General features: G+C 38.8%; 1 protein-coding gene and 1 pseudogene across 1 annotated transcript; both read right to left on the bottom strand.

Annotated features, from left to right (window-relative positions):
- Positions 1 to 14929: 14929 nt before the first annotated feature.
- Positions 14930 to 51029, bottom strand: LOC149230156 (elongation factor 2 pseudogene; annotated as a pseudogene).
- Positions 51030 to 54886: 3857 nt separating this feature from the next.
- LOC149230155 (Mal d 1-associated protein) lies at positions 54887 to 111218 on the bottom strand. Its single transcript, XM_089378869.1, has 2 exons — positions 110762 to 111218; positions 54887 to 55504 (listed from the first exon to the last, which is right to left on the bottom strand). Exons 1-2 carry the CDS (start codon positions 111001 to 111003, stop codon positions 55132 to 55134), a joined length of 615 nt encoding a protein of 204 aa, XP_089234995.1. The 5' UTR covers positions 111004 to 111218; the 3' UTR covers positions 54887 to 55131.
- Between the last annotated feature and the right edge of the window lie 24893 nt (positions 111219 to 136111).

The raw sequence follows: 136111 nt of genomic DNA, 5'->3' as shown, positions 1-136111 counted from the left end.
ATTCTCCTTATCGCTTCTCTTGTATAGCCTTCTTCCACGCTCGGTTGAGAGGCCTTGTACGCCTAGTTTCAACCCTAAACAATGAAATATGGTTGACTGTAGGTCACTGTTGTCATAATCGTAGAGACAACTCTCCTTTCCTTGCATGTGTGCCTGTAACTAGCCCTTTAACACTTTGGTTTGCTTCCTCCTTTCTTCGCTTCCTTAGAGACCCTCTTGTCATCTTATTACCCTTTACTCAGCTTCCTTCGCTGATTTCAGAGGAGATGGCTTGACGTTATATTGGAGTGGACAACCTCTATATATAGAGGATTGTCCCTCCTTTTAGGCCAATTAGAAGGCCGACTTGACATATATATCTCAGAGTGCTTCTTTGGAGATGTCTTTGATTTGGAGGAGGCTTGACTTTTCTTGGATGGATATTATTTGACTCTTATACAAACATATACATGGAGTAACATGCCCCTAAGGTCTTCAAACATTTTCTTTTTACTCCTTGACTCACCTATAGCACTTAGCATGTGCTAGACCTATTTCAATGAGCAAGAAAATCATTAACATATATTATGAAAATAATATTTATTTTTCTTGAATAAGTACAAATATCAAAAGTACATTTATGAAGAATGAATCTAGTTACATTTCCTTCAACACTCCCTCTCAGCTAGGGAGGTATTCATACAACATTACAAGGTGTTTGGCTATTATCAATCTTGAAGAATTCACATAAGAGAAACCATATTTGCAATCCATCTGTTATAGCATCATAATAACCAACATTGTTTCCACAACAAGGCCTTGACTGACAGCTCTATCTCTGAATATACCAAAGCACAATGTTGGTGAGACTAATGACTTATAGACACCTTAGTCATTGTATCTCAAGGACATACCCACCCGAGTGTTCACTGAGTATGAACTTCTAGGACTATTCTTATCTTGGGTTCTCAGCCCTCAAATAATATCGGTCCTCTTGCCTACTCTTGTCTTGGATGCCCTACACATCCTCAAAGAGTATCGTATGTCAGATGATTACGCAATCCTCCCATTCTTTCTTCCCAAGTGAAGACAAGAATGTTGTGTCTATCACTTCCTCTCAATTGAGGAAGACATGCCCAAGTATCCTCTAACACAGTACTTGTCCAAGTTCCTTTGCAATTTGGAACTTGTTATAACTCCCTCTTAGCTAGGGACTTTTCCATTCATCAGCAAATTCTTCTTCGTGGGTCCTTCAACTGCTTGATCTTTTTGTTTCCTTCGATGTCATGAAGTCTTTGTTCAAACTTCTTCTTGGTAGGACACCATCCATCGATCACTTTCCTTCCTGGCCTGACATGTCATTGCTTCCTTTGTGGAAAGTGGTCTTCTTGTCATATATCATGTTCTCTTGTCATCTGGCTACTCTTGTTTCATCTTGTCCATGCTTCGGAATATTGTTCCCATGGATGCTTCGTTGAGCTTGCTTGTTCCGATGCTTTGATATAGTAGCCCTTCATGACTTCATATTGATATTGCCTCAACATTTATTTGCTTTCGCTGGATGGGTTCTTCATCACGACATCTTTGTAAAGTAGAATCAATTATCTGCACCTTTCATATCTCCAAGGCCTTCATAGGTGTCAAGGGTCCTTCCTTCCTTTGTCATAGTTGTCCTACCTTCTATCGAGAGATATCTTCAATGGTTCTTTGTCAGATAGTGATTCTTTGTGATCATGGTGTTCTTCACATGCTTGATCTCTTTCTCCATTTTCTTTTTCTTGGATAGATTGATCAACCACTTTATGCTCCTTGTGAGAGCACTTTTTCATTGCTTGCTTCTTGGACTAGTCAACATTTCTTCTTGCTTCTTAGTTAGAAATCTTATACTCCTTATGTGATAATATCCTTTTGTTGACCTTCATTGCACTGCAGTACATGCCTTCAAGCATGTCCTTGGTGAAAGAGGTTCTTTCATACTTGATCATGTTATAGAACTATTCCCATGACTCAATAGTATATATATGATAACATGAATAACTTTGATGCATAAATACCTCATCTTGATTACCCTTTGATCATCTTAGCTTCATTTGGTTGTCCTTGGTGTGGCCCTTCTTTCTTAATCTTAGCTTGCCTGCATATCATCCTTTTCTTGAATCCCATGAATGGGACTCCCAATGAGACATTTGCTTTTGTTTATGAATCTTCTTTTGAAGATTCCTTCATAGGATCTTGAAGACCCATACCCTGCAAATGTTTCTTTCTTTTGATGATGGAGGTCTTCTAAGATTCTTAATCGTGATAAATTTCTTTCATTGCGGATGAGGTTCTATTCTAGGTATGCTTCTTCTACATGAATATCTTGAGTTATATTTACCATGCTCCTATATTCTTAAAAGATATTTCTAACCATGCATTTTTGTTCTCATTTATAAATGCTCTTTCTACATGAGTGTCTAGAACTCTATGTACTTCATGCTTCTAGATTCTATAAGATATTTCTATCCATGAAATTTTATTCTATTCCTACATGCTTCTATCCTACACAAAACCTTGAAAGAAGACCTTAAGTAAAGAAGTAGACTTAGTCATAGTAGAGATCTGGAGGATCTTCCATTTTTGCTTCTTGTCTCCTTCTTTCATTTCTTGAGTCATGTGAGCTTCCTCCTTTTTTCTTTTGGTGTTGTTGTCCTTCTTTAGTTTAGGACAATTCCTCTTGTAGTGTCCATATTCTTGGCATCCATAGCATTGGATTTTGGAAATATATTTGTTATTTGTTCTTCATGGACCAAATTTGTTAAATTTTCCCTTTCTCTTAGCCATGGAAGCAAATGCTTGCTCCTTTGATCCCACATCTTCCTTTTCTTTAAGTCTTGTTACCTATATCTTGCATAGGGACCACATTTCACTTAGTGTGGTATCTTCCTTCTTGGAATATATGCTTGATGTGAAGTTACCCCAGTCCTCAGGGAGAGCATTGAGTACTACAGTTTCCATTTCTTTGTCAGACATGACTTCCCCAAGCTCTTGAATTTGATCCCTCATCGTAGAGATCTTCATGAAGTAGGGACCTATTCCTTCCTTTGATATCTTAATTTTGTACAATTAATTTCTTAGAGATATCACTTCTCCAGTTGTGGTTACCGAGAATAGATCTACTAGCTTATCATAAATTTCTTTTTGATGTTCCAATTTTGGAGACATAAGGAATGAGATATTCCTCGATAGATTCCATTGGAATCCTTTGAGCTCTTGTCTCATCCTTATTGTACTTGGCTAAGGCTTGAGATTTTTTCCTTAGCAGGGATAGTAATATTCCCTTTGATATGTTCTAGAAATTCATTCTCCTTGAGAAGTAGACCAATCATGTTCTTCCATGCAAGAAATATATTGGCACCTACCAGTTTGTTGCTTTCCTTGCAAAAATACATTGATGTATATTCAGAAGGGGACATATACTTACTTGATAAATTTTGAGATGTAGTTGACTTCTTTTCTCCTTGAAGTCTTGATGGCTTGCCTTCCTTGGACATTGATGTTTTTCAAGTTGCTTTCTCCAAGTGGGCTTGCTTGATGATGAGACTTTCTTGATGATTTGTAGCTTGATGCATGTCCCCCTTTGATCTTCTCTTCTTGTAGGTGCGTTTATGTAAGGTTCTTCTTCTAGCTTTGTAGACTTCCTTGATGAATGATGGATTGTAGACCTTCTTGTCCTTGAAGTGATTGAGACTTCTTGGCTTGATGCTTCAACCTTGTAGATGTCCTTCCTTGATGAGTGTTCTTGAGATGCCCTTTCCTTGATGTGTCACCTTACCTCTAATACCATGTTGAAGAATCTAAGGCAATTACGTGTAGAATGATTCTTCGGCACTGGATAACAATTTGTGAAGTATTTTTACAATTTGTATTTGTTAGCTTAATCTTATTCTTCTATATATTAATGCATGTGTGTGTGCTTCATCAAACTGTTATCAAAACATAAAACAAGAACACAATATGTTGGCTCTCTGTCAAGTCCAAAGCCTCTCTTCTCTTGAGAGGAAAACCCTTCAGTAAGTTTTCTCTTATTGAAGTTTCTTTTTTGATCAATGCAAAACCCTAGACCCTTGACAAGAATATCCTCCAAGCACAATTCAAGCCCTTTCAAGATTACTTCTTCTTGCAGCACTTCATCCTCCTCCTTCCAACACATTGTCTTTCTTCCTTTGGCACTTCTTCCGAAAATAGTTGTAGAGACCTTCTATTGTACACTCTAGAATGTTCCTTGACCTTTTCTTCCTTTGCTTGTGATGGAGCCTTTCTAACTTAAGGAGATGACCTTGTTGCCTCCCAACCGAACCTTCTTCTCTTTCACAAATATTGCAGACTTAGAGCAGTAGTATTGCAGCCCTAGTTCTCCACACATGTGAGAGAATCTCCTCAAAAGAATTATGTTAAACTTCTCCTTCTCCCTTTGCTTGTATATCATTCTTCCACACTTGGTTGAGAGGTCTTGTAGGCCTAGTTTCAACCCTAAACAATGAGATATGGTTGACTTTAGGTTACTTTTTTCATAACTGCAGAGACAACTCTCCTTTCCTCGCACATGTGGTTGTAACTAGCCCTTTAACACTTCAGTTTGCTTCCTCCTTTCTTCGCTGCCTTGGGGACCTTTTTCTTGTCTTCTTATTACCCTTTACTCGGCTTCCTACCTTCACTGATTTCAGAGGAGATGGCTTGATGTTATAATGGAGTGGACAACCTCTATATATAGAGGATTTTCCCTCCTTTTAGGCCAACTAGAACACTGATGGTGGACTTCACATATATAGCTCAGATTGCTTCTTTGGAGGTGTCTTTGCTTTGGAGGAGGCTTGACTTTTCTTGGAGGGTTATTCTTTGACTCTTATACAAACATATACATGGAGTAACATGCCCTTAAGGTCTTCAATCATTTTATTTTGACTCCTTGACTCACCTATAGCACTTAACATGTGTTAGACCTATTTCAATGAGCAAGAAACTCATTGACATATATTATAAAAATAGTATTTCTTTTTCTTTAATAAGTACACATTAAAAGTACATTTATGAAGACCAAACCTAGTTACATTTCCTTCAACAGACGTGGCATGTTTTGTGATCATGGGGCTTTTCATAGGCCTGATTTTATTTTTTGGATATTGTTAGACAGAGATACATAATGCGTGATGATGCATTAGCAGCATATAATTTTTCATAAGTTAATGAGAATTATTATTTTTGTTTTTTTCAATCGCCAAGGCAAGTAATTAAAGTTCCAATTTGTTTTTTTGCCAATAACCTATTTACCATTCAAACCCATATACATTTGTAGGGCATATCAAGTGAAAAAAGAAACTTATGAAAATATATTTTTCCATCAGCGATAATCCCCCAACCCAACTCAAATGTCGATAATAAGAGTTCTAGAGTCCTAGAACATAAGGGGTCCCCATGTTAAAATGGGTAAATTCATAGCTCTCCACAAAAATAGAAATGGAAAAATCCTTTATGCTTTAATAGAAACCCATGAATTAACTATATTTAGTCTCTTTTCTCCTTTAAATTATAATTATGTACTTTTTCATATTTAGAATATTTTTGTGAAAAGTTTATTGCGATTACTCTGGTTATTATTCTCCTATATATATTTTTTTATTATTTGACCTAATAAATTAATTTACTGCAAATACTAAATAAAACAAAACAACAATTTTCACCAATTAAATAAATCACAGGAACAGAGAAAATCACACACATAAAATCGAAAACCATTATTTTTGGACAAAATTTCCCTGGAAATACCTTAATGTGGGGAAAAGAGTTTGACATATGAGGGTTTATATTATTCTTCAGCAAATCCATAATTGAAATTTCACATAAAGTGCTTGTCGTAAATTAGTAAAGCACTAGCAAATTATTCCTTCACTTATGCAAGCTAATTTGACCTCTTGGAAGTTATTCGGCCTCTTAAAATCAATTCGACCCTCCTATGTGACCCATAATCGATCCACACGTGCAGGCCTAGAAAATAAATCAGCCTCCTCTAGCAACTCGCACTCCATGGCAGAATAACACGACCTCCACCAGAAAATCGATCTATATTTGCAAACTCGATTTCTCTCCTGCAAATCGACTTTTTCTAGGAATTTGTTCTTCCTTCAGCAACTCGGCCTCCTCAATCAATTCGCACCACCTGAAGAAACTCGGCTTCTGCAGAATAATTCGATCTCCCTCTGTCATTAAGAAACTAGAAATCATTGTAAATCCTCTAACAAATCGATTTCAGTCACTGTTGAACCCTGTTGATAGTGTCTTCCATGCTATCATTTCACCCTTGCCCGCTAAATTGTATGTTCAAGAGCCCCGTCAATTTCCTCTTATAATCTCTTGTTGAATAATCAATGGTCACAATCTAATCACAATCGATGGCAAAGATCATCTTGACCCCATCAGGTCACTTTTATAGTAGTCACTAGAGAGAAATCGATTTGTCTCAATTAATACTGATAAATTAACCCATTTCCCTAAGTTAGGAAAATAACTAAAAGTTAGTTAATAATCTAATTAAGATATTTTCTCTTTATAAAAAAAAAATGGGCTTGGAGATAATTAATCCTCTTGTGTTCCTAGCTTCATAAACACCATTTGAGACTAGAACACTTGTTCGAGCTACATAAACTAACACTCCCTCTTAACGAGGAAGGTGTTCTACATAACACCCATCATGTCTCTAAAGAACATGAATTTCGTCTTCCCCAAAGCCTTTGTCAAAATGTTTGCTACATGTTGATTTGTAGGTATATATTGTAGTTGAACAATATTGTGTTGTACATAATCCTTGATGAAACAATACTTTATGTCTATATGCTTAGACCTATCATGAAACAATGGATTCTTAGATAACTTGATACAACTCTAATTGTCACAGTGTATCACTATCGTCTCAAATATTTGACCCAACAAGGCTACTAACAGATTCTGAAGCCAAATGGCCTCGCATGTCACCATGTTAGTCGTTATGTACTCTACTTCTGCAAAACTTAGTGCCACAGACTTTTATTTCCTATTGTACCAAGAGACAACTCCCAATCCCATGCTGAAGCGACACCCTGAAGTGTTTTTCATGTCTATTGCACTGCCTACCTAGTATGCATCAGTATATCCCATCAACTTGATACTATCACCTCAAGTATGTCTAATCCCATACTCGATTGTACCTCACAAATATCACAACACATGCTTTGTTGTTATCTATTGCACCCTCTTCAGTTCATGGTTGAACTGACTAAGAGAGTTAAATACGAAAGATATTTCTAGCCTAGTGTTGACCAAATACATAAGAGATCCAATTAACGACTTGTAGAGCGTGGGGTCCACATCCTTCTCCCTAGATGTATCTACCTTCCTCCAATTGGTTATTATGGGTGTAGACATGGCTCTGCAATCTTCCATCCTGAAGCTCCTCGATATCTTGATGCAGTGTTTCCCTTGCCTAAGAAAAATCTCCCCATCTATCTGCCACACCTCCATGCCTAGAGAGTAGTGTATAAGCCCTAAGTCTTTCACCTCGAACTATCTTGCTAGGTCCCTATTGATTCCTCTATGAACCCCAATGAACTTATTAATAATAATTCATCCACATATAGGACAAGAATGAGTACCTCACCTCCAACCATAAAATAATATAGGTTTTCATTCGCCTCACTCTTCATGAAACCCATCCCTTGCAAGTATTTGTCTATTTGCTCATATCATGCCCTGGGATTCTACTTGAGCCCGTAAAACGCTCTCTTCAATTTGTACACGTGGGTCTCACTATTGTGTGCTACAAAACCTTCTAACTGTTCGATATGCACTTCCTCCAACTCGCCATTGATAAATGTCATCTTGAGATCCATTTAATGGATTTGTCATCCAATTTGTCCTACAAGTGAGATCACGGCCCTAATAGAAATATACCTTACCACTAGAGAAAATTTATCATCGTAGTCTATTCCCTCCTTCTGAGAGAACCCCTTGGCCACAAACATTGCCTTGTATTTCTCGATGTTGTCATCTGCACCATGCTTGATCTTGTAAATCGAACATGATCTAACCATCGCCGCGTTTGTTGGCCTAGGCACCACCTCCCAAACATTGTTTTGCCTAATTGAGGTGTACTCCTCAACCATCACATCTCACCATACCTATTGTTGTGTTTCATACTGATAGTTGGAAATGTCATTATCCACTATTTGACTCACGAATTCCATGTAACCAGTGTACCTTCTAGTTGTTTTCGCTCTCTCCTACTCATCTTAGGAGTCCCCACAAACTCCTGAGCATCCCTAAGTGTCTATTGAACCTCTCGGTTCCTCCTGCCAACTATAGAGTGTGGAAATTGAACGTCCACATCCTCCTTATGCATCTATCATATCTTCTACATCTACTGCTCCATACTTTGCGAACTCTCAGGAACACATGTACCTGAGTTAATGCTCATACTAGTAATTGTACTTGTATTTTCTTAACCCTTAACCTATTATTATACTCTTAGAGCTTCTTCTGGTTGCTCACTCTAATCAACTATTGTTGGAAAATCTCTAGACCTCATATATGCCTTGTCCTCCATGAATCAGACATATCTCTTGACAATAATCCTCCTAGCCCCTAGAAGAAATAGCATATATGCCTTAAAGGTCTCGTTGTACACAACAAAATTCTCATTCTCTACAGTCAGATCTAGCTTCGAACGTGTATCCCCTAGGATGTGATAATATGTTAAGTTTCTAAATATCCTAGAGTGGTTGACATCTGGCTTCTTCCCAGTAAATTCTTCCTCCAGCGTCATACTTGCACTCCTTGGCAGAATAACACAACCTCCACCAGAAAATTGATCTCTGTTGGAAAACTCGATTTCTCTCCTACAAATTGACCTTTTCTAGGAAGTTTGTTCTTCCTTCGGCAACTTAGCCTTAATAAATTCGTACCACCTAGAGAAACTCAGCCTCTACAAAATAATTTGATCTCCCTCTATCACTGAGAAACTAGAAATCGTTGTGAAAAAATCCTATCCGGAAAATCAATCTCAATCATTGTTGAACCTTGTTGCTGGTGTATTCCATGTTATCGTTGTGTCCTTTCTCATTGAACTGTATCTCTAAGAGACTCATCCATTTCCTCTTATAATCTCTTGTTGAAGAATCAACGGCCACGATCTAATCACAATCGATGCCTAAGATCATCTTGATCCGAGCAAGTCACTTTTCTAGAAGTCACCAGAAGAAAAAAAAAATCGACTTGTCTCAAGTATTCATTAATTAACCCATTTCACTAAGTTAGACTCGAGAAAGCAATTAAAAATTGGTTAATAACCTATTTAATACATACTCCCTTTATAGAATAAACTGGGCTTAGAGATAATTAATCATATTGTGTTCCTAACCTCATAAACACCATTTGAGACTAGAACACGTGTCTGAGCTACATAAACTAACAATTTGTATTTAAGATATACTTGTATAAAAACTAAAAAGTTTGTTAATAGATATTAAAACTTTGTCGTTGAATTCATATTCCTATCACTAGTTGGCCATGCAAACACAGAAAAAGTAATTTCTATTTGTTTTTCTTAATCACCTTCTAATTGAAGCCCAAACCATTCACAAATAATATATAAATAATGGGAGTAAGGGAACATGCGTATGGTTGTCAATTGGGTCTAACTCAAATGGTTAAGAGAAGAACTTGTTATCCCCTTGACTAGGTTCAAATCCTACTTGTGACATGTTTGCTCTTCATGAGTCAATTTTTTATTGGGGTTGGTTTATTCTCGTTCAACATGTTAAGAAGGCTTGTGCATAAATCTCTCGGTAACATAAGAGAAGCTTGTAACAGTTACTTTATTATGAACTATCACTCAGCTACAAATTGTCAAATAAAAAGCACAAAAATTGGCCTCATTTGGACATAAATTCCAAATGCAGAAAATTAAAAAAAAAAAAAAAGGTTTTGCCACTAGGTTAGTGGCCAAATAGAACACACTTCTTATCCTATGAACAACCATGAGATCATTGTTTACATATCTATTATAATTAAGCCTATGAATGAATCTACGATAAGGGATAAGCATTTGTCCCTTTCTATACCAACATAACATACAAGGAAAAACAACAACTAGAAAACCAATCAAGTTCACAATGATTCAAAAAATCTCTCAAAACAACATCATAGCAAGGAAACATGTTAACAACTTTTCTCTAGTTACTTTTCAATACACACATTATCAAAAGTCACTTTTAATTCAACTTCGAAGTATGTAGTTTTCCTTACATCAATGGTCATGATTAATGCACGAATTCATGACAATGAAAGCACTTTATTCTGGACAAGTCTTTCTTCTTTCCCCCTTGACTAGATTCTTCTTTGGATTGGGATATCTTCCCTTTCCCTTTATTTTCCTTTCCAGCCAAGGCACAGTTCTCTTCATCCTCACCCTTGGATGAAGTCCTATCTCTGGTATTTCGCCTTATTTCCTCTGCACCAGGTCGGACCATAAACGCTCCCAACTTGATAGTTTCTCCCTACCATTTACCCAATCTTGATAGCTATGCCAACTCTTGGGAAGGCCCAAAAGGGATAGAGATACCAAGTATTCTTCAGGGACTTTAACACGGACCTCGCCAAGTTCATCACGAAATTTTGTAAACCTGCTCAGATACTACATAATTGTTTCATTCCTCTGCATCTTGATACTTCAAAGCTTGTCCTTGAGTTTCATCTTGTTGTGGTCATTATTTTTCTCGAACAATTATGTCTTTGTTTTCCACAGCACAAACGAAGTCTCTTTTCCATGGAGATTCGAGACAATATGATCCCATACTCCCTCCAATATGATTCTCCTCACTTTGGCCACATTTTTTTCCATTGACTATGATTTTGGGAATCAGATCCTTGGGGTGTTGCTACATCTATCTTGATGTATTATAGCATCCCATTGTCATCCAATACTGCCTCCATGTGGTACTTCCATGCAAAAAAGTTTGAGGTGCCTTCCAAGACATACTTGACCCTGAGTCCATTGAAAGCCATCTTCTCAGTCCTGAAGAAAACCTGCAACATTGATCTCTAAATTCGAACCTCTTACAATGAAAACTTCAAAATATATGTTCTACAGTGATTCCAACTCTGATACCATGTAGAAATTAATGTGTAGATTCAATACTGCTCATGAAATTTACTAAATCACAAGGCTTGAAGTTAGTGACTAATCTGCGGAAGTTAATTCACCATCTAAAACACAAATCATAGACATGAAAAAGGAAACATCACACATGCACAAAGATTAATCTAAGGGAAAGCAATTGCTCAAAACCTCTTACTATCTGTATTGCATTAGTCATAGAATAGAGATGAAATACATATGCTTGCTCAAGCCTTAGCACACCCTGCAAGTGTATAATCTATCCCTTTTCCCGACTGACTGACTGTGGCCAACACTTAGCCAATTTTCAAGCCCTCTAAGCTCTTATTTCCTTGTGTTGTTCCCTTGACAAATTTGCCCCTATTTTTATGAATTTTCCACCATGGAATTGCTCAATTTCCTTAGGTCCTTCCTCTATCTGCATGCACCACTTGTACACATTGGAATATGTAACAACTGATAGTACACTGCCTTGGAATGTCCATCTCAACTGGGTAACTCGAATTCTCTGCATGCAACAATTATTTTGGGTTGATTGATCAGTTAACTTGTTGATCACTAAGTGTGGTTGAAGTTCCACTTCCACAACTTGATCTCCACTAGTTCTTCTCATAATTAGAACTAGTTAAATTGACAATAACTCAAATTAACTGAAATAGATTGCTACAAATTAGAAATCAAACATATTGAACTGAACTCAATCTTCCCCAACAAGAATTAACTAAGTTAACTGAATGACAAGCTCCATGTCACCTCAGTTAACTACCTCCAAGATTTATGCTGAAATAGAAATAGAAATTTTCTCTAGTTTGACCAAAGAAAAGTCAAACTAAGTTTTTCTTGCTGCATCTTCAACAAATACCTCAAAATGAATATATTGGCATAACCTTCGTTTGTTTACCAAACAAGGATAATGCTTTGATGATATGCATATTTTCTCTAGTTTATAAATGACTTTCATGATGACAACACAATTGATTCACTAAAATAGAACACATACTTTTGTATTTTATCCATTTAATACACACATACATGCATCACAAAAAGGAGGCAAACTTGAGGTGCATGCATTCCTCACCACAACTATCGTTGTACTCATTACTTCCTGTCCCAACTTATTAGTATGATTTTCTTGACTTTATTGTCCCACAAGCATCTACAAACCTTTTACGCCATGGAAAAGCCCAAAGATAGATCATTTGATCCAAACTCACCTTTGATCATTCATCACAACTGTCACTAGAGATTAAATGAAAGATATTTCCTTAGAATAGACCCTGGGGATTCATCTCAAACATATTCAGCGAGCTAATGACAATATCCAGAACAAAGACCTTGTTGACATTTTGATTTTTTTAAATATGGCATTATCTATGATAAGTATACACGACACAAACTACTAGAGTATTTTGTCAGCGGCATACCTCCAAGGACAATGATTTCGACTTGAATGGAGGGGTAGGAGCGACACGTCTAGCACTACTAAAGCACCCACAACTTGATCGAAGACGATACCTACAATGTGACCAAAGGCATTTATTTTATTTCATGTCTTTAAGATGATGAAAACTTGACTAAACTAAGAGGGGGGGTGAATCAGTTTAGTATATTCATGGACACTAAAATTCTTTTCCTTAATTTCTTTAACTGAAACATCGCATGAGCAGCTTAACAAATAATGACCAGCATATTGAATATGTGAACAACAAGTAATAATCTAATCAAAACATCATGTCACCATGTAATAACAACACATGTTGACACCAGATATATGTGGAAACCCATAAAGGGATAAAACCACGATTTTATTATTGTTGTGATGCAAAGGCAAGATCTTACTCCTTATTACATCTGATTTTATGTAGGCTCCAACCTACAGGAGGTTGCTACCTCAAATTTATGCAAGCTACAACATGCAAGGAAGCTCCAACTCCCATATGTTTTCTATAGGCTAACCCACAAGAGGCTCCTACCTCAATAGGCTCCAACCTGATATTTATCAAGCCACAGCTTGAAAGGAGACTGCAATCTCCTTATGCAAACTCTCACTCATTCTCCAACTCTCTAAACTCCTAATGCCTTCCAAAATCACATATTTTATAAAGATAGTCTTTTGGATGTTTGTATCCCACATAGGAATATGAAGTGAATAGGCTTGACTCTTTTCCTCCCACTCATTTGTTTCCAGATTATTCATATCTTGAATATTAGAGCACAAAAATAAATAATCCATCCAATATTAATTTTAGCCACATGTAATGATTAAATGCATCAACCTAATGCCAACATCAAATAACAATATTTATCATTAATGCATCACAACAATCTTTGCAACATATTTTCCTTTGCCTTGGAGTCTTGCCTTTGCATCACAACAATTCAGCTTAATCAACAATTTCACATCACAACAAATTCTTCAATATATCAGTCTCTGCAACATTATCAAAACATTTCAATGTATCACAACTCCTCCTCCTTCTTCTGCTCCTTTGCATTGTTGATCTTGTTCATTAGTGTATACATTGCCTTGTTGTTTCTCCTTTACCTGTTGTTTCTCCTTCATTGTTCCTTGATGTTGCTCCTACATACCTTGTTGTTCCTTTGCTTGCTATTCCTTGTGTTGCTCCTTTGCTTGCTGCTCATTTTCCATCAATGAAAATATTGCCAACAATCTCCCCCTTTGGCATTGATGGCAACACATTTGTCCTCCCCCTTTCATTCTAAGAAGTGTCTTCCTTCCTCTGATTACCTCCCCCTTTGACATCAATGGCAAGGGGGTTACAAATGTCTTGTAGCCTGTAAAAGAGTCCTCAGTGTAGCTATCATCATTGCATTAATTCTTTATAACCTGCAATGTATTGTTCTGCATGATTGAATAAATGCTACTCCAGATGTCTTATTAGGGCTCCTTCATATTGAATGAATGTTGCTCCAAAGTGAATGTTTCTCTATATGACATATAAACATTGTAAGAGCGGTGCAAAATATTGTTGTGAGAACACTCTAGAAGCAAGAATATTGTTGAGAGAACACTTTGTAAGGAAAACATGGTATGAACAAGAAATGCATTATATTGAGCATTGCCCGATATTAAAAAAAAATGCACCATAATTAATACCAAATGAAAGTATTAAAGCCATTTTGAATAAACATGGCTCCTGTATGATGATTTAAACCAATAATTCATATTTTCTTCCAAAGTCTTGAGTACCAACAATAGGGCATCAACAAAGGCTTCAACACCCCTGAACAGTCTTCTTGAATGTGTGTTTGAGATGTTAGCTTGTAGCAACTTCAAAATCTCAAGTCCCCAAGACAATAGATCTATCTTCAAGAGAGTTTTAACAACATCCTTAATTTGAGAAATTAGAATTGTACATGGGTGAGGATTCCTAAGATTTTCCACAAAAATGTACTTTACTTCCCCTAGGACATGTTTATATACAATCCCAACCCATTCAAGATCATTAGGAGTTGGATCATCAACAAAATTGACAACCTTCCTACCATGTTAAAGCCAAATAACTATTGTTGGTCCAACAGGCAGTCTGGTCGGACCCATTACTTCCCCTTGATATACCATAGGGTAATGGACACCAGATACAGTAGGGTATAATGAGTTCATAGATCATGTTGCTACCATTGCATAATGCATACGCTTTGGATACCAATACAAATTGTTGAATAACATAAATTTAACTAGTCCTAGCACACAAAACTGTGTTTTAATCTTAACAACATCCGACATGCAAACATAGCAAATATCTACAACTTGTATTTGTACTCTGACAAGGCAGTCATACTCTCCTTAAGACCCTTCCTCTTATGGATATCAATCACAAGTTGCCCAGCTTGGGAACCAGATTCCAATGGATTTGATCCATCATATCTCATTGGTCAAACACACATTAAGGGAAAGCCTAGTCGGAAGTTGCATCACGAAGAGTAATTGAGAATCCAAATGATTCAACAACAGGTAGATCTCTCTTGATGTTGTATAGTGGAGTTCCTAGCCTCTGCACTTCTTCAAAAACATGACCTCTCTTATGGTTCAACACACCATAAATACCACCAAGGGCATTCTCGGGAGCCTGAATCTCAACAAGATATATTGGCTCAAGAAGTTGTGGTTTGGCAGTAAGTTGAGATGTATACTTAACCCTTTTAGCCCTTGGGATAATTTGTCCACCTCCTCTATGGAATGCATCAGTGTTCAAAACCACATCACAAACCTCAAAGCAAATACCACACATGTTTTCTTCTACAAGAGCACCTTCCTTATAATTGTAATGCAACAACCACGAAATATTTAATTTCATTCAAGTATTGAACTCCCTTACACATATCCACCACCACTATTAGGATCGAGCAGACACATTGAAGTAATCAAGAAGGCAACGTTGTTGAGGATTCTCCTTCTAAGGATTTCGTCAGATTTGAACAATAATTGATTATGCTTGTAATAGTCAATCCGCAACACAGATTTACATCGAAGAAAAATTGTTGGATGAAACTCACAAAATGGCTTAGACAGACTTCGAGAGCTCTTGGTCCAAAAATGCTTTCATCAAAATTAAAAAATATATCTTTAAAGGTTGATACACTTTGACATTTCTTTATTGAAGGCGTTGTAATTTATCAATGTGCAATTTGAATACTAACGCAGGCTTTGAATATTTGTCCCAATTAGGACACAAAACCCTAATTGTCATTGAATCCTTTTTCTCGATGCTCTATAATAAATATATAATGCTTTCCACACATTTGAGCGCTCTCCAGTGTATGAATCATTGTAACGCACCACATACTTTCCCTGACAGTTTCTTTTGTTTGTCATGATTGTGTGTGTTTCCAGTATTTCCCAGTGAATTATCATTTGTAGTTTGAAGGCTCTTCTACTCTTCCTCAGTAATAGAAACAACCACAAATAAAATGCATAACCGTGAGTCGAGGTGGGGAATAGAGCCCTCAACAATATCTCTTTCACTTTGTACAAGTCGAAGAGATGCGGTCTAGAGACCTAAAAATGTCTCTTGCCAACTGATACCATACGCTAGTCCATAATTGTGCCCAAATGATGATGTCTGAGATCCTGCATCAATCAGTGTTCTAATTTCGTGGTGTTGGCGAGGTTGATATTCTAAACTCCTTTGAATATAGCCAGTCAATTGAGTAAGTAATTCACTAACTATATTTAAATTTGATGATGAGGAATGAGCTTGTAGCATTTGTGAGCGTTGATATAGTGAACTCCATTGTTCAAGGATATTCTCATATACAAGATGGAGAAAGATTGACATTCTTTTGTGTTGTGTATGTTTTCTAACCATATCAACGACCACCACAATATTTGTACTCGTAATTTTTCATGATGTTCGTGCCTTTTTCTATTACTGCCATCTTCTACTTCTATTGTCATGTCATGCTACCCCATATAATAGTTCATCAAGCACCAAAATACGCCAAGTATTAACCTAGAACCATAATACGCCAATGAACTCCATGTTCCTTGGGTGATGGAGACGTCAGAGAGTTCATATTAGGTGCCCAAACGATGTTGATTATTTGATTATTTTATCAGATGCTAATAATTTAAATCAGTCTCCTCCAAAGGCTGTATTCACATCCGTAGGAAGCAGCATCCATATCCAAGCAATTCAAATTCAAAGTTCAAAGATATTGCCATATTTTGTAAACACATTATTCAAAGTTGTTCCAACACTCTGCATATTGAATGTGCCAAATAATGTGCCAACTCTGCACGATGTATAAATGGTTGTATAACCTCTCCTTCAACGCAATTATAAACCCGACTCTATGTCTTATAATGACTAATCAGTAGTAGTAGTTGTAGAGTAGTACCCCTCTCTCTATTGAGTAGAAGAAGTTGTAGTTTTTCTCTTTTTAGATGTGCTATAATGCCTGCTTATGATTCAATTAACCTCAGAGAACACGCAAAAGGATTTTGATAACGTTTTTTCAAGATAACTCATTGAACAGCTTAAAGATGGGGGAGGATATGTGCATGGTTCACAAAGAAGTTCCTTGTTTCGTACGCATTCAGTGAGGAGTGAGGTTCACAAGAAGCATTCAGTGAAGAGATGTGGGTGGACCATTCAAAGACGAGCCTTGGCTCGATGGGTAATTCACAGGTGAGTTTACTTTTATTAAAAAATTCATTTTCCTTTCTGGGAAACCTCCCTCTAATTCCCCCCGTCAAATTGCCTTTTTTTTAGCTCCTGGCTACCTCCCTTTTTTTCTGTTAAATCGTATTTTATTTATTTCTTTCATTGAGAACTAGAAACCTACCGAGAGATCAGACTATCCATCATACCACATAGAGACACGCTTTGTAAGCGAAAAGACACACTTTGAATTCAATTGATCAACCAGCAAAAAAAATAGAGGTGTAATAGGCAGAATTTCATAGAGCAATAGTAAGCCGCTGAGAGACCGAGACATTGCAGGCAGCTTCGAGGAGGTCAGTTCGCCAGTCTATATTTCGAGGAAAATGGCCTAAAAGTATTGTGTCAATAGCCATAACACAATTACCAATCCCCGATGCATATAAGTGTCGACAATGCTCTCCAATAGTGATACCACTATCGTCTAAAATATGAATATCTAACGAATTAGGATTTTGAAAGACAAATTCTAACATGCCTTCAAGTTTCGATCAAATAATGTGAGAGAAAGGTTTGGAGCATGGGAATAGAAATCACTGCCCCTCATTTAGGTTCATGCATGGATTGACGTAGCGCGAATAGGAAAAATGCTAAAGAGTGTTAGCTCCCGGGAGGGATTCACCTCAACTTATTTCTAACTGCCCTGCCTTCGAACTTATCTCTCTTTATTTTCGTTGGCATTCGGAATTGAAAGGAGGCCAATCCCACCACCTATAAGATTTAAGGATTAATAGTTCACCTATTTTCCAACGAGTATGGGTTTCAATGGGATAACTTAAAAAAATATTAATGTTTCTCGAATACCATTTTACCATAAGTCAGCCAACGCCAACATCGAGATGATGAAGCCTAGGCTAGACCAATGAATAAACACGCCTTCCTAGCCGAGAGAGAAGCTCGATAATGGCTTCCCTCTCCACCTAGGGTGATTTGTAGGTTGCAATTGGCAACTGTCAATATAATAAAGAACACAACATAATATAATGCCAAAGCCATAGGTCTGTGTAGTAATGATGTTGTTGTCATGTTCTATCAAAGCTTGTCATATGCATATACCACAATATATGTATAACGCTCTATATGATATATCCCATAATTAAAACAGTTGTAACGCTCATATATAATCTTGATAATGAATATATATAACCTAAGGAAAATCATGCATCATGTATGCCAACCAAAATAACACACTGTCGAGCCATACTACATCAAGACAACATTGCACCATATATTAATTAATGCTCACTGCAAATAACGTCTCTGTCATCTCTCTGAGGTCTCTGTTTCCATTTGATAGGTGTATTGTGTAATGTCTCAGTGTAACGTTTCTACTAATGTATAGTTGCACTGCTCATAGCCGTCCAATGAGATGGAGCATTCATCTAAACTCGATCATTTAATCCAACTACTATCGATAGACTTTGAAATTTTCATCAATACTTCATAAACACTGTGTAGATAACTGTAGCTAGGTGACCTTGCCCTCTTAGTTCTTCACTTGAATCTCGTCCAAACCTGTCATGTCCATGCCATTTTGTTAGTTTCTTTACTCATACTGAGCACTCTTCTTCTGGTCGAATATTTTTTTTCTTTTTATATGTAGAGGAAACCCTATATTATGCTCACAATGATTTCATAAACAACCCAAAGGTTTGTAATCCATTCTTCAGATTGAAAAATCATATATATTCACTTGTCTATCCTTCCCACCAGTACTTAAATGTCACCCATGAGGATTGATATCAAAGGTTATTTGCTGATTAGAATTCTCTACAGAGCTGTGACAAAACAATAGTTGTATTTTGCACGTCCCATCTCAAAATATAAAGATTCTTACGTTCTTGAGTGTAGAGATAGTTTCCACCCCTGCTTTCCTATCTTTTGTACTAGGAAGAGTTAAGTGATGTTCAAAATCATGACTGGGCGATATATGTTAAACTTTGAGAGCGTATCCACGAAATAATTTTGTTCCCAAAGGATTAAATGCAACAGAAGAGGTTGTCGTTATTTTATCCATAAATTCATATGCCAGAAATGTATCATGATGTTCACCAGAAGTAGAATTCCAAATATGAATTGGATGGTTACGAGTTGTAGCTGTCAAAACATAAGTAGATAGATCTGAAGCAAGCATATGAGAGTTCCAACAGTGGTCATAAACATAATCTCTCTCATGGATCATCAACCTTCAAGAAATTGTTGTTGGGGTTGCAAAAAGATGATGTATTAGAAGAGATAGTGACATTTCTTCCATGAACTTTTGTCTCAATAAATTATTTTGTACATATCATGGTTTTCTTTTTCATTGAAGTTTTATTGTAGAGATTCCAATATATGTATTATATTCTCAAGATATTAATGGGGTTGCTCTCCCCCTAGGACGTTGCTTCTCTAATACTAATATATTCTTCTTTATTTCCTTGAGCAGCTCCCCTGATATTAGTCTGACTTCACTTTATCATTGAAGTGACATACTGCTCCTTTTTCTTCCTCTTCCATATTTGAGTGGTTTTCCTTCTTTTGTCTTCATTTCTCTTTGACTCATTGTTTGATTTGCTTGGAGTGGCTTCCTCCTTTTGTCTAGAGATCTTTGATGTATATGGCATCTTGCAGTCTTTGGCCTTGTGGCCAAAGTTATCACACTCATAACATATTGCGTGGAAAATAAATGGAGAAAATGGTGTGTATTTTCTTGTGCCCATCTTTGCATACAGTTTGCATTCAATAGCTTTGTGTCCAAATCCATTGCACAAATAACAATAACCATAAAAATGAATTGTGTACCTAGTGAATGAATGTCTTTTATGTTTGATTGCCTGAGGGAGCCTTCACATTTGTTGCATCTTCGGTTGATTGTTCTTGGTTTGTTTTTTCTTACATTCTGTTGCAATATGTCCTGGTTCATGACGATGGAAGCATGAGATATATTTCCTCCTTTGAGATATTGAAGACTTTCTAACTTCATCTCTATGAGAAGATTGCATCCTTGCAAAGTAGACTTTCTTTGTTTCATTCTTCTCCTTCAAGTTCTGCTGCTATTTTTTATTTGTTTCTTTTTTTGTAGGTCCTTTCGATGTTGCTTTGTCCGAGTTCTTCATGGAGGAAACCTCCTCTTCTAGATGCTTACACAAACTAATCTTTTCTTCTAACTTAATTCTAGTTGTACTAGTCTCGGTCTCTAACTTTTCACAATGTTCTTCTTTCTACTTGAATTTATTGTTCATCACCTCCTCCAGTCTCCTTGCTTCTTCAAGTTGTGTCTTCAAGCTGACAATTTCCTTTGCCTCCTTGTACTCATGCTCTTTCTCATCACATATCTGCACCAGTTTCTTCAAATATTTGTTTTCATTCTTCAATCTTTCTATACTAGCCAATCATAAGTCAAGCCTAGCTTGATTTTCATCTGATTTTTCTTCATGAGAGTCAGGCACATTCACACAGGTAGAGGTTTCATTTAACTGAACACTTTCCTTTTGATGGGGTTTTTTCTCCTTCCTCTTTCTCTTTCTGTTCTCTACATTGTTTCTCCTAGCCCCTTCATGCATGCGCTGTAATTTATCCCATATTTCTTTTGGAGCAGTGAAATTTATTATTGTATCAAGATCCTTATTATGAAGATTATTGTCCATGACACATTTTTCTTTAGCATTCCACTGTTGTTCTTGCAAAGAGGGAGGATCTTTGCAGTAACAATCACATACAAGATTACATACACCATACACATAAGCTATTAGTTCAGGTTTTACCTTATCTCTCCATTCATGAAAGTTTGATGTACTAAGCACAGGTACAATTTGGCAGTCCATGACTCAACCAGAACTACTTTCAAGTTGTTATGCCTACACCGAAGGAACCAACTCTGATGCCAATTGATGAAAATTTGACTAGACTAAGAGGGGGGGTGAATCAGTGTAGTATATTCATGGACATTAAAATTATTTTCCTTAATTTCTTTAACTGAAACATTGCATGAGTAGCTTAACAAATAATTACCAGCATATTGAACATGTGAACAACAAGTAATAAGTTAATCAAAACATCATGTCACTACATAATAACAACACATATTGACACCAGATATATGTGGAAACCCATAAAAGGATAAACCCACGATTTTATTATTGTTGTGATGCAAAGGCAAGCTCCTACTCCTTATTACATTTGATTTTATTTAGGCTCCAACCTACAAAAGGTTGCTACCTCAAATTTATGCAAGCTACAACATGCAAGGAAGCTCCAACTCCCATATGTTTTATGTAGGCTACAACCCATAGGAGGCTCCTACCTCAACGGGCTACAACACATAGGATGCTCCTACCTCAACGGGCTCCAACCTGATATTTATCAAGACACTACTTGAAAGGAGACTGCAATCCCCTTATGCAAACTAGAAACAACAATGTGTTGGTTTACCTAGTCATAAATTCTACATATCTCCATCTTCATTTCTACCTGTTCTTCCCTTCAAATTTGCTTCACATAAACTTCATATGTGCCAGGTAACTAATGCATAACCCCTCAATTTGCTCTCACTCATTCTCCGACTCTCTAACCTCCCAATGCCTTCCAAAATCACATATTTTATAAAGATAGTTTGTTGGTTGTTTGTATCCCACATAGGAATATGAATTGAATAGGCTTGACTCTTTGCCTTCCACTCATTCGTTTCCAAATTCTTCATATCTTGAATATTAGAGCACAAAAATAAATAATCCATCCAATATTAATTTCATCCACATGTAATGATTAAATGCATCAACCTAATGCCAACATCAAATAACAATATGTATCATTAATGTATCACAACAATCTTTGCAACATTTATTCCTTTGCCTTGGAGTCTTGCCTTTGCATCACAACAATTCAGCTCAATCAACAATTTCACATCACAACAAATTCTTCAATATAGCACTCTATGCAAAATTATCAAATCATTTCAATGTATCACAACTCCTCCTCCTTCTTCTACTCCTTTCATTGTTGATCTTGTTTATTAGTGTATACATTGCCTTGTTGTTTCTCCTTTACCTATTGTTTCTCCTTCATTGTTCCTTGTTTTGCGGCTTTGCTTGCTACTCATTTTCCATCAATGATAATATTGCCAACAAAATATTATTCATATGATTTCATTACTTCTCATGGTCCATGGGATTGTATAAGAATCCTTATTTCTTCCCATTGGTTCAAATACTTTTCAATTAAGAAAAGTGCATAGGTGGGCTGCCCTATGTCAGTGGAATTCTATGGCTTTCCCATGCAATTCTAATTGTTCCTCAAGCATATATCTAAGTTGGTATGCAAATTTATTTGTCATGAGTTTAAAGGTCTTTAAACCATTGGTCCCATAAAACAAACTACCACAAAGTTGATCTAGCCAATGACTTGAAAAGACTTTTATCTAATCAGGATTGGGGATAGGATGTTCAAACAACTAGCCTACTGCACTAACGTACCTAATCTTGTTTCAAATGTCGAAGCATGTCCCATAATATTTGTGATTTTATGTTAATGGCTAACTCTAACACATCCTAGAGTCTAGTGAACCAGGGAAATTGGCCACCTCAAGCTCAATTGGCTACCTCCATCCAACAAAGACTCAAATGAAACATCGGCCCAACTGGCACAACAACTCTTCGACCAATAACACCACTACAGCCCAATAAGGTCAATTCTAACAAGTTGGTAATTTATGCTACCTTAGCTCCCAAATTTTTATTTTTGTGTAGCATCGGGAGGTATTCCTGCGTGCTAAGAGGCTTGAAGTCAGCCAAGGAAAATTATAAAATTATAAAATTAAAAGTTTAATTTTTGGGGTTCATGTAGACTCCAAACTATCAAGTCGGCCCCACCATAAAAGGGTGTGACCCTTGGTCAAGACCCACCCATTTGACAAGTATAAATACACAAGATACATCCCCATTTCGATCACTCATCATCACACTAGATATCTTATAACGCAGTTACAGAAAGGAGTGGAAAGGAGGGCGAATTGGCCAAGTTTGGTCAAATTTGATTTGACCAAGTTTGATTGTTGACTACAGTACGAATCTAACCACAGGACAAGTTGACCGCAGGTTCAAGCTGACTGCGGGCCAAAATTTTGACTATCAACCAAAGTTGATTTTAGTATTTTTTGTGGTTTGACCATCATTAACTAGCTAGTATTTGACCAAGTTTGACTAGTATCTTGGACTTGGTTTTTAGCACATATTTCTAGACAGTTTATGTAATTTTGAACCTTGTTGAAGAACAATTTCTCCTAGAAGAAAAGTTGCTTGATTTTCTCCCAAGTTTGGGTTTCCCATGAAAAATTTGTTGTTTCTTTATGATCTTATTGTTTCATTAATGTCTTATGGTTCATGACTGGTGCTATGAGTAAAGATTGCAAGGAGAAAATAAGCCTAGCACTGAGATTTCATTCTTCTTTTTATCTTCGTTTTGTGCTTGATAATTGCCTGGATCATTATTCTAAACTTGCATCGTATACAACTCACTATCAGAATCATAGGTACAACTTCGAAAAGCTTTGCAAGAAACATGAAATTGATGTTGATTTTGCCTGGCTTAATAGTTGGTCTCTTTGTCTACTATATACCCATTATAGTCTATTTTGTGTTTGCACGCCTAAATGGTAGGATCATACCAAATCCAAAAGATTAAGAATATGGTTATGCGTGTGGAGGAATCACTGGTGTGGAGTGTTGCTTATGGAAAGAGAACGGATGGTTTTCAGCTTACTATGTATCAGCTATCATCACAATGTTATGGTCTATGACAACAATGATAGAAGCTCATGTGTACATTACTATATTTCACAGTGGTACTTACGCAAGGCTAACTCACCTCCACTTCTAAGTATCAAGAAATCTATCATAATGAAGAAACTAAGGAATCTAAGCTTAATGAGATCGCATATGGACTTCATTAAGGAAGAAAGGATCAAGAGAGAGTTGACTTTCTTCCTTAATCAAGAGATAATTACTTAATATATTTCTCCTTTGATTATTGTTATTTTTCCTTGGCGAGCCTCTTGTCTTTGTATTTTTTGCTTGGTTATAATTGTTTCTTCCATGGCCCCCTAAATGATGTTTCTAGGGATATCGTGAAGGCTTCCAAGGCAATGATTCTGGCAGCGGACGGCAGCATCAGGAAGAGTAAATCAATCCTTGTGACAAGAGGGTTCTACTAGCAAGAGGAAGTAGAAATAGCAAAAGGACTTGCTTATATGACAGAGGAAACAACGGTAGCAGGACTCGCTCACATGACAGAGGAAACAATAGTGGCAGACATAATTGTGTTGGAATTTCTAACTGTTAGAAACCCTCATGTACTTTTCTGATTTATTTCTGCGTACTTGTTCTGATTAATTAACAATTTATTTACCATTTAAATACTAAAAATAAATACAAGTACATGCTCAACACATTACCGATCATCAACTGAAGGAAACAAACCAAGCACACAAGTGACACCGTTGTCTTTGGACCAATGTCCCTGGAAAAACCCAATGCAGGAAAACCGGTGCAGTTATCTAAGAGTTTTAATTATTAAGCAGTTTTAGAATACAATATGGGTGCCAAACCTGGCTCACACAATAGAGAATAATCTCGGCACTAGTACCTCTCAATCGAAGATAGATGTTCTGGCTAAAACCCCATATAAACACTCTGACATCTCCCAGCTCCAATATGCCCCACGAAAACCCCAGTCAACCTCTAGGGACTGCGTCAGCCCTTTCTGGCCCAACATCTGCCCAACGTCACCCTAGCTCGCCCTGCATCAGCCTCTGGAGGCACTGCGTCAGCCCTTAGAGCCTCTGTGTCACCCACGTTGGCTCTCTGAGGCACTACATGAGCCCTCGCTGGCTCTGCGTGAACCTCTAGCTAGCTCTGCATCCTTCTCTCTCAGCTTTTGCGCTGATCCTCCTAGTACTATCTCTGCTTCTGTATTCACTGCCCCTCAACTACAACTCTGATCACTCTTTCGACTTCCTCAGCAAACCCTGCCCTAGAAAATCGAAATCTTGATCAACTCGGTGTGTTCTCCAAGTGACCCTCAATCCTCCTCTTATACTTTTCTCGTTGACAATTCAACGGCCGAGATTAAGTCCCTAATCAACGGCTAAGATTAACTCTGGCTTGATCCATGACTTTTGGACCCTTCTAACATAGTTTTATATTAATTCACATTAATATTTTATTTTCCCTAAGTTTAGACTTACGTACTCCATTAAAAATATTAATTATTTTAATATATCCCAAACTGTTTAGAATCTTCCCAAACCATTTCTGGGTATTGGAGATCTCATGTGCTTTAGCCTCTCCACCAATTTTCGTGGCTAGAGCACATCCGATGCTACCCCAAATCAACACTCCCTCTTAGCAAGGACTGTGCTCTAGTAATACTCCTCACTGAGCATCACCCTGATCATCCAGCATCGGTCCCTGTGTTGATGCTAGGCCTGCTGCCCAACATCCTCTGCATTGCTGCATCATGTATTGCTACCCATGGCCTTGCAACTGCCACTGCTGCATCTATACGGCAGCCTCTCTCATCATGTTGCATCGTGTTTCCCATAGTACTGCCATTGCTAACTGCAACCCAGTTACTGAGAAGTAAATAATTGATCTCCCAACTCTGACATCTCTATCAAGATAGAGACACCCTCGATGTTGAAACTACCTCTATCACTGACAAGTGCCCCTTCTCTGGCCTCTGCACTGCGGCAACAACTCCATGCATCTTGCACTGTTGCCTCACGTTGTCCTAGGAATCCTGCACTGTAGCTCCCTCTGTCACTCCATCCGCATCCATCTCTACTAACATCCACTAGTACTGCTACTCCTCTTCGGGGCTCCCGTAGCAAGGTATAATCCAAGAGGATGGGTACCTCAACGATCCTGCCCCTCATCGCCTGTAGTCCGTCTAACTACAGCTCGATGTCTCCCCACTTTCGCTCAAGTGGCGTGTGAGCACTCATGGCACAGTCATCATCTGTCTCCACTTCCTTCTCTGCCCTTGCTGGCGCATCCCTGGTCTCAAAAGCCTCTCCCTTACTCTTCTTCCTTGGACACTGGGTCGCATAATGACCCAGTTCGCCATAGTGGAAGCATTTGACCTTGGATAGGTCCTTCTTCTTTCGTTTCTCCTGCTTTCTCTCAAATGCTAGGGCAAAATCCACCTCCTCCTCCTTCTTGATTCTAACCCCCTTATTGTTGCTTCCTGCCTTGGTCATCCTTATGATCTCTTCTTGGCGAAGAGCCGCCCACAGTTCCTCCCAATCTGGAAGGATCACCCTGCCCAATATGCTTTGTACAAACACCTCCCAGTCTTTTGAGACTATGTTTAGGGCTGTTCTCACCATCAATTCTTGATTCAGCATGGCCGCTATGGAAGTCAGCTGATCATGGATCTCCTTCAATCGACCAATGAAGGTGTCAATCTGTTCTCCCTTTTGCATCTGGTATGACCACAGCTGGTTTTCTAGTAGCATCTTCCTATGTACGGAAGTATGCTAATACAACTTTGTTAGGGCCTCCCACATCTCATTTGTTGTATTCTTTTCGGCAATATGTGGTACTACATGGTCCTTGACCCCGTCAAGGATGATGCTCTTGGCCCTCGCCATTGCATCCTCGTACCTATCGTTATCAGCTGGGTCAACTGGGACCGCTATTGTCCTCAAGGCGAATTGCTTGACACGGTTCTTGTCTAGAACGAATAAGATTTTGGCCTTCTAGACTACGAAGTTTGAGTCTCCGTCTAGTCTGTCTTGGTCTCTTACCTCGTTCACTGCCATCTCGCTGCTCCTATACTTCCCTCCTGGAAGTTCTTGGTGTGACTCCCTCTGAGCCTCGATTTCCCTCCTGGAAACCCTTTTGCCAATGTCGAGATGCCCCCACTCTGAATGTTAGTGCAGCTATACCACTGATGCGGATTTCTTGGCTAGAAATCCTTGGTAGAAATTCCCTCCTCCTTGGTATTTCCCTCTTAGGTATTGTTCTGACTACAGTACCCTACCAGCTTCACTTTGCAACTTACCCACAACCTCCTAAGCTCCAACAAACTGAAGGCTAAAGCTTCTAGGCTCTGCGCAATCCCGGCACCAACAAAATCTACACCTCCTAGCCACGGGCGTCAATCTTTCCTGACTGAGAAAGATGACCGAGCACTGCGTAGGTCAAGTCTACTCCCCTCTGCCACTGGGTTGATCCTCTTCCCGGCTCAAACTTGATGATGCAGGTACTGCGTCACCCCTTCCTTGCTGCTCTTTGCTAGGAACAGCTTCAGTCACTCGGGACAACTATTTTCTGCTGCTATTGCTCTGCTCGGCTAATGTCCTCAGTTCTCTTGTGATCTGCAACCACGCTCTGATACCATGTTGGAATTTCTAAGTCTAACTGTTAGAAACCCTTCATGTACTTTTCTGATTTATTTATACCTACTTGTTCTAATTAATTAACAAGTTATTTACCATGTAAATACTGAAAATAAATACAAGTACATGCTCAACACATTACAGATCATCAACTGAAGGAAACAAACCAAGCACACAAGTGACACCATTATTTTTGGACCAATGTCTCCGGAAAAACCCAATGCGGGAAAACCGGTGCAGCTATTTGAGGGTTTTAAATATTAAGCAGTTTCAGAATACAATCTGGGTGCCAAAACCTGCTCACCCAATAGAGAATAATCTCGGCAGTAGTACCTCTTAGTGGGAGACAGATGTTTTGGTTGAAACCTCAGATAAACACTCCGGCAACTTCCAGCTCCAATTTTCCCCACAAAAACCCTAGCGTCAGCCTCTAGGGACTACGTCAGCCCTTTCTAGCATAGTGTCTGCCCAACGTCACCCTAGCTCGCCCTGCATCAGCCCTTAGAGCCTCTGTGTCACCCACATTGGCTCTCTAAGGCACTACGCAGCTCTTGGCTGCCTCTGCGTGAGCCCTCGCTGGCTCTGCGTGAACCTCTGGCTAGCTCTGCGTCCTTCTCTCTTGACTTCTGCATTGATTCTCCTGGTACTATCTCTGCCTCTCTGCTTCTGTATTCACTACCCTTAGCTGCAACTCTGATCACTCTTTCAACTTCCTCAGCAAACCTTGCCCCAAAAAATTGAAATCTTGATCAACTTGGTGTGTTCTCCAAGTGATCCTCAAGCCTCCTCTCATACTTTTCTCATTGACAATTCAACGGTTGAGATTAAGTCCTTAATCAACGACTAAGATTAACTCTGGCTTGATCCATGACTTTTGGACTCGTCTAACACATTTTTATATTAATTCACATTAATATTTTATTTTCCTAGGGACTCCATTAAAAATATTAATTATTTTAATATCTCTCAAACTGTTTAGAATCTGCCCAAACCATTTCTAGGTATTGGAGATCTCATGTGCTTTAGCCTCTCCACCAATTTTCATGGCTAGAGCACATCCGATGCTATACCCCAAATCAACAAATTTCTCACATGAGAGAGGGAGCAGCAATGGCTGGAAGATTTTCTTCCGTGACAGAGGGAGCAGCTAGGACTACCACATCAAGACTTGTTGCAATGTCAAAGGGAGTTGGCCACAGAGAATGAAAAGAAGGATTCTGGCATATACACTATTTCTTGGGATTGGAGATTCATATTTGGTGGATCCCACAATGTACAAGTAGTTGATTGTTTCCTTCATGTACTTGGTTAACACTATACCAGATATTTGCTTTGCAATGAGCACCCTAAACCAATGTATGGTTGAGATGAGGCATGTATAGTGGATGGAGGCAAAGCATATGGTACCTATGTTACACAGTTGCATGTGGTTTGAGATATGTCTCAAGAGATGAATTGAGGTTGCAGGAATATACAGATTCAGACAGAGGAAGAGTACATAGCATCCAGTGTTGCAATTCATGAAGCAGTGTGGCTTTAGATGCCAAAAGTACATAGTTGGGTCACTTCATCTAAGACATGATGCAAAGAGGAGGAATAGAGGTCCAATACATATCCATAGATAAGCAGAATGTGGACATACTTCAAAGACGAGCTTAGTATGATGTTGAATCTCTCCATCATTGGAAGGGAATGATGAGATCTTTGCAGGATTTGGCAGACCATCTCCTGAAGCCATAAAGAAATTTGGTTGGGTCGTAAAGGACTTTGAGCAGGGGAGATGTATACATTCACCTTTGAAGCCAAAAGGACTTAGCTAGGTCATAAAGGACTTTATTGACCAAAATGGTGAATGGACCAAGGCAATTATAGGAGTCATTATAGAATACACTCACCTAAGAAGCCAGAAGGACTTTGTTGAGTCATAAAGGACTTTGACTAGAGGTTAATGACCAAGGTAAATTATAGGATTGGGCATATCTTCTCCTAAGAATCCAAAAGGACTTGGATGCCAAAAGGACTTGGATAAGTCATAAAGGACTTTGACCAGAGGAGATAGATGTAATTCACCTTTGAAGCTAGAAGAATTTCACAGCCAAAAGGACATAGCTAGGTCATAAAGGACTTTGACTAGAAAGGTGAATGGTCCAAAGGCAAATTCTCTCAAGAGAAAACAGAAGGACTTGGCTTCCAGGACTTGTCTAGGTCATCAAGGACTTTTACCATAGGAGATTGATTCATTTGCCTAAGAAGACACAAAGTAATTTGGCCAAAAATCCTTGGATATTTACACTTCCCACTCCAGGATGGAGTTATCTTATAGACATGCACCAACATGGAAATCTCATGAACTTTTCTTATATAGGATAAATTTCAGCTAAGGGGAAATATGTTGCAAAGAATACCTCCCTCGCTACGAGGGGGTGTTGATTTTATAGTAGCATCAAGAGGTATTCCCACCTAAGTAACCAGATTCATTATATAGGGTTCACAAATCCGAATACAGCGTGTCGGACACGATTCGCCCAAAAATCGTGTCCAAAAAACATGACACGTCGAATCCTATTATGACACGTCGAATCCCAAGCGTGTCACGAAATTCACCAGCGTGTCACGATTTTTGACATCGTGTCAGGCAGAATTGGGCGGCGGCTGTGTCACCGAACCTACCGTCATTGCAACGATGAAGGAAAGTCGTGCAAATTAGAAATCAAGTTTTGCGCAGACCGAAGCCGGTTGTGGAAAAAGCGGTTGCGAGAGGCCACAGGGCCGAATTTGTTGACGGCGAGTATATCGTTGAGTTTCATTTTGGTCAGCGCACATTGTCATGAGACAAAATTTACACCAATCGACTTAACCACAAAGGGATTCGATTGGAAATGCATGTGGGGAAAGGCACAGGCCAATTTGAGCTTCTGTCAAAAGAAAAAATAAAAAAATAAACCCAAAATTTGTCTACAGCAACACTGAATTCATTGTTCAAAAGCATTGATATGTGCGTTGGTGTGAGCAATAAGGTTAGCCGGGGCATTTACCGAGTCCGGGGGAACAAAGTGCGTTGAAGCGGGTCGATCCTTGCCACCTTTTGCTGAGTTTAGAATGCTGAAGAAGAATGGGTTTTCATATCATCAATGATAGAAACTAATATGTGTTTCATGCGATAAATCAAGTTCCACTGTTCCTTCATTTATAAACCCAACTGAAATGTAATTCTCACAATTGTGAAAGTTCCAAAATTCTAGTTATTACTGTTCTTGCTTAATCGTGCTTATATCATTCTACAAACTTTAACACAAACCCAGAAATTGTTGAAATTTATGAAAACTGAAGGAAAGGGAATTTTACAGTCAGCAATATATATATAATTTTTAATTTTTAATATATATATATATATATACTTATATATATTTATATTTATATTTAATAAAATAATATATAACGAATCCTACATGTCCTGTTCCGGGGGGTCAACGTGTCTGAATCCGACACCACGAATCTCAAATCCTACGAATCCTGAATCCCCATGTCAAGTGACTTAGATTCCCACATGTTAAGAGGCCTCCCATGTCATCCAAGGAAAATTATAAAAATTAAGAATTTTAATTTTAATTTTTGGGGTTCATGTAGACTCCAAACTATCAAGTCAACCCTACCATGGAAGGGTGTGACCCTGTTGGAAAATCAGAAAGGCAGAAAATATTTTCTTGATCTTGATAATTACTTGTGATGTTTCTTATTATTAAGATTCTTTATATCTCCTTTCTTTAGTTCATCAAGCAATTACGAAATGTAGCAGTACATAAAACAATAGACACAAGATGTAGGCACATGCTAGGGCAAAACCCCCCTCGAGGGGAAAACCCAATCAAAGTAATTATTTCCTTCAATAGTATTCTTTGAGACTCTTCACCCTAGACCAAGACTAGACCTTCCCTCCACAGCAATTCATCCTCCAAAAAATTGACCCCTTCCCAAAAATTTTGACTATGCAACAACTTGCAGCAGCTAACAGCGTCCAGTAGCAGTGCAACTTGGAAGACTTCATTCTCCCAATCTAGAACGTGAAACAAAGAGAAACCACCTCCAAAATTTCGATTTTCCTTAACTCCTTAGACTCACCCAAACTGGCATTCACTTCAGCTTCCCGACAACAAACTTTCCCAGCTACCCACTTCGCACTTCTGCGCAGCAACAATATTTTCGCACTTCTACTCAGTAGAGAGAATTCGAACTTGATGAGGAGTGATGCTCCAAATGAATTCGATGTCCTTCCTTTTATAGGTTACTTGTGGAGTCAAATAAGGTTGTAGGCCGACGTGGTGTGGAGGATACATAATTCATATTTGACTCAATACTTAACATTTGTACATGATTCAAAAGCCCAAGAAGGGTCTCTTTAAATGTACAATAATTCTATAGACTCAAAATAAATCCTAGAAGTCCTCAATGGGGACTTTGACCTAAAACATGGTGACCCAAGCATGAAACACATGCTTTAATAAGTCACAATAATAATAATAATAAATATTTTCTTTATTATTTTGACAAGTACATTACATAATGACTCAAGTACATTATTGAAGACCGAACATAGTTACTTTTTCCAACACTCCCTCTTAACTAGGCAAGTATTCATAATGTACATATACAATGGAAGATCTCAAACTATATGAACAAAGAAGAGCTTTAGGCACCACAATGTCGAGGACTAGATTCCTGACCAGGGCAATCTATCTAGGTGGGACTAAGATGGACTCAAGCTTTCAGCCCCTCTAGGTACCATCAGGTTTACTTGCTAACCATCAACCCAAAAATCCAGGTGTGTATCCAAAACATAGCTCTTTGATTAACACCACCTTTCCAACTTCTAGACATCAACACAATGTGTTAGCCAAATGTCCTCCGAGGCAATGCTTCACTCACAAAGCCTCAACACCCCTTGATCCAGAATATCAAGAATGACCAATCTCTCCAAATCAACCTGATTTGTAACCAGCATGCTATCAAATACTTCGAGGGATTCACCTGTACAAACAAAACCCCAATCAATAATATACTTTCACATCATAATCAAATACAAACCTTTGGGCTCTTACAAACAACTTGATGTTTCTTCTCAACTTTTCAAAGTAGGACTATCAATCGAATCTTTGACAGAAGATTCCGCAATCATATGTTTTCCTTCCTAATTTTCATGCAACAACATATCCTTTGAAATTCATTTTTAAATTAACATCAGGCTAAGCCCTCCCTCTCAACTAGGAAGCACCTCTTTATTCGGGCTCCTTCTTAATCCTAGGTAGATCTCTTCTATTCATGCTTCCTCTAGGGAATCAACTTATTCCTTTTTAACATCGGAGAATCTTTCATGGCTTCCAACCATTTCATCAGAGTTATCATCATCGTCATCATGCTTATCACATCAATGAGCATATTCACCAAGTTGAAGGTTGTGTACCTACACTATTTCAATAGCAATTACAACCAAATCTATAGAATCATGATGTTAGCCATAACACAATCACGGAAGAATTTCAACTTTATTCATATCAGATACCCAGACACAATTACAAACAAGAGACATATACTCTTCAACATCTTACTAGGGACTTTATATGCCCTAGACTAGTTCATAACAACATTTATTCCATCTAGGGTTTCAAGGTATCTTCCAAAGATATGACATACCTTATTACAACATATAGAAAACCCTAGAAACAATTCAAAATACATATAGATCTACAAAGCATCTAACAATCTTTCAAAATACATATGTTAGACTTCTCACTAGGGATTCATACAAATCCTAGATTTCATACAATAGAATCAATCACAGCTTAGTCATTAATCTGACCAGATTCCACTAGGGTTAGTTCCAAACCCCTAGATTCTCAATCAACCATAAATCAGTCACTATCATGACCAACTACCACTAGGGTTCGTTTGCAAACCCTAGATTTCCGAGAAATCATCAATCTCAACCAAAATTTCAAATTTCAACAAATCTCTCACACATCTCAAGTTATCATATAGTTCACATTCATCGGATATTTCTACTTCAACTAAGGTTCAATTCCAAAACCCTAGATTTTACAAATTCACCCAACTTTATACAAATCTCAAATCATCATATTCCAGAGATTTTAGTTTGACTGAGGCTTAATTCCAAAACCTTAGAATTCCATTTTCACAATCTAAACAATTATTACATACATAGATCTCAGATATTTACATTTCACTCTAGACAATGTCACTACTAAGATTTAACTACTAAACCCTACATTTTTCAATTTCAACAATCATTTAATAGATTTCGGATTGTTATATCACATATACTAGACAATTTTAACTTCTCTAGGGTTTAGCTATAACACCCTAGATTTTCAGATATCATAATCCTAGAATCTCAGACAAGGACTTCCATTAAATCCTAAAACGCATGACCATCAATGATTAGGTCAACACATATCTAGGAATTCATAACCATACATAACCATATCATATGTCCAACAACAGTAATACATCTTGACCTAGACCAACCTAGGATTTCAACCAAAAGAACATATTTATATATGCCTAGATTTCATCATCATGCAAATATATTTCATATCATGTGTTAGTCAAACCCAACTTCACAACAATATCAAATAAGAGTTAGACACACAATCATTTTGATTACACTAGGGTTTGATCAGACAAACACACACATACCAAAGAAAACATTTTTAAGATAATGTAAGGGTCTTGCTCACACATTCCACCAAACCCCAATGAGTTAGGGTTCCAATGTAGAATCACATATTCCACCAAACCCTAATGAGCTAGGCTTCCAATGTAGAAACATAGCAAACCCAACATTACCAAAACTTCAAAGGTTCTGGATTTTAGACCTCATCATTCAACCCTAACAAGTTAGGATTTCCAGATCACACCAAAATCCCAAACAAGACATCATCAATAAAAATTCAACTAGCATTTCACAATCACCCTAAGAAGATTAGGATTTCAGATATTCACATTAGCATACCATTCGGTTAGGGTTTTCCAAAACCTGTCTAGGGTTCTCCATAGTCTATCAAGTATATGAGTGGGTGGGTAGATTTTTCAAGAGATGAATCAACCAAAAAAGAATCACTACGATTCAGTACAACTAGTCATAACAAAGTTAGTAATATATCATCAAATGAATAATCCTTTCAAAAATTGTATTCAAAGTGTACCTTTGTTTTCTTGACTAACCTTATCTTGATAGATCTTCCTTCTTGTAGATGTTTTCCCTAACCAAGACAACATAGGGAGAAAAGTGATTAGTATTTAATATAATCAAAACTAAATGAGTACAAGAACCCAAAACTAAAAGGACATGAGATACTTATCTTTGAGAGTTGTTGGGAGCTCCCTCCAAAGCTTGAAGGAAACCTACAAACTTGAAGCAATACAAAAATGTCTATAAATTCTAAAACATATAAAACAAGTTATGAAAAGCAAATGACTATATAGTGTAATTTCCTAATGTTGGATTATTCGAGCTTGACTTTCTTTGAGTCTCCTTCTACAGCAAGGTTGGCTTGATGTCTTCCTCTCTTCTTATTATTTGGATTCTCGGGGTAGTCACTTTTGTAGTGACCGTTCTTATGACATTGATAGCATTCTATCTTGGACATGTCAACTTTCTTCCTCGATCCCTTCGATCTCTTTCCTTTACGATGAGAAACATAAGCATTTGATACTCCTTCAAGATTGGCAACCATTGAGATCCTCAATTCTTCTTGACTACATGCAGTCCATAATTCTTAAAAGGTGGGATCTACCTTCCAACTGTTGATTCCTGAAGCAAATACACCCCAAGAGGGTGGCAATCGTAATATAGCAGTGATCACCAATTCTTTTTCTGGAACAATCTCATCGATGGCAAAAATATCATCCCTGAGTCTAGCTATCTTCACAAAGAAGGTTGCCACAGTATCTTCTTTAGTCATTTTCGTATTCCTCAACTCATTCTTCAAACTTGCTACTTGACCAATGTTCTTAACAATGAACAGCTTCAACAAGGCTTCATACATCTCCTGAGCATGATCGATGTCATCTATGAATGGAACAAGATTTTATTTTATCCCTTCTACCATCATAGTCATAACCACCAATTCTAAATCCCCAAATTTTTCTTTGTTGACATCCCTGGATTCTTTTGTAAGCTTATTTACATTTCCTTTTACTAAATCTAGCACCTTGTTCTTCTCGAGGATTACGTCAATCCTCTTCTTCTACGATCTGAAGTTAGATGCTCCTTCAAATTTGTTCTCACCCTTGATTGAGTTAGACATCCTCCTTGAATATAATAGACTCCTTCCCTGGGATAGTGCCTATGAATGGATCTGTCGTTTTCTTCCTTCTTCACCAAAGCTCTGATACCATGTTGGAAAATCAAAAAAGGCAGTAAATATTTTCTTGATCTTGATAATTACTTGTGATGTTTATTATTTTTACGATTCTTTATATCTCCTTTCTTTAGTTCATGAAGAAATTACCAAAAGTAGCAGTACATAAAAAAAAAATAGACACAAGATGTAGGCACATGCCAAGGAAAACCCCCCTTGAGGGGAAAACCCAATCAAAGTAATTATTTCTTTCAACAGTATTCTTTGAGACTCTTCACCCTAGACCAAGACTAGACCTTCCCTCCACACCAAGTCAGCCTCCAGAATATTGACCTCTTCCCAGCAACTTTGACTATGCAACAACTTGTAGTAGCTAACAACTTCCGGCAGCAGTCCAACTTGGAAGACTTCGATCTCCCAATCTAGAGCACGAAACAAAGAGAGACCACCACCAAAATTTCGATTTTCCTTGACTCCTTAGACTCACCCAAACTCGCATTCACTTCAGCTTCCCGACAACAGACTTTCCCAGCTACCCACTTCGCACTTTTTCCCAGCAACAAGATTTTTTCACTTCTTCCCAGTATAGAGAATTCGAACTTGATGAGAAGTGGTGCTCCAAACGAATTCGATGTCCTTCCATTTATAGGCTACTTGTGGGGTCAAATAGGGTCTTAGGCCGACTCGATCTTCCCTTAGGCCAACGTGGTGTGGAGGATACATAATTCATATTTGACTCGATACTTAACCTTTCTACATGATTCAAAAGCCCAAGAAGGGTCTCTTTAAATGTACAATAATTCTATAGACTCGAAATAAATCCTAGAAGTCCTCAATGCGGATTTTGACCTAAAACATGGTGACCCAAGAATGAAACCCATGCTTTAATACGTCACAATAATAATTATTATTATTATTTTCTTTATTCTTTTGAAAAGTAGTAATAATTACATAATGACTCAAGTACATTATTGAAGACCGAACATAGTTACTTTTTCCAACATACCCTTGGTCAAAACCCACCCATTTGACAAGTATAAATACACAAGATACATCCTCATTTCAATCATTTATCACCACACAAGATATATTTTGAAGCAGAGGTAGAAAGGAGTGGAAAGGAGGGTAAATTGACCAAGTTTGACCAAGTTTTATTGTTGACCACAGTATGGATCCGACCCCAGGACGATTTGATCGCAAGTCCGAGCTCACTACAGGCTGAAATTTTGACTATTGACCAGCTTTGAATTTCGGTATTTCTAGTGGTTTGACTAGCGTTGACTTGCTGGTATTTCACTAAGTTTGCCTGGTATCTTGGACTTGGTTTTAGCATAGACTTCTAAATATTTTATGTAATTGTGAACCTTTCTGAAGAACAATTTCTCCTAAAAGAAAAATTGTTGGGTTTTCTCCCAAGATTGGGTTTCCCAGGGAAAATTTGTTCTCTATTGTGCATGGTTGTCTCTTTAGCATCTTACTATTTTCATTGTGTTACTGTTGATATTTTGTGTGTCTAATTGCTCAATGAAGTAAGTAACATAAGATAAATTGATAGGAAATCATTAGGAAATAATTATCAGATCAGAAGAGTCAGCCTTGCACAAGTACCATTGTGAAATAGTACTACTAATAATGTACACTTGAGCTTCTATCATTGTTGTCATATACCATAACATTTTGATGATAGATAATGCACAGTAGGTTGGAACCCATCTATCCTCTTTCCATGATCAATGCTCCACACCAGTGCTTACTCCCCACACATACCCAGATTCTTCAACTTTGGGATTAGGTATGATCCTGATATTTAGCCATGCAAACACCAAACAAACTATAATGGGCATATAGTAGACAAAGAGACCAGCTATTAAGTTAGGAAAAAACAGCATCGTTCTCATGTTTCTTTCAAGGCCTTCTAAAGTTGTGCCTATGATTTTGATTGTGAGTTTTATACGATGTTAGTTTAGAATAATTATCCAAATAATTATCTTGTGCGGTACATAGATGAAAAGAAGAATGAAAATCCTTAGTGCCAAGCTTACTTTCTCCCTGCAATATTTACTCGCGGTACTGGTCATGAACCATAAGACATTGATGAAAACAGGAATCAAAACAAAGAAGGGAAGGCAAGAATACACTATGTTTTATGTAATGCCTAAGGAGCTAGAAAAGACCAAACAAGAAGGGGACACTTATAATCAATGTTATTATAGATATCAAAACATGACCTTCAAAAGATGCTTATTTCTCCCAAGCACTACAAGATTTGGATAATAACCCAATTGTATTAACGATACAGGTGAAAACCCAAAAGTCCATATGCTCCATGAAAACCTAACTCTTGATCCATGGTGTTAGCACTAAGTGAAGATTTTGTCAAGCACTGAATTTGTATAATAGACATAAGAGGTGACATTTCCATAATATAACTTGTTGTGGACAGTTTAAAATATTCCAAATGCATATGCTGTCAATATCAGAATTACAAATACGATTAGAAAGGTTGTGTCCACGAAATACCTACGGCCGTTGTTATATCTAATTAGATGGTAGTCTTACTGTTGAGAAAGAAGATATTTTTGCCTCTTGTAGGCCAAATTTATTCAGCAGAGACTCTTTCTGGTAGCTTCGTCCTTACTAAATTGGCCCTCGGCCAGGTTTGTTATCTCTGCTCAGCATTGTCCTGGTCTTTTATTAACTGTGACCCAGACTAGGGCTCAAACCATCCCTGCAGCCCTTCTGTTCATCCTTAGACAAACCATAAAACAAACTTGGATCTCTTATATTCATTACTTTGAGGCCTTTCAGCCCTCCTGTACATCGATCTGAGGCACTTCGACCCTCTTCTAGGGTTGTGGCCCTCTCTATGCACATAACAAAATCTCAGCCAACCTCTCCTCTTCATACAAAAGATAGAAAAACACCTTGGCCTCTTCTTAGATGCTACTCATCCTCTCCTTAGACAAATCAACTACCAAACTCAGTGTGTTCTTGTCTTTTGTGGCTCTTCTCTTGAGACCTATGGTCTTCTTAGGATTTTTCACTGCACACATGTAGTCCTTCACTTAACTTTAGTGGATGCTCTCTCAACCTTTTGTTGAAATATGTAACTAGGTTCGGTCTTCATATGTACTCTTGATTCTTGTATATTGTAAAATGAAAAGAAAATTATTATTATTATTTTTATAGCATCAGTTTCATGCTCAAGGTCAATTTATTTTGAAGTCAAAGAACCCATTGAGTGCTTCTAGGTTTTGTAATTGAGTCAAGAAATCAAAGAGTCATTGTCGTATGTAAAAGACCCCATTGGGCATCTTGTAACATGTCAAAAGAATTATTTTTGAGTCAAAAGTGTCAAATTACCCCTCCAAGACCAAGTCGGCCTGACAATGGAGAAGTCGACCTAATTAGGGCAGTTCATACTCCTAGAAGGGCTATAAATAAGAGACCATTCGACCTCATTTTCTCACTCACTCATTCACTCATCAAGGAAGCGAAGGACAAGAAGAAAAAGGCAAGAGAAGGACTTAAAGGAAGAAGGAATACGAATTTTCTAGTTTTTTACACTCTCTCTCTCTCACGTGCGAAAGAAGGCTAGGGTTTCCACAGCATCAAGGCTGAAGTTTTCAAGTTCCAAGGGAAGAGTCGAAATTGGTAGAAGATAAGTTCATTTGGTCTCCTACAAGTCCTAGAAGAGGAATCATCCCAAGTAACGGAAGGAGGAAGCCTTAAAAGTCCTAAATTCTCCCACACGTGTGAAAAATTGAGTTGTTGCAAGGGCCAAAAATTCTAGTCCTGTAGTGAGGGCCGAAAATCTGAAGTTGGGGATCGAAGTTCTACAATTGGAAGAGATTTAACTTGGTTTGTCTTGGTAAGAAGCAGCACATTCTCCAGAAGGTTTGACTTGGTCTTGGACGGGTCTTGGTCTTGATCTAGAGGCCTTGGAATTCGTCATTTGAATAATCCATAAGAAAAAGAAAAGATTTTTGTGGGTTTTCCTCTATAGGAGAGGTTTTGGCCCTAGCTAGCAGTCTACATCTTGTGTCCTTGTATACTATTGATATTTATGTTTTGGTAGTTGTTTGATGATAAGAACAACATAATAATAAGAGAAAAAGAAGTTAATAATCAAGAAAAGTAAAAGAACATCACAAGCAATTATCAAGTCTAAGAGAAATCACTTCTATTATAACCTTATTGATTTCTCAACATGGTATCAGAGTTAAGGTTGAAAAATGGCATGATGAAGATCACTACATCCTTGAAGAAGTTCTCATTGAAGCAGTTCTCCATGATGACAACACTCAAGCAAGGCATCAAAGCAATTTGGGATCTCTTATTATCTATCAAGAATTACATGACCAAGACCTCCTCTACAAAGAACAAAGGATTATTCTCAGCACTTACAGGTACTTTTGAAGATGACAACATATGGGTAATTGACAGTGGAGCTTCTAGACATATGACAGGTGAACATGGACAATTCAAGACTATCAAAAGGAATATCTTCTCATTCAGTTGAGCTTGGAGACAAAAAGAACTATGCAGTCAAAGGAATTGGACCAACCTCGTTGTAGCTGGAAGAGGAAGGAATCATACATCTCAACAACATATTGTATGTCCCGGGTTTGAAGAAAAAATTACTTTCTATTTATTGTTTAAAAGATAAAGGGGATAGAATTTCTTTCATGGATAGAAAAGTTATGGTATGGAGTAAGGGTTATACCATTGATAATGCAAAACTCATTGAGTTTCGTGAGGGCAGGCTCAACATATTACTCACACCTCTCTCTCAAGCCCTAGTTCACCTTGAAATCAATCCATGTGAACTTTGGCATAGAAGGTTTGGACACCTTCATTACAAAATCTTACCATCCTTAAACTCTATGGTAAATGGCATCCCTCAGCTGAAGGAAGAGCATGAAGCAATTTGCAAGGGATGTGAATTAGGTATAAATGCAAAGAAACCCTTTGGAAGCAATGCTTCAAGATCTAAGGAAAGCTTGGATCTCATTCACTCTGATGTTTGTGGTCCTATGGTTACAAAATCTCTTGGAGTTCATCTATACTACTTGAGTTTCATTGCTGCCCACTCAAGGAAGACTTGGATTTATTTACTTAAGTCCAAGGATGAAGTATTTGACAAATTTCAAGAATTCAAAACAAAAGTGGAGAATCTTACAGAAAGGAAGATAAAAGTGCTAAGATCTTACAATGGAAGGGAATACACATCAAAAGAACTTGTAGCATTCTCTAAGGAAGTTGGAATTAAGAGGGCGCTGATAGTTCCATATAATCCATAACATAATGGAGTAGCAGAAAGAAAGAATCGTAAAATAAATTGACCTTGAGCATGAAACCCATGCTATAAAAACAAAAATAATAATTTATTTTTCATTTTACAATATACAAAAATCAAGAGTACAGATGAAGACTGAACCTAGTTACATATCAAAACTTACCTCAATTTATATAGGGTGAAGCATCCAAAACAACAGTCTATATTCAAAATCTAAGTTCTCATAAGATACTTGACAATATGACTCCTAAAGAAGCGTTTACGGAAAGAAAACCTAGTGTAGATCATCTTTGAATATTTGGCTGCCCTCTCTACATTGACATTCCAAAATATATAAGAAAGAAATTGGATCCTACAAGCATGAAGGGCATATTTATTGGCTATAGTGCATCGTCAAAGGCATATAGGATCTACATCAAAGAAGATCACTAAATTGAAGTAGAGATGTATTTTTTGATGAAAGCATTGCCTTCAAGAAGTCTAAAAATCCCCTGATTGATTTTGATGATGAATAACTACCTATATTTAAAGAAGTCCAAAGGGAAGAAGAAGATACTATGTCTAATCATGAAAAAGAAGGTCCCAGTGAACCTGTGCAGCAAGTCACAATCCCTGAAACTCGTAAAAGACCCATCTAATTAACATCAACTCTTCAAGAATCAGAAGGACGTGCTGCATCTAAAGGAACATTCAAGGAAAGTAAAAATCCTAAAAGATACCCAGGGTATGCAGCCTATATAAAAAATCGATTGAAGCGGAACCATCCTCTTTTGAAGAAGTTGTCAAACATCAAGAATGGAAAGATGCCATGAAAGAAGAATATTAGTCCATAACGAAAAATGAAGTTTGGGAAATCGTTCCTAGGCCGAATAACAAATCAGTTGTAACTTGCAAATGGCTCTATAAGCTTAAGCATGCAACAAATGGAAGCATTGACAAGTACAAAGCAAGGTTTGTGGCTAGGAGTTTCTCTCAACAAGAAAGCATTGATTATGAAGAAACATTTGCACCTATAGCAAGACACAACTATAAGAGTGTTGGTCTCCTTCACAACAACTATGGGATGGAACATCCATCAAATGGATGTGAAGACAACTTTCCTAAATGGCACCATTGATGAAGAAGTATATATTTGAAAACCCTTGGGATTTGAAGTATAGAATAGAGAAACTCATGCCTGCGGGGTAAAGAAGGCACTTTATGGCCTCAAGCAAGCCCTAAGGGCTTGGTATGCAAGGTGGATACATATCTACAAGGAATGGGTTTTTCAAAGAGTTATGCATATCCAAATCTTTATATTAGTGTAACGAAGGGTGATCCATTGATCATTCTTCTATATGTGGATGATCTTCTCATAACAGGGGTGGAAAGTGGTATACAAGAATGCAAGAAACAGTTGGCATCAAAATTCAATATGAAAGATTCATGGCTTATGCACTATTACTTAAGGTTGGAAGTATGACAAAAACCTAGTGAAGTATATCTAGGTCAAGGAAAATATGTAATCAAGATGCTACAAAGGTTTAGTATGATGGATAGCAAACCAATGACAACCCCCATGGTCACAAAGTTGAAAAGGTTAAGAAGTTCATAATGAAACCCTATGGATCCTACAAGTTGTAGACAATTGATTGGCTCTCTGATGCATCTTTGTGAACACACGTCCAAATATTTGTTTTGTAGTGAATATTCTCTGTCAGTTTCAGATGGAGCCTAGACATTACCACTAGATAACATCCAAGCATATATTGAGATATTTGAGACGGACAATACATTATTCCCTGAAGTATGATGGAACGAACAATATCCAACTAATGGGATATACTGATTCAAATTTGGGAGGTAGTGAGTCAGATGGAAGAAGCACTACTGGAAGATGTTTTAGCTTGGGATCGTCTATGATCTCATGGATGAGTAGAAAGCAAGAATCAGTTGCATTAAGTAGTGTTGAAGTTTAATAAATTGCAGCGTGTGAAGTTAGTAGCAAAGTTGTCTGGTTAAGTAATTTGTTATCCGATTTGTTTGAAGAACCGATGGACCCTACAATTATACATTGTGACAACGCCAATTGCATAAGGTTGTTTGAAGGACCAATGGACCCTATGATTATACATTGTGACAACACCAGTTGCATAAGGTTGTTTGAAGACCTCGTATTCCATGGAAAGATGAAGCACATAAACAATAGGTATCATTACATATGGAAATTGGTGCAATATGGGGTGGTGTAGCTACAGCATATCTCCATCGATGAGCAAGTCGCTGATATTTGACAAAATATCTTCTTAATAAGAAGCTTGTGTATTTGAGAAACAAGCTTGAATTGGTTGATATATCCTCCCTATTTGAGAGGGAGAGATAGATACATCATTCTTGTCTTCACATTGTGAAGAAAGAATGGAGGATTGAGTAAGCATTTGATTTTCGATACTCTTTGACGATAATGTAGGGCATCCAATAGATAAGAGTAGTCGAAGAGGAAATTCCTTGAGGATGTGTTAATCCAAAACAAGAATGGTCCTAAAAGGACATGCTTTGTGAACATTTGGATGGATTATGTGCCTTGAGAGACAATGATGATGGTGTCTATAAGTCATTGTCTCTTGAGCATTGTGATCTAATCTTGTGGAGAGATAGAATTGTTAGTCAAGGCCTTGTTATATGAAAATGTTGGTTGGTATGATGGGATGCAATGATCTAAGCTGAAATGATAGGTTATGAGATGGCTTACCAATCTGACTCTTCTTATGAGATATCTTCAATATGAGAATGTTCTTGTACCATTATGAATACCTCCCTAGTTTAGAGGGAGTTTTGAAATATGTAACTAGGTTCAGTCTTCATCTGTACTCTTGATTCTTGTATATTGTAAAATGAAAAGTAAATTATTATTTTTTATTTTATAGCATGGGTTTCATGCTCAAGGTCAATTTATTTTAAGGTCAAAGCACCCATTGAGTGCTTCTAGGTGTTGTCATTGAGTCAAGAAGTCAAAGAGTCATTTGCATACGTAAAGGACCCAATTGGGCATCTTGTAGCGTGTCAAAAGAATTATTTTTGAGTCAAAAGTGTTAAATTACCTCACCAAGACCAAGTCGGTTTGACAATGGAGAAGTCGACCTAATTAGGGCAGTTCATACACGTAGAAGGGCTATAAATGAGAGATCATTCGACCTCATTTGCTCACTCACCCATTCACTCATCAAGGAAGCGAAGGACAAGAAGAAGAAGGCAAGCGAAGGGCTAGAAGGAAGAAGGAAGACGAATTTTATTGGTTTTCACACTCTCTCTCACGAGTTAATGAAGGCTAGGGTTTCTACAGCGTCAAGTCTGAAGTTTTGAAGTTGCAAGGTAAAGGTATAAATTGGTAGAAGAGAAGTTCATTTGGTCTCCTACAAGTCCTAGAAGAGGAAGCAACCCAAGCGAAGGAAGGAGGAAGACTTAGAAGTCCTAAATTCTCCCACACATTCGGAAAATTGCAGCTGTTGCAGGGGCCGAAATTTTCAAACCTGCAATGAGGGATGAAAATCTGAAGTTGGGGGGTTGAAGTTCTACAATTGGAAGAGATTTGACTTGGTTTGACTTGGTAAGAAGCAGCGCATTCTCTAGAATGTTTGACTTGGTCTTAGTCTAGAGGTCTTGGAATTCGTCATTTGAAGAATCTATAAGAAGAGGAGATTTTTGTGGGTTTTCCTCTCTAGGAGAGGTTTTGGCCCTAGCTAGCCACCTACATCTTGTGTCCTTGTGAATTTGATCTTCATGTTTAGTAGTTGTTTGATGATATGAACAAAATAATAATAAGAGAAGAAAAAACTAATAATCAAGAAAAGTAAAAGAACATCACAAGCAGTTATCGAGTCTATGAGAAACATCTTCTATTATAGCCCTATTGATTTCTCAAAACATTTCTCTGATACCATGTCGAATTTTCTACTAGGAAGCACGGTAAAAATTTGAAACCAATCTTTTAATCTGATAATTACCTCCTAATGATTTCCAGTCAATTTATTTTATGTTATTTACATCATTGTGTAATTATACACAGAAAATCAGAAGATCGTCTTCTATCGCGCTTCCTAGTAGAAAATTCAACACCAACAACCTACAAGCCCATGACCTCGATTGTTATGAAGGTGATCATTATAAAAAATATCATGAAGCCCTCCCAAAACAAAGCTAATTTAAGTGGTGGCATTAAAGTGTGCTCCCTACCCTCTCTTTGGTACTCCGAGTCCCTTGAGGGTTCTTAGACTAAAATATGGCAGTATTGGAACAAGTAATGAGCTAAATGCCATTTCTGGAAACACTATTGAGATAGCCCCACATATTAAATGGCTATTTTACTCGATCTACCAATGTCAATCTTCAACCCAGGGCTGAAAATATTGATATTTTCAAAAGGACAAGCAATATCCATACTACGTAATCCAAATAATCGACAACAGTTATGGCAAATAAGTATTGACTAGTGAAAATGTTAATATCTTTAACAGTATAATGAGAAATTAGCAATTCACTTTCAAGACGGTTGTAATATCCCTAAGGAAAATTTACAACAATAAACAAAGCATGCATAGAGAAAACCACGTAGAAAATTTGCCCACAAATCATAACACGAAATAGAGCCAAAACCTGGGTTGTTGAGCCATTTTATTGATAAAACATGAGGTTACAATGGGTGCTTGGAAAGTGTGCACCTAGGCTTGCCCAAGGCAAGCTAGCAATCCCCAAGTGATGAAGATAAATTCCCCCAATTGTGTTGGCTAATCTCCCTTTGGCTCTGCGCTGAAATGCTCAGAAAATGAGCTGTTGGCTGTGAAGAATCGCTACTAGGGCCTCTTTCGATGCTCAGAAAATTCTGGGAAATTACCCTAGGGACCTCCACCAAATGCCCATAAAAACCCATGAAGTAATTGGCCAATTGATGACTTTAAAATTTCGACCCAATTTCCCTCAATGGCACTGCTACTGGGTAATTCGACCCACCTGATAATCATGTTGTTGAATGCCCCCAAAATGACTACAATCACCAACAAATCTCCCTCCCTGACTCCTCCCCAAGTTTCAGCCCAAAATTCCCTTCTCTCCTCAACCCCCACGTGAGACACTATCAAGCACTGTGTAGTGTCTACGCTACTACTGCTAGAACTTCCCCACACTCACACCACATTGCTCCTAGATCGATCTAAAAAGAATGATATTCCCTCCTTGGGCTGGCACTTGAAGTCCACCGAAGCAAGGGGTGAGATTGCTGCATGGAAACCTCTCGTGCTCAACAGCACTTGCGGACTTGGCTTCAACTCAAGTGTGCTAGTCTACGAGAAAACTCAAATAATCATGAATGACCAAAAATTATTGACTTCTCTTTTGTCAAAAAGCCTCCCAAATGCCCATGTGGGCCCACCTTCGACTTTCCCCCACCAATCTCCTTCCAATGATTGTGTGTTTCCTTGTGGGTTGTATTTCTTTATGGGTGGCCCCCACTTACCACTAGCAGTTCAATTTTTCTCCTCCTTCTAATGTTTGGGCTTCCCTTTAACTCGAAAAATCATGTGCGACCTCTAAACCCACCTTTCCTAAGTGCAAGTGTGAATTAATCCAAAATTGGACAAAATTGATATATCCCCTTAGCATTATTGCTAAGTGGGAATATCATAGTCCTCTCCACCAAAACGTTGCTTCTCCTCAAGCAACTGTAATGAAGGATGTTGAAGTATCTTCTCTCCCTCCCAAGTGGCATCCTCATTTGGTAGGTTCTTCCATATAATCAAAAATTCCTTGATAACCCTGTTCCGCAAGTGCCTCTCACAAGTGTCCAAAATTGCCTCCACCTCCAAAACTAAGTGCCCCTCATCATCCATGGGTGGTAGCTCTGTAGTTGCGGTCACCTGTTGCCCCAGTTCCTTTTTCAGGCAAGACATATGAAAAATGTTATGTACTCGGCTCCTCGGGAATAGCTCCAGCTCATATGCTACCTCCCTGACTCTCCCAGTGACTCGATACATCCCATAGAAGCTAGGCTTGAGCTTCTCAACCCCCTTCTTCTTGAGTGATGACTATCTGTACGGCTGGAGCCTCAAGAAGACTAAGTCCCTAACCTCAAATTGCCTCTCTACTCAACCCCTGTTTGCATAGAGCTTTTGTTGGTTCTGCAGAGTCTGCAGGTTATATTTGTGAACCCGCAAGATATCTTGGCTCTCTTATATCCAATCCTTGGCCTTAGGGGCCTTGTTGTCTCCAAACATCACATCAGCAAAAGCTAATGCATTGTAACCATACAAGGCTCTGAATGGGGACATACCTATGGACATGTGGTACATGGTGTTGTAGCAGTACTCGCCCAAGTGAAACCACGTATCCAATGCACGTTGTTGGTCTGTCACGTAGTTACATAGGTAATCCTCTAGCCATTTGTTGACTATCTCCATTTGTCCATCAACCTGGGGGTGATAACTAGTGCTCGAAGTGAGCTCTGTGCCCACTAGTCAAACTAGCTCCTGCCAAAATCCTCCCATGAACCTGTTGTCCCGATCACTGACAATGGTCTTCGAGAGACCATGAAGTCAAAATACCTCCCTAAAAAACAATTCGGCCATTTGTGAGGCCAAGGACCAGGCTAAGATGGTGAAAAGTGAGCAAACTTCATCAATCGGTCTACCACCACGTATATGAAGTCCTTTCCCTGCACTATGGGCAGCCCGGTGATAAAATCCATCGACACACTCTCCCATTTCCCCTTAGGAATAGGAAGAGGTTGTAGTAACCCAGCAGGGTGTGTTTGCTCACCCTTGTTCCTTTGGCATGTGTCACACTCTCGGGTATGCCTCAAAACATCATCCTTAAGGCCCTTCCGTGCAAAGCACTCCCTGATGGTCCTGTATGTCTTGGAAAACCCTTGATGCCCTGATAATGGTGAGTCATGGGCTAACTGCATGATATTCTCCCTCAACTAGGGGTTGGGTACTACATAAATCTGGTCTCTGGAGTAAATCACCTCATTCATCACCCTGTACTAATCATCCACCACTGCACCATCAAAGACCTCACATGCAAAACCGTCCTTGGAATACTCCACCAGCAATTGTTCCCTCTAATCAGGTGCAACGCTCATCAACAAAAGGGTAGTTGGCCTCCTAGACAATGCATTAGCGACCACATTGTACTTCCCTTTGACATACTCAAAGTCAAAGCCGTACGTCTAGAGCTTGCTCACCCACTTATGTTGCTCCTCCTGCAACTACTTTTGTTCCAAGAAGAATTTGAGACTGTTGTGATTTGTTTTGACCCGGAACCTATTTCCCACCAAGTACTGCCTGAATTTTTCTAGCGCATGCATGATGGCTAGCATCTCCTTGTTGTAAATGGAGTACAATCTCTCATGTGGCAGTAGCTTCCAGCTCTCGAAAGCTATCGGGTGTCCCCCTGCATCAAAATTGCTCCTACACCATCCCCTGATGCATCACACTCGAACACAAAGGGTTGTGAGAACTCGAGGAGTGTCAACACCAGGTAGATGTTCATGACCTATTTGAGGCGCTCAAAAGCCTCTTGCACCCCATTTGTTCACTCAAATGCCCCCTTCTTCGTCAAATCAGTGAGGGGAGTTGCTAACTGCGAGAAGCCCTTCACGAACTTCCGTTAGTAGGTACAAATGCCCACAAAACCCCTCAACTCCGTCACATTCCAAAGCTCTGGCCAATCCTGGATGGCCCTGGTATTCTCCTCATGGACTCTCACATCGTCCTCACCAATAATGTGCCCTAAATAGAGCATCTTTGTCAAATTGAACTCACACTTGGATAACTTAGCATAAAACCGTTGCTCCTCCAAAATAGGCAACATTGTCTCTAAATGTTGCAAGTGTTTCTCCGAGGTCCAGTTGTAGATCAATATTTCATCAAAGAACACCAACACGAACTTCCACAACTTTCCATGAAACACGTGGTTCATGCAATATTGGAAGGTGGTTGGTGCATTGGTTAGCTAGAAGGGCATAACCAAGAACTCGAAGTGCCCATAGTGGCACCTGAAAGTTATCTTTGGGGCATCCTGGGCCCTCACCCTAATCTGGTGGTACCCCGAGCGCAAGTCAATCTTGGAGAACTTAGCCCCCCTCAGCTCATCCATCAGCTCATCTATGTGTGGGATGGGGTAATGGTTCTTCATAGTCTTCTTGTTGAGGGCCCAGTAATCTATGCACATGCATAAAGACCCATCCTTCTTCACCAGGACAACTGATGAAGAAAAAGGGTTGGAACTAGCCCTGATGTGCCCAAGTGCCAACAACTCGTAAATGGCCCTTTCAATCTCATCCCTGTATGCCTTGGGATGTCTGTAAAGGGTAGTGATCATAGCCTATACCCCCAACTCCAACTCAATAGTATGCTCAAAGCCCCGATCAGGTGGTTTCCTCAGCGGTATGTCTCCAAACACCACCAGGTACCTGTCCAAAACAGCTTGTAAGTATGGGTGTGGTGGCTTGGGTTGACCCCTAGCCTCAGAAAACCTCTACTCCACAGCCCACTCAATGTCACCATGCCTCGGATCATCCTCCATCTTGTGGGCTAAAACAGTATATGTAGGGTAAGAGTGCATACCCCTCAGCAAAACCAATTTGCCATCTGGCCCTGTGAATTCCATCTCCAGCTTTCTCCACTCTGTAGTGACTTGGCCAAGCGAATAGAGCCATTAGACACCCATCACCACGTTGGTGTCTAGCACATCCACCACAAAAAAGTGGTTTGTCATTGAATAGTTCCCCATGGTGACTCTCAAAGCGAGAACATAGTGAGTGCGCTGCATGGTTCTATCTCCCGGCACAAGAACCGAAAATCCCTCAAACTCCTCGGTTGTGATGCCCCTCCTTTGAACCATTTGTGCATTGATGAAGTTGTGGGTAGCCCCACTATCCACCAAAACTTAAACACGTTGCCCCAGCACCGTGCCCCTGATCATCAAGGTCAAAAACTTTGGTAGCCCTCGCAAAAGATGCAAGGACCCCTCCTATTGTTGTGAAAGGAGCTCCCCCTGGTGGTGGTGGTGGTCCCCTCTCCACACATGCTACGCTGTCATATCCACCCACTTCCAGCTCTACATCGTCCTCCAGGTCACTGTCAGAAAAGACCTCAATGTAATGGATCTTGCATGTTATGCATCTATGGCTTGGTGCCCATGGTTCATGACAGGTGAAACGTGACTTCCTCCTCCGGGTCTCCTCATCCAGTTGCCCTCGCCCTTGGGTGGCTCTCGGTGGTGGAGCCCTCAGCTCTCTTCCCCTAAGCTAAAAATGTTGTTTAGGTGGTAACGGTGCTCTAGCCCTGGGTAGGGCATCCTGCAAATCTCGAGCCCTCCCTGCTGCGTCCTGCAAGGTAGTTGCCCTGTTGGACCTTACCAATCCCTTCAATGGCTCTGCAGGCCCCTCTACAAACATGAAGACCCTCCTGGCCTCTAATAGATCACGTACCATCACTGACAACCTCAGAAACTCTAAGATGTAAGCCTCAACGCTTCCCGTCTGTTTGAGCCTTGTCAGCTCCCCAAAATACTCCTCTAGGTCTCTCCTCTCGAAACGCTCCAACACCCTCCTAGTGAAATATTTGTAGGTTGCCACTCTAGCATGCCCCATCGTGGTCAGCCCATGGAACCACTAGTCATGGGCTTCCCCTTCTAAATGCAAGGTGGCAATTTTAATTGCCTCTCCTTTCGTCCTATGATTAAGCTAGAAGTAGACATCTAGCTTCTCAACTCATGCTTTCACTGAGCTCTTGGACGACACATCGAAAGTTGGGAGGAACAATCTCCCCACAATGCGTTGTAAATCGGTTCCATCAGTGTAGCTTCCTCCACCTTGTCCTTTCCCTCTGTTATTACTTTCCAGTGGAAAAAAGTCCCTGAATGTAATGGCCTCTCTAAAGTCAAGCCCATAGGACTGATACTCCATAAAATAGTCCCCCATGGGCATCTCCTCTTGCCCTTGTGGCCCTCCAGCACAAGATGCTATAAATGTGGGAATAGTAGACATGGGTGGTGTGCTGGGAATGAGTGATGTGTTGGGGCCATGACCCCCTTGGTGATGTGAAGTACCAGAGCCCTCACCAATTTGAAACTCCCCTTGAATCCCTTTGCCCCTGTTGTTACTGCAATTTTGTTGCCTCATCTCCTCAATACCTTTAGACAAATCCTACACAACCTTGAGAAGATGTTGAGCAAACTCCTTCTCTTTACTACTTTTGTCTCCCTCGTTATCCCCCATGTTTGGCCTTTCGACCTCTTGTTCATCGATCACCGAATCTGGGGTAATTTGTAGCTCCCTCACTCTGTTTCTATAACTCTGCCTCTTCTATGTTTCGTTTTGTTGGTCTTCTGGTGTCATATACTAATGTTGCACCCCACAAGCTGAGCCAAGACTATGAGCTCTGATACCACTGTAATATCTCTAAGGAAAATTTACAGCGATAAACAAAGCATGCATAGAGAAGAACACAGAAGATTTGCCAACAAATCAGAACACAAAATAGAGCCAAAAACTGCGTTGTTGAGCCATTTTATTGATAAAACATGAGGTTACAATGGGTGCTTGGAAAGTGTGCACCCGGGCTTGCCCAAGGAAAGCTAGCAAACCCCAAGTGATGAAGATAAATTCCCCTAAGTGTGTTGGTTGATCTCCCTTTGGCTTTGCACTGAAATGCCCAAAAAATGAGCTACTGGCTATGAAAAATAGTTGCTAGGGCCTCCTCCGGTGCTTAGAAAATTCTTAGAAATTAACCTCGGACTCTCCACCAAATACCCACAAAAACCCATGAAGGAATTAGCCAATTGTTGACTTTGAAATTTTGGCCCAATTGCCCTCAATGGCAATGTTGTTGGGTAATTCAACCCACCTGATAATCCTGTTGTTGAATGCCCCTAAAATGACTGCAATCACCAACAAATTTCCTTCCCAGACTCCTCCCCAAGTTTTAGCGCAAAATTCCCTTCTCTTATCAACCCCCACGTGAGACACTATCAAGCACTGCGCAGTGTTTGCGCTGTTGCCGCTGGAACTTCCCCACACTCACACCACGCTACTCCCGGATCAATCTAAAAAGGATGAGACTCCCTCCTTGGGCTAGCACTCGAAGTCCACCAAAGCAAGGGGTGATATTTCCGCCTGGAAACCTCGTGTTCAACAGCGCTTATAGACTTGGCTTTAGCTCAAGCGTGCTAGTCTAAGAGAAAACTCAAATAATCATGAATGACCAAAAATGATTGTCTCCTCTTTTGTCAAAAAGTCTACCAAACGCCCATGTGGGCCCAACTTCGACTTTTCCCCACCAATCTCCTCCCTCCAATGGGTGTGTATTTCCTTTCGGGCCGTATTTCTCTATGGGTGGCCCCCACTTACCACTAGCGGTGCGATTTTTCTCCTCCTAATGTTTGGGCTTCCCTTTAATTCAAAAATTCATGTGGGACCTTTAAACCCACCTTTCCTAAGTGCAAGTGCGAATTAATCCAAAATTGGGCAAAATTGATAATCCCCCTAGCATTATTGCTAAGTGGGAATATCACAACCGCAGCACTATATTTATTTCTTTAGCAGCAGAAATTGGTATTCCCGTGGAGGCAGCAGACCCATGTTTACTTAATAACGGAAAATCAGCAATAAGCAGAGAACAGCCCCTATGAAGTTTTTGCAGACCTCACAATGAGCACACAACTATGTTGCAAGAAACATCTCCCAAGTTGGCATAACCATACCCAAAATGCCCCAAAATGACAAAACGTGGCCAAAATCCCTGTATCACATTTCCTGATTTGGAAAAGCTACCGAAATGTTTCGGCAGCGTTTGGTCCAAATCTGCCCCCTTTCCATGACCTTTTTGGTTTTCCGGGCTCACTCAAACACCCAAGGAAGGTGTGGGGGCTATGGCCAGAAAAAAAATCTGCCACTAAAATTGATCTCTATTCATTCCACAAACTAATTTTCTAATTAATCCATGCTCTAATTCTGCTAAAAAACACCTTGTTCTATTTTTGTTAATGAGGATGAGAATGAAGATTATTAGGTTATGTAATTGTACTTGTCATTAGCACATGTTTTATTTCATTTTCGGCACATATAGCCATGTATAAACGCTGATTTTGGATGTATAGCCTCATGTATAAATGCTGATTTTGGAATATTGGGTTTACAGCCTCATCTATGAAGGAAAACTTTGGATTTTGCATCATGTAATCTTCTGTAAGAGTGAATATAGAGTGGGTATTCCTTCTAAAATGTCATTTATGTGTTTCATTCTTTTTTTTTTCTGGCAAGATAATGTGTTATTAACTTATTTGTAAAAAATTGTGTACATACATACATATTATATATATGACGTTTTACCCGATGTTTCCATTTTGGGGGCTCATGTTTCCAGCCATCCCCATTTCAGAAACTGATACACATTTTCATGTTTCGTGCAAATTATGAAGACAATGAAGGCAGCAAAGGCCAGACATGTCTGTAACTCTCTTTTTCCAAAAAATCTGTTTTTTTGTTCTGGGCATTCCGCATTTCCAGCGGTGCTGGATATGTTTCCATCAGTGGATTCCAGAGGATCCGAATGCAGAGGCATTTTAAAGAGGTACTGATATGGGTCAATACTTAACTTGAATTTAGACTGGACATTGGATGGCCTGAACTAATCTAAAGGAGCTCATCCCAGACCGTCTTTAGCGAAGTTAGGGCTCCAATCTCCAACCACTTGGTTGAAGCACTGGAATTGGAACAAAGTCAAGGATTTTGGGAAATTGGAACTCACTAACGACTACAGGTAGGTCTGCCATAAATTTGTGTTGGATACTCAACTAAACAAGACTTAGAGATTGAAACCCAAGCAAACATCTTGACTTTTCAGGTGTAGATCTTCTAGTTGAACCAAAAAAGGCTTTATTCGCCTGGCCACTTATTCTGGGTAGACTTGCAATCAGTCATCAACTTGCCCAATCTGAAATGACCTAGCCTATCTGTCCTTTCTGTGGGTAACCCGAAAGTCTGAAGCACTTATTATCATGTTATCTTGCAAAGTCAACCTGGAAGTAGGTCTCTGATTTCTGTGGCCGACTACACCTGCCCCCATTTCTTGTTAAGGTTACTTCCGTAGGGGTCAAATTGCCTTAGGTCGAGTTTCAAGCAGAATGGGAACTTTATATAACCCTGGAACATAGGATTTATATAGTAAACAAACTTTTCAAGTAGTTGATGGAAAATTCAATAGCATTTTGATACATTTCCGTATATTTTGTTATTATTAAACATTATAACGAACAATATGGCACTTTGAAAATTTGAAAAGACAAGATAAAACAAAATAGTCATTTATATGAATTCCTCTGCTTATGTTCATAGCAACAACTATACAAATGTCATTATAGTCCATAAAAACACAAACACTTTAATTTTTTTCTGACAAAGAACCACTATTCAAAACAAAACCCCCACCCCACAAACTAACTTTAAAATAAATTTTAAGTGACTTGCCTGAGCATTTCTGCTATTCTAAATGAAAAGCTGTCTGAATATACAACTGCAATTTCTATAACTTTTATTTCAGCCACTGTAACTCATGCTAGACATAAAAGAGCAGTAAGAAGCTTCTATTACAAACTAAGTGCTAAATCCAAAATGACATAATGTTCTTAAGTCAAATCTGTTCTCAGAGTTTTAAGAAATGTTGTCCATTCAGGTGTGAACTAGCTTATAAAAATCAAATCTCCTGGAAATCCTTGGCATCTTTGGAAAGATCTGCATAAATAGTGTCTTCTTTGCAAGGCTTATCACCCATTCGATATTCCTCTCCCTTGAATCTTCTGAATGGATTTTCAGTTTCCCCACCCTGTTCAGATCGAAAACTCTGAAAGAAATCATTAGCCATCTCCTCAGCAGCATGAATAAAGCTATCCAGACCTCCAAACAAGCTTTGTTGAAAGTTGTCAAAGTCCCCACGAAGAACCGGTGGAATATAGGGTTCCAATTCTGCAAGCTCCCGCCTCCCATCAAGAGGGTTTGAAATTAAGGCGGAGTCTCCTGAAACATCATTTTCTGTGTATTCAGTTTTGGATTCTACCAATTCCGTGGGCCTGCAATCAACATAAACATCAGATATTACTTCCCCAGCAAATAGCGTCAACTCCATCAGAATGCAACATAGTTTCAAGCCAGAATCCCCACATAAAATCTCCTAACCAATAGAAACATTGAATATATTTCCTTGATAGTTAGCTATCAAAGTCAGCATTGCAATGTCCTAGATATCTATTACTGTCTCAAATAGTAAACTATGAAACTTAACCATTCTAGGAATCATTCAAGTGAGCACCCACTCCATATACCAATCATTAGACACCACTAACATCATACATTATACATACAATGTCCAATAACCATACAATATAACGTAATACCCCCGAGTAGAGTTCATGTAAAAAAGGCAGTGTAGTTGTAAACATAAATGAGTCTCTCGAACCCTAACCCATAACTGTCAGCTTCTTGTTTTGTTTAGATTTTATTCATTCTTCAATTTTCTTAACCGTTCAGCATAAATTTGCATATCCATCAGAACAAATACAATATCAAGAAAAACAAAAACAAAAGATCAAACTTCACTCCACCTTAATCAAATTGAATTTTTTGAGTGGCATTTATTTTTATCTTGGTACAACAAGTTCACCCTTCCCTTATCATTTATGGCAGCCAGCTTACAACATTCAAATCATAACCCCTCAGTTGAGCATCCACAAATAACGGAGCATATACTCCACCAAGTTCACCCAAGACTTGCACCTGACTCTCATCTAAATGAAAGTACACTAGCACAAGCACAAGCACAGCCAGCAAGTGGCAAATGTGTGACTCGATGACTCGGAAGATTTGAACCCTGATGGGGACTGTTACCCACCAAAATGGGTAACCCTATAGGAGAAAAAATTTCATCCTATCTTGGACAGCCAGCCAGCCAGCAGCCCCACACATTGCTCAATGATGATGATATGCCACATTCCTCTACCATTTGCACCAGTCATGCACCTCTCACCATCCAGCATTCTTCTTGATGGGGGTGGAACTACCACACTCAATATATATTTTAACCATTTTGCAATCAAGTGCTTTTCCTTAATGTTTTGGGCATTTTAACATGGATAAAAGGGTGATCTAGATGATTAACCCATCTTGGCTGTAAACTTGTTCTCTCACCTTACCATGGGCGTTAGTTTTTAGCCCTATTCCAGTGGGACCTCCTCAAAGACCTTAGGGTTATAGGAGGAGCACTACTTGGGAAACTTGGATTGAAGTAGTGTGTCCATTACCATTCCATTCCTAGCATCTTTCATCATTCCCTTCATACCACCTGCATCCCTTGGGTTAATTGTCTTTGGTTCATTGGAATTTAGCACTCACACATCCACATCCTTGAGTAGGGCCAGAAAACTTTTCCATGGAGATTGATGCAACTAAAAGAATGAAAAAGCATAATATGGCCACAAGAAAAGAAGAAAAAAATTAAAATGCAAAAGATAACTAAGACAAAATTAGTGCGTGGGTAAAAGCCTAGCATGAGCTCTACCCCCGTCATTAACCATCACCTAGTTTCTAAGCACTTGATGCTCCATCTCATCATAAGGAACCCTTGCATGTCCCAACCCCGATGAATGAGAAATTGACGCATCATAAGGGGTAAAACAAAGGCTATATCATAAAGAGAAAGCTTTGATCCTTGAGCTATGCACTATATATAAAGTATTATAAAAAATAAGTAAAAGGTGGACTAGAGGGGTGGAAAAAGCAGGTCGAGGAAAGGGGTAACTCGTGTCCCCATGATTGTTGCCTCCATTGCATCTATACACTCAAGATGTGGACCTCCATCACTGGTCCCTTGACCATGGCACTTAGCCATGAAGTCATTCCCCTCCGTTGCCACCTATTCTCACTAACACCTATGGATTGAAGGGTTGACCTTGGAAATGCCACCTCCCCTTAGGAACTAGAAGCACCTAATAGGGTTGATTACCTAGCCACCCCTACAAAGGTAGGGAACACTTTTATAGATTTGGTCTAGTTAGATATTTGAAGGTGATCCTAGTTTAAAGTATTATTATGCCCTTAACAAATAAGTATGGTCCATTTAGATGCATCTATGGTTATTGTCTCTAATGAATGATTGTTTTCGCTTGAGTTTAAGATGGTTTTGCAAAAAGCAACTGAGGCCTTAAGGGCACATTATTCCACTCCTACTCCACATGATACCCAGGCCATATTACACTTCCAGAGAGCATGATGACCTTGCAGATGCAGTGTTGCCCTTCTAAATCAGAGCGTTGGGCACTACAAAGATCTTCGCAGTTGATAGACACCCCAGAACATTCTCAAATGCCAGAACATTGAGCTCATTTGGCTTAGCATTGAGGATTCTTGATGATATACCAGTGAACCCAGCATGCCCCCAAGCTAGCCTTGACACTACTTGATGGCATGCCTTAATCCAGAGCCCAGATGAGGAAGATTATCCCTTAGATGATTGGGGAGGGCTTGTTGTACCCTTGCACAATAGAATAGAATCTCTACTTTCAAAACAAATGTAGATTTAGAATCTCCAGGCCAAAGGTTTTGATCATTCTTTGAAGTTTGCACAATAGATTATCTGCTTTCAAAACAAATGTAGATTTAGAATGTCCAATCCAAAGGTTTTGATCATCCTTTGAAGTTTGCACAATAGATCATCTGTTCTCAGAACAAATGGAGATTGAGAATCTCCAATCCAAAGGTTTCATAAATCTACTAAAAATATGCATTCTGAAGTCGACAGTTTTTCTTTATCTGTCTACTCATCTACCTGGGTAAAGCATAAGGCCAGCATTTAACTACTCTATGATGTCTCACAAAATGAGGCAACATCTAGTGTTTAACAATTCCAACTACCAGCCAGTGAACTGTTTCAATCAATGTGGTGTCATGGTCATGCCACCTACATACACAACTTAAAAAAGGGCATCCTAGATGACCGCAATTGATTACAGCCCACCTACAAAGACTCTAAATCTTTCTGCCTTTACCAACGAAAATTTCAAGTCGAGAAGCCTCGCTAGAAACTCTATAAGAAACATTCCAAGCCTTTCAACCAAAGCGGAAAGTAGATTCAAGTCTCAGAAATATCAAATGGAATCATAATTATACAGGAACCTCACAAATGAACATTATTGTAGATTGAATCATAAAAACCATTGCTCATATCCGGACTCCAGCCAACATTTAGCTTCTTAATGAAGTTTCAAAAGCAGTTACTATCTTGAATTTAAGAACTCTGATTACCAGCTTAAAATATCTGTTTCATTTAAATCGAGCCATCACATATGCAAAATTTTAAAAAAACAGCATCATGGGGACTGCAATGGTACAGTCTGGGGATTACAGTGCCCCACCTACAAAAATTCAAATCTTAGTTTGTTTTCACTGAGATATATTTCAAGTCAATCAATCTATTAGGACAAGAAATTCTATAACAAATATTTCAATCCTTTCAAGTTTCAACCAAACAAGAAAGTAGATTCCAATCTTGGAAATATTAAATGCAACCATAACTATACAGATGGATAAGATAGTTATATTCATGTCCAACAAATGACCACAAAAGTAGGTCAATGGGACTGCTGTATACAATGCTGTCAATACAAAGCGGTACCAAAAGTTATCCTGTATAAAGAACAAGTAAAGTAGAAACGTGAATTCTATATGAGAAAATCCTCGGATTCGAGTGCAGACAGCCGCAATGGGAGGGAGATGTGAAGAGGGAAAGGATCTAGGAACTGGGCCATGATCCACTAGATCTGCCTCTCCTAACATCTGAGGCCAAATGAAGAAAACTCAAGATAGGATGATACCCTAAAGAAGAGCTAGGGGAAGATCTGGAGGCTCTACCGCACTGCTGCCTGGCCAGTATAACTTGCTACCGATGTCTAGGTGGTCTAATCTGCCTGCTGCTAAGGAATCTAATCTGGCAATGTCTCTCAGGTCTTTGGGGAGGGGAATGGTCCCTCTGGTCTGCACAGGAAGCTGGCAATTAAACAGATTTGCAGAATAAATCTTCGCTACAATTGTTCATACACAGACTAGGTGTAATAACCAGCGTCGTGAAAATCGCGATAAAATGAAAAAATCGCGATTTTTTCCCTCTGCCGATAAAATCGCGATAAATAAACGAAAAAATCGCCAGTATTTTTTTTTGCCGATTTTTATTGAAAAAATCGCGATAAAAACGAAAAAATCGCCGGGGGTCGCGACAGCATGGTTTTATAACGTTTTTTTGGGTTTTTCATGTGCTCATTTGGACAGTCGCGCGCGGAGGGAGGAGGAGCTCTTGGAGACCAAGCTGAAGAGGGTTTTTAGCCAAATCTAAGTGCTTAGAGGAGAAAATCAAGAGGAGACCACCGATTTCTCCATAGAAACGGTATGAGGATTAATTTTTTTTTGTTTTCATTGTTTAAAAACATTGTTTTTGTATGTTTTTCATTGTTTTTGGTTGGGAAACTTGGTATGGGCACCATTTTTCTTTTGTTTTCATTGTTTTTAAAGATTTTTTTGTATTTCTTCATTGTTTTGGGTTGGGTAACTTGGTATGACTATGGGAACCAATTTTTTTTTTGTTTTCATTTTTTTTAAACATTGTTTATGTTTTTTCATTGTTTTTGCCATTTGGTTGGGTAACTTGGGTTTGGAATGGTTGGGTAATTTGTGTTTGAAACTTTGAACTTTGGAATGGTTGTTTTAGGTTGGGTTACGGGTAACTTGGATTTTCATTGTACAATCATCAATGTAAACATTAAAAATTAAAAAACTAAGTTGTAATTTGTAATTTTGTAAATGCTAAATTGTAATCCTAATTCTTATTTTCCCATAGGTTCACAACTGCACCAAAACACCATTCAAGACTTCAAGTTTGCAACTTCAAAGTTCAAAAACAAACATGCCAAGGAAATTGGATCCTTTCTAGGAATATGGTGTACCTGATGCTCCGAATGATAGAGTAAACTTGAGTTGCAAGTTGTGTGGCCACCCTATGTCCGGGGGGGTGTACAGGTTGAAGTTTCACCTTGCAAAAATCCCTGGACATGATGTGGAGCCTTGTACAAATACAACTCCTGAACTTATCCAAAGAGCCATGAGAGCATTGGAAACTTTAGAGCAGAATAGAGAGGCCAAAGAAAAACTAAAAAGGTTAGCTGAAGGAAGTGGGTCAAGTGGCACTGGTTCTACTACAGCATCAGCCAATCTAGTAGCTGCATCATCATTTTTTGTTCCTCGAACCACACCTGGTTCACAGCCATCTATCGGTTCAATGCTAAAAAGAACTGAGAAAGAACAAGCTGACAAGTTGCTGGCAAAATTTCTCCTCTGGAGTGATATTCCTTTCAGCATTGTAAGGAATAATCCATTTTTCCAACCTACTGTTGATGTTATTGCCAGTGTTGGCCCGGGGTACAAAATCCCTTCTTATCATGATTTCAGAAGCCGGATTCTTCAAAATGAAAAACATGACTGCACCCAAAGATTGGAGGATTTTAGGGCATCATGGGCACAAACAGGATGCATTGTTATGTCAGATGGTTGGACTGACCAAAAGGGGAGAACCCTTATAAACTTCTTGGTTAGTTGTCCCAAGGGGACTATGTTTATCAAATTTGTTGATGCATCTGCAAAAATCAAAGATGCAAGAACTTTATGTGATTTGCTGGATGTGTTTATTTTGGAGGTGGGTGAACAACATGTTGTCCAAGTCATAACGGACAATGCTGCAAATTATGTTGTCGCTGGTAGGATGCTTATGGACAGGCATCCTACTTTATTTTGGACACCTTATACTGCCCATTGTATTGATTTGATGTTAAAGGACATAGGGAAAATTCCCTTTGTCAAAGATATTGTTGACTCATCAAAAAGCATTACAAAATTTATATATAATCATACATTTGTGCTTAACTTGATGAGAAGATTCACCAACAACAAAGAGTTGGTGTGCCCCACCATTACACGGTTTGCCACCAGTTTCATATCTTTTCAATCCCTCTTGATTTCTATGTGGGATGTGAAGAGAATGTTTCTTTCAAAGGAGTGGCGTGCTTTGCCAATGAGCCGCAAACTAGAAGGAGAGGCCGTATGCAGACTAGTTTCATACCAGGAAGACTTCTGGGCTGGAGTGCAGGAGGTGTGCGCCGTTACTGAACCTTTGGTAAAGGTTCTTCGGTTGGTTGATGGTGAGAAGCCTGCAATGGACTATTTGTATGAAGCCATGGACAAGGCCAAAGAAGCCATTCGGGCCTACTATGATGATAAGGGAGATGATGGGTTTCAGAAACAACTCCTTCTATGGGGAGTGATTGATGAGCGATGGAACAACACACTCCATCGTCCCATTCATGCTGTTGGGCTTTTCCTGAACCCTACATTTTCTTTTGCATGTGGGTTTGATTTTGATGCTGAGATCATGGATGGATTCTTATCCTGTGTCCAGAAGATGGTGCGATCTCCAGAACAACGTATAAAGATCTCTAAACAAATTGAGACATATAGGATGGCAGGTGGCACATTTGGCTTTGAGATGGCTATCACTGATAGGACAATTAAAATGCCAGGTATTTTTTAGTTGTAACTTTGTTTCAAATTTCATTGTCTCTTCAAATTCCATTTTTTTCTTATGTTTATTTAAAATTTTATTTGTAATTTTGTTGTAGATGCATGGTGGAAAATGTATGGTGGCAGGGTACCCCTCCTGCAAAAGCTTGCCATTCGCATCCTCAGCGAAACATGCAGCTCCTCAGGATGTGAGTGCAACTGGAGTGTATTTGAAAAAATACACAACAAGAAGCGCAACAGATTAACACTTAAACATTTAAAATATTGCAAATTTCCAAATAAATTTTTGAATTCATTAAACAATATTTTTTTATAATTATTAATTATTATTTCATGATCTTTGTACAGGTTGGAGTCCCAGCGACTTAATGACATGGTCTACGTCTACTACAATCTTCGATTGTGGGTGAGGCAACTTGAGAGGACACCTGATGTGGATGCCATCTCATTGGATGGGATTGATACCACTGCTGCATGGAGGGTTGAGGCCGAGAGGCCTCTCATGGATTCTGCTGATGATTGGTTAGTGCAAGATGTAGTGGAGGGGCAGGAGGAGCAGGAGCAGGAGAAGGAGTAGGTGGAGGACGAGGAGGAGGAGGAGGAACAGGAGGAGGAGGTGACACCGCCTGCCCGGGCTACCACTGCCACCAGTAGAGGACATGGTCTACCTCCTATAGCTCCTACTTCTAGTTCTTCAGCTTCTAGAGCACATCAGACTCCATTGCCATCTCCACCAGCACGGGAACCAACATCTACATCTAGAGGGAAAGGGAAAGCTGTGGCATTTTCTCGCAAGAGGGGCAGAGGAAATCAATAGGATTAGACTTTCATTTTATTGTATATGACATTATGACATGATGAGATACATTATCATATTTTTTGTTGATATTTTGAGGCTGAGTTGGGACTCAGGAGTCAGGACTTACTATTCAGGACATGATTCAATGTTACGTGTGATTTTAGCGCTAGAAATGATATTAAACATCTTGTATATTAGTTTTTTTATCATATTTATGTGTCAATGTATTTATTTTATGTTGTAGATGGTTTAGATATTAAAAAAAATGAAAAAAAAATGAATATTTTTGTACCAAACGATTTTTTCCGATTTTTTCCCCGCGCCGATTTAATCCCGATAACGATTAATGCAACATTGGTAATAACATCTATCTACTGCTTGAACTCGAAGCCTCCCAAAAGCAGGTGCCAGCTTCTGTTTAAGAATTCCTATTATTGTTTCAGTCAAGGCACATCATGCGACCTATAAGTGCAACTTTTAAACAAAAAAGCACCACGAATGGCTGCAATCTGTGGATTACAGCAGCCCAGCTTCAGAGTCTCAAAATCAGAGTCTGCAAGGATTGGCTATATCAAATAGTTCAAACCTATCAACCAAAGCTGCCAGTAGCTTCATGTCTCCAGAAATATCAAATAGAACCATAATCAATTACAAAGGTATCTGAAAATTACACAGAATCGACATTGACTTGTGTTAAAATTGGCAACTAGGGCCAACTTCCACCTTAGGACAGCTGATATGATGGAGATGATTACTGCATTGGATTCCACTTTTCGAGAGGTACAATTTTGATATAAAGATTATCTCATTCTGACAAGCAGAAATGGAATTTTGAATTTATTCTCTCATGGATAAATTGTCAAGATCGGCCTCAGTCAAATGTATGCTCATGAAGCGCAATGGATGTGTCTCCTCACCCTCAACGAAATGTATAAATAGGAGTGACCTCTCTCTCATTTGGACATCACTCATCTCATCACATCTTCTTCTCTCTCCTCTCTTGATTGGTTCGTACAACTTGGAGGCTCTCTCTCCTTCACATGTGTGGAAGAAGGCAAATTTCTGGATTGGTTTTGGAGGCCGAAAATTTCAAGGATTAGGGCATGCGTTGACCAACGTTGACTTGGAGTATTTGACCAGCGTTGACTTTAGTTTTGTGGGCAGAATTTTGATTTCTGCAGGCCGCATTCTTTGGCACAAATTTCAAGGTGATTGGGGACTGTTTGACCGAGTTGACTGTTGTGTTGACTTTTTGGTTTGACCACAGAATTACAGCATACTTTTATTGGGTTGACCGAGCTGATTTTGGGTTGATTTTGACTCCCTTGGTTGGCCGCATTCTTCTGTTGTTGACCAAGTTACTTGGAGGACCTTTTGGGGCAGCTTTGACCATCATTGACTTTCTAGTTAGGGCTGCATTGATTGCTGATTTGGCAGGACTGTTTTGGGCTTGTATTTCTGATATTTGTACTCTCTCTCTCTACTGAACTATTGAAGAATAATAAGAAGAATTGATCAAAGGATTTCCCCACATCGGGGTTTGTCCCTGGAATCCACCACATCTTGTGCCTTCTTGTCTTGGCTTGAGTTTAGTAAGGTCAGCTTGATTTTTGTAAGCCTTTTGACAGCTGGACAAGCCCCATCATGGACGTTTTGAGGAGCCCTTGTATGTGTATAAATACAAGGTGAATTGGAGTCATTTTACACATCCAAAAAGTGCAACACATCACAAAAAGATAGCTCGTTGAAAGAGAAGGATATTTTTGTCTAGGCCGCAGCAAAGAAGGGTGACCTGCGTTGGAGAAGAAGGTTGTTTTGAGGCCTCTTTTAGGTGACCGAGTTGCTGTACAAGGAGGCTGAGGCACAAGGGTAGACGTTGGGACTATTTGAGGGTCATTTGAGAGTGGGAAGACCCTAAACAAGGCTGTCGCAGGCTTGTGGAGCATTGTTGTAGCAAGCCGGAGGCAATTAAGGAGCAGCCGAGGACTTTGTGAGGGCTAGAACAGCCCAGGATTACAGCAAAGTGTCATAACCCCTCAAGGAAGGGCAGCTGCACCAATTAAGAGCAATTCTGGGCAGAGTTTAAGGCTGTTAAGGGACTGTATTTTGTGCCCTAACCAGGCCTAGATTGTTGTGGTGGAGCAGACCTCAAACAGTGAGCCAAGGTATGTATTGTGATACATTTTTGTAGGTGTTGGATCCATGTTTCAGATCAGTTTGGATCGGTTTCATTTGCAGCCTGTGGGAGCCAATTTGAAGGCTTGATTTGGTGATCAAAATCCTTTCTAGGAGCAGATCCTACAGTGGAGTGTTGGGTGCCATTGGTCTGGTGGAGGGCAGCATGTTGGCTACCCAAAGTAGCCCTAGACAAGCAATCTTGAAGTGACAAAGACAATTGAAGGTTGGGTGAAGTTTGGTGCCTAATGTGCAGCACTTTGATGGACAAAAGTGACTGCTAGATTGGCGGATTGGAGCTCAGGTATTGGCCAGCCTAGAGAACAAACTGGATCAACCCGTGTTCATTGTAGCAGACGTGGCTTGCAACAGTGAAAGAAGGCAGCCCTCCTGGAGTCTTTATGTGTTGTCCTTTGAAAGACTAAGGGGAAGCTAGAGAGCAGTACGGAAGCGAAGGACCGGCAGGAAAAGATACGACATAGAAGCTGCAGCAAAGATTGTCATTGTATCTTGTATTCCATAAACTGTTGTATTATTCAAATTGGTTTAACACAACAAAGATTCAGTTGTACATTATTATACAATATTTGTTAAAAATTGCGTATACTTGTGCATATGTGATTTACTACTTTATATTTTCCGCTGTGCAAAATAGTTCTTGTTGAGATTCTTGGTTTGGTAGCATCAAAGATTTTAAAATTCTAACCTAGACCCAAGATCGTGGAAATTCAACATCGTTTCAAAGCGTGTCTAAGCTACTTTGGAAGATGGTGAATCATAGTTGTGTACAGTGAAGTACAGCTTAAGAGGGAGTTGGTCACATTGTAGGTGACAATGTCGAAGTTGCACGCTGGTCTCCAGTATGAGGACAGGTTGGAGGGGTTGTCCAACTATAGTCCATGAAGGAAAGGATCAAGTTGATCTTGCAGGTCAACAGGATCTGGGAGTTCGCCAAGAAAGCCATCAAGAAGCCATCTGACCCAAAGGAGCTGGAAGTGTACGAGGATTTGGTTACGAGGGTGATATTGATCATCCTTAATGGTTTAAAGGATCCCCTAATACCTCATTTGTCTAGGAAGAACACTGCACATGAGATGTGGATGGATCTTCAAAATTTGTTCCAGAACTATGTTGCGGGGGAGCGCTCCCCCCCCCCCGATCCCGCTCCCAATCCGCGCTCCGCGCAGGAGTGGGTCGGGAGCGCGCTCCCTAAAAAAAATTTCGCTCCCTGCCTTTTCGACACTGTTTTCGGGAGCGTTTTGCCTTTTTTGCAATTTTTTTTTGTAGTAATGTTCGAAATGCATTTTTTTTAAAGAAACAAATAATTTTTGAGTGGCGCAGCTTAATGATCAAGTCTAGGCCCTAGTATTGATATGCTATTCATGGTAATGTTAAATTCTTAAAGTAAATCCTTTTACTTAAATTTTTAACATTACCATGAAATGACTCAGGATGTTTGAGAGTGGTTTCGGCCTCATTGGATTTCATATGGAGAAAGTAGAATTTTAGATTTCATTCAAAATCCAGCAGTCTTATCAGTGTTTCAGGATTTTAGAATTGGGGGATTGTAATGTTTCCATTGAATTTTGTCATGTATTAGGGTATGGAACTCGTATTTAATCAAGAGCACAAATCCCTCTATGTACCTTGATGTTAGTGACATTGGTTGTCGAACTCCTCTATCATGACCCTCCTAAAAATGTACGCATCACTCAAACAAAATCTTGACTTGACATGCTATGCTTTTTCTATCTTATGTTAATGCTTAGAGGGTGATATTAATGACAAAGATCCCTATACAGATACAGAGGTAATGACAAACATCATAATTTTCCAACAAGACTAAAAGATTAGACATTTCTCGTGGTGGCAAGAGGCCCAAGCATAAGAAATAGATAATAGATTTACTTCTCTTTTCTAGTTTCTAGTAGTTTTTATAACTATTGACTCTTTCATATTTATTATGATATTTTTCTAAACAATATATGACAATTTAAGTTTGAAGTTGGCAATTATAACTCGTAAGTAATGAATTATGAATATGATGCTTCATGAAAGTTGAAAGTTGTTTCATTTCATTTCATTTTATAACATTTCATTTCATGTTAGATATTATTTGTTGTAATGGTTACACTTAGCTTACAAGTACAACTTTGGTGATCAATGATGATAAACGTTATATATTGAATTTTGAAAGCTTGAAACTTTAAGATTGATGAATCATGAAACTCAATATGTTGTATGTTACTATGTTACTAACTTGTGGACGTGGTTGATGAAGACTATAACTTCTAGATGATTGTTGTTATATGGTTCAATCTATGCTTTTTTTGTTTTTTATATCTAATTCATTATTCTACATGTTTTGTTGACATATATGTATCAAAATATAAAAAATATATATATTATATAAAAAACGCTCTGGGATTCGCTCCCAAACCGGGAGCTTCTGAAAATGTCGCTCCCGCTCCCCGCTTTTGCTCCCGCTCCCAAGTAACATTGTTCCAGAATAAGAACGAGAACTAGGGACTAGTATTGGAGGATAAGTTGAAGTCCACCAAGATGATACAGCGTGAAGGAGTGACTTTGAATCTGAGGAGATTGTCTCGGGTCAAAAATGAGCTTGTTGTCATTGGTGTGACTATTTCAGGGAATGATATGGTGAGGATCGCCTTGAAAGGGTTCACCGAGGAATGGAAGCCCTTCATCAAAGGGATCGTTGCCAGAGAGAAGTTGCCAGATTGGAATAGGTTGTGGGACGACTTCATTCAGGAAGAGTTGCGAGATGAGGATCTTCATCCAAAGAAGAGGGCTTCAGAGGATGACATGGCACTTGCAGCACGAATGAAGGGTAAGCAAAAGAAAGACTTGAGTAAAGTCAAGTGTTTCACCAGGAGGTTGGAGGAGGAGGACTTTGCTATGATCTCTCATTTCTGACAGGGTACTATCGATGAGGATGGATGGTACGTGGACAGTGGTGCAACAAAACATATGATAGGGTCACAGGAGGTTTTTGATACTCTAGCTAAATGGGGCGCGAAGTTGCACATGGTGTTGGCAATCCTCAACTCTTATTGTTGTTGCAGTCAACTGTCAAGATACATCTTTGAGATCAAGCAGAATTTTAGAAGATCTAATGCCACTTAGAATTAAGGATGTTAGTGAAGAAATCCAGCAATCTAGTGAAGAAAAACAACAATAATAAGGAGAAGAATGAATCTTTACAATTGAACTCTCAAGATTCAAATAAAACAAAAAAGCAAAAATCTGATCATTTTCAGTCTCCACCGTTTCTTAAAAGGCATGCAAAGACTACGATAATCATTCAACCATCTTTTGTTATCCTAGAAGAATTAAAAGATTTGTATATAAAAATCCCTATAATCCAAGCAATTAAGGATATACCAATCTATAACAAGGCTATAATGGATTTATGTGTTAGAAAACCAAGAAGAAAGAAACGCGATATTCCTAATATCCAAGTAACCGGTCAATTATCTAAAATTATGCTTGGAAGAACTTTAAATCACAAATATGGGGATCCCAGTATTCTTGTTGTCCAAGTACAAATAGGGAAGAAGGTCATTCCAAATATTCTAATTGATCTTGGAGCAACCATTAATTTGATGGTTGATAAAATTATGAGCTTAAATCTTCAAAATCTTATGAGGCAAACCCCAACTTTATTACAAATCATTGATAGGTCCACTGTTAAACCAAACAGTATTTTGGAAGATATTATTATTGTTGGAAAATGGAAAAAGGCAGCTATTAATCGTATGTTCCTTAACCTTGATATTTGCTTATGAATCTTATTTATCTTCTTTATGTTCTTCAGTTAAATCTTTTCATCAAACAATATCAAGAACGATAATAGCAACAATATAGAACAAGGATATTAGGCTCTCAGCCAAGGCAAAACCCCTCCAAGGGGTAAACCGGGAAACTCTTCTCTTCTTAGAATCTGCATCAAATGAGATACAAAGACCCAAACTCTAGACCAAGTCCTCCTCCAAGTACCAAGCCGACCCTCTAACAAGTCCTTTAATTTTGCATCAACCAGCTTCAAACTACAACTTCGACCTGCTAGTTTCAATATTGCAACTCGTCTTGCAACTTCGACCCTGCAATTTTGGCCTTGCAGCTTCTCTAGAAACCCTAATCTAGCCTCCTTCTGAGACTTTCCTAAAGCAAGATAGCTCTCCCAGGGTCAATGAGGTCATTATATGGTTTTCTCTCTTCTAGCCACAAGATTCTGCACTTCATCCTGCTGCAACTCGGCCCTACAATTTTGGCCTCCTTCTGCAACACCAAAAACCTTATACCTTCGCATGTGTGAGAGAGATAGAGCCCAAAACAAGATATTTTCGTCCTTTCTTCTCCTAGACCTTCGCTCTCCTTTTCTGCTTCTCCCAACTTCAGATCGAACTCTTTCTTGGTAGATCAAACTTGTGATTGAGTGAGTCCAAATGAGGACAAACTACTTCTTTATATAACCTTTTCAAGGGGTCGAATTCCCTCCTTTAAGCCGACTTGTACTTTTAGAGTTTCTCGGACTTTCTAAACTCAGAATAATTCTTTTTACAAATATATTTTTGCCCGAAAGGATCTTATAAACATGATGTTGACTCCTTTGACTCGTGACAATAAATCCTAAGACCTAACAAACCCTAGAAGCACAAAGAACATGCTTTTACCTAGAAACCCCTAATGAGCATGAAACCCATGTTTTAATAAAATAACTCTCTTTTCTTTTCTTGTTTGTTACATAGGATACATATTGAAATGAGTACAACAACAATTATGAAGACCGAAACTAGTTACATTTTCAACACTCCCTCTTAACTAGGGAGGTATTCATAATTGTACAACCAGTACAACATCATATCTCAAACTGAAGAGTTCTCACAAGAAGAGTCGGATTGATAAGCCATACTGTAAGCATCATCATCATGACCAACACTGTCTCTGAGGCCTAACTAGACAAGCTCTTCTTTAATCAAGAGCATTATGCTGGGAGGCTTTACGTGTGATACCGCACTACCTCTACAAGGTACATACCCCATCCGGATGTCTACAAGGTATGTCCTTTTAGGACTATTCTTATCTTGGATCTCCAAACTTGAGTCCTCAAAGAATATCGATCCTCTTTGACCACTCTTCTCTTGGATACCTGTCACATTCTCAAAGAGTGTCGATCCCTTTCCTTTCTTGGATGTTTTATCCTCAAGGAAACCATAGATGCTTATCCAATCCTTCGCCATTCTCTCTTCATCACCTGAAGAGGAGAATGCACATGTGATGTCCAACATCATTCCCTCTCAACCAGATAGGACATCCCTATTCTCCTTTAATCTTGACAATAGAACCTTGCTCCTATATAAGGAGACTCCTTTACTCTCTCAAAATCAGAGGAAATCTAGACTTCCTTTCTATTTGGGAAGTCACCATCACAAGACTTATAGCTTGTCTACATAAGAGTATCAGCTACCAGTTCTTGCTACCCGGCTCCCTCTTTATCATCAAGCTTTCTTTTCTTTTATGGTATCATGGAGCCACCTTCTCTCTTGTGGCATGTTCCAGGCCAATCTTCTTGCTTATCACTTTCTTCTTCGATATGAAGGCATTGCAATGAGCCTTCCCAAACTTCAAGTTGATCATAGCTTCTTCTTGAAAGTGATCTTTCCTTTTGACCTCCAGGTTATCTTTTCGCACGGAACTTCGTAGTTGCCAGGTACCAGATATCGAGCTTCCCTCAATATACTTAATCCATACAATTGAACTTGCCTCAATTGTCATCATATGTTTCTGCAACATTCTACCAGGTAGCAAAATAATATGTTAACCAAATAACCAATAATAATGAAAATCAGACTTACCTCATCATGATGACCTTCTCACTTCATCAACATCCTCTTGGTCCATCTCCATATGAATCTTCCTTCATGAATCAGAGTGCCCAGGGATTGAACTTGACCAAGTTACAACTTTTCTTTCGGAGACTATACCAGATGTTAATCATTATTATATATATTCTAGAGAAAGTCTTGAATTCTTTATACATCCTTAAGTCAAATCCTATTCTTTTCAAGCATCATATATCCATATACCTAAGCATATTTTATGACCAACTTTCTTTCCACAAGATTCTACACATATGAATCTTATCCAAAGTTTTTATATCCAGCATGCATTCCTATGCTTTCATTCGATCATCTAGCTATCCATATATCTCACAAAGAACCTGCATCTTGACCCATTGCATTCTTCCATCCCTTTACTAGTATTGATTCCACATTACATGGAATGTCTACTAACCTTTGTCATAGTGCTTCTTCCAAGAACCTTTCATAATTATGGTTCTTCCAGGATCATGATGATCCACCTAAGCAAGATGACTTCCTCTAACATAATGTTAGATAATGCCTGGATGATTAATATGCAAAATGGTCTATCTATTCATCTATATAGATGATCTCTACAAAGCAACTTAATCATGTAAATTCTAAACATGCTACTATCATATGCTTCTTTCTATGATGCTATGCAAAACATAGTATTCTAGAAGGAAAATTAGTCTTTAGCGAACCTTCTTTAGTAGTAGATATCCTTTACTTCTTTCGTCTTTGCCTTCTTCTCAAGTTCTCCCACTGCTTCAGCTACATGAGCTTCACTCCTTTCCTTTCTCTTCTTGTTTTGTTGGTTTGGAGTCTGGACAGTCCCTTTTAAAGTGTCCAAACTCATTGCACTTAAAGCATTGAACCTTGGATATGTCTTTCTTCTTGGACTTACCAAACTTTCCCTTTTTCAACTTCTTGAAATGGCCTAGAAAGACTTGAGATTGCTCATCTGATATAATATCATCCTTGACCTTGATCCTTGATTCTTCCAATATGCATTGCACCCACAACTCATCAAAGGGAGTTGAATCCTTCTTGGAGTAGATGCTTGTTGCAAAGTTGCTCCATTCTAGTGGCAATGCATTTAGTACACAGATGGTTACTTCAGAATCAGTAATTGGTTCCCCAAGTCCTTGCAGATGGTCTCTTAGTTGAGAGACTCTCATGAGAAAGGATGCCACATCCTCATCCTTTGATTTCTTCATTCTATACAACTTGTTCCTCAATGACATCTTTTGTCCTATTGTACTTATCGAGTACAAATTCACTAGCTTGTCATACATAGCCTTGGAAGTCTTCAAATTTGCAACAAATGGAACAAGAAAATCTTTAATGGATTCCACTATGATCCTTTGTGCCCTTACTTCCCCTTTCTTGTATTTTGCTAGTTCTTGTGTCTTATCTTTCTCAGGTTCAGTAATTTCCCCAGTAACATATTTCATTATTTCTTGTTTTGTGAGTATCAAGTCAATTCTTTTCCTCCATGCTAGATAGTTTGTTGCCCTGACGAGCTTATTGCTCTCCTTGCAGAAAAAACCCATATGACTCGAAGACTCAGACATGATGTAATAATATGATACTTGATGACCACGATTCTCCTTCTTTATGCCTTAGATCTTTGAAGTGTACTTGATAATAGCTTCGAGAGTCCCTTGATGCTTTCTTCAAAGATGCCTTCCAAATAGATCTTCTTCCGGAGAGAGATCAACACTCTTCTTATACTTTTCCTTTGATGTAGTATTGATCTTCTTCGGTAGAAACCCTACTTCTAGGTCTTCTACCAAAGAGTATTCAATCCTTCTCCAAGTCTTCTTCCCTTTTCCTTTCCCTTCCCCTTGACAAGTAACTCCTTGTGTCCTTCTAGCTACCTTCCTTGTTCACCTTAGCTCTGAAACCATGTTGGAAAATGGAAAGTAGCAGCTATTAATCTTATTTTCCTTAACCTTGATATTTGCTTGTGAATCTTATTTATCTTCTTTATGTTCTTTAGTTAGATCTTTTCATCAAACAATATCAAGAATAGTAATAGCAACAATAAAGGACACAAATATTAGGCTCTCAACCAGGGCAAAACCCCTCCAAGGGGAAAACCCAGAAACTCTTCTCTTCTTAGAATCTGCTTCAAATGAGATACAAAGACCCAAACCATAGACCAAGTCCTCCTCCAAGTACCAAGTCGACCCTCTAACAAGTCCTTCTCTGATTCTGCATCAACCAGCTTCAAACTGTAACCTCAACATACCATTTTCAATACTACAACTTGTCCTGCAATTTCGGTGTTGCAGCTTCTTTGGAAACCCTAATCCAGCCTCCTTCTGAGACCTTCCCAGAGCAAGACAACTCTCCCAAGGTCAACAAGGTCTATATAGGGTTTTTTCTTTTCCAGCTACACAATTGATATGAAATGGGGCACTAAAGGCTTCTTGTCATGCTTACAAGAACCTCTCCCACTCCAAAGCTTATATATTCCCAAGATCTAGCTTATGATTGATAATTTGCAGAATTAAAAGTGCTTGAAAGAGGTGTATGCTTATGTTTGTTTTTAGATTGTTTATGTGCTTTGTGTTCTTTGCTTATGCTGATATTTAAATACATGTAACAGTAAATAATGCAGCAAATAAACAAACACATAAGACAACAATATAATATGGAGTTCACCCTAATATCTTGGGCTACGTCTCCTTGAGCTCTAGTCAACTCGACTAGGCTCTTTGGGATTATGGTTGAATTCTTTTACAAGCTCCACGCTCAACTCCATTGGTTTACAACTGAACCTATGGGTTTAGAATACCATCTTATCTCGCTGGTTGTCCATACTCTGCAGACATATCTAGGCTTCTTTGGACTAGATTCCTTCAATCAGCGCTCTAAGCTATCTTGAGCTCTAGCTTGCACCAACTCCCTCAGAATTCTCTTACTGTCTCTAGAACTCCTTCTGTCTTCAGCACACATCAGACACCAGCAATAGCTGGATCATTTGATCTCTTTGCTGTTCTGAACTTCATTACAGCTCCATGGCTCTTAGAAGTCTGCTTTGAGCTCTTTGGCTCTGCGGCTCTCTGGCTTTGCAACTCTATTGCGCTCAAGCTCTCTGGCTCTGCAACTCTGTTGTGCTCAGCTCCTGAGGAATCACCCCTTTGCCATCACCCCAACCTCTGGTGGCTTCTCTGGCTTTCTCGAGCTCTCTGGCTCTACGGCCTTGTGGCTCTCGGCTCTGTCAGCTCTACAAAGGGGGAGAGAGTACTATGCGATTCTGTCTCTGCCCCCAGCTGTGAGCTCCCTCAAGAGAGAACTCACTTCTCTGCTGCTACATTTTTGTGAGCTCCCGTGAGAGTCATACTCTCTGGCTTTTGAGGAATCCTCCGACTCTGCGGTTCCTGTCCATTTCTCTATGTGTAATCATTCCTCTGCCTCTGCGTTTCTTCGACTAGCCCTCTAGCTCTTTGGCTTTGTGGCTCTGCGATTGGCCATCTGGCTCGCTGGCTCTGTGGCTCTGCGTATTACATAACGCATCATTGTTACAGAAACGCCCCATTACAACGTGGAACCAAACGCTGTAGGAATAGGGACCGTTTCACAATGAAAAGAAACAGGCAGCGTTTTTCCAGAACAAAATCTGCGAAATAACGCATATCTCATTCATAACGGAAATACAAAGGAATACACAGAAAAACCCATCATGGGCCTTAAGCCCAGACTTCAAATGGCCTTCAATCGCATCTATATCCCTCTCAGGTCCGTCCTATGATCACAAATCCCAATCGCATAGGCGAAATGCTTAAAACCCAAGAATTTGACAAATACACAGAAATACAAAGAAATCTCGTAAATCCAGATTTCAAATATTATTCAACCGCGTTTATAATCTTTATCGGGTTCGTGCCTTGATCGCCAATCGCAATCGCACATCGCATATGTCAACGGCCCTTTATGTGGTTGCGATCGTTGATATCGGCGCATCGCATATCGCAATCGCAACGCCCAATGAACTGTGTCGGCCGATATATATATCGTCAATCCGATCCGCCGATCCGATACATATCAGCGATGTCAATCTACCGATCCGATCATCACAATCGCAGGTCAGCTCATCGCTTTAATCGCGATCGCAATCGGCTCTGCCAGGTTCCGATATCGCATGGTAGCCTACCTCCGATGCGATATGTCAGAGATCGCAATCGGGGGTCCTTAAGGCCTTTGGTCTAAGTCCTCCCTTTGAACCTTCCAATATGATTTTTCCATAGAAAGCCTTTATTTCTCTTAAGTCCCATTTAATAAGAAAATGCCTCTTTTTCAAAGGACAATGGGCAATTTTCTTTTTACAATATATCCTTCATCCGAAGTCCGTTTTAGCCCATTCAAATTGCGTTAGATTCAGAATGAAGAGATCTCTGCAATGAGACTATTCCCAAGAGCATCCTTTGACATTTTCCTCTGTGAGGAATATTTTTAGACTTGGAGTCTATACTAGATCCATTTTGAACCAACAATTCCACACTTCGTCCTACTGCAACTCGGACCTGCAATTTCAACCTCCTTTTGCAGCACCAGAAACCCTAGAACTTCACACGTGTGAGAGGGATAGAGCCCAAAATAAGATATTTTCGTCCTTTTTTCTTCTCCTGATCTCCACTCTCCCTTTTTGCTTCTCTCAGCTTCAGATCGAACTCTTTCATGGTAGATCGAACTTGTGACTGAGTGAGCCCAAATGAGGTCAAACTGCTTCTTTATATAACCTTCTCAAGGGGTTGAATTCCCTCCTTTAGGCCGACTTTTCACTGTTAGGGCCAGCTTGTACTTTTGGACTTTATAGACTCAAAATAATTCTTTTTACAAATATATTTTTGCCCGGAAGGGTCTTATAAACATGACGTTGACTCCTTTAACTCGTGACAATAAATCCTAAGACCTAACAAACCCTAAAATCATGAGGCACATGCTTTTACCTAGAATACCATCAATAATGAGCATGAAGCCCATGTTTTAATAAAATAACTTTTTCTTTGTTTTTCTTGTTTGTTACATAGGATACATATTGAAATGAGTACAACCACAATCATGAAGACCGAAACTAGTTACATTTTCAACAATTATCACTGTAGATTCACGGGAATATCCTGCTAAAATTCTTATTTTGCATACTAAAACAAGTATAGGAGGATATCCAGTAATCTTTGGAAGACCTTGGTAAGCAACTACAGATGCCTATATTGAACGTCGCTCGAGAAATATGACCATTTCTCAAGGAGAATCAGTAAAGAAAATCAAGTTATACCCCCTACAAAATCCATTAAAGAACCATTATGGATTCTTGCAAATGACGAAAATGATGATCTTGATGAATATTCCAGACCAATTCTTACTATAGACCAAGCATTAACTCTGAAAGAACCAACTGAAGATAGATTGATTTCTAATTATATGCAAAACATTTATTCCTCTTCAATTGAGATCAAAGAATTCAGCAACCAAGAAGAAAAAGTTCAAGGAAATCCAATTCATGAATCATGTTCATCACAAAACTTATCTATTGATCATCCTGAAATTGTTGTTGAGGAAGGAAATGAACATCAATATCTGGAAGAATATTCTATTGAGAATTTGTAAATTCCAAAATTAAAGAGATTGAATTATTTCCAAGATAATACTTAATATCAACAATCAGTTAAATCCAATTCAATAGCAGAAATTGCAGGAACTGCTGCAGAAAGAGTCAGTGACATTTGCATCGGACTATAAAGACACGATAGGAACAGATCCTTCAGTGTGCATGCATCATATTTACATTTTTGGATGTAGCTCTTCCTATTATGCAGCCACAACGTAGAATGAACCCTACTCTTAAAGATATTGTGAAAGAAGAGCGACAAAGACTTTTAACAACCAGGTTTATTTATCCTATCTGTGATAGTGAAGGGGTTTCACTGCTTGTTAGAGTTCTGAAAAAAGGGAGAAAATGGAGAATTTGTGTAAATTTTAGACTGGGCAAGGTGTGCAATGGACATGAAGAGTACTTTAGGTGGTTGTTTCAGCTTGGGATCGGCTATGATCTCATGGTATAGCAAAAAGCAGCACTTAGTGGCACTTAGCTCAATAGAGGCTGAGCACATGGCAGCAAGTCTAGCGAGTTGTGAGGCCAAATGGCTTCACAAGATGCTCACAAGATTGTTTGGTCTTGAGATGGGACCTAGAGTGATCAATTGTGATAACAAAAGCTGCATTAAACTCTCTAAGAATCCAGTGTTTCATGACAAGTCCAAGCATAGAGAGATCAAGTACCACTTCATTAGTGACAGTGTACAAGAGGTCCGGAAGTGTTGTGAAATTGCAATACATCTCCACAAAGGAGCAAGTAGCAAAAATTCTCACCAAGCCTCCAATGAAAGGGAAGTATGTGTTTAATAAAAGACAAGCTAGGGGTGGTGGAGAATCCCTCCCTTGCTAGGAGGGAGTGTTGATTTTGTAGCCTTGAAAGGTCTTCTATATTGGTTTGGCGTCTTAGTATGCAAAAGATATTTGATTGCCTCTTTAGTTGCTTGCTTGGTGGAGCAAGTGATTTTATTATTTCTTCCTCTTTAGTTGCTTGCTTGGTGGAGCAAGTGATTTTATTATTTCTTTCATAAGGTTAACTTAAGAAAGTACAATAATTAATTAATTATTTATTTTGGACTATTAGGCCAAAGTTCTAAGGAAAAATAATAAAATTATTTAAATGACTTAGATATAATCCCAATTGTTGAACTCAAGTGAGGCCTCAAATATGATCTTAGCCATTGATCACTTAGGAGATTAGGGTTAGGGATTTTGGCTTAATGAAATTATAAAATAAGCCTGAGGGAAAGGTGAAGATACAATTGTTAAGGAAGTGATTTTTTCAAGAGCAAGAGTCTTGATTATACTAAAGAGAATAGAGGAGAATTGTAGTAGGGGATTTTGGGAAAAAATTTCAAGGAAGTCGAAGCTAGGGGAGAGAGAGAGAGGCCGAATCAGTGGAAGAGGAGGGTTGAATTATTGGAGGGGGCTGAAATATCCAAAGGCTGAATTTCTCAAGTGCACAAGGGTCTAGGAAGGAAAAGAGGGGTCAAATTGCTAGTGAGGGAGGCTAAATTTTCCAAAGGTCGAGTTACTTTAGTAGGCCGATTTACAGGGATCGATTTCCTTGATGTCGATTTTTCCCAGTGCAGGGTCGATTTCCTTGATGTTGATTTTTCCCAATGGGGCCGAATTCCAAGTTCCCAACAACTGTATTTTGTTATGTATTCTATGTGGATCTAGGCCCAAATTTTCCTTAGAAATTTAATATGAAAGAAGATTGTGTTGGGCACAAATTTGTTGTTGTAGGGTGATTGATTTCCCTAGTTTGCTTCTGCTACATTTTATTTCTGAGAGTTAATATACTAGTGTGTTTGTTTCCTCAGCAATTTCAAAACCATTTGAGATAAATATTTCTAGGTATTTTATAAAATGTTGAAGTAAATAAAATCTGGTATAAAAAAATTAGCACTCTTAATGTGCAGAGCCTACATTTAATTTCTCCCCTCACAAGAATAATAGTTAGGATTTTAAAAGTGGATGCCTTGTGAATAATAGTTAGGATTTTAAAAGTGGATGCCCTAGGCATCCCCCTTACTCCATTAAGGTCCTTCCCTAGAAATTTTATCCTAAAGACTCCATTAAACCCTAGTAGGATAAGGCACTAATCATTAGTGTGTTGATCATCCATAAATTCAACTAAAATTTATCTCATTTTTCTCTCTCCTAGATAGCTAGGGCAGTCGCTAGGGTTTCTAGGGCAGATTAATGCATAAAAGTGAAGTTCGAGTGAATGTTTGTCGCTCATAATTTAAGACGTGCATCTATAAATTGTTTAAAGGCAAAATCTATCATAGCGCATGGTGTATACCTCTTAAATAGGGCTAGTGTCACTTTCTTTCTTGTTGTTTATTTATACCTAATAGACATATCATTGCCCTACTTTCTCAGCAGCATTGCAGAGACCTTTTTATCCATTCCAAAGAGAGAGTATGACCTTGTTGATGCAGCATTTCCTATCCAAAGTAGAGTGTTGGGCTACTTGATGATCCCACGTGATGCTTGACATTCCGACATACCCCCGTATGTTGTAACATTGATCCCATGAAGCTTTGTGTTGCAGATATTGATGATGTGCCCAGTGGACCCAGGATGCCCCCATGTTGGCCTTGACACTGTTTTATGGGCATCAATTGTTCTAAAGCCCCTATGATGATGGTCATCCTTGTGATGACAGAAAAAGGTTTGCACATCCCTTATGAAACCCAACGCTTGAGTGAGAGAGTGTCACGTATCCCCTCTTGCCCTTTGGAGGGTGATATTGGGCACCATAGATATGATGTCTTGGTATGGAGGCACTTTTGAGGCATGCCCATGATCTTGGACTATGGAGCTTTTGTTAGCCCACATGGCACTTATTTGTGGCATTTAGAGCTCATTTGGAGGATGGTGTTATGCTTGAGGAGGTTTTCTTTCCACGTGTGAGCATTTATGTCAGTTTTGTTATAATTTGAGCTATGAGGTTGGCTTGTAACCTCTATCATGTGGAACATTTACTGTAAAGTTGTCAATAAGGCTTCTTTAGTTTTATTATTGTAGAAATGAGTGGAGTAGGTCTCATATAAGTAGAGACTCCACTCATTTAATTTGTCACACATTCTATTCTTTCCTCTCCAAAAGAGTGCAAGCTAGTCTGTTAAAATTGGCAACTAGGGCCAAACATCACTTTGGACAGCTCTTATGAGGCAGTTGGTATTTTTCTTGGATTCCTCTTTCCGAGAGGTGTAGGATTGATCTAAAGATCATCCCATTCTGACATGTACAAATGAAGTTACGAATTTATTTTGATTATGGACAAATTGTCAAGGTCGGCCAGCCATCAAATTAGCCTCCTCCAGCGTTCAACGTTGCATATAAATACAAGGTGTCTCCTCCTCATTTTGGCATCTCATCTCATTCATCTTTCTCACTCTAATCTTGATTGGGAACGAATTTCTGGGCCTCTCTCTCTCCACACGTGCAAAAGGAACACTGTCTTTTCTAGCTGCTGCGTTGACCAGATTTGACTGGAATTTCAAGAGACCGAAATTTTAGGAGGCTAACTTTGACCAACGTTGACCTTGTTTGACTTTGGTTTTGTGAGGGGGACTTCTATTTGGGCAGGCCGTTGTTCTAGGCACAAAAACCAAGGCAGTTTGACCTTGGGTTGACTGCCCTAATTCAGATTGTTGCATTGACTTTTGTTGACCAAATTTGACTGGTTATTTTCGCACTGTTTTGGGCTGCATTATCTTGTTGTTGGAGGGCGAGTTGACCAAGGTTGACTGAGCTGTTTTGAGGTCAATTTCAACCCTGTTCACCAGCGTTGACTTTTTGGTTAGGGCTTTATGTTTCTGTTGTTTTGACTGATCAGTTTAGGCAAGTGAATATTGTAAATTGTACTCTCTCTGTTGAACTTTTGAAGAATTATAAGAAGAATTGATCAAGGGTTTCCCCACATTGGGGTTTGTCCCTAGCTGGTGCCATATCTTGTGTCCTCTTGTGTTGGCTTGTCTTCTACTGTTATTGTTTATGTTCTATTTGCATTTTACTATCATGTTGATGTGATTGCTATATTGGATATGATATTGGGCTAATAAAGAAAATTGAAGTAAAATTGCTCTAAGCATAGAACATACCATTGTTATCCTAAAATTAACATGGTATCAAAGCTGAGGTGAAGACAAAGCCCAAGCAAGAGTGAAGAGCAATCACTGATCAAGAACAAGTCTCAATGGCCTCCACATCCTACTTCAAGTCTGATGATAAGCTTCATGATAAGTCTGATTATCATGCATGGAAGATGTCTCTTGATTTGACTTTAGAAGAGCAACATGTCATGGATTATGTGCAGGGAAAGATTTTGGAACCTCTTTCAAATGCATCAGTTGTTGCTAAGACAAAGTACAAGAAGGGTGAAGTCAAAGCCAAGAAGATCATCAGGGATTTTATTCATAAGCACTTAGTTGCTTACATCTCCGATTTGAATACATCAAAGGAGATATATGACAAGTTGGTTGGCATGTTCAAATCTAGCAATGCAAATCAAATTATTTTCCTCAAGAACAAGTTGAAGGATATAAAGAAGGGAAAAGGTGAGGATATTCAATCCTACTTCATGAGGATTACCGAGATCAAAAATGATCTTCTTTCGATTGGTGAAGCTATTACTAACAGGGAGCTCACTCTCATTGCCCTTGGAGGTCTTCCTCCCGAATGGCATGTGTTCGACACTACTATTCTCAATAACAGCAAAATTTTGTTGGCATTGTGATGCATGTGTTGTCCTTGATGGCAACTCACTTGTAACCGAACAAGTATATGGTAACTTGTTAAAATTGGCAGCTAGGGTCAAACTCCATGTGGGTCAGCTTATTTATGGCAACTGATATTTTTATTGGATCCCTCTCATCGAGAGGTGTAAAAATCTTCTAAAGATCATCCGATTTCGATAAGTATTTATGGAGATATGAATTTATTTTGATTATGGAATTATTATCAAGCCGACCAGCAACTTGAGTAGGCTCAAAAGCCCAATAGACATGCCTATTCATCATCTACATTTTAGTATAAATTGGCAAGGACTTGAAGTCATTTGAACACACATTCTTCATGTGATCTCCTCTCCACGTCTTGGGTTTTTGGTGAAGGAGAGACACTAATGAAAAATGCCTTAGCTGCAAATGAAGCTCCTGTCATAGTCAATGTAATACCCTAATTCATGGAGATATATATACGTTGAAATGGCACAGCATGGAGATATATATACGCACAGCATTCAAGGGATACATACGCAGCTATATGTATGAACAGCATGGAAACCTCAAACCTAGCCGCAGTACAAACAAGCCTAATACGCTGGTCATTAATGATACTTATACGCAGATCATGGAGATTCTATGCAGGTCATGAAGACTCATACGCAGTCAATGATGACACTAATATGCAGATCAGGGAGACTCATATACGCAGTACAAAATGATACTTATACGCAGTTCATAGAAACGCTTATGCACAGATCATGGACACACTATGTTGTTCATGGTGACGTTCATTTATACGTTGTTCATGGTTATTATACGCTATTCATGGGTCACTGTGATGCCCCAATACACAGGGCAAAGAGCAGCGTAATCTATGTATTGGGTCACCGCTGTCCACATGGTAGCCGCTGTTATAAGAAGCCGTTGTCATAAAGGGTATCATAAAGGGTCGTTGTTGTGATGTCAAGCATGAAGAAGAGCCACAGTAAGGAAGACATCTAGCCACAGAGAGCCCAAGTATATGAAGCCGAGGTAGCCGCAATCAAGAATAGATCCGCACTGCAGGAAGAATGATGTTGATCTCAGGTGAGTACAGGTTCTTGGTGTCAAGGTGTTGAATACAGTCTCGGTTAAGCATATATGATAAGGGTTCTGGAGGAAACCCTTGCAACCTTCACTTCGGACCTACCTGCACATGTATATAAATGTATATGGGTACTCTCTCAACTACATGCTATCTCGAATCAGAGAAGGCTAATGATGATCTCAGTATGTCTATGAGTAGCATCTCGACATACCTGTAGGTGATGTCATCAACCGGATGGAGCTGAAGGGTCTTAAGATGCAGCATGATGGGCATGATAGTAAAGGGCAGCATATGCAGCATAATATGGACAGCATGATGTAGATCATGAGCAGCATGATGTATGGACAACATAATGTAGATCATGGGTAGCATGATATATGGGCAGCATAGTGAGTAGATCATGGGCAGCATAGTGATGAGAGCATGAGTAGCATGATGATGCATGATGCAGCGTGATGGTACTACACGGTAAGGTGCAGCAAATGGATGAGATGCAGCACTATGATAGGTGAAGGAGTTACCTTAGAGAATTAGTTGAAGCAATATGTCTTCGACTGATCTCATGCGATATCAAAAGTCAAAATATTGACTTCTATTGTATATGTACTATCTCTCTCTTTCTCTGTTGAACTTTGAAGAACATAAAAGAATAATTGATCAAGGGTTTCCCCACATTGTGGGTTTTGTCCCTGGCTAGTGCCACATCTTGTGTCCTCGTGTCTTGGCTTGTCTTTTGCGATTTATATTTATGTTCTATCTGCAATTTACTTTAATGCTGATGTGATTGCTAATCTGGAAAAGATATTGGAAAATTAAAATAAATTGCTCTAGCATAGAACATACCTAAACTTAACATGGTATCGGAGCGGAGGCGAAGACAATGCCCAAGCAAGAGTGAAGAGAAATCACCAAAGATAGTTGGGACAAGATAAAAGGATCAATGGGTTCCTCATCCCTCTTCAAATTCACCCTGGGTGAAGTTGAAGCAGAGAATATTATCAGAATGGCTCAGCGGAAGGTTTTGATGGCCTACCTAAAGATCACTTCATTAGGAAATTCGGATCTAAGGGTGGAAGGAAAGACAGATGCCTTGGTTACAATAAGTTCGGCCATTATGCAAAGGAGTGTCTGAATGGCAGAGACACTTCTCTTGATGAAGATAAACAAATCATTCCAAGGTAAAGGGAATGACAGGTAATACAGTTCATCAAGGAGAAAGGGTCGACTCTTCAAAGAAAGCAAGGAACCCCAGGCACTTCATCGGATAGATAATCATGGGATTATACTTGGAGCCGATACCACCTATCCCGAAAAGGGTGCAGGGAATGTTACCCCTCAATTGAATGAGGGTAACTCAATTCATTTACAAAATCTCTTTTATGTACCTGATCGCAAGAAGAACCTGGTGTCCATGTCAGCAATGGAAGTCAAAGGTTACAGGGTGGCACTCATCGATGGAAAGGTACGTGCTTGAAAATAGATTTTTCAAAGATGTTTTTGAGTTCAGGGTTGTATCAAGTTGCAGGAAGTCCACTGGAAACCATGTTCATTGACACAGCACCGGAGGTCTGTGAGTCAGATGGTGACAGGGATGCCTAAATTCAACAAGAGCATGAAGGTACATGTCTGAGATGTACCGAAGGAAAATCTTATAAGGGGACCATTCCCCTCATGCCACAGGTTTGGAACAACCCGAGGAGTTTGAGATTCATGATCGGGAATCTCATGTATGCAGGTGGTAGAAAGCCCTCTATGGCTTGAAGCAAATCACCCTGGGCATAGTATGAGAGGATCAACAGCTGTCTGATGAAGTTGAGATTCACTAGGAGTGAAATCGATCCAAACCATTACTCGAAGGTTGTGGATGATAGACCTCTCATACCGGCACCTATGTCTGACAGGTGCAGACCCTCTCATTTGTAGGAGACAGAGGGAGTTGGATTCTGAATGTGGAAAGATAAACTGCAAGCATGTGACTACCTCGAGGATCTTAATTTTCAAGAAGTTATATGGTAGTGATGTCGGACCAAATTTGGGAAATGCCTCTGAGTTTCATAAACTCATTCGCGTTGATGTTCTTGGTGAACCTCCGTCCGAACATATGTGCTGCAGTGAGCATGGTGAGCTCATATTTGGTTGAGCTTCACTGGATTGGTGCCTAGAATCTTCTGAGATATCTTCAAGGCACAATCTCTCATGGATTGAGATACATTGCCTGTAATATGAAACCACATGATTATTCAAATGTTGATTGGGCAGGCAGTGTGGAGGATCATTAGAGCACTTCTCAGTGTTGGTTCTCCTTGGGATCTGCTTTGATATCCTAGATGAGCAGGAAGCAGAAGTCGGTGGCTTTGAGCACCGCCGAGGCAAAGTATATTGCTGCTAGCATGGCTACCTGAGACGCAATCTGGTTACAAAAGCTCTTTAGTGAGTTGTTTGGATACCACTATGTAGCAGGATAATTAGTTCTCCTATGAGGTCTGGATGATGTGTTCTCCATGACAACTATGTAGCAGGATGATTAGTTCTCCTATGAGGTCTGGCTGATGTGTTCTCCATGATGACTATGTAGCAGGATGATTAGTTCGCCTGTGAGGTCTGGATGATGTGTTCTCCATGACGATTATGTAGCAAGATGATTAGTTCTCCTGTGAGGTCTGGATGATGTGTTCTCCATGACGACTATGTAGCAGGATGATTAATTCTCCTATGAGGTCTGGATGATGTGTTCTCCGTGACGACTATGTAGTAGGATGATTATTTCTCCTGTGAGGTCTGGATGATGTGTTCTCCATGACGATTATGTAGCAAGATGATTAGCTCTCCTGTGAGGCCTGGATGATGTGTTCTCCATGGTGATTATGTAGCAGGATGATAAGTTCTCCTATGAGGACAGGATTGATTAGTTCTCCTGTCGAGGCATCCTACCCATGCAGTTTGGGACTCATGGGAAGTACCTCTCATCTGATCAATGAGCAGGGAAATGAGGATAGGGACCATAGTAGTACCGATGGACGCATCGCTGTATCTACCGTACTCCCTATGCTAGGATGACCTTCATTGATCTGGGATCAATGATACTGGTCTGGGACTAGTTGTAGGAGTTGTACCTACTATGACGCTGACTTCGGGTCAGTTGAGACTGGTCTAGGACCAGTGGTACATACTTTGAGACTGACTTCGGGTCAGTGGAGGACTAGTTTGGGACCAGTGAGAGTGGTACATACTATGACGCTGACTTCGGGTTGGTTGAGACTGGTCTGGGACCAGTGGTACACACTCTGAGACTGATGATACTGGTCTGGGACTAGTGGTAGGAGTGGTACCCACTACGACGCTGACTTTGGCTCAGTTGAGACTGGTCTGGGACCAGTGGTACGCACTTTGAGACTGACTTTGGGTCAATGGGGAATGTTATGAGACATTCTCGATCAATTCTTCTTCTTCATGGTTCAACAAAGCTAAGCAGAGCAGAGCAGAGCCAGCACAGCTGAGCAGCGCTGAGCAGAGCCAACAGAGCTGAGCAAAGCAGAGCAGAGCCAGCACAGCTAAGCTCAGTTGAGCAAAGCCACGGATGGCAGAGACAGTACAGTCGGACATATGGATCAGCGGATAGAGTTCTCCCTAGTTGATAGGGAATGTTAAAATTGGCAACTAGGGCCAAACTCCATGTGGGTCAGCTTATTTATGGCAGCTGGTACTTTCATTGGATCCCTGTCATCGAGAGGTGTAGGATTGATCTAAATATCATCCAATTCCGATAAGTATTTATGGAGATATGAATTTATTTTGATTATGGAATTATTATCAAGCCGACCAACAACTTGAGTAGGCTCAAAAGCCCAATAGACATGCCTATTCATCATCTACATTTTAGTATAAATTGGCAAGGACTTGAAGTCATTTGAACACACATTCTTCATGTGATCTCCTCTCGACGTCTTGGGTTTTTGGTGAAGGAGAGACACTAATGAAGAATGCCCTAGCTGCAGATAAAGCCCGTCACAATCAACGTAATACCCTAATTCATGGAGATATATATACGCTGAAATGGCACAGCATGGAGATATATATACGCGCAACATTCAAGGGATACATACACAGCTATATGTATGAACAGCATGGAAACCTCAAACCTACCCGCAGTACAAACAAGCCTAATACGCTGGTCATTAATGATACTTATATGCCGATCATGGAGATTCTACGCAGGTCATGAAGACTCATACGCAGGTCATGAAGACTCATACGCAGTCAATGATGACACTAATACGCAGATCAAGGAGACTCATATATGCTATACATAATGATACTTATACGTAGTTCATAGAAACGCTTATGCACAAATCATGGAGACATTATGTTGTTCATGGTGACATTCATTTATACGTTGTTCATGGTTATTATATGTTGTTCATGGGTCAATGTGATGCCCCAATACACATGGCAGAGAGCAACGTAATCCATGTATTGGGTCACCGTTGTCCACATGGTAGCCGCAATGATATTAGAAGCCACTGTCCACATGGTAGCCGCAGTTATAAGAAGCCGCTGTCATAAAGGGTATCATAAAGGGTCGCTGTTGTGATGTCAAGCATGAAGAAGAGCCGCAGTAAGGAAGACATATAGCCGCAGAGAGCCCAGGTATATGAAGCCGAGGTAGCCGCAGTCAAGAGCAAATCCGCACTACAGGAAGAATGACGTTGATCTCAGGTGAGTACAAGTTCTTGGTGTCAAGGTGCTGAATACAGTCTCGGTTAAGCATATATGATAAGGGTTTTGGAGGAAACCCTTGCAACCTTCACTTCGGACCTACCTGCACATGTATATAAATGTATATGGGTACTCTCTCAACTGCATGCTATCTCGAATCAGAGAAGGCTAATGATGATCTCAGTATGTCTATGAGTAGCATCTCGACATACCTGTAGCTGATGTCATCAATCGGATGGAGCCTAAGGGTCTTAAGATGCAGCATGATGGGCATGATAGTAAAGGGCAACATATGCAGCATAATATGGACAACATGATGTAGATCATGAGCAACATAATGTAGATCATGGGTAGCATGATATATGGGCAGCATAGTGAGTAGATCATGGGCAACATAGTGATGAGAGCATGAGCAGCATGATGATGCATGATGCAGCATGATGGTACTACACGGTAAGGTGCATCAAATGGACGAGATGCAGCACTATGATAGGTGAAGGAGTCACCTTAGAGAATCAGTTGAAGCAATATGTCTTCAACTAATCTCATGCGATATCAAAAGTCAAAATATTGACTTCTATTGTATATGTACTATCTCTCTCTTTCTCTGTTGAACTTTGAAGAACATAAAAGAAGAATTGATCAAGGGTTTCCCCACATTGTGGGGTTTGTCCCTGGCTAGCGCCACATCTTGTGTCCTCGTGTCTTGGCTTGTCTTCTGTGATTTATATTTATGTTCTATCTGCAGTTCACTTTAATGCTGATGTGATTGCTAATCTGGAAAAGATATTGGAAAATTAAAATAAATTGCTCTAGCATAGAACATACGTAAACTTAACATAACTAGATGAATCCATAGGTCAGTGCAGAGGTGACAGAGTGATGGAGCAGAATAACGGAATGATGAGACAAAGGTTTACAACTCAGAATCAGAAGTTTGATAAAGGTGAATATTTGAAGATCTATACGCAGGTTCATCAAGGCCAAGTTGCGTATACACGCAGGTTTGGTGAAGCAAAGTCGCGTACAGTTTTTTGCACCATGGTATTCTAAATACCAAGGGTCTTTACCATGGTATTGGCCCATAGTAATGAGCGCGACAACGGATATTGATCCCGTCAAAGAATACCATCGGCATAACTAAGGGTTTGACCCATGGTATTGGCTAAGGCTCTAACTATATAAGGAGGTGAAGATCAAAGTGCTAAGTGTGCATGTGAAAGGGTTTTTGATGAATACTTCAATCTAAAGTATATTTGCATTGTAAGGGCCATAGTTGACACATAGATCTGAAATAATTATGCACCAATGGATACAATGATGGATCAGGATCATGAGACCTAAAATGACTTTCCATTGTATGATATGCTCATAGATTGACTAGATCTAAGTATTGACGCAAGTTTTTATCTCTGAATATTATGATCTGGGTCTTTCTGAAGTTTTGAAAAGCTACACAATTTTAGGTCAAAATTTGCAGATATGTACGCAGGTTGGTCTCGATGAAGTTGCGTATACACGTGGGTTCTTTTCTTCGAAGTCGCGTACATAAAGGAAGGGTTTTATGTCAAAATTTGCAAATATGTACGCAGGTTGGTCTCCGTGAAGTCACGTAGCGTTCATTTCTTTGAAGTCGCGTATATAAAGGAAGGGTTTTTGTTCATAAATGATTGATCAACTTGATTAGTGTTGTTGTTTCTCTGTTGTCTGTCAATGATGTCCTCATATTGATCTGGGTTGAATGTCTGAAGTAGAATTGATTGAATGATGAAGTTGAATTTGGTTACATGTTGATTGGTTGAAAAGATTATTGATGTTGCTAACTGTATGAGGGTTCTGTAAGCTAACAGAATATTTCAAAATATCTCTAGTTAACTCTATGTCTGATTCAGAATTACAAGTTGTTAATATATTGAGATTTGTACGCAGGTTGCTCTACATAAACGCAGGTTGCCTTAAGTGAAGTAGCGTATACATGTTGGCATATGAATGATCAAGGTTGCAGTTTATTCTGTGTGTTGATGCAGTATTCTGAGTTCAGTTCTGTGTTCTGGTTACAGTGATCTCACTGTTCTGTTTGAATTAAGTTGGTATTTGCTTCAGTTGATCTACAAGTTGTGATGTATTAAAATAGGTGGATCCAATGTGAAAAATTATGAAACGTGGTCCACGGATGTTGTTGAGGGTTAGAGCCTTCAGTGAGGAAGTCGAAGCTTCCTGCCAGTAGTAGCTGGTAATTAGATCAGGGGGTTGGAGCTCCCTTCCAGTAGGAGCTGGAGAACGAGTGAAGGTTTTAGCCTTCAACAGGTGGGTGCCTACGTACTGGTATGAGTCTGCACCAGTACAAGAATGTAAGAAGTTTTTGATATTAATAAGTTTGAAGACTAAGACGACAGCAGCGGTGGTTTTCTCCCACATTGGGTTTCCACCTTAAATCTTGGTGTTCATGTGTGTTGCTTATGTGTGATACTTTATTCTGTTCTTACTGCACCTACTTACTGCTTATCAAATGCTTGATAAATCTCTTACATTCTGGTTTAAGTTTAACAGATAAAGAATTAGTTGTTTTACAAGTTTACTAAGCATACATTAGTTTCTTTTACAACAATCTCGTGCATACGTAAGTTGGGTTCAGTGAAGTTGCAACAAGTTTGGTCACTATGCCAAGGAGTGTCCAAATAGAAGGGACACATCTCATGATGATGATCACAATCATTCCAAGGGCAACAACAAAAATCAAAGGAATGGCAAGTTCAACAACAAAGGGAAAATGAATGCTTCCGCTACTCAACTTGGAAATGGTCGAGCTTCTAAAAGAACAAGAAACTCCAGGTATGATGAGTCTAATGTTGTAAATTCTAAGCAAAAGGAATTTTATCTTATATCTGCCCTCTCTACTGCCTCTCCTCTAGATACTTTGGGAAATTGGTTGATTGATAGTGGTGCCTCAAGGCACTTCACTGGGTACAAGGAAGCTCTTTCAAATCTGATAGAGAAGGATACAAATTTGGAAATTATCCTTGGAGACAATGCCACCTATCCCATGAAGGGAGTTGGGAATGTTACCCTTCAATTGAATCAAGTTACACCGTTCATCTTCATGAAGTACTATATGTACCTGATCTAAAGAAGAATCTAGTGTCTATCTCGGCGATGGAAGACAAAGGATTCAAGTTGGCATTCATCGATGGAAAGGTACATGTGTGGAAAAGAAATTTCAAAGAAGCATTTACTCTTGGATTCAGGGTTGAAAGTTTATATCAAGTTGGAGGAAGTTCATTGGGAGCCTTGTCTTGCGACACATCTCTTCAATTCGAACTATGGCACCAAAGGTTTGCTCATCTTCACTATAAGGCTCTACCCGATGCAAGGAAGATGGTTACAGGTATGCCCGAATTCAAAATAGACCATGAAGGTCTATGTCAAGGATGTGCCGAGGAAAAACATACAAGGGAACCATTCCCCTCAAGTGATAGCAAGGCCACATACATTTTGCAATTGGTTCATTCTGATCTATCTGGTATGTTGCCTGTGACATCATTAGGAGGATATTTATATTATGTTGTCTTTGTGGATGACTTCTCTCGCAAAACTTGGATATATTTCTTGAAGAAGAAGGACGAAATATTCTCATGGTTTCGTGCCTTCAAAGCCTTGGCAGAAAATCAAGCAGGGAAGAAGTTCAAGATATTGAGGACCGATAATGGAACCGAGTATGACTCAAATGAATTCAATGACTATTGCAGGGAAGCTGGCATTAAGAGGGAGACTACTACTGCATATACTCCTGAGCAAAATGATGTTGTTGAAAGAAAGAATCGTTCCATTATAGAAGCCAATCATGCCATGCTTCATGATCAAGGACTTCCAAAGCTCCTATGGGGAGAAGTTGCCAACACTGTTGTGTACGTTCAAAATCAATGCCCTCATCAAGCATTGGACTCCAAAACTCCCCAAGAAGTTTTCACTGGTAAGAAACCTAATGTTTCTCATTTTAGAATTTTTGGTAGTCCCGTATACTTTCACTTGTCGAAAGAAAAGAGAAGTAAATTGGAGGCATCTGAGAATAAAGGAACTTTTGTGGGCTACAGTGAAACTTCTAAGGCATATAGAATCTATGTGTCTAGTCAAAGAGAAGTAGAGATGAGTCATGATGTCACCTTCGATGAGAATGCTGCCCTAAGGAAGATTAACAACCTTCCTATTCCAAGGAAGGACAAAGAAGCAGATGCGGGAAATCAAGGAAATTCGCAAGATAAGCCGATGCCCGATGTTAAAGAACCGATGGATCCCATTGATCGTCCTCCAAAAGGAGACCCTCATGGCTGAGGGAAACTCTCAAAGATGCCGAGAGAGTCAGAGACATGCTGCACCGAGGGGGACATTTTGTGAAAGCAAGAAGCCTAATAGGTACCAAGGGTACTTAACTGCTATGAGCACCATTATTCAGTCTGAACCTTGCTCATTCGAAGAAGTTGTGAAGCAATAAGTAAGGAGGGATGCTATGAATGAAGAGTACAAGTCAATTATGCAAAATGATGTCTGGGATGTGGTCCCTAGAACCTAGGACAAATTTGTTGTCACCTCTAAATGGCTCTACAAGATCAAACACAATTCTGATGGAAGTGCCAAGAAGTTCAAGGCCAAATTTGTTGCTCGAGGCTTCTCTCAAAAGGAAGGTGTAGATTATGATGAAATATTTGCACCCATTGCTCGCTACACCACCCATCCATTCGATTATAGCCCTTGCTGCCTCGCAAGAATGGAATCTACACCAGATGGATGTCAAGACTGCTTTCTTGCATGGTTCACTTAAGGAGGAAGTCTATGTGGAACGACCTGAGAGGTTTGAAGTTCAAGATCGTCAGACACATGTATGCGGGTTGAAGAAAGCCCTCTATGGGTCGAAGCAAGCACCCCGGACTTAGTATGAGAGGATCGATAGCTATCTAATGAAGCTAAGATTTACAAGAAGTGAAGATGATCTGAACCTTTACTTTAAGGTTGAGAATGACAGACCTCTCATTTTGGTACTCTAAGTGGACGATCTCTTTCTGGCAGGTGCAGACCCTCTTATTCATCAATGTAAGAGAGATTTGGCTTCTGAATTTGATATGAAGGACCTAGGACTGATGCATTACTTCCTAGGGTTGGAGGTCTAGCAAAAGCCAGGGGAGATTTTCCTTTCTCAAGGAAAATATGTTGTGAAGCTACTTGAAAGATTTGGGATGGTGGACTGCAAGTCCGTGACTACTCTGATGGAACTTAACTTCAAGAAGTTATGTGGTAGCGCTATCGGGCCCGATTTGAGAAATCCTTCTGAGTATCGTCAACTCATAGGGGCCCTGATGTTCTTGGTGAACTCTCTTCCGAACGTATGTTTTGCAGTGAACACATTGAGTCAGTTTATGGTCTAGCCTCATCATATACATTTGATTGCGGCCAAGAATCTCTTGAGATATCTCTGTAAGACCCTCTTATTCATCAATGTAAGAGAGATTTGGCTTCTGAATTTGATATGAAGGACCTAGGACTGATGCATTACTTCCTAGGGTTGGAGGTCTAGCAAAAGCCAGGGGAGATTTTCCTTTCTCAAGGAAAATATGTTGTGAAGCTACTTGAAAGATTTGGGATGGTGGACTGCAAGTCCGTGACTACTCTGATGGAACTTAACTTCAAGAAGTTATGTGGTAGCGCTATCGGGCCCGATTTGAGAAATCCTTCTGAGTATCGTCAACTCATAGGGGCCCTGATGTTCTTGGTGAACTCTCTTCCGAACGTATGTTTTGCAGTGAACACATTGAGTCAGTTTATGGTCTAGCCTCATCATATACATTTGATTGCGGCCAAGAATCTCTTGAGATATCTCTGGGGCACAATCACTTATGGACTAAGATACAGTGTTGGGAATGTGAGGCTCCATGGTTACTCTAATGCAGACTGGGTTAGCAGTATGGTGGATCGCAAAAGCACATCAGGATGTTGCTTCTCTCTAGGTTTTGCTTCAATATCATGGATGAGCAGGAAGCAAAGTCGGTTGTTTTAAGCACCATTAAGGCTGAATACATTGCTGCTAGTTTGGCCTCCTGTGAAGCTGTCTGGTTGAGGAAGCTCTTTAGTGAGCTATTTGGACATGTGTTGGATACCACCATGATCTTCTGCGACAACCAGAGTGGGATTCGTCTTTCTGAGAATCCCATGTTTCATGATCGCTCTAAGCATATTGATATCAGGTACCACTTTATCTAAGATATGGTACAGCGAGGAGAAATAAGGCTCCATCATATTAGGATCGACGAGCAGATCGCCGATATTCTTACGAAGCCCCTCGGTAAGGTCAAATTCTTAACCTTTTGTGAACGACTTGGAGTCGTAGAGAGACCCTCTTATGAGGGTCCTGTATGAGATAAATAGTGAGCTCTGGGACTCCGGGGAGCTTGGGGTACTTCTTGGAGCAACGAGCGACCATAGGGTGACTCACCCTCCCCTAGTGGTGCGTTGTGTACAGGGTGAATGGTTCACCTTCCCCTATGATACCCCACGGTGGCATATGCATAGGCTGAGTGGTTCACCCTCCCCCATGGCATATGAGCAGGATGAATGGTTCACCTTTTGTCGGCACATCCTACTTGTTATCACTCAGAATTTTCCTTAGAAGTTATCAGAAGAAGGAAGAAACCAAAGTAACCACAAACCAATCTTTTAAGTATAGGCTCTAGCCAACCTATGACTCAGACAGGACCCTCTCTATATAATTTAGCTTTGTTTATTATGGGATTTTAGGCTAATTCTTAGTGTTCCTTGGGGTTTTGGTTTTGATTTGAAGGTTGGGTGGTGGAATTCTTAGAGCAGATGGATAGAGCTAGGTCTTCAAGCCATTGGGCTATGGAGTCAACAAATGGATAGCAGGACTGGACCAATTCATTAAAGGGAATGTTCACAGGGTAGGCTAGCAGAGCAAAATGCAAATCTTTAGGCCTAATGGGTGAAGTAATTCTAACCAGGGTGAAAGGGCACTTAAGAATCCTTAGACCAGGATCAAAATGAAGAACAGAGGATAATCATGAACAAAGGGCAATTAAGAATCCTTTGCTATAGATCACAAGAAGTCACCTAAACTAAGAAGCAATCAAGAATTCCTTAACTTAGATTTGTGAAGAAAACATATAATAATGCATAACAGTCAAGACAGAGTGCATTTAAGCAATTTCTGAAATATCATTCCATGTTATAACATTTAGATTTTAGAGATACATAAAAGATTATGGAAAAAACTTGAAGAAAAACAACATTGAACATGAGAGAATACTTATTTGTATTTCGCTTTACACAAGAATCCTGTAAAATATCTGATCTTTATTCCTTGATCCAGCAAGCCAATCCAGTCATTGATACAATAGAATTTCTGATTTGAGAGAAAAAGTCTATAGAAATGTTTTGGAATCCACCCTACATACTTCGAATTGTGAAGTATTTGTACAAAAACTTATTACAAAATATCTCAAAACAACTTGAGATTTATTTTAGGAAATACAAATATCTTCTTGCAAGAAGATAGAGACAACTAATGAACTGTTTCTTGCTGTCCCTTTTATTATGGTTGTGTTGGCCTTTATGGTTGAGGTGTAGCCCTTTATGCTGGCTTACAGTTGTGGAGTTTCACGCTGGAATCTTCTTTGCTTTCATCTTTCAACTGATACTCTTTAACCTTGATACTCTTTGACCCTGTTGTGTTGTTTTTACCTGTTTCACCCTGTTGCCTTCATTTTTACTGCGCAGTAACTTTCAGCTATTTATTTATCACAGTAAATTTGTCATTGTCTCCCACCATTCTACATCTGGTAATTTCACATTTACCATTCTCCTGTAGATTTCATTAGCCTCAGTGTACTTTGCAAAATTGGGCTAGGTGAGGAACAAATGTTTTACCTCATGCTCAAGGAAAAACAAGCTCTTAAATGTATCATATAATACTTTGCCTGTGGGCAGGGCTTTAATGGATGAAGAACTGGCTTGTTCCTTAGCCAATTTTCTAAGTCTATCACCATAGTCCAACTGTGTCATGAGCTTGTCATTGATGACCATAGGACTGGGCAGACCTTTCTCCCTCAAAATCTGAAATTTAGCCATGAACCTATCAATGGCTACCTGCATATTGTGGCACTTTTCTTCCAAATTAAGCATAAGGTTCCTTTTGGAAAGGACCTTCCTTATTTCCAAAATGGCAGCAATCATGTCTTCTATATTTAGCTCTTGGAGCTCATATTTATTCTTGTTGTTGAGGAAGTGGATGAGTCTATTTGCATCCTCTGGCTTATTTCCCAACTCCTCCTTTACTTTTTGGATAGCTTTAGTAGCTACCTTTACTAGCTCTGTTTGCTCAAAAATAACTTGGATTGATGGCCAAATATCATTGACAGAGTCAATGATATTGGCCCACAGCATTTCCTTGGTTTGTCCAAGTGGCTTTTCCAGTGTTAAATCCTTCTCTAGGATTTTGATTCTTTCACCCATTCTCTGTGCCTTTTGTGTTTCTTCTTTTTGCTTGAGTTGGGTTAGTTTACAATTAGTTTCCAACTTTGCCACCTTTTCCTTTAGTTGCTTCTTGAGTGCAGCGATATCATCATTTTTCTTCTTAATTAGCTGCTTTGTGGCTTTTATATCCTTGGGATCATGTCCCAATTCAATTACTAAGTCCTCTAAGGACTTGATTCTTGTGTCCTTGGCCTGTGAGGAGGCCTTCTCCAACTAGAATTGTGCAGATATGTTGTTTAAGGAATTCTGTAGTTGGTGGGCAGCTATGGCCTTTCCCGTTAATGTGGAGTATATCATCTCCCCTGCTTGTTTGTGTAGCTCAATCTGGTCTATGGGATGGATATCCCTTGCCAACACTTCAAAATCTACTTTCTTGAAATCTGAGGTTGGCTTTGGTTGTTCAGTTGTAGGCTTGATAAAAGTCATCTGCATTTTCCCCTCTTTGATATCAAAGGCCGACATTAGCCTAGTTTGATTGGTAGGGGTCATCTTCAGGTACTGGGCATAAGTTTGGACCTTAAGCTTCTCATTCCTTGCTTTTATTTCCCTGTACCTTTCCTTGATGTCTTGGTCTTTGTCAGCAGGCATTTTGAAGGAAGATACTTCAACACTGAGCTGCCTTTCCAACACCTGAGTTTGTGATGTGGAGGGTGTGCCTTCCGATGGGGTGATGGGCCTGCTCCTGTTTCCTTCTGTGCTGGTGACTTCTGTTGTCTCCTCTGTGTATTCTTGTTCAGAGACAGGATTCACTCTCTGTCTTTTTGCTTGGGTTGTATCTACATAAGTCTGTGAAGTGGCCCCTTGCTGATGTGGTGGCCTCCTCCCTACTTCTTTTTAGGCTCTTCTAATCATTTAGAGGAGTCTGCACAACTGAGGGGTACTCATGGTTGTCTCTGGTCTACTTGACTGCTCTGGCATGTCTCACTGTTCTGGTCTGCTTGACTGTTCTGGCCTGCTTGACTGTTCTGGCACCTGCAAGAAAGAACCCTCATCAAGTTGTTTTTCCAGATCGATTAGAGCATTCTCTATGTCTATTATGGTGTTGTCTTGATCAACTAGGGTTCCTTCCACCCATTCTGATTGGTTGGCATAGGCTTCAATCTCAGGTATGGGATGGTGAATAAAAGGTCCTAGCTTGACCTTTTGCCTCTTCTTGGTGATGAATTCCAAAGGGTCATATCTCCAAACCAAACTTCTCTGGAACTTCATATTCTGTAGTATCAAATCTGCCTCTTTCCCAGCCTCCCTAGAGTTACATATGAAGGGGCCTAGTTGGTCTTTTATTTTGAAATTGGCCTTCTTCTTGGCATTGATAAAGTTTACCTCATCTGCATTGATAATTTGCCTATAGTATTCTAATGCAAACAACCTCATAGGGAGGTATCTTGGCAATTTATATGGTGCAAGCATGCAACCATATATCCTGATTTCTGTGTGGTTCTGGTAAAGGTACTAGTCACCCACTTTGGTCTGCTTTGACAATTGAAGGACTCTCTTTATTTCTGGACTGATTCTTGAAAGAGGATTTCCAGTCAACATTGTCATAACTAGATGTACAAATAAGTCAATGAAGTCTGAATAAGAGTATGGAGACTGATACTCGTGGATTAATGGGGTCCAAAAAATCACTGACTTGGGTTGACCCTTGGTGTCCAGTTTTTGGAGGGTGAATGGGAATTTCTCTGATTGATAATATAAGAACATATGGTATAAAACTGAGGAGTATTTGAAGACCCTTTCATTCCCCATTCTTGTGAACTGCTCATGCATCCTGTCAGCTATGAATGTGGCAAAGTCATAAATGGTTGCAGGAGGTTGTCCTAGGGTATAGATGGACATGAAAGCCAAGATAATTTCATCAATATACTCACTTGTGGAGTAACCCAAAACACAAGATATCATGGCTACAATATTTCGGCCCCAAGGGGAAAATATAGTTGCTACATATGGAGGGGGGTCTTTAGGGATGTGCTTCTCTTCTCTGATGAAGGTTTGGAGCAATTGGGCCAATTTTGCAGAGTTGAGTTTGGGATATAAGTCCAACAGATCTCCAATTGAGAGGGGAGTTAGGTTTGGCCCTGGTTGGAGCTGCAGCATTTCATTTATAGACTCAGCAGTGATGGTGAAAAGGACCTTCTGGTCATGAGACATGATGGTTCTGTGACTTGGGACATAACAAGCATAGCACATATGCACAATTTCAGGAAAAATGTGGACTTGGGGGAACTGGTACTTGGGCAAATTTGACTCCCAAAGGCCAATTTCATCAACCTGGTTCAGGAACTTGTCCCTACTTTGGCAATGTATTTTACAGTGGTATTTTTATCTGAAAATCTTTATCAGCTAAGGGAAGGTGGTCCAGGTCTAAATGGGGTGTAGAGATGGGTCTCACATCCATAGCAATTGGGACAGCCATACTCAGTTCTTGTGGATTTGAATATGGTGGGTAATTTCAAGTTTTTTAGGGCAATAGTATTCTGCAAGGAGTAGGCTTGAGCTCTTGAGTATTTTTAATTAATTTTTAACTTAACTAAAAATACTCAGCAACTGGTTACTTTGAAATTGACAGGGTATTTGATGAATTTTGGTTTAAATACTTGGAACTGGGGTGAATCGGCTCTAAGTAGGCTAGCTGGCGACTGCAAGTGGTCGAAGGGGCTTTGTATAGGCTGCAAGGCCGACTAGGTTGTTTGCAGCATCTTTGGAGTGAAATTGTACATGGGTTGACGGCTTCGACGTTTGCAGGTGTCATGCATGCATACAGAGGCTTGCAGATGAAAATTCAGCAAAAACAAACAATTTTGGGGCTTTTGGCTTTTATACGCAAAAAGTTATTTTTTGAGTACGGGGTGAATAGTGGTTAATTTGTCGCGTAGCGGGAGGGCGGTAAGCGGTTCATTTCGCACTGCTTTTGGGCGCTCGGTGGTATTTGGGAGGGGCCGCCCGATTCCACTCATCGAATGACATGTAGCATTGGGGGCTAGGGGGAAAACCACTTTATCAGGTGGGTAAAGGATGGACGTCGGGTTGGCCCGATATGGATGAGGGTCGTCGGATGAGGAGGGGGACGATCGCACGATGATCGGGTGGAGAAGCTGCGCGGAGGCTAGTGGGGGGCCCGGCGGGCACTTAATTACGGCAGTATCAAGGTTTAATAATGGCTTAAAGTGAGATTAGGCTATCGGGGTAATTAACAGAGGATTAAAGGGGGCTTTATTAACTTGATCGCAAATCGACCAGTTAAAGGTTTTGGTCGGGTTTTAGGTGAAAATCATAGTTTATAATTAAACTAGGGTGTAGGGTTAATTTATACATAGGAGTTAAATATATACGAGAAATTGGGGTGTTTATCTAGATTTAATATAATAAAGTTAGTAACTAATATGAAAAATTGGCGGAAAAGGAAAAACACTAAGCAAAATGCTTTTTTGTGAATTACATGTTTTTCACATATTTACATTAATATTTAGGGTAAAGCATTTTTGTGGGTTTTTGGTATGAAAAGTGTTTTATATGGGAGAAAATTGTTTTTCCTAGGCAAAAAGTGTTTTAACCTTAGGAAAATGAATGAACTGAAGGGGGATGAACTTTTATGAGGGGAATCTAATGCTTGATATCCATAAGTCATTGAGTCGAGGGTCCGATCCCTCCAAAAGTCAGAGAAATGCTCTGAGCCTCTTTGACTTAAATGTTTTAAGTACTTTGAACTTTATTATGGGGAATTAGTTAAGTAAAGAGGTGAAATGAATGGGGGAAGTTAATTAATTGACTTTGAAATCCATTTGCATGCTTGATTGTCTATTCATATTTGGAACATATGATGAAAGATGATAAATATGCTTTTTGTCTAATCAATCATCATACTTCTGCAACCTTTCTTCTACTTACCCATCTACTTATCCTACCATTTTTTCTTCACTTTATTAAGGTGCATTTAAGCTAGCAAACCCTTATCATTATTTTATTTTCCTTACATAGCAAACTATCTAAATTTATCCTTATATCATCCAAGGGCTCAGATTAAATAGTTGAGCTCCTTTTATTTACTCTACCTATCTAATTATCTGCCAAGATTACACTGTTTGGTCAGATTTTATTCTCTATCTATAAGCATAAAATTGAAAACATGAAATAGCCAAGTTTAAACATTTTGACTATCATGGATTGTGGCAAGGATTACAAGCTGCACACAATCATTTATTATGCATAAAATTAAATAGGAGTGGCATTTTGACTTGCACACTTTCCATGGTCTCTTTTGTCTTTTGGGGTTCATATATTTCATTTTTTTGCCCTATTTTCATTCTTTTTGTCCTTTGATTATTCTTTTAGGACATAGCCTCTTTACATTTTTTAATTTTTTTTAATATGGAAACATTTGCAGAAAGCAAAGGTATCTACAATATTACAAGGCTTAATCTCAGTCAATCAAAATTATGATTCCTATTGATATAGGAACCTACTACTGCCCATGCAGTCTGGGACTCATGGGAAGTACCTCTCATCTGGCCAATGAGTAGGGAAATGAGGATAGGGACCATAGTATTACCGATGGACACATAGTGTACTACCGTACTCCCTATGCTAGGATGTTGATATTGATCTGGGATCAATGGAAACTGACTACAGGTCAGTTAAGAGTGGTATGACACACTCTCTGTTGTTGGAGACTAACTTCGGGTCAGTGGAGAATGGTATGATACATTCTCGATCATTTCTTCTTTCTTCATGGTTCAGCAAAGCAATGCAGTGACAGGAATGGTACAGATTGTCAGACAATTTGGCAAATGATGTTTTCCCTAGTTGAGAGGGAGTGTTAAATTTGGCAAGTAGGGTCAAACATCACTTTGGACAGCTCTTATGAGGCAGCTGATATTTTTCTTGGGTTCCTCTTTCCGAGAGGTGTAGGATTGATCTAAAGATCATTCCATTCTGACATGTACAAATGAAGTTATGAATTTATTTTGATTATGGACAAATTGTCAAGGTCGGCCAGCCATCAAATTAGCGTCCTCCACCCTTCAACGTTGCATATAAATACAAGGTGCCTCCTCCTCATTTTGGCATCTCATCTCATTCATCTTTCTCCCTCTCATCTTGATTGGTTACAAATTTGACTGGAATTTCAAGAGACCAAAATTTCAGCAGGCCGAAATTTCAGGACGCTGACTTTGACCAGCATTGACCCTATTTGACTTCGTTTTTGTGAGGGAGACTAATGTTTGGGCAGACCATTGTTCTGGGCACAAAAACCGAGGTAGTTTGACCCTTGCATTGACTAGCGTTGACTGCCCTAATTTAGGTTGTTGCATTGACTTTTGTTGACCAGATTTGACTAGTTATTTTCGCACTGTTTTGGGCTGCATTATCTTGTTGTTGGAGGCCAAGTTGACCAAAGTTGACCGAGCTGTTTGGAGGTCAATTTCAGCCCCGTTGACCAGCGTTGACTTTCTAGTTAAGGCTTTGTGTTTATGCTGTTTTGACTAATCAGTGTGGGCAAGTGAATATTGTAAATTGTACTCTCTCTCTCTCTACTGAACTTTTGAAGAATTATAAGAAGAATTGATCAAAGGTTTCCCCACATTGGGGTTTGTTCCTGGCTGGTGCCATATCTCGTGTCCTCTTGTGTTGGCTTGTCTTCTACTATTATTGTTTATGTTCTGTTGATGTGGTTGTTGTACTGGATATGATATTGGGCTAATAAAGAAAATTGAAGTAAAATTGCTCTAAGCATAGAACATACCATTGTTATCCTAAAATTAACATAGTCTTTTTTGCTGTTGTGACAAGATGTGATCTTTATTGGTGTGACTTTCTTGTGGATATGATTTTTCCTTGGAGACATTGCTCTGAGACTGAAAGAAGTGCCTTTTGTGGAGAATTTTGTACATTTATTGTCTTATAATTGATATTTTGCATGTTGAATTTTTAAAATAGGGTTTCTATTATGTCATGACTAAATGCTTTATTATTGCTGAGATATTGCTTCATTATTGCAAGTAAAATATTTCTCTCTATGGCCTATAGGGAAACATTTAATGTGCAGACCCTATATTTAATTTCTCCCCTCACATGAATAATAGTTAGGGTTTTAAAAGTGAATTCCCTAGACATTCCCCTTACTCCATCAAGGTCCTTCCCTTGAAATTTTAGCCTAAAGACTCCAAAAACCTAGTAGGATAAGGCATTAATCATTTGTGTGTTGATCAGCCATAAATTCAATTATAATTTATCTCATATTTCTCTCTCCTAGACAGATAGGGCAGCCATCAGGGTTTCTAGCACAGATTTAGGATATGCATCTATAAATTGTTTAAGGCAAAAATCTAGCATAGTGCATGGTCTATATGCCTTGAATAGGTCTGATGTCACTTTCATTTTTGATGTTTATGTATACCAAATGGCCACAGAAATAATTTCCCTTGTCTAAAACTAATCTTGATCCTTTGTTGTTGAATATCATTCTAAGATCTTTTCTTGGGCTGCTATATGACATTGAATGTGTCATCATTGCATATCTTCCAAGCCCTAACTTATAGCAGCCTATTTCTTGGTCTAGGCATAGATTATTTGAACTCTAGTGTAAAACACCTAGGCCATCTTTGACCTCACTGGTACTCTATCCAACAATAGACCTTTTATTTATCACATAGAGCCATAGCATTGGGATATCTTTCTAGGTGATTTAGGTAGGCCCCCCTTGTGGTTTAATTCCACTAAATAGCAGGAAAAAGGTTGCTGATGTGACAGTGTCAACCCTTTTCTTGTTGTCATAAGGCCTGGCCCCACACAGTGAGGCTTTGCACCAGGCCTGCTAGATTTCGCGGCAACATGTACCTTGGATTGTCTTCTACAGGCTTGGAGATCGTATGGCAGATCTAATCATCTTATGTTACACAGCATTACACAAATCCATACAACATTAAATTATGTACAGCATAATGATCTGTAGAAAGGAGAGCAGTAATAAATAAATAGTGAGGATATATCATTAATTTTAGTATTCCAGAAGTGAGGTTGCATGCATGCATGCACACACCAGCTATAGATAGAACAGGATAAGTTTATCCTTGTCTTCAATTTAGAGATAAGAAGCTAAAGTTAGATTAGGCAGTTCTGTTTTACTTTAGCAGTCTATGTAAATTTGTTTTATTAATCCATTAGATACGGTGCAGATCATCCATGAAGCGCACTCTCTTGCATGCAGATGTTAAGATCTAAGCAATAGATCTATCTTTTTTGTAAACCCTAGTGCCCCCTCTCAATTCTATAAGAGAAAGGGTTAGGATACAGATCTGTATTAGGAAATTTTAGCTTTATCTATTCCACAGGAAATTTTGCCTGGCAAATTTTCCTGTAGCATATTTTTATTAAGTTTCAATGGAATAGCAGTAACAGGGTTTCTTGACAATGATCTATGTGTTCCATTGTATGTTTCTAACTGTGTGTGTTTATAGATTCTAGTGAAATACAGATCACAGTTTTTATTAGCCTTAAAATTCAGACTCTGTTAGTTTCCTATAGGAGCAGAATCCATTCACCATTTGTTAGAAAAATTCATCAATGTGATGAATCATTGTGGTTGTACATGCTGGTTTTTTCACCCACAGCCCTATTTCAACCATTCATTTGAAACTGATCCAGGGTTGTGGCAGCTAAAATTGCCCAAGGGCTGATTTTAGGACTGATTCCTGAACTACGGTTGTCAGCCTGATTTTTTGGCTGTGCCGGGTCTGAAATTTAGGGTCTATTCATTTGAAACTGATCCAGGTTTGTGGCAGGTAAAATTGCCCAAGGACTGGTTTTAGGACTGAACTACGGTTTTCAGCCTATTTTTTAGCTGTGCCAGGTCTGAAATTTAGGGTTTCAGTGTTTTTTGGGACAGAACACTGCTTATCAGGGTTTTCAGCCTAGTTTTAGCCTTTAGGGCTGTTCCAGGTCTGTAAATTAAGGTCTTCAGCATTTCTGTAGGATAGTGCACAGTTTTCTAGGGTTTCTACCCTCTACTTCACCAAGGTCCAACACCCTTCTTCATTTGGCACTATTTTCATCCTTTCCACTGATTCAAGGAGCATTTTGCAGATTTGTGCCCTCTTCTAGGGCAGCACACTCCTTTTTTGCTCTCTTTCAGCTAAAAAACTGTAGGTTTTTTAGAGCAGCACAAGTTCTATTCACCAAAAGGATTGCTTGGAAGTGACATTTTCTGGAGTATCCAATTGATCTATGAAACAATTGTCAAGTGGCATCTGCCCTAAGGGCTGCAAGACTAGGGTTTCTAGATCACTGTTATAGGGTTTCGAACCCTTTCTTGGCCCCATTAGCAGATTCTCTTGAGGTATTCACAAAGACTTCTCTTTTCTAAACCAAATTGACTGCTTCTTTTATGCACATATGGTGGTGTACCATGCACATCACATTGCACCAGATTCAAAGGATGGTACTTTTGGCATTGACTCCACCTTATTTGGAGATATTCTTCATGTTCCAAGGATTGGTACTTTATTATTGGATATTGTGAATGGTGATTCTAACAAGCCTACTCAACTTCTTGCAGTGATTTACAGTGATTCTAACAAGCCTGTTGTCATTTGTTTATGACAGGAGATCCCTATCGGTTTCTTTGATGCAGTTTCCACTCACAGATTTGCGAGATCTACCACTCTATTTTACTACTGATTCTATGTAGCATGCTCAGCTTATTTCAATGCATCTCTTATTTCCAATTATGATGTTGGTCCATTTTGTATGTACTTTTCATAGATGCTTAGTTACCTCAATAGGTTGTGTGTGCTCCTTCAGTGGAATGGTATACTTCAATGGCTCATTTCAAATCTCCACCAAAGACCCCCTTTTTCGCAGCTATGGAATCAAGTTGGTATTGATACTATGGTGGTTTTAGGAGGTTCTATCTACAAATGGCTCACATTCAACATTAAGGGGTGAAGGTGTGATCTATTGCTTTCTCTTGTTGGCCTCCAATTCATCTTCATGGACAATGTTGTTATACATAGGACCGACACTATGTTGAGATGGGTGTACATAAACCCCCTGACTTCTTTATTTCAGCTATGAGCGATCACCTACTTGAGTTGCATATCCACACACCAACTTAGAGTTGAGTCTGATTGCTTCTGTTCAAGATGTTCATTCCAGCATTTCTTTATCAGTTGGGCAGTTCAATATTATTGGGTTCATTTTTGTCTTGATTCAGGTCATCAGAAACCCACTTTCTCTTCTTGCAGCTACGGTTGACATTACATTGAGTTGGGCATGCCTGCTCACTTTTATCCCTACTATCTCTTGTATTTGTGTCTCTTTATAGCACTCCCTTGTCAAATGGACAGGATCAAGATCATACTCGCCCAGATGATGAGCAATTCAATGGTTGAATTTATTCAAGAGTTGACCAGTTTTATGATGGTCGGGTATTCATAAAGCCTTCAACCTTTGTATTGAGTTGGGTCAGCACAAACCCACTTTCCCTTCTTCCAACTATGGTTCACTCTACATTAAATTGGGTATCCTTAGTGACTTTTCTCTCATGTATTTATGCCTCTTTTCAACAATTCCTTATCAGATGGCCAGATCAATGTCGCGCGTCTCCAATAGATGATCAGTTCACTGGTGGCATTTTCTCAAGAGTTCAGCAGTTTTATGATGATATTTGCGTATTCATATATGCATCCACACTTGTACTTGAGTTGGGTCATCTCATACCTACTCTACTTTATATTTCAGCTACAACTATATAACTCGATCGAGTGGGTATGTCCACTCCTCCTTCGTCCTTTATCATCCTTCTGTCTCCATCCTATGATTGAGAAGGGTGTTGGAATGATGACAATCTTCAACTTTTTGGAATCGCAGTAATCTTCATATGTGGTCATGATGGCGGTCATTTATGGCTAGGCACTCTCTTTATTGTATCACTAGGTTATGACTTAAGAGTCAACTTACTCAAGAGTCAACATTCTTTTAAATTATTTTAGGTGCTTAAGGACAACCTAGGCATTTATGTGGGCTCACAACCTCCTCTTAGGTGAAGACCCCCCAACCTCATGAGTTGTGTATAAATACACAATACACTCGTCATTTGTAATACCATCTCATCATATTCTTTCTTAGGCGGTTGATTCTATCAGCCCACAGGCACCCATATCTTGTGTTCTCTTTTCCTGGCATGACATTACACTTACGCCTATGGTTTATGTTAATTTAAGGTTTGTTGGTGGTTCCATTCTGTTAAAATTGGCAACTAGGTCCAAACTCCATCTGGGTCATCTTATTAATGGAAGCTAATATTTTTCTTGGATCCCTCTCATCGAGAGGTGTAGGATTGATCTAAAGATCATCCGATTCCAATAAGTATTCATAGAGATATGAATTTATTTGTGTTATGGAACAATTCGTCAAGGTTGGCCAACAGCCAAATAAACCCCACTTATGCTCAACATTTTAGTATAAATAGAGGTGGCCTTCAAGTCATTTTCAACACACTTGGGATCTCTTCCTCTCTACTTGTCTTTGGGTTTTAATAGAGGAGAGATCCTAAGGGATAACGCTTCCCTAATCTAGAGGGCAGAAGCCGAAACTGTCAGGAACTGTCGAAACTGTCGGAACAGTCGAAACTGCCGAAACTGTCGAGAACTATCGGGAACTATCAAGAACTGTCGAGAACTGCCAGGAACTATCAAAACTGCCGAAATAGCCGAAACTGTCGGAACTACCGGGAACAGCCGGAATTGCCAGGACTGTCGGAATTGCTGGGAACTGCCGGAACTGCCGGGAACAGTTGGGAACAGTTGGAACTGCAAGGAATAGCCGGAACTGTAGGGAATAGCCGGAATTGCCAGAACTGCCGGGAACTATTGGAGCATCTATCCCCAAAGGAGAGCAGCATGCAAGGGACAACTAACCAACATTGGGACAGTTGCATGGTACTTAGCAGCAAATACACCAAGCATGCAATGTTACAGCTAGCATGCAAGGGACAACGAGCATGCTAAGGACAACAAGCATGCTAGGGACAACAAGCATGCAAGGTGCAGCCAACACATAGGTCAGTATAGCAACATGGTGCAACAATGGCACATAATGCAGTACAATGATGGGTACAGTCATGATTAATGAAGCGTGATGAGATGCAGCATAGTGATGATGGGTGCAGCATGGTGCAGCGCGGTGAGGTGCAGCATGATGACGAAATGCAGCACGACAATAGGTGAAGGAGTCACCTTGGAGAATCAGTTGAAGCAGCATGTCTTCAATTGATCTCATGTATCATCTTCTTAGAGATGATCCATGCTCTTATCTAGATAAGTCAAAGTGTTGACTTCTATTGTAAACGTACTATCTCTCTCTCTCTCTGTTGAACTATTGAAGAACATATAAGAAGAATTGATCAAGGTTTCCCCACATTGGGGTTTCTCCCTGGCTAGCGCCACATCTTGTGTCTTCTTGTCTTGGCTTGTCTTGTCTTCTGCGATTTATGTTTATGTTCTATTTGCAGTTTAATTTAATGTTGATGTGATTGCTAATCTGGAAAAGATATTGAGCTAATAGTGAAAATTGAAATAAATTGCTCTAAGCATAGAACATACCTAAACTTAACATGGTATCAAAATTGAGGTGAAGACAATGCCCAAGCAAGAGTGAAAGAGCAATCACCGAAGACAGTTGGGAAAGGACAAAAGGATCAGTGGATTCCTCATCCCTCTTCAAATTCACCGAGGGTGAAGTCGAAGCAGAGAATATTATCAGAATGGCGCAGCAGAAGTTTCTGATGGCCTACCTAAAGATCACTTCATTGGGAAGTCTGGATCTAAGGGTGGAAGGAAAGGCAGATGCCTTGGTTGCAATAAGTTCGGCCATTATGTGAAGGAGTGTCCGAATGGCAGAGACACATCTCTTGATGAAGATAACAATCATTCCAAGGACATCTTCAATGATCAAAGGAATGACAGGTAATGCAGGTCATCAAGGAAATGGCCGACTCTTCAAAGAAAGCAAGGAACCCCAGGTATGAAGAATCAAATGTTGTTTTTGATAAGATAAAGAAGCGTTATCTTGTATTGGCCCTCTCCTTCAGATTCTTTGGGAATCTGGCTTATTGATTGTAGTGCTTCAAGGCACTTCATCAGATAGTAGGGTGCACTCTCTAATTTGGTAGAGATAGAAACAATCGTGGGATTATACTTGGAGTCGATGCCGCCTATCCCGAAAAGGGTGTAAGGAATGTTACCCCACAATTGAATGAGGGTAACTCTATTCATTTACAAGAATCTCTTTTATGTACCTAATCGCAATAAGAACCTGGTGTCCATCTTGGAAATGGAAGTCAAAGGTTTCAGAGTGGCATTCATCGATGGAAAAAAAATAAAATTTTCAAAGATGCTTTTTCTCATGGGTTCAAGGTTGGCAATTTGTATCAAGTTGCAGGATGGTCCATTAGGGATCATGCCAATTGACATATCGCGTCTATAACACTGGAGGTCTACCTATGGGGCCCTACCCGATGTGGGTCAGATGGTGATAGGGATGCCTGAATTCAAGAAGAGCATGAAGGTACATGTCTGAGATGTACCGAAGGAAAATCTTATAAGGGAACCATTCCCCTCATGCAGCAGGTCCATAGGTTTGGAACAACCCGAGGAGTTTGAGATTCATGATCGGGAATCTCATGTATACAGGTGGAAGAAAGCCCTCTATGGCTTGAAGCAAAACACCCCGGGTATAGTATGAGAGGATTGATAGTTGTCTGATGAAATTGAAATTCACTAGGAGTGAAACCAATCCAAACCATTACCCAAAGGTTGTGGATGATAGACCTCTCATACCAGCACCTTATGAGGACAACCTATTTCTGACAGGTGCAGACCCTCTCATTTGCAGAAGTAAGAGGGAGTTGGATTCCGAATGTGGAATGATAAACTGCAAACTTCTGACTACCTCGAGGATCTTAACTTTCAGAAGTTATATGGTAGTGATGTTGGACCAAATTTGGGAAATGCCTCTGAGTTTCATAAACTCATTCGCATTGATGTTCTTGGTGAACTTCTGTCTGGACATATGTTTTGCAGTTAGCATGGTGAGCTCATATTAGGTTGAGCCTCACTGGATTGGTGCCAAGAATCTTCTGAGATATCTTCGGGGCACAATCTCTCATGGATTGAGATACACTGCCGGAAATATTAAATTGCATGATTATTCGAATGTTGACTGGGCAGGCAGTGTGGAGGATCATTAGAGCACTTCTCAGTGGTGGTTCTCTTTGGATTCTGCGTTGATATCATGGATGAGCAGGAAGCAGAAATCAGTTGCTATAAGCACCGCCGAGACCGAATACATAGCTACGAGTATGATCTTGTGTGAAGCTGCACGGTTGCAGAAGCTCTTAAGTGAGTTTTTTGTACACATGATGAATACCACTGAGATTCTTTGTGACAACCAGAGGGGGGAGTTGATTATTGAAGAATCCCATATTCGATGATTGCTCTAGCAGATAGACATCAGATACTGCCTTATCTGGATATGGTAAGTCGATGAGCGAGGAGGCTCCATCGCATTGAGACTGATGTACAGGTCGCAAACATTTTGTCAAAGCCCCGGGGAAAGGTCAAATCTATGACTTTCCCGAACAACTTGGAGTCATTGAGAGACCTTCTTATAAGGGTCCTGCATGTTGCATGCATTGAGCTCTAGGAGCTCTAGGGGGGCTTGGGGTACTTACTGGAGCAACATACGACCACAGGGCGACTCACCCTCCCCTGTGGTGCGCTATGTATGGGATGACAGCTTCAACCTTCCCCTATGATACCCGTGGCGACTATGGAATAGGATGATTAGTTCTCCTATGGGCCGGGATGATTAGTTCTCCCATGGCAACTGTGGAATAGGATGATTAGTTCTCCTGTGGGCCAGGATGATTAGTCCTCCCGTGGCAACTGTGGAACGGGATGATTAGTTCTCATGTGGGCCGGGATGATTAGTCCTCCCGTGGCAACTGTGGAACGGGATGATTAGTTCTCCTATGGGCCGGGATGATTAGTTCTCCCGTGGCAACTGTGGAACAGAATGATTAGTTCTCCTGTGGGCCAGGATGATTAGTTCTCCCGTGGCAACTGTGGAACGGGATGATTAGTTCTCCTATGGGCCGGGATGATTAGTTCTCCTGTGGCAACTGTGAAACAGGATGATTAGTTCTCTTGTGGGCCGAGATGATTAGTTCTCCTGTGGCAACTGTGGAACAGGATGATTAGTTCTCTTGTGGGCCGGGATGATTAATTCTCCCATGGTAACTGTGAAACAGGATGATTAGTTCTCCAGTGGATCGGGATGATTAGTTCTCCCATGGCAACTGTGGGGCAGGATGATTCGTTCTCCTGTGGACAGGATGATTAGTTCTCTTGTGGACAGGATGATTAGTTCTCCTGTCGAGCATAGAACATACCTAAAATTAACAAATCCGCTCTTTATATTTGTGATTTCAACCCTAATAACCTCATGGCTTGCCACTAGACCACACACCCACGGATGCAGTGATTAACTCTGTTCCCCACATCACCACAGCAACATGTTCTCAGTTGGTTTTGAAAAAGTGCTTTGATCTAGCCACTTGACAAACATTAAGGAGAACATAGGAGCAGGCTTGGGTTGTTATACGGTTAAAACCCACTCGACAAGCATTGGAGAGAACATAGCAGCAGGCTTGGGTTGTTAACTTGTTATACGGTTAAAACCCACTTGACAGGCATTATCGTGAACATAGAAGTAGGCTTGGGTAGTTAATATGGTGAAATGGATCCGAACTATATCATCAAGGAGTATATTCACTCCATCTTAATGAAGCTCATGCCTGGCATGGTTATAAGTTCGAACCCTAAATCAAATTCCTAGAAGAGCTGTGGTACTGAATCCTTGAACTATAGCGTGAAACTCCTCACTCCGTACTGTTAATCCCAAACCCACTGGACAATTTTTTTAAAGAAACTAAAACAGCAAACCAGGCATCTATAACCGTGTGGATTTCTAATTTTCATCATTACATTTCTCAAGGAAATTCCAGCAACCACCCGGTGCATTTGTCAGCTTTGGCTATTTTAATATTCAATTTGAAACACGCAAACCGGAAAATAGAAACTACACATCAAAAGGAGATGAAGGGTCACCTGCCGACACAATCCCTCAAGAGCTGCTCCGTCTTCTCGCATTTCTGAACGAATTTGCCAGGCTCCACCTCCTCTGTTCTGCACTTACGACTGATAATCCTTCTCGCAGAGCATCGATCACCAGACGCATAATTGTTCTTCGTTTCATCCATCAAATCCCCACCTTCCGAATCCCCATGGCCGAATCTAAGTAACCCGCTGAACCTTTCAGCCAAACTAGTCTCAGTTGAACCTCCCAACATCGGTCAGGATGATATATAATGGCCTGTTTTCCTGCAAATATGTGAAAAACACTTCGAGGGACCAAGAATAAATCGTATATATAGGTTTGCGTGGATTTTGTTTGGAGGACAATGGAAAGGTACAGACTATTCTATTGTGATAAGAGGTTTGGGTGAATTTTGTTCGGAGGACAATGGAAAGCTACAGAGTATTCTATCGTGATAAGCTTTTTAATCCGTTTGGAGGTCAACACATTAATATTTCTCAGGTCTCGAATAAAATACTGCGTGAGATTTTTTAAATCTCGGGGCATAAAATCGAGTATTCTATTGTGATAAGCTTTTTAATCCGTTTGGAGGTCAATAGATTAATATTTCTTAGACCTCCAATAATATACAGCGGGGGCATAAAATCTCAGGGTCGAGTATAGGGATGATATGTAGGTGTAATTAATTATATTTCAATTTAATATGTCGTATTCATTTCAAATTATAATATATTAGAAAGGAAACGCCGTAAGGCATAGTGTGTGGAAGAATATTAAAATGTGAATGGGCTTTTTTGAAAGCAAGGGTCGATGATAATGAGTTTGAATTGAGGAAGTCATGCCAAAAACCCTATTCGGGGGTTAAAGTGGCTATGAAATGGAATAAAAGTAGTCATAAATAACCATTGAACTTGTTTAGATACCTTAAAGATTGCCTAGTTGAAGGTGAAGTTAAACAAATGAATTCACGCGAACAACAACTGGGTATCCATATCAATATACAAAATTTTAAGGAGAGGTATGTTAATCTTTTCAAACAACATTCTAATGTATTTGCCTAGAAATATGAAGACCTTAAACCATATCACATTGTGATGAACTGAATCCCTGCCAGGATATATTCCTTATGACGCAAAGAAGCTACTGGTGGTTGATAAGGAGGTGAAAACAAATGCTTGGGCTCATGAAGGAGCTCTGTATTGTCCTCCAGCCCACACTGTTCCTATGCCTATTATATTCCATGGCAACATCGTACACAGAGACATCTCTTGCTCATTACTCCTAGTATGGTAATATTGAATAACTCTGCCTGTGTCACAAATCATATAAAAATGGATTTCAGTTAGCTCCGTGGTCCTTGGAGAATAATAATATATACAACTTTCATCCATCATGGCCTCTCAACGGTCCAATTACTTAGCTAATTGCAGACCTATCTTGAAGCATTCTATATGATGCCACTTTTATTACAGGGATGCAGAAATTAGATTTTAGAATGGGAATTGTGCTTCAGCGTTATTTTCATTCAAGCGGCATTTGTGCCAGTTATGTCTTTTGGACAATTATGGTTATTCTAAATGGTAATGCTGTGTCAAGTAGTATGTGCTAGCATTTTTATTTTTATGATGAAAGTTGCATATTATGTCAATTTAAACAAGCATAATCTGATTTTCATGCTACACTGCAATTTTTTTTATAGGCATTGAATTGTTTTTCTGTAGAGTATCCAGAAGTCTGAATGCCCTAAAGAATTGGAGCCAGCAGACAGGAGGGTTCCAGTACATGTCAATCTGATCAAGAGGGATGAAGATTGTCTTGTATGTTTTCATTCCATTGCCCAATTCATGGCGTGCTAGTTTTTCTAATGTTATGGTGTTCATGCATGTGCTGTTATACTAATTGTGAAATGGGGGAATTTAGTTGTTTCATACATTGTTTTTATGACATTTAAATTCGATAAAGATCAAATCATTGTCCTAGATATATTGTCTGTGTGTCAAACGTCAGTGGCTTTGCAGCTGTTGAATTTTTTTTTTGTTTGCTTAGGTGGTCCAATGCATGTTTTGAATGTAGGGAAGTCTGAAATTCTGTTGACTGTCATTCAATGCGCTTAGGAAGTTCTGCTGTTGGAAAGTTTGATTGGGCCGCATTGAATTAAGCAAGGTTGAAACATTATTGTTAACGTTGTAACTGTAGTTGTTCTGCATGTTGTTGAATCTCTTTGTAGGGTTGGTTTCATCGTCCCCATATGCTAAGGAGACGGTCCTCTTGAGAGAATTGAATTTGTTGTCATTCTCCACTGCTAATTCTTCTTGTTTTGGTACAACTTCATATCGGCAATCACTATTGTTGTCATTGTTATTGCTGAAATTGTTGTGAGAGAGGTTGGAGGACTAGACTTGGTAGTCTGCTGCTGTTTCCATTGCCATCCATGGCTTCATCATTTAAAAAACCATCTATGAAAGGATCGTCACTCTCCAACAACCCACTGAAAGAGGCAATTTTGGGCAGTTGCAGTTTGTTTTTCTAATCAATATTAGGCAAAGAATCCATCACTTCATCTGCACTTGGTGATTCATCTCGTTCTACCCCTTGTACTCTCTGAGAATTACCATTTTTCTTGTAAATTCGACACAGCACCCAATCATCAAGCAGGAGAACAGAAGTGCCATCAAAATCAACAATACCAATTTTAGTTGAATGAATCAATTCCTATTCATAAAGAATCAAAACACAAGAACTGTGAAAGGAAAATCATTCATATTGATCAATATTCAAGAAGACGTCACTTTGTAGGGTGTGTTATTTGTATTTACACAATTGATTTTTTTATTCAATCAACTATGCTATTCTCTGTGCTTTCGCTGGGTTCCTTCATCACCACCATCATTGGAAAATTCATTTCCCTCTTGAAGTGTGAAACGAGTAGCAATTCCCAATTGATCTCACACTGCCACCACAAAGAAGCTAGCAATCCTTATATACAAATCGAACCAGCCATCCTATCAAGCAATCCATGTAGTTCTCAATCTATAGCTTTGATAACCCAAAACTCAAATCTTTTATATCTAATATGCACAGAAATTTTCACATTAATATGTTTGGATCTCATTCTAAGATCTTTACAGATCTGATACAGAGGTAAACCAGATTTTTCATACTATGACAAGCAATATTAGCAAGTCTTGGAGTCTCTCTTATGTAATGTCTCCTCCTTATTTGATAGAGTTGAAGCTGTATGAGCATCGACTGCACTGAAGGGATCATCCAATAGATAAATGTCAGCATCGTTATATACTGCTCTAGCCAACTGAATCCTCTGTTTTTGTCCTCCACTCATATTCAATCCTCTCTCCCCAATCTCTGTCATATCTCCATGAGCAAAACTCTCTATATCCTTGTCTAATGCACAAGCTTTTATTGCCTTCTTGTATTGAATTTTGTCCATTGGTTTCCCATAGAGTATGTTATCTCTGACAGTACCACTCTGAATCCAAGTTGTTTGTGCCACGTAGGCAACATTGCCATATACTTCAATCTACACGTAGTCCAATCAAAAAGTTTATGGAAGAATTTTTGTATATAGAAAGCAAAAAAGTTGCATCTACAATCTTGTTGAACTATGAAATGGTTACTTTTGCTCAAGAAGAGTAGTTAATGTTCAACTTACATCTCCTGAAATTTTTGGGATTTCTCCAAGAATTGTACATAGCATAGCAGATTTCCCTGATCCCACTGAGCCACAAATTGCTACCTTTTCTCCAGTTTTAATGTGCAGATTTATTCCCTTCAATGTTGGATTTGTCAATGAAGATTTTGGATCCCAGCTGAGTATGGCTTGATGAATTTCAATGGTATACTGGGATCCGGCAAGTGCTTTCCTCACAACAGAATCTGGGCTCAGCTCGTCATCTTGTAAGAACTTGTCCAAACGATCTAAGGAGACTTTAACCTGAATTAATATAACCAAAACTTCAGGTGGCATTCTCATTGGATCTTGTATCACACGGAATGTTGCACGCACTGTAAATATGGTTGTGGCAGTTAACGGTGGATCCCCTATGATAGCACACCCGGCAAAAACTATAGATGAAGTAATGATGGGTGACATCCAGTAGAGTATGGTACCATATGTTCTATAAAATTGTGCTGAAGACAACCATTTGAACTCCACAGCTCGGAATTTTTCTATCAGCTCTTTAAATTTTTCTTCCCATGCTTGTAGTTTGATTATTTTCATACTATTAAGAATTTCAGATGTTATTCTGAGTCTTTCATCCTGTGCAGTCATGAACTCATCTTGGCACTTCCGAAGGGTTTTGGCCAGAGGTTTGTTTAGAATGAGAGTAAGAATGATGATGAGCAAACTTGGAATAGTTGCCCATCCAACTGTGGCAAAAAGGATGCCAATTGCTACACATATTTGCAAAGGGACGCTCCAACCCCAATGCAGCCACCACGGAAACTCTCCAAAATGATATGCATCTACAGCTATGTAGTTTACAATCTCACCAGTGGCATGTCCTCATCTTCCTAGACTGGACAGCTGAAGTTGTTTCTGATATACAACTGCCATCAAGACCGAATGCTTTCGCATACTTGTGCGTCTGGAATTGAAGCATTTTTTTTTTCTGTTTGCTTAGGTGGTCCAATGCATGTTCTGAATGTACAGAAGTCTGAAATTCTGCTGACTATCATTCAATGTGCTTAGGAAGTTCTGCTGTTGGAAAGTTTGATTGGGCTGCATTGAATTAAGCAAGGCTGAAACATTATTGTTGACGTTGTAGTTGTAGTTGTTCTGCATGTTGTTGAATCTCTTTGCAGGGTTGGTTTCATCATCCCCATATGCTAAGGAGAGGGTCCTCTTGAGAGAATTGAATTTGTTGTCATTCTCCACTGCTAATTCTTCTTGTTTTGGGACAACTTCATATCGGCAATCGCTATTGTTGTCATTGTTATTGCTAAAATTGTTGTGAGAGAGGTTGGAGGACTGGACTTGAGGTAGTATGTTGTTGTTTCCATGGCTTCATCGTTTAAAAAACCATCTATGAAAGGATCGTCAATCTCCAATAACCCACTCAAAGAGGCAATTTTGGGCAGTTGCAGTTTGTTTTTCTGATCAATATCAGGCAAAGAAGCCATCACTTCATCTGCACTTGGTGATTCATCTCGTTCTACCCCTTGTACTCTCTGAGAATGACCATTTTTCTTGTAAATTTGGCACAACACCCAATCATCAAGCTGGAGAACAGAAGTGCCATCAAAATCAACAATACCAATTTTAGTTGAATGAATCAATTCCTATTCATAAAGAATCAAAACACAAGAACTGTGGAAGGGAAATCATTCATATTGATCAATATTCAAGAAGACATCACTTTGTAGGGTGTGTTATTTGTATTTACACAATTGATTTTTTTGTTCAATCAACTATGCTATTCTCTGTGCTTTTGCTGGGTTCCTTCATCACCACCATCATTGGGAAATTCATTTCCCTCTTGAAGTATGAAACGAGTAGCAATTCCCAATTGATCTCACACTACCACCACAAAGAAGCTAGCAATCTTGATATACAAATCGAACCAGCCATCCTATCAACCAATCCATGTAGTTCTCAATCTATAGCTTTGATAACCCAAAACTCAAATCTTTTATATCTAATATGCACAGAAATTTTCACATTAATATGTCTAGATCTGATACAGAGGTAAACCAAATTTTTCATACTATGACAAGCAATATTAGCAAGTCTTGGAGTCTCTCTTATGTAATGTCTCCTCCTTATTTGATAGAGTTGAAGCTGTATGAGCATCGACTGCACTGAAGGGATCATCCAATAGATAAATGTCAGCATCGTTATATACTGCTCTAGCCAACTGAATCCTCTGTTTTTGTCCTCCACTCATATTCAATCCTCCAAGATTTTATTGCCTTCTTGTATTGAGTTTTGTCCATTGGTTTCCCATAGAGTATGTTATCTCTGACAGTACCACTCTGAATCCAAGATGTTTGTCCCACGTAGGCAACATTGCCATATACTTCAACCTGCACGTAGTCCAATCAAAAAGTTTATCGAAGAATTTTTGTATATAGAAAGCAAAAAAGTTGCATCTACAATCTTGTTGAACTACGAAATGGTTACTTTTGCTCAAGAAGAGTAGTTAATGTTCAACTTACATCTCCTGAAATTTTTGGGATTTCTCCAAGAATTGTATATAGCATAGCAGATTTCCCTTATCCCACTGAGCCACAAATTGCTACCTTTTCTCCAGTTTTAATGTGCAGATTTATTCCCTTCAATGTTGGCTTTGTCAATGAAGATTCTGGATCCTAGTTGAGTATGGCTTGATGAATTTCGATGGTATACTGGAATCCAGCAAGTGCTTTCCTCACAACAGAATCTGGTCTCAGCTCATCATCTTGTAAGAACTTGTCCAGACGATCTAAGGAGACTTTAACTTGAATTAATATAGCCAAAACTTCAGGTAGCATTCTCATTGGATCTTGTATCACATGGAATGTTGCAAGCACTGTAAATATGGTTGTGGCAGTTAACGGTGGATCCCCTATGATAGCACACCCGGAAAAAACTATAGATGAAGTAATGATGGGTGACATCCAGTAGAGTATGGTACCATATGTTCTATAAAATTGTGCTGAAGACAACCATTTGAACTCCACAGCTCGGAATTTTTCTATCAGCTCTTTAAATTTTTCTTCCCATGCTTGTAGTTTGATTATTTTCATACTATTAAGAATTTCAGATGTTATTCTGAGTCTTTCATCCTGTGCAGTCATGAACTCAGCTTGGCACTTCTGGAGGGTTTTGGCCAGAGGTTTGTTTAGAATGAGAGTAAGAATGATGATGAGCAAACCTGGAATAGCTGCCCATCCAACTATGGCAAAAAGGATGCCAATTGCTACACATATTTGCAAAGGGACGGTCCAACCCCAATGCAGCCACCACAGAAACTCTCCAAAACGATATGCATCTACAGCTATGTAGTTTACAATCTCACCAATGGCATGTCTTCGTCTTCCTAGACTGGACAGCCAAAGTTGTTTCTGATATGCAGCTGCCATACAAAGTCCAAAAGTATGCCAATTTTTCCCTTTTGCATGGGCTGCAGTTGGAGAAAGCTTTCAGCATCAATGGCCATTTCATTCTGTTAAGATTTAAATAGAATTTTTTTCTAGATTGTAGCAGACCTGATACTTTTCTCTATAAATCTTTACAACATTAGCATGTGAAAGCAGCAAATTGTGTGCAACAATGTTGGGTTCTGTCGCAGAATTTCCTGCTGTGCAGTTCCCAAATGGAGCAGAGCACCTTCTAGGAGAAAAAATGTCATTGTCATAACGAAGAGCAGCAACAACCCGTGGCTCATTGAATGTCATCCAGTATTTCACCCTGTCGCCAAAGGTTTTGAAGCAGAACTTTGCAAATTTTGCATAGCCCTCACTATGCAACAAAAAATGATATGTATGTCATTATTACTACCATGGAAAGTATCAGAAGCTGGAAATTATGAGATGGGTTTTGAATTACATGCTCTGTATCAGTGCTAATGAAATATAGATAACTGACACAACTCCAGAATTTAGCAACCCTCCATAGGTTGTTTCAAGCACTTCTGATAAATCTTGGTGATAAAGATTTGCATAGGGCGTGATACCCAAAAATGAAATGAAATTTTACAACAGCGGCTAGTGAAGGCCAAACGGTAACACTGAGAGAACTTTTATATAAAATTCATAACAATGATAAGGCCATAGTCATAGAAAACAGATTGAATTGAAGAAATTACAACAATAAGAAACATATGCAATGTTTTTATTACAGGACTTAAGTGGATATAAGCCACAAGAAACACACAAGAATGCACCACTCTACATGACAGAATCTGGGATTTTAGTAATGAATGCGAACAGGCGATACCAATTAGTAGTCATCCAACACGCCATACCCACAAGAAGTATTGTAAGTCATAATGATAAAAATTGCAGAGGACATGATATCTAAAAATGAAGTCAAATTTTAGTGATAACAACTAGTGAAGGCCAAAGGCTAACAATGTAAATGTCATAAGAACAAGAGGGCCTTAGTTATAGATAACACTTTGAATTGCATAAATTGCAAGAATGAGAAACACATGCAATGGTTTCTATTATACACAACTTCAATGGAAATAGACCATAATCACAGGAATGCACCAGTCTACACCACAAAAACCAAGGTTTTAGCCATGAACACAAACAGGCTATACCAATCAGTAGTCATCCAACTGGCCATACCCATAGGAAGTATTGTACAACATAAATCACAAACTGCAGAGATTAAATGTTTCCTTCCCAGAAATCCATGAATACAAATATGCCAGAATCTTAGGAATCATAGATCACAAACTATAGAAATTTGAGTTCATGCCAATAAAGGTAAGCCATCAATACAAATAGGCCAGAATCTCAAGAATCATAGACCACAAATTATTTGAACCACAGACTGCCATTTTAAATGATATACAAGCATTGAGCAAAGACACAAGAAATATTGTAGAACATGGACAAGGATGTAGTAAGACACACTAAAAACCAACATGATAGAACTTTTTAAAGTTGGTATAACTAAACCTAACGGGACAACTGCATTAGAACATAGATTGCAAGAAGCATGAATAAAACAAAGCAACAGATGATACAAAATAAGAATAAGCCGCCAGAACTACAATTCTTCCTATCACAACGATTAGGAGACTACTGGAATCCCCCGTTTTACATTTTGAAAATTCAAAAAATGCAATAGCTGAAGGAATTTGTATCAGACGCTAGCACAATTACCTCTTTTAAGCAGGTAGTTAATGAGATTATTTTAATATTGGACACCCTTGTAATTGATCCGACCTGCTCCTTCTGCATCATCAAATACACACAACTTCAGAAACACGGTTATAAATCATAGATCCATAAACTATACTTCAGGGATCCGTTCTATATTTTTAAAAGTTATAGGCTTTAATGTAAGTAAATTAGATATTTAACTTATCAATTTAATACAGTCAAAATCTTTCATTCATATATTAAGTTTGGACAACGATCAAAACCTGAGTATCTGCCTACTTGGAAAACTCCTAGACCAGGTTATCGAGAAAATATAGGCATCCATGTTCATATTTACCATCAACTCTACGTCGCTCTGTGAAACAAATTTTTGCGGTTAAATTTCCACATTTAAATAACTCAAGGCAGAAACAAAATTTTTCCTACAAAATCTTCTTCCATTGAAAAAACCATAAATTTTATCATTTGAATTCTCGTGAACAAAAGTCCAAAATGGACAAATGGCAGAAGATGCATATACCTTATAAAGATGGTATTCATCCACCATAACATCGGCAGTGACATTGTTAGCTACAATCCCTGAAAAGAAAAGCCCAAACACCCCTAAAATCTGAAAAACCTGAATGTGTGAAAAACATTACGGTGCAGGGATATGATTGATCCAATGATACCAACTTAGTTGTGAAAAAATGCATACCTAGTTGACGGATAAAATTATCCCAAATGTTCGGCCCTCGTCCATCGGACTTGGCAACTCCTTCCACCTGGTAGGTCCCAGATCCATAAACTATACTTTAAGGGACCATTCTATAGTTTTGAAAGTTATTTGTACGCTGAAGCAAAAGCTGGAATTTAATGCAAGTAACTTAAATATTTAACTTATAAATTTAATACAGTCAAAATCTTTCATTCATATATTAAATTTGGACAGCGATCAAAACCCAAGTATCTTCCTACTTGGAAAAGTCCTAGACCAGGATATCGAGAAACTATAGGCATCCATTTTCATATTTACCATCAACTCTACATCGCTCTGTGAAACAAATATTTGCGGTTAAATTTCCACATTTAAATAACTCATGATAGACCCCTTTTCCCGTTGCCAGCCTTATCTGCAACTACAGAGAATTCAGTTTTTCCTAGTTATGTGTGCCCTCTCCCAATGCTTCTTTGAAACAATTTGTTTTTGGATTCCTCCGAATATAAGACTCCTCCTGTGTCCTACCCCAACTTACTATGTCTTACTCCCTTTTATTTTGTTTATTAACGTGTCCTGCTCCCTTTTATTTTGTTTGTTTCTCAATCCTTCTATGTAGATACATAGATTTTTGCTGACAAAACATGTGCATTATCTTCTGCTTGTAGATTTCTCATTGTTTGGTGCAGGCCTTGAGTAGACATTTTTCCATTCTTGAACCTCTGATGGCACTCACAACTATGTTGTGGAGCATGTAGCCAACAAAGAGAGATTGGAAACTATGATTACTTGCATATGTTGTGGTTGATTTTCTCACCTATATTTGACTAGGAATGGCCAAATCCTATTACTGTACGTGGAGCCTATATTTGCCTGGGAATGGCCAAATCCTATTACTGTACTTGGAGCTTGCACTGTGGTTTGAATGTGATCAACCCACATGCAACGGATTGATCACGCCATCATGGGTGGTCGGTGTTCAACATTTGGGTCTGTATTGCATGTGCATACAATATCTATATATATATATATATATATATATATATATATATATATATATATAGCACGGAGAATAAGCTTTGTGATTGTGATTGTGGTTATGTTATGTAACCTTCTGCTAGTTTCAAGGTATATACTTTGTCGGGAGAAAACATGTAGTGAAGGAAAAATAGCCACTTTATGCTCTCTCTAATAACCGGGACCCTTGTTAGGTCAATTTGATTCGGTTCAAGTCAAGGTTTGTTCACTCACGTTCTGCTAGTTTCCAGGTATATACTTTGTTGGGAGAAAACATGTAGTGAAGGCAAAATAGCCAATTTATGCTCTCTCTAATAACAGGGACCCCTGTTAGGTCAATTTGATTGGGTTCAAGTCAAGGTCTGTTCACTCAGGGATTTCATCTTACCATTCACTGTAGGGTTGGCTAATTGTCGCCAAAGGTTTTGAAGCATAACTCTGCAAATTTTGCATAGCCCTCACTATGCAACAAAAATGATATGTATGTCATTATTACTACCATGGAAAGTATCGGAAGCTGGAAATTATGAGATGGGTTTTGAATTACATGCTTTGTATCAGTGCTAATGAAATATAGATAACTGACACAACTCCATAATTTAGCAACCCTCCATAGGTTGTTTCAAGCACTTCCAATAAATCTTAGTGATAAAGATTTGCATAGGGCATGATACCCAAAAATGAAATGAAATTTTACAACAGCGGCTAGTGAAGGCCAAACGGTAACATTGAGAGAACTTTTATATAAAATTCATAACAATGATAAGGCCATAGTCACAGAAAACAGATTGAATTGAAGAAATTACAACAATAAGAAACATATGTAATGTTTTTATTACATGACTTAAGTGGATATAAGCCACAAGAAACACACAAGAATGCACCACTCTACATGACAGAATCTGAGACTTTAGTAATGAATGCGAACAGGCGATACCAATTAGTAGTCATCCAACATGCCATACCCACAAGAAGTATTCTAAGTCATAATGATAAAAATTGCAGAGGGCATGATATCTAAAAATGAAGTCAAATTTTAGTGATAACAGCTAATGAAGGCCAAAGGCTAACAATGTAAATGTCATAAGAACAAGAGGGCCTTAGTTATAGATAACACTTTGAATTGCATAAATTGCAACAATGAGAAACACATGCAATGGTTTCTATTATACACAACTTCAATGGAAATAGACCATAATCACAGGAATGCACCAGTCTACACCACAAAAACCAAGGTTTTAGCCATGAACACAAACAGGCTATACCAATCAGTAGTCATCCAACTGGCCATACCCATAGGAAGTATTGTACAACATAAATCACAAACTGCAGAGATTAAATGTTTCCTTCCCAGAAATCCATGAATACAAATATGCCAGAATCTCAGGAATCATAGATCACAAACTACAGAAATTTGAGTTCATGCCAATAAAGGTAAGCCATCAATACAAATAGGCCAGAATCTCAAGAATCATAGACCACAAATTATTTGAACCACAGACTGCCATTTTAAATGATATACAAGCATTGAGCAAAGACACAAGAAATATTGTAGAACATGGACAAGGATGTAGTAAGACACACTGAAAACCAACATGATAGAACTTTTTAAAGTTGGTATAACTAAACCTAACGGGACAACTGCATTAGAACATAGATTGCAAGAAGCATGAATAAAACAAAGCAACGGATGATACAAAATAAGAATAAGCCGCCAGAGCTACAATTCTTCCTATCACAACGATTAGGAGATTACCGGAATCCCCCGTTTTACATTTTGAAAATTCAAAAAATGCAATAGCTGAAGGAATTTATATCAGACACTAGCACAATTATCTCTTTTAAGCAGGTAGTTAATGAGATTATTTTAATATTGGACACCCTTGTAATTGATCCGACCTGCTCCTTCTGCATCATCAAATACACACAACTTCAGAAACACGGTTATAAATCATAGATCCATAAACTATACTTCAGGGATCCGTTCTATATTTTTAAAAGTTATAGGCTTTAATGTAAGTAAATTAGATATTTAACTTATCAATTTAATACAGTCAAAATATTTCATTCATATATTAAGTTTGGACAACGATCAAAACCTGAGTATCTGCCTACTTGGAAAACTCCTAGACCAGGTTATCGAGAAACTATAGGCATCCATGTTCATATTTACCATCAACTCTACGTCGCTCTGTGAAACAAATATTTGCGGTTAAATTTCCACATTTAAATAACTCAAGACAGAAACAAAATTTTTCCTACAAAATCTTCTTCCATTGAAAAAACCATAAATTTTATCATTTGAATTCTCATGAAAAAAAGTCCAAAATGGACAAATGGCAGAAGATGCATATACCTTATAAAGATGGTATTCATCCACCATAACATCGGCAGTGACATTGTTAGCTACAATCCCTGAAAAGAAAAGCCCAAACACCCCTAAAATCTGAAAAACCTGAATGTGTGAAAAACATTACGGTGCAGGGATATGATTGATCCAATGATACCAACTTAGTTGTGAAAAAATGCATACCTAGTTGACGGATAAATTATCCCAAATGTTCGGCCCTCGTCCATCGGACTTGGCAACTCCTTCCACCTGGTAGGTCCTAGATCATAAACTATACTTCAAGGGACCATTCTATATTTTTGAAAGTTATTTGTATGCTGAAGCAAAAGCTGGAATTTAATGTAAGTAACTTATAAATTTAATACAGTCAAAATCTTTCATTCATATATTAAATTTGGACAGCGATCAAAACCCAAGTATCTTCCTACTTGGAAAAGTACTAGACCAGGATATCGAGAAATTGTAGGCATCCATTTTCATATTTACCATCAACTCTACATCGCTTTGTGAAACAAATATTTGCAGTTAAATTTCCACATTTAAATAACTCATGATAGACCCCTTTTCCCGTTGCCAGCCTTATCCGCAACCACAGAGAATTCAGTTTTGCCTAGTTATGTGTGCCCTCTCCCAATGCTTCTTTGAAACAATTTGTTTTTGGCTTCCTCCGAATATAAGACTCCTCCTGTGTCTTACCCCAACTTACTGTGTCTTGCTCCCTTCTATTTTGTTTATTAACGTGTCTTGCTCCCTTTTATTTTGTTTGTTTCTCAATCCTTCTATGTAGATACATAGATTTTTGCTGACAAAACATGTGCATTATCTTCTGCTTGTAAATTTCTCATTGTTTGGTGTAGGCCTTGAGTAGACATTTTTCCATTCTTGAACCTCCGATGGCACTCACAACTATGTTGTGGAGCATGTAGCCAACAAAGAGAGATTGGAAACTATGATTACTGGCATATGTTGTGGTTGATTTTCTCACCTATATTTGACTGGGAATGACCAAATCCTATTACTATACGTGGAGCCTATATTTGCCTGGGAATGGCCAAATCCTAGTACTGTACTTGGAGCTTGCACTGTGGTTTGAATGTGATCAACCCACATGCAACGGACTGATCGCACCATCATGGGTGGTCGGTGTTCAGCATTTGGGTCTGTATTGCATGTGCATACATATATATATATAGCACAGAGAATAAGCTTTGTGATTGTGGTTATGTTATGTAACCTTCTGCTAGTTTCAAGGTATATACTTTGCCGGGAGAAAACATGTAGTGAAAGAAAAATAGCCACTTTATGCTCTCTTTGATAACAGGGACCCTTGTTAGGTCAATTTGATTCGGTTCAAGTCAAGGTCTGTTCACTCACGTTCTGCTAGTTTCCAGGTATATACTTTGTCGGGAGAAAACATGTAGTGAAGGCAAAATAGCCAATTTATGCTCTCTCTAATAACATGGACCCTGTCAGGTCAATTTGATTGGGTTCAAGTCAAGGTCTGTTCACTCAGGGATTTCATCTTACCATTCACTGTAGGGCTGGCTAATTGTCTTTCATCTTTTTGTGCCCTTGCATCAATATTCGCACGAATAAAGGTAGCAGTGTACCATAAACTCAAAGCATGCCTAACGTTGTTCTGCTTAGCTAAACAATGCACTACAAGTAGGTGAACCCTGACTTCAACATCTACAATTGTAGCTAAAGCATTGATCTCAGTTATTTGGGATGCAATCACAGCTCTGTACTCACCTCTCGTGAGGATAGGAAGACTTGACAGGAGTAGCTACGAAAATATAAGTGTCCATCAATTCCCAGATTGATATGCGATGGTTTGCCTTTTTGATCTGATCTTTCTAGTGTATGCATGTATTAACTCCATAGAGCTGGTGTATACATGCAATAACTCCACAGAGTTTGGGTGCAAGATCATTTCTTGGCAAACGCCACCTTCCCACCTCCCCCTGCTTTGTCTCATTGTAATGTAATTTATATGCAAGGAGACTTTGAATTTTCCAGCCGCAATGTGAGTGCGTAATGTTCTAATTAAAAACAAAAAGAGAAAAGAAATCTCGCTGGCCTCCAGAAATACGGTCATGTTAAATAAAACTAAAATGAAAAGTGTTTGAGCAATGCTCGATGTCTTTGAAATCAAAGCAAGTCAAAATCATCAATGTTGAACTTGGAAAGAGAAAGGTGATTTTAGAAGAATGGATGACACAGAATTTGTTGGAAAGCTGAAGAAATAGGACAGATGCCCAGTAAAGGAGGGAGACCTAGCAATCATGTCAAGATGGGGTTTTGTCAAATGAGGAGCTCAAGAAGAGGGTATAGCTCCCAAAATTCTGGCTAGGAGTGGTATCGTTTTGTTTGTTGGCAGCTAATGATAAAATTCTATCTCAAGTACCAATAAGGAAGGGATGCTTCCAAGAGCTAAGAGCTAAACAGATGCGTGGAGGAAAGAGAAGGAAACCTAGATAGGATCCTCCATGATAACAATCACAAAACACTCGCTCAAACAGAGACAGAGATGGACAATATTATGTCAAGAGAAACACAACATGCGAGTAGAGTTCCATATGCTGAAACCATAAGCTCGGGAGCCTGTGTAGATCACGTGGGGATACTAAGGCGTACATCTTAAATATCTCCTTGTCATCGACTTAACGCATTAGACCACTCATTGTGCCTCGCTCTGTATTTCCTTCTCCAATAATGATTAATTTGATCAAGGGGTCTCCATGCCTCTCAAATGCTCTCAAGTGCCATGATGGATGGACTCCAACCTCCAATGATTCATGAAAGATTCTTGAATCCTTAATTGAACCCGATTGAGTTTAGAGTCCTCTTCCAAGTTTATGCTTGGTGATGCAAATTTATGGACGCTTTAGTTCCTTCTTAGCGGGTTAGCCTATATTTCCTATAGCAGTAGAGGATGGTTCTTCCGTGTGTTTTCTAATTACAAACCCAAAACCTGCATTGCCAGGGCAACCCCTCGAAGAACCCATGAAAATGGATTTTAGAATGGAGACTTTTGCAACCGGACATACTTTCACTGGAATTCTGGAATTTACAGCGTGAAATGTAAGTTTTCGATTCCAGAGAAACACTTCACTTATCATCAAGGCTAACGGTGGAAGAGTAAACAACATTGTCACAGATATTTGGCTCAGCGATATTACCTGCATTGGAAACCAAAAATCCAATATCAAATTGATTTTGTTCATCTTGAAAGAAAGGGAAAAGACCAAAGTTCCAAATTTTCATGTCTATGTTCCCACCCAGTTTGGATGATGTTCAAAGTGCCATTTGCCTTCGCCCAACATGACTTCATCAATCTTGTATTTGTGGAGAAAATGAAGAAACAGGGTAACCATAATTCCTAGTTTTAAAAGGAGCCATTGACAGCTATTGGAACAGTGAATGCGAGTGTGAGTGCCACGGAGACCGAGACCGATGGGCAACTTGTGAGAAAAAGGACTTGGTCATGTTGCAGTTTTCATTGTTGTTTGTGGTTTCGAGTTTTAATTGTTGTAACAGCAACAGCCCTTGGAGGTTGCAAGTAATGCAATTTCCATTACCAGGATAACTAATAAAAGGGAAAACATGTTGTGTCTGTTTCTTTAGATTGTTGAGCACATGCTTCAGTTTGTGTCTGAACTTCCCAATGAACTGTCCGTCCGTGGCGTTGTGGGTAGGGGTGATCTTTGTCCAATCAGCCTTGCACCAAATAGAGTCAATATACCTCATAAGCAGGGCATCTAGATCATTACCCCACTCAAAACGGTAACTTCACATTCCTGTCATCAACCATTTTTACGCTTCCTGTCCAAAATATGTGTATTCACAACAACCAAAAGTTTATCCTTTACACTTAGTTGGCTTATAATACCCGTGTGAGCTTCAAAATATGACATTACTATTATGCAAATGTGCAATGGGTATATCCCATTGGCTTATAATACCCATGTGGGCTTCAAAATATGACATTATTATTCTGCAAATGTTGCAATGGGTATATCCCATTGGCTTAGAATACCCGTGTGAGCTTCAAAATATGACATTATTATTCTGCAAATGTTGCAATGGGTATATCCCATCCTAAACATATGGCGCACTGTCATCTGCCTTTTGGCCCAAAATGAGTTCAACAATCTTGTATTTTTGAGCACGCACCCTCAGAATCACCCTATTCTGCCTTTTCACAACAACAAGAATTTCACTCTGTAAAGCCCAACATCATTTCACTAACAGTGAAAAAATTCACTCTGTAAAGCCTAACATCATCTCACTGACAATGAAAAAATTCACTCTGTAAAGCTCAACATCATCTCACTAACAGTGAAAAGACACGCGCCCTGCAAACTCCCTGCCAATCCCCTATTCTGCCTTCTCACAACAAGAAGCATTCCACACCCTGTACAGCCCAACCGCATCTCACTGACAGTGAAAAAATATCCTTGAATGCCCTAAATACGTTGAAATTGGTGATAGAAATCAATCAAATTCACACTGTAAACGTCGAAATTGCTGATAGGAATCAAAATCAATTCACACTGCAAACGTCGAAATTGCTGATAGAAATCAAAAATCAAATTCCCACTGGAAACAACATTGAAATTGCTGATAGAAATCAATCAAATTCACACTGAAACGTTGAAATTGTTGATGGAAATCAATCAAATTCACAATGGAAAACCATATGACGACTTCAGGGCGCAAAGAAAAATTTGCGTCACGGCATACACACATATCTGGATTAAGAGACAACGATTACTATGCGCGACGGATGAGCCATAGACAATTGATAATCGAAAGCAAGGAGGATATAAATTCTGAAAGGGAGGCGAGGACTTGATTTAAATTTAGGGCAGAAAGGAACTGGAAGCAACAACGATTTAAGCAGAATTTGTAACTGTTTTGATTGACGGTTCAAGTTTTTGTAATTGTCTAACATCTAATCGTATGGTGTCCAAAGATGACAGATAGGCAAAAAGGGGGATGGATTTCAGAGAGAAACGCCTTACGGCGTAATAAAAGATCGGGAAACATTTATATGTTGGTTAAAAGTAATATAGATTTCATTAAGGGGATGTTGTAGTGTCCTTAAAAAGTTAAAAGTAATAGTCAAATAAAGGTAGACCAAGTGGTTAAGGTGAGTTGCTAATTCCCTCACCACGGAGGTTCAAATCCCCGAAAATGACACCCTTGGCCCGTCATAGTAACGCTGGAGGGATAGGAGTCTGGGATCTTGGCTCCAGTTTTGGGGCGTCTCGTTGGAGGTTCAAATCCCCGAAAATGACACCCTTAGCCCATCATCGTAAGGCTAGACGGATAGGCGTCTGGGATCCCGGCTCCGATTTCATAGCGTCCCATTGGAGTCTAGGATCCCGGCTCTAGTTTCGGTGGTTTCCAGAGGTCTTGGTCTTAGGTTGAACTATGAGTTTATGATATATGTGGCTTGAGGGTTGTTGCAAATATCTAGGAAGGCTGCTAAAGTAATATAGAGCTCATTAGGGGAGATGTTGTACAAGTGGTTGAGGTGAGTTGCTAACTCCCTCACCACCTAGGTTCAAATCCTCAAAAATGACACCTTGGGACTCTCAGAGTAAGGCTGCAGGGATAGGCGTCCTGTTGGAGTGGAGGGATAGGCGTCCCGTTGGAGTCTGGGATCCCGGCTCCAGTTTTGGTGGTCTCGAGAGGTTAGTCTTAGGTTGAACTATGAGTTTTGATATATGTGGCTTGAAGGTTGTTGCATATATGTGGGAAAGTTGCTAGTTCCCCATCAACATTTTTTTTTTCTTTAATTTATTACATTATAATTTTGTTTTTATTAATAAAATTACGAATAAATTTTTAGATATAAATAAATAAATAAATCATAATATACAAATTCCAATCAAATATATAACATATAAGTAGTGACAATAAGTTGATCCACTTTTCCTTATAAAATAGAATAATGATTATGTAACCTAAATATAATTAATATCTTAAAATAATAATAAAAATAAAAATAATAAAATTCAATTTATTACATTGTAATTTTGTTTTTATTAATAAAATTACAAATAACTTTTTAGATATTAAAAAAAAAAAAAAAAAATCATAATATACAAATTCCATTAAAATATATAATATATAAGTAGCAACAATAAGTTAAAATCCACTTTTCCTTACAAAATAGAATAATGATTCTGTAACCATAAATTTAATTAATATGCACATAAAAAATTTAATACTTACAATTTAAAAATATGTTTAACCATGGATATTCATATCCACTTTGTCATAGATATTATTAACTTGTAAATAGATTTTGTTACAATACCATGGGCCAATACCATTGTTCATCAATACAACATGCCCAAAAACCATCTCTCATTTCACAATCAAAATATTTTATTAATATTTTATTTGAGTTTAATTTCATAACATTTTTTTATTAAATCTAAAAGAAAAGAAAAAATTATAATTACTTTTGAGATATATCTACCCCTCTATCACATTAAATGATATAAGATATAAATAGTAGCCATGAATTAAAATTTATTTTACCTTGGATAGATGGTGATCAGGTTCTCTAATAAGGCACTTCTTGATGTGAAGTGACTAGTTCAGTTCCTCGCCCCGATTGGAGTGATATATTTGATGTGATGAAAATGTAGTCCTCCCAGGGTTACAAAAAAAATGTGTAACCATATTTAAATTTTACTAATAAACACATAAAAACTTAATACTTAAAATATAACAAGATTTTTAACCATAGATATTAACCTCCACTTTACCATGGATATTATTAACCATATCATACCTTGGGCCAATATGATGGCTCATTGATACCACATGTCCAATAACCAACTCTCATTTCACAATCAAAATAATCTTATTTAAAATTCACTAATAAACACATAAAAACTTAATACTTAAAATATAACAAGATTTTTAACCATAAATATTCACCTCCACTTTACCATAGATATTATTAACCATATCATACCTTGGGCCAATATGATGGCTCATCGATAACTCTCATTTCACAATCAAAATAATCTTACAATATAACAAGATTTTTAACCATGAATACTCACCCCACTTTACCATGGGTATTATTAACCATGCCATACCATGGGCCAATACCATAGCTCATCAATACCACATGCTCAAAAACCATCTTTCATCTCACAATCAAAATATTTTATAATTTTTTTTTTTTTTTTGCCAAAAGACACTCTGCATCCTAGTATGTAAGAGATGTTGTAATGTCCTATTATATTATATTATCTAAACATTTTGACCCACTAAAAGTACATAAAAATAAAAATAAAAATAAAATACAAAATACAAAATTATTATTTAAAACAATTTGACTTAGCGTAATTATATAAAAATAAAATTTAGCTAAAAAATAAAATTAATAATTAAACGAGCCTAGATCCATTTTAACTCTAGACCTATTAAGTTCTGAGAGGGATCAAATTTCTTAAGGTGCAAACATTTCTTCAAGTTTTGCACTCATAAAAGAGGTTTGCACATAGAACACTCAGAAAAGAGGTTTGCACATAGAGATTTGGTCCCGATCTCTCTCGACACTTGATAGACCCGAAGTTAAGATGGATCTAGGCTCATTACATAAATAGGCTTGTTACATAAATCTTAAGGTGCAAACCTTTCTTCAAGTTTTGCACTCAGAAAAGAGGTGTGCACATCCATGGATTTGATCAATCTTAAGGTGCAAACCTTTTGCACATCTAGAGATTTGATCTCAATCAACGCTTGATAGCTCCGGAGTTAAGATGGATCTAGGCTCGTTACATAAAATTATATCAGATGACATCTCATTGTGCATAAATAAATTGATTGTTTTGATGGATATTCACGAGGAAGAAATAATAAAATATGGATATAAAATTTAATAAAGAATAATAATATGTAATAAAAAATGATTAATAACAAAATATTAATATTAGATTTTAAGCTTCTATGGTTGTCATTTATGGATTTTTGATTCGCATCATCCACAATATTGTGTGCCTTTTGTTGTCGACATTTTGAATCCCAACGTGGATCCATCTTCAGGACAGAAGTGATAGATTGAAAGAGGAGCTTACCAATCAAATAGATCAGTCGCTCTTCTTTCAATCTTAATCCTTGAATTTTCGAGAAAACAGATCTCATTCCATATATCCCCTCCGTACAGGGAAATTATGTTAGATTTTAAGCTTCTGTGGCTGTCATTTAGGGATTTTTGATTCAGATCATCCACAGTATTGTGTGCCTCTTGTTGTCATCGTTTCGAATCCCTAAATGACAACCACAGAAGCTTAAAATCTAACATAATTTCCCTGTACGGAGGGGATATATGGAATGAGATCTATTTTCTCGAAAATTCAAGGATTAAGATTGAATGAAGAGCGACTGATCTATCTGGTTGGTAAGCCCTTCTTTCAATCTATCACTTTTGTCCTCAAGATGGATCCACGTTGGGATTCGAAACGTCGACAACAAGAGGCACAAAATACTGTGGATGCTCCGAATCAAAAATCCCTAAGTGACAGCCATAGAAGCTTAAAATCTAACATAATTTCCCTGTACAGAGGGGATATATGGAATGAGATCTGTTTTCTCGAAAATTCAAGGATTAAGATTGAAAGAAGAGCAACTGACCTATCTCGTTGGTAAGCTCCTCTTCCAATCTATCACTTATGTCCTGAAGATTGATCCATGTTGGGATTCAAAACGTCGACAACAAGAGGCACACAATACCATGGATGATTCGAATCAAAAATCCCTAAATGACAGCCACGGAAGCTTAAAATCTAACATAATTTCCCTATACGAAGGGGATATATGGAATGAGATTTGTTTTCTCGAAAAATTCAAGTATTAAGATTGAAAGACGAGCAGCTGATCTATCTGGTTGGTAAGCTCCTCTTTCAATCTATCACTTTTGTCTTGAAGATGGATCCACGTTGGGATTTGAAATGTCGACAATAAGAGGCACACAATACTGTGGATGATCCGAATCAAAAATTCCTAAATGACAGCCACAAAAGATTAAAATCTTACATAATTTCCTTGTACGGAGGGGATATATGGAATGAGACATGTTTTCTCGAAAATTCAAGGATTAAGATTGAAAGAAGAGTTGCTGGTCTATCTGGTTGGTAAGCTCCTCTTTCAATCTATCACTTTTGTCCTGAAGATGGATCCACGTTGGGATTTGAAACGTCGACAACAAGAGGCACACAATATTGTGGATAATCCGAATCAAAAGTCCCTAAATGACAGCCACAGAAGCTTAAAATCTAACATAATTTCCCTGTACAGAGGGGATATATGGAATGAGACCTGTTTTCTCAAAAATTCAAGGATTAAGATTGAAAGAAGAGCAACTGATCTATCTCGTTGGTAAGCTCCTCTTTCAATATAGCATTTATGCCCAGATGGATCCATGTTGGGATTCGAAACGTCGACGACAAGAGGCACACAATATTGTGGATGATCTGAAGCAAAAATCCCTAAATGACGGCCACATAAGCTTAAAATCTAACATAATTTCCCTGTACGGAAGGGATATATGGAATGAGATCTGTTTTCTCAAAAATTCAAGGATTAAGATTGAAAGAAGAGTGGCTGATCTATCTGGTTGGTAATCTCCTCTTTCAATCTATCACTTCTATCCTAAAGATGGATCCACGTTGGGATTTGAAACGTCGACAACAAGAGGCACACAATATTGTGGATGATCTGAATCAAAAATCCCTAAATGACAGCCACAAAAGCTTAAAATCTAACATAATTTCCCTGTACGGAGGGGATATATGGAATGAGATCTGTTTTCTCGAAAATTCAAGGATTAAGATTGAAATAAGAGCGACTGATCTATCTGGTTGGTAAGCTCCTCTTTCAATATATCACTTTTGTCCTGAAGATGGATCCACGTTGGGATTCGAAACATCGACAACAAGAGGCACACAATATCGTGGATGATCCGAATAAAAAATCCCTAAAATATTAATAAATTAGTATATTTTATTTTAACTTTAGATTTATTAAGTGTAGAGATGGATCAAATCTCTCCAAATGCAAATGTCTTTTTGAGTGCACAATTTGAATAAATATTTGAACAGAGATAGATTTGATTTTTTCAATTCTTTATGAATCTAGAGTTAGAAGCAGAGTAATAAAATGTTACAACTATAAGAATTTTTATTTTTTATTTATTTTTTAACTTATTTTATATAATATATGCATAGTTGACTTTCTAAGGGTGCAACTCAATTGGTGATCGAAGTAATGTGAGTCCTGAGAAAAAATAGGTTCAAATCCCCCAATGGTGACCTGGTTTATGGAGAGAAAAACAGGGTGTAAACCCTAGAGGTTTAGTAGTAGCTACATGTCACAGTAGTAGCTACGTGTCACATGGGCTTGGGTTCCTCTGGGATATATATATATATATATATATATATATGACATTGAAATATTTTATTTATGATTTAGAATCTCCACATTAAGATATTAATACTATCTCTCTCATTTTTTTTGTTATTAATATTTTTTTAAATGTTAGGGGTGGCAGAAGAGAGGAGTATTTTATTGCCCTGAGGAAGGCAAAGTGTTTAGGTACTTAGTGGGTTTTGATCATATGACAAATAATCAAGCAGAGATATATGGCCTCTACCAGGGAATTTTGTTAGCCAAAGAACATCAGGTGGACACTTACGATTATGGGAGATTCTCTCCTACTCCTACATCATTTGGTCAAAAGTTCCCTCCCAAAGGAGAAATCTATGGAAAACATCATGAAAAGAAGAAGGAAAATTGTGGAAGATATCTCGTCCGAAGCATATTTGTTCTAAGAGACTTCAATAGAGAAGCATATAAGTATGCTAATGAGAGGTGTAAATTGAAGATAGGTAAATTAAAGATTAATGATCAAATCAAGTCTACTATAATTCTCTAATTGTTGATGAAGTTTATTAAAAAAATTAGTTAAATTAGTTGATACAAGAAAATATAAAAATGTAGAATTGGAGGCCAAGTGACTTCATGTCAACCCAGTGCAGACAAACTCTAATGAAAAATTTCATAATCAATTAGTAGTGTTATGTGTTGTAAATTGTGTATTTTGTTGGGGCACAGACAAACTCTCATGAAAGATTTCATAATCAATTAGTAGTGTTATGTGTTGTAAATTATGTATTTTGTTGGGGCGGTTTTGTAAAGTATTCACCTACAAAACCCCTCTTTTTGTTGTTTAAATATATTATCCTAAGTAAAATCATGTATTCCTATTAGAAAGGAGAAAACAATGAGAAACTTTTGATGAATTAGCCTTATAATATCTGATGTATTTGTTGCAAACCAGGGGTAAAATTATATACTCTTTCCAGTTAAAAAATATATGTATATGTATATTATTATTATTATTATTATTATTAGTTTTTAAATGTTACATGTCTCTCTATCTATTTGCCTACTTATATATGTAAATTAAATTATTTTTGTTATTAATATTTTTAAAAGGCAATATGTCAATTCCATATTAAACATTGAAGAAATTACAAATCTCCCTCACACCTTGAATTAGAAAACATTTAATGAAGGAATAAGAATTCTCTCATTCTTACTTTCTGATTTGATGTTAAACTCTTTTACTCAACATGCATATTGAAATATTTGATTTATAATCCACGTTAAAAAAAAATAAAAAAAAATAAAAATAAAAAATTGCTATTAATATTTTTTAAATGTTATGTATCAGCTACATATTAACAATGGAATAAATTACATATCTCTCTCACAATGGAAAGTGAAAATCATGAAAAAATTTCAAAATAAATTATTTTACTTCTCTATATAAAGTTGATATAAAATTTTGTTAATTAATATGGACATCGAAATATTTTATTTATGGCTCTCACTAAAATAATTTTTTTTGTTATTAATTATGTTAATAGTCATGTCTATTTTGGAATAAGTTTTCCAGAATTTTAGCCCCTAGGGTTAGCTCAATTGGTCGAGCCCCTGTCATTAAAGCACCTTTGTTATTGTGAGGTTCAATTTTCTCTACACCCCCTAGGTCAGGCTCTATGGTTGAGCCAATAAGAAGTGATACATTCAAGTGGATTTGTCTGGTACAAATATTTAGTGGATGTAGTGGACACTGATCTCCGGGGTACATAGAAAAAAGTTTCCAAAATTTTAATTTAATCATCCTAGATCCATCCTAACTCCAGATCTATCAAGGGCCAAGAGGGATCAAATCTCTAAAAGTGCAAACCTTTTTTTTGAGTGCAAAACTTGAGGAACGATTTGCAGCTCGAGAAACTTGATCCCTCGTGAGCTTCATAGATCCAAAGTTAAGATGCATCTAGACCGATTATATATATATATATATATATATATAGGCGAAATGACATTTTAACCAAAATTTGGCAGAGACTTTTAAAAACT

The sequence above is a fragment of the Pinus tabuliformis genome, chromosome J (genome assembly GCF_031772625.1).
Source record: "Pinus tabuliformis cultivar Carrire ecotype Pingquan chromosome J, CPIR1, whole genome shotgun sequence".
Classification (NCBI taxonomy): Eukaryota; Viridiplantae; Streptophyta; class Pinopsida; order Pinales; family Pinaceae; genus Pinus; species Pinus tabuliformis.
Note: the sequence above shows the minus strand (reverse complement) of the source record. Positions and strands in the feature narration are given on the sequence as shown.

Coding starts and splice junctions, on each gene's coding strand:
- LOC149230155 (XM_089378869.1), bottom strand. CDS start 111,003: ATGTTGGGAGGTTCAACTGAGACTAGTTTGGCTGAAAGGTTCAGCGGG. Junction 55,505..110,761: donor TTGAGGGATTGTGTCGGCAG/GTGACCCTTCAT, acceptor TGTTGATTGCAG/GCCCACGGAATTGGTAGAAT.